Source organism: Aethalodelphis obliquidens, unplaced genomic scaffold, assembly GCF_003676395.1.
Source record: "Aethalodelphis obliquidens isolate GAN/ISIS:26980383/991018 unplaced genomic scaffold, ASM367639v1 scaffold81, whole genome shotgun sequence".
NCBI classification, from domain to species: Eukaryota; Metazoa; Chordata; class Mammalia; order Artiodactyla; family Delphinidae; genus Aethalodelphis; species Aethalodelphis obliquidens.
Window position 1 is genome coordinate 2,478,709 of NW_020838025.1, and position 121,896 is coordinate 2,600,604.

General features: G+C 38.8%; 1 pseudogene; it reads left to right on the plus strand.

Moving 5' to 3' along the window:
• Positions 1-49,171: 49,171 nt before the first annotated feature.
• Positions 49,172-115,631, plus strand: LOC113612723 (peptidyl-prolyl cis-trans isomerase FKBP8 pseudogene; annotated as a pseudogene).
• Positions 115,632-121,896: the final 6,265 nt, after the last annotated feature.

Here is a 121,896-nt window from a genome sequence, read left to right on the forward strand (position 1 = left end):
TCCTGTCACCAGCTGTCACCTGGACAGCTCATCTCCCATAGCCACACAGGGCTCCCTGCAATACATTTTCCAGCCAGACTGTTGGTTTTAATAAACACCTAACTTAAAACCAACAGATAGCTTCCCAGTACTTCTGGGATTAATTCCAAAATTCCAAACATGCCCCTTAAGGTCCAGTACTGCCCCTCTAGTCTCATTTTGGGCCACAACTATTCATTTGTGGTAATGAGGCACAATTGGTTTCTCTTAGAGTATGGTCTTTCCAATCTCAAGGCCTCTCTCATGCTATTCTCTCTTTGTTGTAGAGAGATTTATATGTCCTTCCAGTTTCAAACTAAATCCCACTCCCCTTGCCCAATGCTCTGGCCAACCCACTTATCTCCCCTTTTATAACAGTCATTATATTTGATTCTAAAAGCTTTTTAAACTACTCTTTTCTGCCAATACACTTGAACTTAGTAAGGGTGGAATCAAATTTATCTTAACTTCCTCAAGTAACTGGGGACATAGTAAAGTCTCAATAAATACTATTGAGAATAAATTAATGGATATTTAATGCATTTTTGCATAATAATGAGTATAATTATAAACAATTTTAAATGCTTTACAGAACTTTTGGGGTAGGAAATAAAATGGACTGTTGCATTTAGTCATAGAAGGAAATACTAGCATTTGTGTGTTAGTAACTATTTAAAGGAGCTAATAATAGGGTCATGTTTCTATCATCCCCTCAATATAGTAGCCATCTTTTCTCCGTAAAACACTTCTTTTGTGGAAAGAAAAAACTAACCCAAATGAGTTGTGGTAAGATAAAATTTGGAAATTTTATGTCCTTTTTTTTTCTTTCCCCAAATTATTTATGTTGTTGCACATATTTTCTCTGCTGGATCTGGGGAAAGGAGAGAATGGCACACATCAGCAGCAGATGTATTGGGAGCAGAGGTCAAGGCTTAGAGCTACAGCAGGATGCAATACCTCGGCAGAGGCCAGAGAGGACAAAATAACAATAGGCAGAGACACCTCTTCCCTCAACTGCGCTCCTGTGAAGCTTCTCTTCTCACCCAGGTACCACCTTGGGAGAAGGAAGGCTGACACCTTGAGAGGGAACAGCTCTGCCTGGGAGTTTGAACTTCAACTGAGGGGAGGATGAAATGTTGTACTGACCTGAACGAGATTGCTGTAAACAGAGAGACTGAGTTACTCCTAAGTGTGAACACTCATTGTTCTTACAGAGCAGAAATAAGGACTGTGAGCAAGTCATGTTTATTTGGGGGGAAGTGAAGGAACACCAATTTTCTGGCCATCTGAGTCATAATGTATAAGTTTAAATCTAATGTAGAGAGAAGTCAAGTCCTCAATATACTATTTTTTTTTTTTTTTTTTTTTGCGGTACGCGGGCCTCTCACTGTTGTGGCCTCTCCCGTTGCGGAGCAAAGGCTCCGGACGCTCAGGCTCAGCGGCCATGGCTCACGGGCCCAGCCGCTCCGCGGCATGTGGGATCTTCCCAGACCGGGACACGAACTCGTGTCCCCTGCATCGGCAGGCGGACTCTCAACCACTGCGCCACCAGGGAAGCCCTCAATATACTATTTAAGAGACTACCTGCTCATCTGGGTGAGTTATCTGGTATAATAGCTGGGTCTCAGCCCCTAGTGGACTCAAGAAAGAAAAGTTTCTGTTTCAGATGTGCATTTTTATCCTTTCCAAATTATAATTTCAATGAAAATATGAATAAGATCGATCTAGGGTCAGAAGGAAGCCCACCCAAACCCCCATAAGAAAAAGACTGCATGTTTTCTCTTACTCTTGATATGAGGCATCTTGTTTCCTCCATCTTTCCTTTTCTCAGCACCTCCTACATTTCTCTCTCCCCATCTCTCCGCCTCCATTTCTAGCTATCTCTCACTTTAAAAAAAATAAATAAAAGTGAAAAATGAAAAAAAAATTGAGAATTTCAATCCTTTGATATTATCTTCTAGCCTCAAATGAACTGTCTTAAAAAACTTTGGGCATAAAAATCAAGGATTGAAAAAGGAAAGAATTAAGATGAAATATGAATAATGATGTATAAAATGTAATTTGAATAATAATTTTTCTCCATGCCCACATAGAGCTAACTGATGTGATTTCTTTTGTCAGTATTTAATATAATCTTAATTAGAACTATCGGTAAGGGCTTCCCTGGTGGCGCAGTGGTTGAGAGTCCGCCTGCCGATGCAGGGGACACGGGTTCGTGACCCGGTCTGGGAAGATTCCACATGCCGCGGAGCGGCTGGGCCCATGAGCCATGGCCGCTGGGCCTGCGCGTCCGGACTCTGTGCTCCGCAACGGGAGAGGCCACAGCAGGGAGAGGCCTGCGTACTGCAAAAAAAAAAAGAACTATCGGTAAATAAACAGTAGCAGCATATTGACACATTTTACTCTGTAAAACTCAGGGCAGAAAGTAAACCTCTTGCATTTTGACACTTGATTAAAATTTCTCAATAAGGTAACTTTACCACATGGTCAGTAAAGGAATACCCTCTTCCCCCTCACTGTACTAAATTTCCAAAACCGTCTGTGACCTCAGTACTACTAAGAACTCTTGTAGAATTTCCTGACAACTTCTTAGAGGATCCAAAAACAATACTACGTTGATACAAATGCATAAGAAAAATTGAATGTAACTCTGATCACTGTGTCCAGGAAAGATATACATATTTATAGATCATTTTTATTGCTGTATTCCATCCCATTGTATGGATGTGCACGTATAATATACAGTCATGTAGGGAATTCCCTGGAGGTCCAGTGGTTAGGACTCCGAGCTCTCACTGCTAAGGGTGCATTTTCAATCCCTGGTTGGGGAACAAAGATCCCACATGTGGCACAGTGTGGCCAAAAAAAGAAAAAAATATATATATATATACAATCATGTAACTGTAAACAAAGTTATGAAACTGCACATCTTCAGAAAAAGGCATGAGGGAGGCCTTAGCCTGTGTACAGCTCCTCAGTATTCATGGGCCTGTATATACTGTGCCTGTAGTAAATGAAATAGGCCTCTGATTGTACCAAGCTTATAACAGCAACAACTGTGAGGCAGATCCTTGAGAATGTAACCACCCAGGCCTGCCTGGAGGAGTCCCATGGAGCTGAGCTCTACAAAGAGGGACAACAGAGGATGATAATACAAATGAGGCTGGAGTATCAAGCGTAACGATGTACTGTGTACTTAAAATCCTGATTTTCCAAAGAAACATGCTTTTGCCTATAACAGTAAAGATAGGAGTTATGGTTCAGGGGAGTTCATACTGTCTGAAAATTAAATAATAATGGAAAAATGTAGGATTTTTAATTAATCCTCTCTGTACTAATACTTTTTTTGTCTTTCCAATATTGTATTCTTTATTTATTTTGTTACTGAAATATAGTTTATATGCAATGTTGTGTTAGTTTCAGGTTTACTGCAAAGTGATTCAGTTATACATATATATATTATTCCTTACATTCTCTTCCATGATAGGTTATTACAAGATATTGAGGACAGTTCCCTGTGCTATACAGTAGGCCCTTGTTTGTTGTCTATTTTATATACAGTAGTGTGTATCTGTTAATCCCAAATTCCTAATATATCCCTCCCTCCCTTTCCCCTTTGGTAACCATAAATTTGTTTTCTATGTCTGTGAGTCTATTTCTGTTTTGTAAATAAGTTCATTTGTAAGTACTGATACTTTTTTAATGCAGAGCTCTAAAGCTTTCAGCTCACCTTGGAGAGAAGAATTAGTCCCATGGTCACCACAACTTCCAAATAAATCTCTTTCTTCTGGAAAGCCAGATTGGGAAGGCTTACAAAGACAGACTTCCTTGGGCTCTTCCCAGAACTTCCACTTCCGGCAGGGCCGAGAAACATGGCAGCAGCAGCCTATTTTGTGATACTCTAGCTCCTCCACTCTGATAAATGACAGAAACTGGGGTTGGAAAAGTGAACTAACATCAATAGAAACACTTCCCATGTTTAAAAATACAAGGTTCAAGCTAACCAAAAATATGGGGGTGAGGTGAGGCATCAGAAGTAAGTGTTACAAATTATATCTTGCATTTTGGCCGCAGAATCACTTTCTAGACGTTAAGTTCCATGAAAGCAATGACCACGTTAGCTGCTACCTTTCTTTTTTCTCCAGAATATAGTATTGGACTTGAACACTAGGTAGTCAGGAAATATTTGTGGAATGAATGAATGAATACAAAGAGAGATTAAGCTCTTCGTAGTATGACTGAAGGACAGAGACTTTAGTCAGCTAAATGCCATCCTTTTGTTTATTTTTCCTCAGGTAAAAAACATTATATGCTTACACAGAACTATGTATAAAATAGATAAACAACAAGGACCTACTCTATAGCACAGGAAGCTATATTCAATATCCTGTAATAACCTATAATGAAAAAGAATCTGAAAAAGAATATATCTATGTATACATAACTGAATATATATACGTAACTGAATCACTTTGCTGTACACCTGAAGCTAACACAACATTGTAAATCAACTATACGTCATTAAAATTTTATATGCTAGATTTAACTAAAATAAGAGGCTTAGTGCAATTATTATTAACAAGCACTATCATTAATGCATGATATGTGCTTTCCAGAGATACATAAGAAGCAAAAACAGAGAAGAGCCTTTACTATCAATAATTCTACGCATAGAATCCTGACCTACATTTCTACTGACCAACACCAGGAGGAAGATGCTCTCTTAGGGCTCAGCAGCATCACTGACTTTGCTGTCAGAGGTGAAGAGCTTTGAAAATCCACCTACAACTGACATCGTGAAAGGAGATGGGAAAGGATGTCTGAAAAATCCTACCAGGTGTGGTTGCAGGCTAAAGGTGTCCAAAGTTGGAATAGTCTTGCACAACTTCATCCATTCATCCATAGACATTTGCCATTTTGAGTACTGCTTTGTACAAGGAGAAGTTATAGAGAAAAAGGTAGACACCAGCCCTTGTACTTAAAGATCATATACCCTGCTAACTCCTTTACCAGCTGGCTGTCTCTTACTGTAAACTCTTTTGTTCAAAAAGTATTTTACTAAGATGCTTAACAATTCTGGTTTATATATCCACGTATTGTTATAACATTATGTTACAGTTACCTATATTTTAATGGTTAACATCTATTTTATTAAACCCCTTTTCTATCCTAACTTGTTTTGATTACTATCTTTATGTTCAAGTATGTTTAAATATGTTACAAATATGAAATTCTACCCCTAAAAAACCTTACATTAAAAAAAAAAAAAAACTAAAAGGACTAGAACATTTCTTTAAAAAAGAGACTATTCCTGCATGTGCAAACTAATATTATCACACTTAACAAATATCACAACTCTCTTATATTAGCAAATATAAAAGTTATACTCAAATTTCCCCATTTGACATTAAAATGTTCTTTGCAGCCAGCTGTCTTTTTAATTCTATACCTTAAAACTCCCACCAGATCCCATCTCCCATCACACACACACACACACACACACACACACACACACACACACACACACGCGCGCGCGCGTACTCCTATAAATCTTTCAGTCCCTGTCTTTCTTCAGACTATAGAGTATGTGGATACTCTGAAGTCTGTCTCTCCCTTGTCTTCCTTTCCCTGGTCATCTTCCCCTTGACCCGTCACTTCCTATTCAGCGTCCAAGACAGCCTAGAAGATGCAGGTGGTCAAACTTATCATTAAAAACACATTTTTGAACACGCTGTTCAAGAGAAGCTCTTTTCTGCTCCAAACCCATTTTAGGACTTGGACCGCTTTAGCTATTATAACAGCTCTCAAAGAAGCACTTGTACAATTCAGAAGAAAACTTCCCTTGATTTTTGGCTGAAATTCTGTACTCAAGGAAGCACACAGGAAGGACAAACAGCTCCCACTAGTATTGGCACAAATGACCAGAGCGGGGCAAGTGTCCCCAGAAAGCCTGGGCCTGCTTTCAGTCCTGATCCTGTGTAATCACTTTTAGTTTCTAGAACACACCACAGATAAGGTTGGCATGCATGAATATTTTCAGCCGTTGAGAGTATTAATGTGAAAGCTGGAATCACGCAGTTGATAAGGACACTCAAACACACCCACTTTCTAAGGCAGGCGTGAACCCTAGGACTTTTACTGACATTCTCAAAAACCAAAAATTGGGTGGTGGGGACTACGGAACATTTTCTCATTTGCTTTTTCCGTTTACCAGAAAATGTTTTGTTGAATGCTTTCATCATAAAAAGCACTCTTTACATTTTTAGATTACCTAGCAGTGTTAGCAACTGCTTAATTCACAGGATCCAACCTGCAATCTTTTTACCCTTCAGAAAGCAGTACAGAGCAAACTTCTCCAGGAACTTGTCCAATTACAGATATGCCCTATTTATGTGAGGTGGAGGGTTCATGGACCCGGAGGCTAGGAGCATGGAGGGAAGGTGAAGAGTGGTTATAATGCCAGAATGGAATCCTTCACTGACTCAGGGCTGTGTGATCATTAGAGCACAATCCCTGTGGAGACATATTCCAAACATTCTATGTTTTCAGGTCACTAGGTTTTCTAAACATTTCCTGAAGCAATGCCATTTTTCAGAACTCCTTTTTCTTCCAGGTAAGCTCTTTCGCATCAATGTCAGCCCCATTCTCCAAGGTGATGTGCTGTCAAGGTGTCCTATGGGATATTAAAGGGCTTTAGCCAGTTAAGGACCCCCTCTAGCCTATAAGGCACAGCACATTTGCGCAAATTAGAAAGAGGAACTCCCTCTGGGGAGATGAATTTTAAAAAAGTAACCCTCCCCTCTGGGTCTATGCCTCCCTGGAAATGGCTGGGCAACAGAAGCACCTCATGCAAAGAAACAGGCCTCTATTCTCCCCAGTGGAAGGACCCTACCTCAGGGGATCCACTGAGCCAAGCAGGGCTGTGTCTCAGCCTCCTCATTGGTGAAGGACTTTGCATGGACTGCACAGCCTTGCTTGGTGTCCTGCCCCCAAATTCCCAACCAAATCCCTGAAGATGCTGGCCTTTGTATAAACTTGCATTTTAACATGATGCTTGATTCTCTCTTTTGGTACCTTCGTAGCATCCTTAGAGCAATATAACCCATAGTCTTATCTGCTTGAGGTGTCAAAAGTATTTGCCAAAACAAGAAAAATGGAAAGAAAATGAGATCCTAGGTGAGTAAGCAAGGAGGTTGAAGGAGAGGAGCCCTCTGCACTCATTACAGGAGAAAGTGGAAACCATTCACACTTCTGCCCTGGCCGAGGACCATGAGACAAATGATACATTATATGTACAATTCACCTCACAAACACAACTCTGTGCTAGTACATTTCTGAGGCAAACAGCAATAATACAAATCATACTGTTGGAGACCGCGCTAATGAAGTGTGCCTGTAAGCAATGCACAAACCCAGCCTCACACCCACAAGCATCCCTTTCACACAACAGATATGCACGCAAGTCACACATTCTCTATCCAAAACATAAATGCACTGTTTGTTCCTGACTCATTTGTTAACTTATCACGATTTTAAATAAGAAAGTGGATGTTCAAGTCTTTCAGTCTTTTATTATTTTATTTCTAGAAGGTCCCTCTGATCTCTCCAAATCTAATTGCCTGGTAGGTAGAACCAATCTTAACTTTAAATCTCCTTTCTGTTATATTTTAATGGAAACGATTATATGGGAATTATTTATATTTCAGGCTGTAAAATTGTAACCAATATACTGTAGCCATTTCAACGTGGCAAAAAAAAATGTTTAAATCATTTGGACAATGGCATGAGACAAGGAAATAATTCCTGTAGAAAAAAAAAATTAACAATTGAAATTGTGTAGCATCCCATACTTTTGGGAGGTTTTCTGAGATGTTGTAGAGAAGGGAAGTAGTTTTGATGAAACTGGCCCCCACCAAAAATCTAACCCCAAAACTTTGCTCATGTGGAAATGGAAAATCCTGTATCTTTGTTCCATTTTCTTACTTCTTATATCTAGTGCCTGGTGCTAGTCCTAAGGGCACAAATACACAGTTACTGAGTTAAGGAAATGTAAGTCTATTCCTAAGTCAAGAATTTCACTGTCTAAAGCCTGTATTATTTGGACTCATAAGCCCCAAGTCCATTGTAATATAATGTACATTTCTGTAATTTAGGGTACAAGGGACTAAGAATAGCATGAAGAAACTCAAAACCCATTCAAGGTCCCCAAGTACTGAGTATGGCTTTCCCCTGTCTACAGTGATACTCTACACCACGCTGACAACTTATCTGATGGTAGCGATTCCAAGGAGCTGTGGGCATTTAAGGATAAAATACAACCTATGACAAACCCTGCCTCAGGATTTAAGCAACTCAGATGTCTACAGGGACCAGGTGGAAACATGAGTGAAGCAAGGGGAGGATTTGCCTATTAAATATGTACAATTCTTTTGTATTTTCCTGAAGAAACACAGTCTCCATTTTTCTTGAAACATGAGGTGGTGTTGGCATGGCCTGGCATTTGTTATCCCATCAGTGACAGTGACGTTAACAGCTGAGAAATATTTCCAGTGTTAAAAGGGGGGAAAAAACATACTGGTGTGATGATTGGCAACTGCTACTCAGCCTCAGCAGTAGAGACAAAGAGAGTGATGGAATTCATGCTGTCCTAGAAAGCTCATGTGTGCCTAACGGGGCCAGCTGCTTCTCAGCCCTGGACATTGTTATTGCATAGAAATATGTGAACTCATTGTTCTCCCATCTTCCAATTTTTCAAGGGGAAGATGAAAACCCAGATTTTTAAGTAAAATCTCCCAATTTTAAAATGTTAGCTGAACCTCTTTAAAACTGGGTGAGTCAAGAAAAACACAGAAGGCCCTTCTTTTTGAAACCTCTGGTCTATACCATGCATCTCAGATTAAAGGGATAGCAGATAGTCTTGGAATTCTCAAGGGCTTAGAACAGAAATCAGTGAGCAACATGCATCCCAATGTAGAAGAATTTGCTTTCATGTATGATGTGAAGCAGATCACGTTTTTATCTCCTGCGTATTAGAGGGGTGGGGTCGCCCCTCCCAAGTGTCTGTGATTCTCTGACTTAGTGTTTGCAGCTATTTTTCAGTGTTCAACATCTGTGCCCTGTACTTGAGGAGGACATGGCCTGCATTGGCTGTATGCTTCCATTCTGGATATGTATTTGTATCTACAGATCACTAGGTAAGGAAGTTCCTTAGTGTTTCTCCACTGGATCAAGAATTCTGTCTATGCTGGTGATAATTGCTACCTGAGCTCCTGGAAGATGGAACAGGTGCACTTGAGGACCATGCACATTGTCAGATGGACTAGTTGCCCATCAAGACCCGGCTGAGGCCAAGAACCCAAACCAGTGATTTCCCACAGGCACCTTTGTGCTCTTTGTTTCCAGTATATTAAATACTCCAAACAAACATACACAATTTTATTAGTTGGAGCTTCAGGCATAAATCCATTCCTGGTCTCCTGCCTTCAAGAGATGGGCTAGGTATCTTGGGAAAACTCAAGTGTCCCGTGAACAGGAGGCCTAGACTCTAGAGGAGGCTGCTCCAAGCCCTCCTTGATTCCCATTGTTTCTTCCAAGCAATAAATTTCTCTAGACCTCACCTAACTACCTCAGCTGTGTTGGAGCAAAGAGAAATGAAACAGATTAAATAGAAAATGTTTCTTCCTGAAGTCTTGGCTTGGTCCCAGGTGGACAATGAATTCTTCCTTCCTTTTAGGCACTCTTCCTTGGTCTCACTTGGCCTTCCAAGAATGAGGATATCTCTAAGGTAGCATATCTCACAAATTGCAATTTTGGAACATCTGCAAACTCTCGCTCTCTCGCTTTCCCTCTCCCTCTTCCACTCTCTCTTTTGCTCCCATATGTCATATCCCCAAATTGCCCAGAATAAAACAGTAGTAATTCTAATGTCACTAATTTATCCTAAATCACACAGCAAGCATGGAGAGTAAACTAATAGTGCTCAACTTTTCCGGCATGAATTTCTGTCACTTTTCGCCAATAAGACTTCCCTGGAGAAACAAAAATAAGAGGTAGCTTCCGGGAAGATGGCGGAAGAGTAAGACGCGGAGATCACCTTCCTCCCCACAGATACACCAGAAATACATCTACACGTGGAACAACTCCTACAGAACACCCACTGAACGCTGGCAGAAGACCTCAGACCTCCCAAAAGGTAAGAAACCCCCCAGGTACCTGGGTAGGGCAAAAGAAAAAACAGAGACAAAAGAATAGGGACGGGACCTGCACCTCTGGGAGGGAGCTGTGAAGGAGGAAAGGTTCCCACACACTAGGAAGCCCCTTCGCGGGCGGAGACAGCGGGTGGAGGAGGGGGGAAGCTTCGGAGCCGCGGAGGAGAGCGCAGCAACAGGGTACGGAGGGCAAAGCGGCGAGATTCCCGCACAGAGGATGAGGGCCGACCAGCACTCACCAGCCTGAGGCTTGTCTGCTCACCCGCCGGGGCGGGCGGGGCTGCGAGCTGAGGCTCGGGTTTCGGTCGGAGCGCCGGGAGAGGACTGGGGTTGGCGGTGTGAACATAGCCTGCAGGGGCTAGTGCACCACAGCTAGCCGGCAGGGAGGCCGGAGAAAAGTCTGGAGATGCCGAAGAGGCAAGAGACTTTTTCTTCCCTCTTTGTTTCCTGGTGCGCGAGGAGAGGAGATTAAGAGCGCTGCTTAAAGGAGCTCCAGAGACGGGCGCGAGCCCAGGCTAAAAGCGCGGACCCCAGAGACGGGCATGAGACGCTAAGGCTGCTGCTGCCGCCACCAAGAAGCCTGTGTGCGAGCACAGGTCACTATCCACACCCCCCTTCCGGGGAGCCTGTGCAGCCCACCACTGCCAGGGTCCGGGTATCCAGGGACAACTTCCCCGGGAAAACGGCACGGCGCGCCTCAGGCTGCTGCAACGTCATGGCGGCCTCTGCCGCCGCAGGCCCGCCCCGCACTCCGTGCCCCTCCCACCCCTCGGCCTGAGTGAGCCAGAGCCCTGAATCAGCGGCTCCTTTAACCCCTTCCTGTCTGAGCAAAGAACAGACGCCCTCCGGAGACCTACACGCATAGGCGGGGCCAAATCCAAAGCTGAGCCCCGGGAGCTGTGCGAGCAAAGAAGAGAAAGGGAAATCTCTCCCAGCAGCCTCAGGAGCAGCGGATTAAAGCTCCACAATCAACTTGATGTACCCTGCATCTGTGGAATACATGAATAGACAATGAATCATCCCACATTAAGGAGGTGGACTTTGAGAGCAAGATTTATGATTTTTTTCCCCTTTTCGTCTTTTTCTGTGTGGATGAAAGGCTCTTGGTGCTGCAGCCAGGAGTCACTGCTGTGCCTCTGAGGTGGGAGAGCCAAGTTCAGGACACTGGTCAACAAGAGACCTCCCAGCTCCACATCATATCAAACAGTGAAAATCTCCCAGCGATCTCCATCTCAACACCAGCACCCACCTTCACTCAACGACCAGCAAGCTACAGTGCTGGACATCCTATGCCAAACAACTAGCAAGACAGGAACACAACCCCACCCATTAGCAGAGAGGCTGCCTAAAATCATAAGAAGTCCACAGACACCTCAAAACACACCACCAGACGTGGACCTGCCCCCCAGAAAGACAAGATCCAGCCTCATCCACCAGAACACAGGCACTAGTCCCTCCACCAGGAAGCCTACAAAATCCACTGAACCAACCTTAGCCACTGGGGACAGACACCAAAAACAACGGGAACTACGAACCTGCAGCCTGCAAAAAGGAGACCCCAAACACAGTAAGATAAGCAAAATGAGAAGACAGGAAAACACAGAGCAGATGAAGGAACAAGATTAAAAACCCACCAGACCTAACAAATGAAGAGGAAAAAGGCAGTCTACCTGAAAAAGAATTCAGAATAATGATAGTAAAGATGATCCAAAATCTTGGAAATAGAATAGACAAAATGCAAAAACATTTAACCAGGACCTAGAGAAACTAAATATGAAACAAACAACAATGAACAACACAATAAATGAAATGAAAAATACTCTAGATGGGATCAATAGCAGAATAACTGAACCAGAAGAATGGATAAGTGACCTGGAAGATAAAATAGTGGAAATAACTACTGCAGAGCGGAATAAAGAAAAAAGAATGAAAAGAACTGAGGACAGTCTCAGAGACCTCTGGGACAACATTAAACACACCAGCATTCGAATTAGAGGGGTTCCAGAAGAAGAAGAGAAAAAGAAAGGGACTGAGAATATATTTGAAGAGATTATAGTTGAAAACTTCCCTAATATGGGAAAGGAAATAGTTAATCAAGTCCAGGAAGCACAGAGAGTCCCATACAGGATAAATCCAAGGAGAAATATGCCAAGACACATATTAATCAAACTATCAAAAATTAAATACAAAGAAAATATATTAAAAGCAGCAAGGGAAAAACAACAAATAACACACAAGGGAATCCCCATGAGGTTAACAGCTGATCTTTCAACAGAAACTCTGCAAGCCAGAAGGGACTGGCAGGACACATTTAAAGTGATGAAAGAGAAAAACCTGCAACCAAGATTACTCTACCCAGCAAGGATCTCATTCAGATTTGATGGAGAAATTAAAACGTTTACAGACAAGCAAAAGCTGACAGAGTTCAACACCACCAAACCAGCTCTACAACAACTGCTAAAGGAACTTCTCTAGGCAAGAAACACAAGAGAAGGAAAAGACCTACAATAACGAACCGAAAACAATTAAGAAAATGGGAATAGGAACATACATATCGATAATTACCTTAAATGTAAATGGACTAAATGCTCCCACCAAAAGACACAGATTGGCTGAATGGATACAAAAACAAGACCCATATATTTGCTGTCTACAAGAGACCCATTTCAGACCTAGAGACACATACAGACTGAAAGTAAGGGAATGGAAGAAGATATTCCAATCAAATGGAAACTAAAAGAAAGCTGGAGTAGCAATTCTCATATCAGACAAAATAGACTTTAAAATAAAGACTATTAGAACAGACAAAGAAGGACACTGCATAATGATCAAGGGATCAATCCAAGAAGAAGATATAACAATTGTAAATATTTATGCACCCAACATAGGAGCACCTCAATACATAAGGCAAATACTAACAGCCATAAAAGGGGAAATCAACAGTAACACATTCACAGTAGGGGACTTTAACACCCCACTTTCACCAATGGACAGATTATCCAAAATGAAAATAAATAAGGACACACAAGCTTTAAATGATACATTAAACAAGATGGACTTAATTGATATTTATAGGACACTCCTTCCAAAAACAACAGAATACATATTTTTCTCAAGTGCTCATGGAACATTCTCCAGGATAGATCATATCTTGGGTCACAAATCAAGCCTTGGTAAATTTAAGAAAATTGAAATTGTATCAAGTATCTTTTGAGACCACAATGCTATGAGACTAGATATCAATTACAGGAAAAGATCTGTAAAAAATACAAATACATGGAGGCTAAACAATACACAACTTAATAACGAAGTGATCACTGAAGAAATCAAACAGGAAATTTACAAATACCTAGAAACAAATGACAATGGAGACATGATGACCGAAAACCTATGGGATGCAGCAAAAGCAGTTCTAAGAGAGAAGTTTACAGCAATACAATCCTACCTTAAGAAACAGGAAACATCTCGAATAAACAACCTAACCTTGCAACTAAAGCAATTAGAGAAAGAAGAACAAAAAAAACCCACAGTTACCAGAAGGAAAGAAATCATAAATGTCAGATCAGAAATAAATGAAAAAGAAATGAAGGAAACGATAACAAAGATCAATAAAACTAAAAGCTGGTTCTTTGAGAAGTTAAACAAAATTGATAAACCATTACCCAGACTCATCAAGAAAAAAAGGGAGAAGACTCAAATCAATAGAATTAGAAATGAAAAAGGAGAAGTAACAACTGACACTGCAGAAATACAAAAGATCATGAGAGATTACTACAAGCAACTCTATGCCAATAAAATGGACAACCTGGAAAAAATGGACAAATTCTTAGAAATGCACAACGTGCCAAGACTGAATCAGGAAGAAATAGAAAATATGGACAGACCAATCACAAGCACTGAAATTGAAACTGTGATTAAAAATCTTCCAACAAACAAAAGCCCAGGATCAGATGGATTCACAGGCGAATTCTATCTAACATTTAGAGAAGAGCTAACACCTATCCTTCTCAAACTCTTCCAAAATATAGCGGAAGGAGGAACACTCCCAAACTCATTCTACAAGGCCACCATCACCCTGATACCAAAACCAGACAAGGATGTCACAAAGAAAGAAAACTACAGGCCAATATCACTGATGAACATAGATGCAAAAATTCTCAACAAAATACTAGAAAACAGAATCCAATGGCACATTAAACGGATCATACACCATGATCAAATGGGGTTTATTCCAGGAATGCAAGGATTCTTCAATATATGCAAATCAATCAACGTGATATACCATATTAACAAATTGAAGGAGAAAAACCATATGATCATCTCAATAGATGCAGAGAAAGCTTTCGACAAAATTCAACACCCATTTATGATAAAAGCCCTGCAGAAAGTAGGCATAGAGGGAACACTCCTCAACATAATAAAGGCCATATATGACAAACCCACAGCCAACATCCTCCTCAATGGTGAAAAACTGAAACCATTTCCACTAAGATCAGGAACAAGACAAGGTTGCCCACTCTCACCACTCTTATTCAACATAGGTTTGGAAGTTTTAGCCACAGCAATCAGAGAAGAAAAGGAAATAAAAGGAATCCAAATTGGAAAAGAAGAAGTCAAGCTGTCACTCTTTGCAGATGACATGATACTATACATAGAGAATCCTAAAGATGCTACCAGAAAATTACTAGAGCTAATCAATGAATTTGGTAAAGTAGCAGGATACAAAATTAATGCACAGAAATCTCTGGCATTCCTATACACTAATGATGAAAAATCTGAAAGTGAAATCAAGAAAACACTCCCATTTACCATTACAACAAAAAGAATAAAATATCTAGGAATAAACCTACCTAAGGAGACAAAAGACCTGTATGCAGAAAATTATAAGACACTGATGAAAGAAATTAAAGATGATACAAATAGATGGAGAGATATACCATGTTCTTGGATGGGAAGAATCAACATTGTGAAAATGACTCTACTACCCAAAGCAAGCTACAGATTCAGTGCAATCCCTATCAAACTACCACTGTCATTTTTCACAGAACTAGAACAAAAAAATTCACAATTTGTATGGAAACACAAAAGACCCCGAATAGCCAAAGCAATCTTGAGAACGAAAAACGGAGCTGGAGGAATCAGGCTCCCTGACTTCAGACAATACAACAAAGCTACAGTAATCAAGACAGTATGGTACTGGCACAAAAGCAGAAAGATAGATCAGTGGAACAGGATAGAAAGCCCAGAGATAAAGCCACACACATATGGTCACCTTATCTTTGATAAAGGAGGCAGGAATGTACAGTGGAGAAAGGACAGCCTCTTCAATAAGTGGTGCTGGGAAAACTGGACAGGTACATGTAAAAGTATGAGATTAGATCACTCCCTAACACCATACACAAAAGTAAGCTCGAAATGGATTAAAGACCTAAATGTTAGGCCAGAAAGTATCAAACTCTTAGAGGAAAACATAGGCAGAACACTCTATGACATAAATCACAGCAAGATCTTTTTTGACCCACCTCCTAGAGAAATGGAAATAAAAGCAAAAATAAACAAATGGGACCTAATGAAACTTCAAAGCTTTTGCACAGCCAAGGAAACCATAAACAAGACCAAAAGACAGCCCTCAGAATGGGAGAAAATATTTGCAAATGAAGCAACTGACAAAGGATTAATCTCCAAAATTTATAAGCAGCTCATGCAGCTCAATAACAAAAAAACAAACAACCCAATCCAAAAATGGGCAGAAGACCTAAATAGACATTTGTCCAAAGAAGATGTACAGACTGCCAACAAACACATGAAAGAATGCTCAACATCATTAATCATTAGAGAAATGCAAATCAAAACTACAATGAGATATCATCTCACACCAGTCAGAATGGCCATCATCAAAAAATCTAGAAACAATAAATGCTGCAGAGGGTGTGGAGAAAAGGGAACCATCTTGCACTGTTCGTGGGAATGTAAATTGATACAGCCACTGTGGAGAACAGTATGGAGGTTCCTTAAAAAACTACAAATAGAACTACCATATGACCCAGCAATCCCACTACTGGGCATATACCCTGAGAAAACCATAATTCAAAAAGAGTCATGTACCAAAATGTTCATTGCAGCTCTATTTACAATAGCCCGGTGATGGAAACAACCTAAGTGTCCATCATTGGATGAATGGATAAAGAAGATGTGGCACATATATACAATGGAATATTACTCAGCGATAAAAAAAACGAAATTGAGCTATTTGTAATGAGGTGGATGGACCTAGAGTCTATCATACAGAGTGGGGTAAGTCAGAAAGAGAAAGACAAATACCGTATGCTAACACATATATATGGAATTTAAGAAAAAAATATGTCATGAAGAACCTAGGGGTAAGACAGGAATAAAGATACAGACCTACTAGAGAATGGACTTGAGGATATGGGGAGGGGGAAGGGTAAGCTGTGACAAAGCGAGAGAGAGGCATGGACATATATACACTACCAAACGTAAGGCAGATAGCTAGTGGGAAGCAGCCGCATAGCACAGGGAGATCAGCTCGGTTCTTTGTGACTGCCTGGAGGGGTGGGGTAGGGAGGGTGGGAGGGAGGGAGTCGCAAGAGGGAAGAGATATGGGAACATATGTATATGTGTAACTGATTCACTTTGTTATAAAGCAGAAACTAACACACCATTGTAAAGCAGTTATACTCCAATAAAGATGTAAGAAAAAAAAAAAGACTTCCCTGGTGTTGACAAGGTAGGTATTTCCAAATGAGTAGCAATTTTTTGAAACTCCAAATCAAGAAACACAACTAACAAAAAACAGAAAAGAAAGAAAAAATTCAAAGTTTTTACTGTCCTTAAATTTAGCTCAATGCCTCACCTATGAAACTATCCCAAAGTTTCAAGCTTTTAGTCCACAATGTCAGTCCGGACAATTCAAATCTGAACTCTTTCTCTATCAATGACCTATTTCCAATTTCCTTTAAGGATTAATCTCCAAGTTCCAAAGGGAATTCTTAATTGTATAAGCTGATCTTGGGGAAAACAAACCAAAGATGACATAGAAATAAACCACATCATGTTACACCTTTTTTAAAACTGCTGGCATTTGACATCAATTCTGTAAATACCAGACTTTTGATAAATCTTAAAGATACTCTTTACATATGAATCTGGCAGATAGGCCTGGTTCACAGCCATTGTTTTATGTGCAGGTCCAGAGATTTCCTAAGGGTTATCTGGAGACCACACTTAATTCTGTGTGGAAGGAGGGGCCCACATGCGTGTCTGAGTGAGAACATCTGGGCTGGAGGTTGAAAAGGCTAATCCAGGGGCGCTTGCTGCCCAATCTGTCGTTAGAGAGGAAGTGAGGGCAGGTGCAACAATACAGCACTTACCGGTTGATATGCAGATGCTGGTATCTCTCTTGAGTGAAGCTGCTCCCGGGTGTCAAAGGGAGAAAACCAGCTCCTTCAGAACTCAACCTTTAGGTTAGTCTCCAACACAACCCGTCTGCAAGTCTTCCTCTGCCACATAGACGTGGTTTCATGGCAAGCACGTAGATCAATCATTTGGTTAGTCAGAAAATATTTAAGCCATTTGTACTGATGGAGCAGGCATCGTGCCAGTTGAAACATTGTTACACAACCTGACGGCTGGGAATGATTTGTACATATTGGAACCAGGCACAACAAGCAGCTTAAGATACTTGGAGTGGAGAAGTGAAAACAAAGGATGTGGTCTCACTGTGGCTCCCTGACCTCAGGGATCTGTGTGGTTTCCATGATTATAAATTACCTCAAAAGAAATTGACTTTTAGGTAGAGAGAAATTATTCTCAGCTGCAGGGTTACAATGAGAAAATTGCCAAGCCCAAATGTCAGAGAGTCACTCTGGTCGTGTTCCTTTTTAAATGTCGTTGCTGCTATGGTTATTCTTCCCTCTGTAAGTCATCTTTTGGCTTGGCAAAAATGAACTGCAGACTGTTGACTATCAAGGAAGTGAGATCTGGGTCTCCCAGCTGTGTTGCTGTAAACGATTCAATGAGAGCTCAAATGACCTCCACAGGCATATTTGGGCAGAGCGAAGTTCACTGTCCTCTCCCTCCAGAATGGGGCCTGGCTAAAAGGATTCATTCTGCTTTGACTGATAAGGAAGTGTGCTTCCTGTTTCTCTTTGAGGGCAAGAAGCTTGAAGTTCAGCTGCATCAGAGAACCATGGTGCTCCCCCCTACCCCAGATTTGAGACTCCAGCCTTGCTCTTTTTAAGTCTGTCTTTGGCTAAAGAGCTCCTCTTTGGCCTCCTTGGTCTCACTATAGAGAAGAGGAAGGGACCTGCCAGAGGAGAGGCCTCTGTCCTTCCTCCCTGACACCAGGCTAAAGGATCCCCTGAAAATATCAGAACTAGGAAGCATGTGGCTTTATCCACCTAACTCTAGATTATTGTCTTTCTTACTATTTTTATAGCAGCACATTTTTGCCACAAAGCTAGTGTATCACTCTATGTATAATCTATTCTTATAATTAACCTGTCACTTTTTTTCCTATGTCCAGCATGGAATCTCTTTATCATGTGTAGAGAAGCCTCCTGATGAGTGTGGGTGGGAGGCAGAGACCTCCTTTCGCAAAAGAACTTGAAAGATGACATCTTCGGTGTTCGTTGAAGCCAGGGCATAGGCATGCGCCAATCAGCTGCTGACTTGGGGGATGCAAAGACATATTCATCGGCTAGGGTGGCAAGCCCTACAGTCAGAGTCCTGCATGGTGAGTATCAGTGGTATACTGCCTCCTTGTCTGTGCCTAGAAATGGTGTCATCGGTGTCGACGTGAGACCAGCTCTGCTTGGCTTGATGTTGGGCAGTGGATAGTAGAGTCTCTAGCAAAACCCTTCAAGCCCACTTGAGGATAAATTCTATTTCTGCCTCAATAAACCAAATTAATACCTGTTGCTTACAACTATAAACCCTGAGTCACAATGTTAGCCCTTTCCCAGCTCTTCTTTTCCTCTCTCCTCTCCCATATTCTCCCTTATTCTCCTCTGCCCTCCTCTCCTCTCCCGTCTTTCATTCCCTCCCCTTCTCTGAGCTCCCTTTTCCTCTCCTCCCCTCCACCACTTCTCCTCCTTCTCTTCTTCCCCCCATTCCCCTCCCTCTCCCCATCTTTTCCCCTTCCCTCACCTCTTCCCCCGCTTCCCGTCTCTCCTCTCCTACCTTCTCCTCCTCTGCCTCTCTCCTTCCTTCCCCATCCTCGTTCTCCTTCCCTCCCATCCCTTACTTCCACTGCTTTCTCCCCCATTATTCTGGCTCTGATATTCAAGTCCTTATGGATAGTCTTATCTTGACAGTAGCAGAACTGAAAAGAACCACTCCACTCCCATTTTGTAGTTGATAAACTGAGACCTAACAGATTTGGACAAACGATTCCAGTCAAATAGCTAAAATTTGGAACACCTTCCTCCTAATTGAATGCTTCTAGCACTGTGCTATCACACTGTCTGAAAAGTACACTTGATATGTTTCCTGAAGATGAATGGGCAATTCATTTAATTCTACAGATATAAGGGGATAAGGAGAAACATTTAGTAAAAAGAAGTTTGCAAAATTTTACATATCTCTGCATTTTTTCCATTGTCTTTGAGGCAGAATATAGTAGATAGATGTGTATTTGCATCTAGTCCATGTTTATTTGGTGACTTGTGTGGTTATGTGGTCATGTGAAAAAAGTTGAGGTGAAGACCAGGGAAATCACCTCTGCTGGCCCAGGAAATTAAGGATATCCGTTATCGGTATTAGTATTATAAACAGGGAAAAACCATTTGATTATTTGCATAAACACTTACAGTCCTCTTTCCAAAGGTTAATCTTGACTTTCTCTGCTTTAAAATCACCCTGTGGTTTCCCCTTGTACTTGAAATAGAATCCAGGGTTTACATAGAATGGCCATATCACTTCGACTCCACTCTGGGACACTTGTGAGTTGAAAGGAGCCGCAGTCTCATTAGTCATCAGAACGGGACAGCAGTCACAAACTGAGACCATACCAGCAAACCAAGACCCTTGGTTATCCTACCCACAGGGACATTATTTTCTCCTCAACTTCATGTGGTACCACTAAACTCCTAATCTCGCAGTTCAGTTTGCTTCTGGCATGCTGGTTTTCTTTCTTTCTTTCTTGGTTTCTTTTTTATTTTTTGCTCTTGGCTATCTTAAGCTAGGTTTCTTTCCAGAGCCTCTGTACTTGCTGTGCCCTGTGCTGGAACCCTCTCCCCCATCTATTCACTTCGCTGCTTCCACGTCATTCTGTACTCCTCTCAAATTTAGTTTCCCAAGAGTGGCTTTTCCTCACCATCCTAATACTGCTCAACCCCTCCCCACTTCCCCTTCTGGTTATCCTTTGTTTGAAATAATTGAATTTATTTATTGGTTTAATGTCCACAGAGACAAGGACCTGGTCTCTCAAGTCCACTTCTTCATCTGCAGAGCCAAGGACAGTGACACAGTAGGTACTCAAATTGATCTGTCCAATGAATGAATATGTGACAGTAGAATAGAAAAGGACATTATACACCTTTGCTGATGGTGATTGTAGATGTGCAGTCAAAGGCAGTTTAACATTCCTACAGTCACACATACACAACACAGCACAATTCCTGTAAGAGCTTATATTTATTTCTCCTATTAACAAAAACATTGTAGAAAGCTACCTTCATTTTAATGGTCTAAAGGCACCGATTTATTTCAGACCGTTCCATACACTGCATAGATGAGATTCAATGAATTCATATGCCTCCTTGCCAAACGTACAACTATTCACATTCTGTTATTCTTGTTTCATCTTTCCCTGTACCTACAAAATTTTTATTTCTTCAGAGAATTTTAAATCCCAGGTAGCACCTCATTTTACCTACAGATGCTTCAGTGTGTATCTCTTATAGGCAATCCTTGTTTGTTAGCATAACTATAGCACTATTATCATATCTAACCAGATTTATAAATAATGTCCAGTTTTCTCTGATGCCTAAAATATGCATTTTTATAATTGGTTTGTTTGAATCAGAAAACAAACAAGAACCAAATATTGCTTTTCATTTGTATGTCCCAACTTTCTTTTAATCTATAACACACTCCCTTCCCCCTCCACCCACCACCCCACCACTTTCTATGTTGAAGAAAATAGGTCAAGAGAGATTGGTTCAAGAAGGCGGAGTAGAGGGACGTGCTCTGACTCCCTCTTACAAGAACACCAGAATCACAACCAACTGCTGAACAATCATCAACAGTAAGACACTGGAACTCACCAGAAAACATATCCCACATCCAAAGACAAAGGAGAGGCCACAATGAGATGGCAGGAGAGGCGCAATCATGATAAAATCAAATCCCATAACTGCTGGGTGGATGACTCACAAACTGGAGAACACTTATACCACAGAAGTCCACCCACTGGAGTGAAGGTTCTGAGCCCCACGTCAGGCTTCCCAATCTGGAGGTCCGGCAACAGGAGGAGGAATTCCTAGAGAATCAGACTTTGAAATCTAGTGGGATTTCATTTCAGGACTTCAACAGGACTGGGGGAACAGAGACTCTACTCTTGGAGGGCACACACAAAGTAGTGAGCTCATTGGGACCCAGGAGGAGGAGCAGTGACCCCATAGGAGACTGAACCAGACTTACCTGCTAGTGTTGGAGGATCTCCTGCAGAGGCAGGGGGTGGCTGTGTGTCACCATGAGGACAAGCACACTGGCAGCAGAACTTCTGGGAAGTACTCCTTGGCGTGAGCCCTCCCAGAGTCTGCCATTAGCCGCAAAAAGAGCCTGGGTAGGCACCAGTGTTGGGTCACCTCAGGCCAAACAACCAACAGGGAGGGAACCCAGCCCCACCCATCAGCAGACAAGTGGATTAAAGTTTTACTGAGCTTGGCCCACCAAAGCAACAGCCAGCTCTACCCACCACCAGTCCCTCTCATCATGAAACTTGCACAAGCCTCTTAGATAGCCTCATCCACCAGAGGGAAGACAGCAGAAGCAAGAAGAACTACAGACCTGCAGCCTGTGGGAAAAAACCACATTCACAGAAATATAGACAGATGAAAAGGTAGAGGTCTACGTACCAGATGAAGAAACAAGATAAAAACCCCCCAAAACAGCTAAATGAAGTGGAGATAGGCAACCTTCCAGGAAAAGAATTTAGAATAACGATGGTGAAGATGATCCTGGACCTCGGAAAAAGAATGGAGGCAAAGATCAAGAAGATGCAAGAAATGAAAAATCTAGAAGAATTAAAGAACAAACAAACAGAGATGAACAACACAATAACTGAAATGAAAAATAAACTAGAAAAAATCAATAGCAGAATAACTGAGGCAAAGGAATGGATAAGTGACCTGGAAGACAGAATGGTGGAATTCACTGCTGTGGAACAGAATAAAGAAAAAAGAATGAAAAGAAATGAAGACAGCCTAAGAGACCTCTGGGACAACATTAAAAGCAACAACATTATCATTATAGGGGTCCCAGAAGGAGAGGAGAGAGAGAAAGGACCCAAGAAAATACTTGAAGAGATTATAGTCAAAAAATTCCCTAACATGGGAAAGGAAATAGCCACCCAAGTCCAGGAAGTGTAGAGAGTCCCATACAGGATAAACCCAAGGAGAAACACACCAAGACACATAGTGATCAAATTGGCAAAATTTGAAGACAAAGAGAAATTACTGAAAGCAGCAAGGGAAAAACAACAAATAACATACAAGGGAAATCCCATAAGATTAACAGCTGATTTCTCAGCAGAAACTCTACAAACCAGAAGGGAGTGGCATGATATACTTAAAGTGATGAAAGGGAAGAACCTACAACCAAGATTACTCTACCCGGCAGGTATCTCATTCAGATTCATTGGAGAAATCAAAAGCTTTAGAGACAAGCAAAAGCTAAGAGAATTCAGCACCACCAAACCAGCTCTACATCAAATGCTAAAGGAACTTCTCTAAGTGGGAAACACAAGAGAAGAAAAGGACCTACAAAAACAAACCCAAAACAATTAAGAAAATGGTAATAAGAATAAACATATTGATAATTACCTTAAACGTGAATGGATTAAATGTTCCAACCAAAAGACACAGGCTTGCTGATGGATACAAAAACAAGACTCATATATATGCTGTCTACAAGAGACCCACTTCAGACCTAGGGACACATTCAGACTGAAAGTGAGGGGATGGAAAAAGATATTCCATGCAAATGGAAATCAAAAGAAAGCTGGAGGAGCAATACTCATATCAGATAAAATAGACTTTAAAATAAAGAATGTCACAAGAGTCAAGGAAGGACACTACATAATGATCAAGGGATCAGTCCAAGAAGATATCACAATTATAAATATATATGCACCCAACATAGGAGCACCTCAATACATAAGGCAACTGCTAACATCTCTAAAGAGGAAATCGACAGTAACACAATAATAGTGGGGGACTTTAACACCTCACTTACACCAATGGACAGATCATCCAAACAGAAAATTGATAAGGAAACACAAGCTTTAAATGACACAATAGACCAGATACTTTTAACTGATATTTATAGGACATTCCATCCAAAAACAGAAGATTACACTTTCTTCTCAAGTGTGCACGGAACATTCTCCAGGATAGATCACATCTTGGGTCACAAATCAGGCCTCAGTAAATTTAAGAAAACTGAAATCGTATCAAGCATCTTTTCTGACTACAACACTATGAGATTAGAAATCAATTACAGAGGAAAAAAACATAAAAAGCACAAACACATGGAAGCTAAACAGTACGTTAATAAATAACCAAGAGATCACTGAAGAAATCAAAGAGTAAATCAAAAAATACCTAGTGAAAAATGACAATGAAAACACGATGATTCAAAACCTATGGGATGCAGCAAAAGCAGTTCCAAGAGGGAAGTTTATAGCTACACAAGCCTACCTCAAGAAACAAGAAAAATCTCAAATAAGCAATCTAACCTTACACCTAAAGGAACTAGATAAAGAGGAACAAACAAAACCCAAAGTTAGCAGAAGGAAAGAAATCATAAAGATCAGAACAGACATAAATGAAATAGAAACAAAGAAAACAGTAGAAAAGATCAATAAAACTAAAAGCTGGTTCTTTGAGAAGATAAACAAAATTGATAAACCATTAGCCAGACTCATCAAGAAAAAGAGGGAGAGGACTCAAATCAATAAAATAAGAAACGAAAAAGGAAAAATCACAACTGGCACTGCAGAAATACGAAGGATTATAAGAGATTACTACAAGCAACTCTATGCCAGTAAAACCGACAACCTGGAAGAAATGGACAAGTTCTTAGAAAGGTATAACCTCTCAAGACTGAACCAGGAAGATTTAGAAAAACAAATTGCAGAGGAAGGAAAACTCCCAAACTCATTCTGTGAGGCCACCATCACCCTGATACCAAAACCAGACAAAGATATTACAAAAATAGAAAATTACAGCCCAATATCACTGATCAATATAGATGCAAAAATCCTCAACAAAATACTAGCAAACAGAATCCAACAACACACTAAAAGGAGCATACACCATGATCAACTGGGATTCATCCCAGGGATGCAAGAATTTTTCAATATACCGAAATCAATCAATGTGGTACACCAAATTAACAAATTGAACAAGAAAAACCATATGGTCATCTCAGTAGATGCAGAAAAAGCTTTTGACAAAATTCAACACCTATTTTTGATAAAAACTCTCCAGAAAGTGGGCATAGAGGGAACCTATCTCAACATAATAAAGACCATATATGACAAACCCACACCAAACATCATTCTCAATGGTGAAAAACTGAAAGCTTTCCTCTAAGATCAGGCACAAGACAAGGATGTCCACTCTCACCGCTGTTATTCAACATAGTTTTGGAAGTCCTAGCCATGGCAATCAGAGAAGAAAAAGACATAAAAGGAATACAAATTGGAAAAGAAGAAGTAAAACTGTCACTGCACATGAAATGATACTATACATAGTAAACTGTAAAGATGCCACCAGAGAACTACTAGAGCTAATCAATGAATTTGGTAAAGTTGCAGGATGCAAAATTAATGCACAGACATCTCTTGCATTCCTATACACTAATGATGAAAACTCTGAAAGAGAAATTAAGGAAACATTCCCATTTACCATTGCAACAAAAAGAATAAAATACCTAGAGATAAACCTACCTAGGGAGACAAAAGAACTGCATGCAGAAAACTATAAAATACTGTTAAAAGAAATTAAAGATGATACCAACAGATGGAGAGATATTCCATATTCTTGGATTGGAAGAATCAATATTGTGAAAATGACTATACTACACAAAGCAATGTACAGATTCAATGCAATCCCCATGAAATTACCAATGGCATTTTTTATAGAACTAGAACAAAGAATCTTAAAATTTGTATGGAGACACAAAAGACCCCGCATAGCCAAAGCAGTCTTGAGGGAAAAAAATTGAGCTGGAGGAATCAGACTTCCTGACTTCAGACTATACTACAAAGCTACAGTAATGAAGACTATATGGTACTGGCACAAAAGCAGAAATATAGATCAATGGAACAGGATAGAAATCCCAGAGATAAACTCATGCAGCTCTGGTAACCTAATCTATGACAAAGGAGGCAAGGATATAAAATGGAGAAAAGACAGTCTCTTCAGTAAGTGAAGCTGGGCAGCAACATATAAAAGAATGAAATTAGAAAACTCCCTAACACTATATGCAAAAATAAACTCAAAATGGATTAGAGACCTAAATGTAAGACGAGGCACTATAAAACTCTTAGAGGAAATAATAGGAAGAACACTCTTTGACATAAATCACAGCAAGATCTTTTTTGATCCACCTCCTACAGTAATGGAAATAAAAACAAAAATAAACAAATGAGACCTAATGAAACTTAAAAGCTTTTGCAAAGCAAAGGAGACTACAAACAAGACGAAAAGAAAACCCTCAGTATGGGAGGAAATATTTGCAAATGAAGCAAGTTACAAAGGATTAATCTCCAAAACATATAAACAGCTCATGCAGCTCAATATTAAGAAAACAAACAACCCAATCCAAAAATGGGCAGAAGACCTAAATAGACATTTTTCCAAAGAGAACATACAGATGGACAAGAGGCACATGAAAAGTTGCTCAACATCAGTAATTATTAAAGAAATGCAAATCAAAACTACAATGAGGTATCACCTCACACCAGTTAGAATGGGCATCATCAGAAAATCTATAAACAACAAATGCTGGAGAGGGTGTGGAGAAAAGGGAACCCTCTTGCACTGTTGGTGGGAATGTAAATTGATACAGCCATTATGGAGAACAGTATGGAGGTTCCTTAAAAAACTAAAAATAGAATTACCATATGACCCAGCAATCCCACTACTGGGCATATACCCAGAGAAAACCATAATTCTAAAGACACATGCACCCCAATGTTCATTGCTGTGCTATTTACAATAGCCAGGTCATGGAAGCAACCTAAATGCCCATGGACGGATGAATGCATAAAGAAGATGTGGTACATATATGCAATGGAATATTACTCAGCCATGAAAAGGAACGAAATTGGGTCATTTGCAGAGATGTGGATGAATCTAGAGACTGTCATACAGAGTGAAGTAAGTCAGAAAGAGAAAAACAAATATCGTATATTAACACGTATATGTGGAACCTAGGAAAATGGTACAGATGAACCAGTTTGCAGGGCAGAAATAGATATAGAGAACAAACGTATGGACACAAAGTGGGGAACGCAGTGGGGGGTGGGAGTTGTGGTGTGATGAATTGGGTGACTGGGACTGACATGTGTACACTGATGTGTATAAAATTGATGACTAATAAGAACCTGCTGTATAAAAAAATAAATTCAAAAAAAAAAAAGAAAACTGGTCATTTTTTCTTAGGACTTCTCACATTCTGGATTTGGCTGATTCTATCTTCATGAACTCCTCAACATGCTTCTTAATCTCCCATATTTCCTGTAAGTTCACAGTTAATGATTCAAAACTTTTTTTCTTGGTGCTATATACTTCCGACTATAGAAAACCATAGTGTCTGGATGTCACGCTCTGAGTGATGCTCAGACTGATCACTGGGTTTGCATGCTGTCAGTTTCATCCATCTAGTGTAACCCCATCCCCACACATACCAGCTTTTCATGTAAAGGTTATTACAGTTAATCATCATTGCCTAAATCTATTACTTCCCTAAGAATTTCAAAATGAGATTCTTTTTAAAGCTTATATTTTCTTCTTCTATTAAGAAAAGCTTCTTCATCCACTATTTGGATGCCTTAAAATTTAGTCCTTACAGGAAAGGCAGGATACATGCTTAAGTCTTTCTTTGCTTCTCAATTTTCCGAGTAATGAGTCAGTATTCCAGCAAACTCCAAGAGTGACAATTGGGCTTTTATTTTTTAATATCATCATAAATTCATTGACTTTTAAATATTTTATTTAACATGTTCAGTTCTTAGCAATTATTATTCTTATTATTTTGGCTTTTTGGTACCTGGGTTCTCCTGATGCTGACCAATGGGAGCTCCTTCAAGTTTGCTCCTGTGTTCTTTTGACACCACCCAGTTTTCTTTGACAGTTTCTTTGCTTTCAGGCACAACAGTAATGCTCAGAATTCACCTTGTATATTTCCTCCTCCAGACCTGGAATCAGCAATTCTCCAAGGAGTCTTAGTTCCTTTTAATGGGAAATACATATTTGTAAACCACAGTCTGGGCACCAGGAATGTTCATTGTTGCCTGGTGTTCAATGCTTCTAGGATTTTTTAGTGGAACAAGTGAGAAAATATCGATTTTTTAGAAAAATAAACATCATTCCTAAGTTCACGCTGATATTTTCACCAATTCAAATAAAAAATTCCAGTATTTTTACTTAAATTCCTTGGTTTTATATTTATATATCTTTTCCTCTGAAAATATCTTGGCTCATGAGAACATTAATAGAATTCATTATTTGCTTTATTTCAATATATTTAATAGTTTCAAAATAACAATAACAATATTTCTAGTAATAACAAACCTACTGAATGCATTTAAAAATTTCTTTGTGGTTTTCTTTCTTATCATTAGAATGTACAGTCAAAATACTATGGTTTAAAGCCACTTGAAGTGAATCTTTCCCCATGTCATTGATGCCTACTTGATATATAGTTTGGTTCATTTGTTTCTAGTTTTGATAACCATTATTTTTAGGGATTGCTTTTGATTTTACTTTTTTAAATTGTGTGAAATATAAGTATGATTTCAAAATCAAAACCACAAAATAAAGCATATTCAGTTTTAGAGAAGTTTAGTTTCCATCCCTGCCCCTACCCTGTTTCCTCTCTCCCTCACAGGTAACATACTTATTAGTTTTTACTTTAAACATCTATATATTAAATCATATACATATATACATTCATTGCACAAAATGTAACATAATATCCACACCCTTGTACAACTTGCTAGGTTTTTTAAAAATTTTCAACTAACAATATATTTTGGCAATAGCTCCATAAAAATATAGAGAGATATTCCTAACTTCCTTAAGCTTGGCATGCTTCCTTAAGCATGCCCACTATTTGGGCATACCTAGTTTATTCCATCCATCCTCTGTTGATGAGCATCTGGGTTGTTTCCAGTCTTTTTCTATTATAACTAATGGACCAGTCCGATTTTCAGACTTTAACTGCCTGGGAAAGCCAGGTTCTGTCACAGTCCATTCAATGACCTTCATTGATGCCCACTATCTTGAAAATCTTAAGGAGATTTTCACATGTCGTGATCTGGTTCCTGCCTAGAGGAATTCATAATCCATTTGCAGCAGGAGTTCTAGATGTTTTCACATACGACTCCACGACTGTGTAGCTGTGTGACTACATAGTGTGTGATTTGGGGCAGTTTAATTCATTTCTCTCAGTCAGTTTCCTCATCTGTGAAAAGAGATAGTGGGGTCTACCTGCCAGATGTATCGTGAGCATAAAATGAGACAATGTTTTTAAAAGCACAATGCCTAGCACATAGTAAGCACTCAATAAAAGTCATCTATAAATGTTTATAGATTTTTGGATAAAACATATCACCAGTGAAAATGAATATCATTAATATTTTAGAAGTAGCCTGGTGGAGTAAGAAAGGCAAGAACTTTGGCATCAGTCAACCTAGGCTTCAGCACTAACTCCACCATTTCCTCTGATCTCCTTTGAGCAATTCATTTATTGCCATTGAGCTTCAGTGCCCTCACCTATAAAATGAAAAAAATACCACTCCTCTGGTTTGGGTTTTTTTGATAATTACAAGAGATTGTACCAAAGACAACTTCGGGCACAGAGTAAGCAGATAATAACTATTGCTTTATATCTCTACCCTGCTCTAACATGTTACAATACAAAGACTGAAGTTGGCAGTTGTGATCCAGCTAACATACAAGTGTGGCCCTCTTACTGGAGCTGCTGGGCAAATGTCTTTTGCTTATGGCAAAGCAGAGGGCACCAAGGGCTTCCTTGTTAGGAACCTGTATGGATCCATTTTCTTGAAATCAGAGTATTTCTTAATTTATCTGAAGATCTATCTCTCTCCTCAGAGATGTTCTCTTTTGATTCCTGCCTTTTGTCCTCTACTCTGCCCAGTGATCTAATGCAGCATTTCCATGGCTTTACTAGAAACTGTAGTCTTGGGTTTAGATGACAATCAAACCCTAAAGGCAAAGTGGGCTTCACTCAGCCCTAAGTATATTTGACTTTAAGACAAGATAGGAAACAACAGGCCTGCACAGAAACAGCACGTGGGAGGTCTCATGATTCCCAGTCATAGCATCTGACATTCCAGTCATTTTACATCTGGGGCATATGTGTGGTCACGAGAGGCAGACTGAGTACAAAAGGACCGCTTCAACTCAGGGAAGACAACAGCTGAATGACTCCTTCCCCATTCCTAGATAGTGAACTATGACCCTTCTCCCTCATTCAGGTGCGAATAAGTAGCCTGATTCTCATCACCTCAGGTCACTCATCACACCATCTCAATGATGTGGCAATATAAGTGCTTGATTCAGAACATAGTCATTGGGTAGATTTTCATTTATTTTGGATGTGGTATGGATAAACTCTTAAGCAAGTCCTTGAGTTAGTCTTGCAGGGAGGATTGACCAAGGATCAAATCCTGAGGTGTTTCCAAAACTAGAGGAAAGGTTCCAGAACCAGCTGTTAACCTTGTCAGTCTAAATATCTACAGAAGGTAGTATAGTTTAGTATGATATAGTGTTCTAGGTACTATGTGAAAAACTTTATATAAGTCATCTTCTTTAACCTCCCATGACAATCCTATGAGATAAATATAATTTTATTCCAATTTTAAAGATGAAAAAACAAATTCCAAGTTTGAAATCTAATAGACCAAGGTTCAAATCTTGATTGACCCACGCTTACTATCTGCCCTTGTGAAGGACACTTAGCCCCCGAGCCTCCATTTTCTCATTGTGACAATACCTACTTCTAGAGCATCGTGAGCAGGGGTAAAACTTGTGTACCGGACAGAAGTGTGAGTAGATACTAAAAGCCAGCCTGCACTCCCCTCACTAAGCCATGTGCCTTATGACGTTATCTTCCCAGGTTTCCAGGAGTCTTTTCCCATTTGTACAAAAGCATTCTGTAGGTTAGTGGTAGCAAGCCCTGCAACCCTGTACAGTTCATATTTCCGGTAAAGATTAAGGGAGATAAATGTACGGTGGTTTATACATGGAAAGCATGTAATTAATGTCTTTTCTTCTTTTCCTACAATCGTTCAATGGTGGATTTTTCCTTCCACAGAAACTGGAAATGGCCAGTAACAAATTATGCTTAAACTGACTCTGGTCAGTTGGCTATGCCCTCTCAGCAGAGATATTCAAATCGAGAGTTCCGTCTCTCACAGTGGAATTTAAGGCACACGCTGTTAGCAGCAGAAAATCTCAGAGATGTGGGTTGCCTCATCTTCCAACCACATCACACAGATCATCACCTACTTTGCTTTTTCACAAGGGCTGCACTTCCTGAGTAAAGTGATATCTTCACTATCTTCACTTTAGCTGAAAACCACTGTCCAGTTTTTCTCAAAACGGCAGTTTTATATATATATATATATATATATATATATATATATATATATATATCTCAGCTCTGCCGATTGTTTGCCAAATAAAAATTTCCAAGTCCATGAACTTTCACGTGACCTAAACAATCTACAGATCTGCGTTAGCACAACCCATAGTCTGAATGCCACCATCATTTTCTTTGACACTTTGTATATTCTATCAGTAGTTACAGCAGACTCAAGCGTATCCTCACAGCATGCCCTTGAATAATTCTTTTATCTGAAGATTCACAGGGCAAATAAATCTGATCCCATGACAAAGGGCCTGCAAGAGAGAATTTATTTCCTTTTCAATTAGATGTGCTTTGGGTTGTTGATTTTTAAGCTCTGGGAATCTCAGTACTCATTTTCATGGTCACAGAAAGTAAGAACCTCTAACGTAGCAATAACTACTGTGCAAAATATATTTTCTTACCATCTAGACAACAGTGTGGCCAATAAAGCCACAAAACGTTAAGCTGCATTTGTGCTGAGAGACACTAAGTATTTCCAGCAACGGTAGAAGCAATTGGGAGTTCAAAGATCCTCTGTCATGGGGTAAGGGAGGGTGAAGTCAGGAGTAGGTTTTTCTCAAGGGAACGGGGCAGGGGCAGGAGTGGTTGTGTTGAATGCCAGGGACTCCAAACCAGAAAGCCTGAGTTGACTGTCCTCTGCCATGCCTTCTGGGAATTCCCGTTTCTGCCCAAGAACCTCTTATTTGAGGTTCTCCTGAGTCAGCCCACAAATGCTTCCTCATTCTTTTTCTATGCCCTTGGTATTTAGTCCAAGTAATTGCAAAGTTTCTCAGAAAAGATATTCCTTCCTTAGATATTCCACTTTTCTTTGCGATTCCTCCCAAAGGATGAATTCAGATGGGATATTACCATTCTCGAAAAGCAGTTCAACTCCATATTACTGCAATTTACATTCTAGCTATGTGGGCAGCACAGGTGTGCTAGGGGTTGTGAATGATGTCTATGATGTCTGTCCTCTAGGAACTTATTATAACTTATCACACCATATAGGAAATAGCTGTCACCCTGTCTGACTCCCATCACTAGGCTGTGAGCCAAGATGAGTGCAGAAACAAGACCTCTTCAGCCCTCTGTCACTTATAAGTGTCTGATACTAATCGTGCACACAATGAATATTTATTGATTGGATGAGGGAATGAATTGAAGGAAATCAAGGACATAGCTTGGTGGGGGTAGAAAATGCTCTATGTGGGTGACTTCCCTGGCGGTGCAGTGGTTAAAACTCCGCGCTTCCACTGCAGGGGGCACGGGTTTGATCCCTGGTTGGGGAACTAAAATCCCACATGCCGTGGGGCGCAGCCAAAAAAAAAAAAAAAGCTCTGTGTGGCAAAAAAAAATACAGAAATTAAACTTTGAAATGGGATGAGGAACCATGGGAAATTGTACGGAGCCTCAGGGGCCTAGATCCAGAGACTATGCTGGAAAGCAATGGGAGAAACAGCTGGCTAGCCAGGACTTGAGCCTTTGGATAAAGGAGTTGGAACTAAATTCCACCTGCAAGAGGTTGTAGATTTTATGTCCCTAAACAGGGGAACTTCTCTAGAACGAAGATGGGTTATTTCCTTTAATTCATAGCCTATGTACCTGTGCACATATATACAAAATAGAAATATAACAAATGCCTGGTGTCTACAGAGTAACGAGAATTGTCCCTCTACCAATGGATATAGTCAGGGTACATAATTTTATGTACCTTTGAGAGTTTTAGTTATGGCCCTGTGAGAATTTTTGAAGTACGAAGCCACTGCTAATTGTTGTAATTGCTATATCTTTGGCCAATAAACGGGCTGAATCAGGCCAAAGTACAGTATTTCTGTCCCTGTTACTGAGCCAAGCGATTCAAAGTCCTTTTCTAAGGATAATTGTTAAAATCATGAGACTATAGAAGGAAATTACTAAGGATTCGATTTTTAAATCATAAAATCCTATCTCTAAAACCTTCAGTGACAGGATCTATGATTTACCCAAAATAGCTGTTCTGTGTAGAATCTGTTTGAGGTAAGCTAGACTTTAACAGAATTAGTAGATTTAATATATATCAGTGCATTTGATAGGCTCAGAACCTAAAACATTGCCTTCCCCATCTATCTTCGTTCTGTGTTGAGGTGCCGTAGAGATGGAACAGCTCCTGACATAAGGCATTTATTTTTCTTTGATGCGCCACTTGTAACTGATGTTTTGCCTCTCAACTGGTTTTTGATGCCTGTCCAGTCTTCTCGGATAAGACGTTGCCTTCAAGCAGGATTCCTTGATCTGAGCCCACAACCTTTTACCCATCTTTACCTCCACCCTATCTGAATCTAGGAAGCCAGTGCCTCTCAAACTTTAGTATGCGTCAGAATCCCTTGGAGGGCTTTTTAAAACACAGATTTCTGAACTCCATCCCTGGAGTGTCTGATTCAGGTGTTTGGGGATTGAGCCTGTGAATGTGCATTTCTATCAAGCTCCCAGGTGATTGGAGGCCACATTTTGACAATTGCTACAGTAAACAAATTAGTCCTACCCAGGTCCAAAACCTGGACTCCAAAATAAGAATAGAAGTTGAGTCTCTGACTTACATGATGGGGAGTTCAGGCATGAGAGAATGAAATAATATTTTAATAATAACTAACATTTATTGAGTATCTGTTGTATATTTACTATAATGCTATACTAACCATGTAGGTTAATATAGTATTAACATTATGTAGTATTACATTAATATTAATGTAGCATTAATATTCCCATTTTAAAGATAAGAAAACTGAAGTTTAGAAAAATCATACAAATTTCCTGATGTCACACAGCTGGGTTTAGATTTAGATTTCTCTGATCTCAGAACAAAATTCTCGTCACTCAAATTGGGACTACTGGCTATCCTTTGATGGTGTTTTGATGGGGAAAAGTCTCAGATTTGCATGTTCAGAAATGGCATTTTTTCCCCCAGTGAAACTGAAAAACAATGTGGGACGATTGTGAATTATTTCCATTTACTCTTGAGTAATCTGGTGTGGGGAGACTATCTCAACACAGATAAACTTGTAATCTGCAGCTTTGGAAAGTCATATCACCCTCTGGTTCTTAATTTCCATATCTGTAAAAGAAAGGAATTGAAATGCTCTTAAAGTTTCTTAGCCTCTTTAAACATCTGTGGCCTTCATTTAGTAGCCAAGATTCTATTGCATTAACTTATACTGATAAAGAACTGCCGAGGAGTTGGAATGTTCACTGTACTCTCTTTCTACCAGGAATGTCTATTAGAAACGATCGACAATGGAAATCGTTCTATCAGAAGGCTAAATTCAGAACAAAGAGAATTAGATTATTTTAACGGAAAATGTTATCAGGCTAAGGTGTAGGCCGTTCTTCCCAGTTCCCCTGAAGAAACAGAGCTGAAAGTCATCATGCTACTTATATTAAGCCTGGAGTTCTGCTCAAAGCAGTAATACTTTTTCAGTCATCATTTTTCTCTATTGCCTTCTGCTTTACATCTAGTTTTTTCTTGCATTAAAGTTACATTTGCTCCCTTGAAATTGGAAAGATATTGCCCCATCATCAGTAAGCCCACATACAAACGCAACTAGAGGCTGGACTGCTCTAAGCAGTGAACTTCATTTAACATCAGTAGCAAAAGCTGACATTTTCCTGTACCTTTTTGCCAACTTCTGGGGTGACACCCTGTCTGGAAACTACAGACCATATGTACTGACAACAAGGAGACTTTGTATAAAGAATCAGACTTTTCCTCCCCAGCTGTCTGTGGAGAACAGCATGGGAAATGTATCTTTCATGCATTATGTTTATGAAGTGACCGTTCATTGTAAAAACAAATTTATAATTGGTGTAATGTGGGCGGGAGATGTCTGGTGGCCATCATGGTGCTAATCATGGATAATGTTAGAAGGCAGCATCATGAATTTGGCCTTGATGCCTAGCATTTCTCATTTAGAGAACCCTCTCCTTAGTTATCTGATTTTTGTTTCTGCAACCTGATTTAGGCATTTTACTGGGAAGACCAATGCCAAAGTTAACCACGTGTGGAAGATTTTATACAACAAGAATAGAAAAATTTGTGGGGGAAGGAGAGAATGATACGATATTGTAACGGAAAGTGGGGTCGGCTGCTCGCCCCTCAAAAGCCATTAAAGAGGCAAGGTTGGTGGAAAGGAAAGTTTGCTTTATTTTGGATGCCAGCAACTGGGGGGTTGGGAGGATGGGAGGGCAGACTCCTGCCCAACGGCTGACTCCCCCCACCCGACAGCCAGCGAGCAAGAGCTTTTATAGGTGAAGGGAGGGGGCTACATGCAGAAACAGCACAGCCAGCTCCGACAGTCATCTTGAAATTGGTCATGCGGTGGTCTGACCAGCGTCACCTTGATTGTCTTAAGTACAGTTAGTCTTCAGTTCCGAGGTCAGTTTGTTCCCATTTCCTTGAGGCCAATTCTCAGAATCGTGGCAGCATATGTCATGGTTACAATCTGGTCATCATGTAGTTAACTTCATCCACCTGGTGGGGATTTCAGTATCTACCACCCAGCTCACAGGATATGGCTCAGAATATTATCTATAGCCCATGAAGAGGAACTAAAGGTCCTTGACTGTGCGTAATGACTAAACTTAGTTATTACTTAGTCTTGTTGGACTGTTTTCCTTTGCTTCTGCATTTTCTCACTTCTCTGATTAAACTTATTCTTTGACTAAAGTTTTTCCACAGACAAAAGGCAGGCAGAGGGCATGGGAGACAAGGACCATAGGGTCCTGCTCCATTTCAATATTTCATGTGCTCTTAAGGTCTCTAATTCTCTGGGAATATGTGAAATTAATTTTGTGTTCCATAATCAGCATCAAAATACCAAATGGAATAAAATAGAGTAGAATTGCAATAGAATCTCTCAGACTTTATAAGAGAAAGTATTATGTTGTGAAATTTTTGTTTACAGTTATGTGCATGTACATATGTGTATGTACATATGTGTGTGTGTGTGTGTGCGTGTGTAATAGTCTGAAAAGTAAAATGAGTTTCTTGCTGTAGATTATGGTTGTTTTAAAACCATCGTATTATGGGTAGCCTATCACTCTTCACACAAGGGTATAGAAAGAGGTTGCAGCCTGATTCCATGATATCACTCGTCCCTAGTGGTCTATAAACAAGACTAAGTAGGTATTCACAAAAACATACAGTGATCCTAGATTACAGAGAGAAGATTTGCATGGTATTTTATATCACAGTGTGCATAAAATTTGGGCCCTAGTTTCCAGAAAGAGCAGTTCCATTTAAGATGGTTTCAGTGGTCATTTGAGCTCTGAAGTACAGACAACTGGCTGAAAAATGATCTTTGTAAACATATTCTTTTGTCAGCCAGCATTGTATGGACATAAAAAGATCAATGACAGAGCAAGTACAGGCTAAATCCAATCATTAGTAGAAATAAGCCCCACAAGATCCAGAGTATGAAAAGATGCCATGAAATGATTTTTAAAGAATATGTTTGTTTTTCTTTGCGTATAGTTGATTTACAATGTTGTTACTTTCAGGTATACAGCACAGTGATTCAGTGATATATATATATATATGATTTTTCCCTTATAGGTTATTACAAAATATTGAGTATAGTTCCCTGTGCCATACAGTAGGTCCTTGTTGGTTATCTATTTTATTTATATATAGTAGTGTGTATATGTTAATTCCAAACTCCTAATTTATCTCTCCCCCCCTTTCCCCTTTGGTAACCATAAGTTTGTTTTCTTTGTCTGTGGGTCTATTTCTGTTTTGTAAAAGAATGTTTTATAATGTGCTTCAGTTTATAAATATTTCATTTCATGTTGCCAGCTGATGGGTAGAAAGGGATGATACCTACACTTTGCTAAGCCCTCTGCTTTACATGTATGATCCCATTGATTTCTCACCTCTACAGTGTCATACAGTAGGCAGCATAATTTCCTTTTACTGGTAAGACAAGTCACTGAGTGGCTAAATAACTAATGCATATTCACAAAGCTTGAAAGTCGGGGAATTCAGTGCAAATCTAGAATTGTCTGCCTTTAGGACAACCTGATTCATAGGGAATAATTTCATTTGAAATGTTTTCTGGCAAATGGAACTCTATTGTCCATGTTTGAGGGCTGTTATTAGGTAAGAATGCAGCAAACTTCTCTGAAATTTTTGGCTTTCTATTTTTGAAAGAGGAATGTCAAAATTTCCCTCTGTGTGTATCAGTGCCATTTCCTAAGTTGTGGCTTCAAACGTTCAAGTGATTATTTCGTGGATATTACCAACGTCAAGTAAAGTTAAAAGAGTTGAGTGAAAGGCATCCTCTACCACTAGATTCACTCTCCACATCTCCACATTTTATGGTAGGATTAATTTTGAGAGAAACATAATACAGTGTTTTAAGATTTAAAAATGGATATTTTGAAAACACCTTACCTAAGTTTAAATGAAGCAGACATTTCAAACTATAACATTCTATTTTGTTACTGCTTTGGGAGTCAGTTATTATTTCCAGTTAAAGTGATAGATTTTTGGTTCCATTTAACAGAGAAATCTCTACTTGTCTCAATAGACTAGTAGAGATCCTCTTTTATTTTCTTGGTTAAATGTGGCTTCATTATTTATTAGCAGACTTTCAAAATGTAGACATTCCAGTAAGATTTTGGGATTCAGTAACTTTATTGAGTACTAACGATGGGCTCGTTTCATTGAATTCGGTGATGCAAGCCCTGCCTGCAGATGTTTGCACATAAAGTCTGGGAGTTTCCTGATGGCTTGGTACCCATAAGGCCATCTCATCCAACTAGCATCAATGCTTGATTCCACCTCTCTCCTTGTCTGCATCATCTGGCTTGGCAGTTGACCAGGTTCTATTTTTTTAATTGAAGTATAGTTGATTTACAATGTCATGTTAGTTTCAGGTGTATAGCACAGTGATTAATCTGAAAAAGAATATATATATGTATATATATACTTTTTCAGATTATTTTCCCTTATAGGTTATTATAAAATATTGATTATAGTTCCCTGTGATGTACAGAAGGTCCTTGTTGATTATCTGTTTTGTATACAGTAGTGTGTATATGTTAATCCCAAACTCCTAATTTATCCCTCCCTCCGCCTTTCCCCTTTGGTAATCATAAATTTGGTTTCTATGTCTGTGGGCCTATTTCTGATTTGTAAATAAGTCGTTTTGTATCTTTCCTCTTGAAACTGGGAAAACCACCGCATTGGGATATGTTGTGATTTCACTTTGGATGTAAAAGGAGTCAAGTGAATGAAAATTACCCATGTCCCTTCTTTTGAATGTTAAACATGATGTATCCTTTCACTCTGAGTTGTCTCAAGGTTTGCTTGCACTGATCACCCACTGTTTTTAACAAGAAAAATTTTCTCACAATTTTATCATTTTATCAAATCTTAGCCAATATAGCTAATATTTATTAAGTGTTTACTCTGTGCTAGATACTCATTGGAATGAAGTTTATAATTTAAACTTTCACACAAATCTATGAGATAGATACTTTTAATATCCTTTTTTTGTATAAGGAAACTGAGCCACACAGGATTAAGTGATAAGTAAGCTATAAATTTGGGTTTGTACCCAGACAGTCTTATTTCAGCACCAAAGCTTTGAAGCAAGCATCTTCAATAGTATTTTTCAAACCAGATTCTGGGGAATAGTAGCTCTGCAAGATATTAATAGTCATTTTTCAAAATCAGATTCCAAGGTCTGAGAACTTCACCAATGCACGAAAACTTATGGTACAATTTTGCAGACCCTTTAATATGGTGGTAGGCATTGTGAATCTTCAAGAAAGCATAGTGTTTCTCGAACATATTATATGTGTGTACACGTGTGCATGCATACATGTGCATAAACATATATATGGGTATATATGCATATATGTGTAATATTATTCATATACTACTATATAAGGTGTAAATAATTATATACACATATGTATTTTACAGTACACTAATAAGGAAACACAGTGTTCAAATTAGCGAGGTCTTATATTAGCCCTAGTGCACCTGTCTCTAAATATAATGTAACTCAATAATAAATAGTAAGCTCCTAAATTGCATAGAGTACAGCATAAAAAGAGAACATTTTGATGCTCCTCCAAATGTAACATAAAAATGATAGTAAAATCATAGGTATTTTAGAGTACAGCCCAAAAAGAAAGTTTGTATCCAAAGTTCACATCCCATTCATAGGATCTAACACTCAAAGGTGTTAACAAACATTGATCAAGAATAGTTATCTACTTTAAAGCATTAGAATTATAATAGCCCTTAATACACCTTCTAGTCAGAGCTCTTACTCCAAGACGAGTTATATGGAAATTTTCAAGACACATTGCTGATTTTTCAGAAATCTTCAGTACCAAAAATTATGTCAGTTCAATTTTTAAACTCTTCCTGAGTTACATTGACCTTAACACAAAAGAGTGGCTCTTAGTTGTAAAGCTAATGTCCTGCTTCTTTTTCTCCAGTACTGTTTTCAGAGCAATGTTTTGGAGCCCTGCGTTTGGAATTGGGGAGAAGTTAGTCCTAGTTTCATCAGAAGTCATCTCTATAATGGTAACAATGCTGAGGTTTGAGCACAGCATGATAAAATGGACTTTATGATCATAAGAGTAATTATTGTGTCAAATTACATAATCTACACAGCACAGCCACAATGCATGTACACAAAGGTACATACCACACACACACACACACACACACACACACACACACACATGCACATACACTTGCCCAATTTTCCTTAATATTTTTGCCCTGTGACTGATATAGGAAACTAATATCCACAGCAGCCTTCCTTTAACTGAGATTCCTGCCATTATCTACTTAAGGACATTAAGGATTCAGAAGACTTAGGTTCTAGTTTGAGTTAAAAAATTATTGGGCCTTTGTCCTTTGGGCAATTCATTTACTATATCTGTGACTTCATTTTCTCATCTATAAAATGAGGTTAAATAAAACTGTGCTATGCTTTAATTGATTGGTGTAAGGGTCAAAGTAAAATGTGTGTGTGAAGTTGCCAGCGGTCTATTTTTTATATTTTCAACTTCTCTCCTCATTATGCTTATATTCTCTTTTAACTTTTTTCCTAGTTATGGGTCACATTTTCCTGCTTGTAATGTCCAATTTTTTTCTCACCGTTGTGGTCTCTCCGGTTGCGGAGCACAGGCCCCGGACGCGCAGGCTCAGCGGCCATGGCTCACGGGTCCAGACGCTCCGCGGCACGTGGGATCTTCCCGGACCGGGGCACGAACCCGTGTCCCCTGCATCGGCAGGCGGACTCCCAACCACTGCGCCACCAGGGAAGCCCCAATTATTTTTGATTAGATGTTGGACGCTGTGATCCTACCTTGTTGAATGTTTGGATTTTCTTGTCTTTTTTAAATAGTATTTTGGCCGACAATTAAGTTGCAGATCAGTTTAATCACTTTGAGTCTTGCTTTTTAGACTTGTCAGGGAAGATTTTGAGTAGCTTTCCCTCCAGAGATAATTTAGCTCTATTACTAAGGTATGACCCTTTGGGGTCGCCACTGAATGCCCCCGAGTGATGACTGAGGACACTTCAGCCTGATTAGTTGGATCTCAGGGGACATTCTGACTTTTGTGAGCTCTAGGAATTATTAGGCTTACAGCTCCCAGACTGCTCTTTGCCTGACATAGTAGAGTTTTGTTCTCATAAGCACTGACCCCTACTCAACCAAGACTCAAAGTGATTTCAATACAGATATTTGTAGCTGTTTTGTTCTGTTTTGTTTTTCATAGCTTTATGCTTTCTGTAACTCTGCCCTGCAACTTTCAGTCATCTCAGCATCTCTGAACTTCCATTTCTGGATCCTAACTCCCTAAGACCATTGAACTCTGTTTGGGTTTCCCCTTGGTATGGACAGTGTACAGAAATTGCCTCCAGGCAGGAACCTAGGGAGATTGTAAGGCTCATATCAATTTTTTCCTTCTCTTAAGGATCATAATGCTGGATTATCTGTTATGTAAAGTCTAAAAATAGTTATTTTATGTATTTCATCTAGTTTTCTGTGCAAGAGGTTGAGTCTGGTCCTTGTTATTCCATTATGGCCAGAAATGGGAGTTTATATGTGAATGTGCTTTGAACTCTTTAAAGTATTATATTTTTCACATTCCCCCTTCTTTCAATTTTCTTCCTAAATTTTTAGTGCAATATATTTCCAGTGGTAGATTGGCATTATGTGTGTATGGGAGAGAGAAAGTGAGTGAGAAATCGAGAGAGAGAGAAAGAGAGAGAAGAGAGACAGATACCTAGAATGTGGAAAACTACTATTTTTATTTTTTTCCCTGCAACTTCCAGGTTTTGGCTTTTGAGTGGTAGCTTTTTATTTTTACTTTAATAGTTATGTGTTTATTTGAATAAGAATTATAAAAATTAACACCAAAATTGTCATTTCATGCATTATATTGATTAGAAAATGGCTAAATAAAAAGTGAATTTAAAGAAAAATATTAAATAAATCAGAACAGACATAAAAAACAAATTTGTGAAGGTAATATATGGCTAACTGATTTGCAGGCCTCCCTTACACTAAAGAAGGACTAGATAAGGTGAGAAAGCAGAAGAGTAAAATATCCAAACTCTTTGTGTCTGATTCAGCACTACTTTTCTTCTATTTGGAAATCTTATCTACCCCAAATGCATTCATATTGTTACCCCTTTGGGGCTCCTCCTGTACTTGAATTGCTAATGGAAGACACTTGTAGTATCTGGAAATCAGCAATATGATGTAACCGGTAGAACCAACTTCAATCAGGAATATGCCGATGAGAGCCTCATCCCGTACATCTACACTTTTCCTTCCTCTTGACAGTTACACACTTCTTCCATTTATTAAGGGGGAAAAGGGGACCCATGAAGAACTCTTTAAATAGAGCTATTAAAATGTAAAAAAAAAAAAGAAATGAGGACATTTCTGACAGAAGAAATTAAAGGGTTACATGAAAAACTCACATCTATTTTACATTTGCTTATGCTATGATTGTGTTACGTTATCAGAGTTCAGGAAGCAGACGCCGTCATTATGAATTAATTGGATGAGCCAGTTATCAGGGAGGAAAAGAAATGAGTATGGATTCAGAACCTGTGACTACAGTAGTCTAGTTCTAGGTCTGTAGATCTGCCTCCTATTGTTTTAAGGCAAAAGCATAGGGTTGGTGATTTTGAGATTATTTCACTAAACATGGTGATCTTACCCAATAACACTGGGAAGGCAGATTTTCTGCAATATAATTAACAATGGTGGAAAAAACTAAAGGGACAACTCGTTATAATCAGTAGCTCTGTAAATCCACAGTGGTATCGAGTTCCAGGGCTTTGAGGCCAAGTCAACAAAGATCTAAGCTGCAAAAAGGTCTCTTTTGCATTTTTCTCTACATCCTCTTTCCATCCCTCTCAATGTACACTTTCTTCAGAGCTTGGGACTGTAGAGTCACTTGCTGACCCTTTTAGCACAGAGCAGTTGTGAGAAAACATCTCGTCAAATCATGCTGTGAAGTTAAAAAGTGAAATGTTGCCAAGTGCTTATTGAAAATCTTACAAGAAAAATCGAGTGCTTAACTTTTCATATAGGGGAGCCAATCAAATATGCAAATTTAAAAATTAAAGATGAGCTGATCCATCTAAACAGGAAAAATACTATGATACATAACCAGAAGTGCAAAACACAATCTTTAAGAAGTGATCTTCTGCCCTCATCTGTAAGAGATAAGTACCCACTGAGAGAAGCACAGGCTCCTGCAAGTGGGGGAACCTTGGAAGAGAGCACAGCCTAGAGGTCGGAGGGGCAGGAATGGCAGTGACTCTATTTTTTCATGTCTTTTAAAAAAAGTATTGGAACCCTCTCCCTGAAACAGGAAGTCGCTAGAATTAAAGTTGCTGTTGGCCACCAGGTGGCAGCAATGCCTCAGTAACATTATTTGAAGAATAAGGAGTTTGCCCTATCTTCTCCACCTTCTCACCCCCAGATTCATAAGCATTACTTTTCCATATTTATAACTATTGCTAGTGGACTCATGGACTCCATTTATAAGTTCACTCATTTTATTCCTTGCCTCCTAAGAGGAAAACATAACCCCCATTTAACCAACTTTAACATCTCTTAGGCTCTTCATAATCACCGTAATTTCTAACACTTTTTGTCATAGTTTCATTTTTTGTCTGCCTTTCATTCCATTTTTAACTTCTTTCCTCTTACGTCCTCTCTTGCATCTGGGCAGATATGCCCAGAAATATTTCTAGCATTCCATGCAGCCAGACATTAAGATCAATTGTGGATGTTTCTCTTGGCTTTTCCTCTTCACCTCATCCTTCTTCCTGTACCATAGGGAGACTTTCTCTCAGAAGAGCAAGATGAACTCTATACTTTAAGTTCCCTATTCCTGGCTCTGCTGAATCATGTCTTCTACCTCAGAGAAGCAGAAAAAGAAAGCAAAGCTACTGAGCATGAATAAATCTCTTGTGATTTGGCTTAGCAGATATTTCTGTACATTTACCTTTAGGGATGTTGAGCTTTGAGAATGTCTTCATCCTATTCCTTCATTTTGTTTCTTCAGCTGGGGCTAAATGAAGTCCTCACAGAAGGATACCTCTTTAACAAGATGTTACTATACCAACATCCATTTCAAATATAAACTGCCTCAGTGAAAGCAACTGTGCTTCTATAGACAATCAAGCATCAAACCAAAAACAAAGCTGGAGGTTAACTTGGAAATGATCTTGACCAAGCATCTGAAACCTTTGTAGAGGAAGGATCCATGGAAATATTCTCCAGAGTCTATGGGTTAAGAGGGTGGGCTTTACCAAAATCAGGGTCTGACACTGGGGTAGGGGGAAAGATATAACTGTCAATTATGTTGCCTTCTCAGCAGAGAATCTGCACAAGACATAGGGGCTGGATTGTGGAGAAGAGTGTTATAGGCAATGGCAGTCACTGCCGGGGAGTCTGTTAGATATCTTGTTTCATGAGTGGAGACTATATCATTGGTTAGAGAATCATGAAGCGGTTACCTGTGTTTCCCAAGGTTATATACCTAGTATGAGAGGAGAATTCAGATTTCTGGAACAAATGCTCATCTTAGGTAGCACTATGGTGAGGAATAAATAACATGCATTCCACTCTACATAACAGGTGCTACTAAAAGGGATCGATACACATACCTTCCCTATGTAATAAATAACAAGCAGTTATAAGCATAGGCTTATAGTAAGACAGGTTGGTGTTAAAATTCTGCTTACTTCTCTTACCAACTCTATGTTTCTGATTTTTAAGTTTGGCTTTATTCTCTATTAAGTGGAAATATAATAGCACATACCTTTTAGGATATATTGGTCATGTCTGCTGTACAATGAATGCTCAATAGATTGTATCTATTAATATTATGATAAATATTCTGAAGTAAAATTGATGAAACATATCTTAACAACTGGAAAGAGAATTCAGCTGTTAGAACTGATTATTAAGCTGGGCATACAGAGAACTGATTATTAAATGCACTAGGGCATATTATCTATATACTGTTTTCTTCTCTAGAAGAAACTTCTCTGTAGAAAAATTTGAGCATTAAATGGAATAACTTTCTCTTGTTGTGGCAAGAGGAAAGTTACTTAAGATGGTTAGGTGATGAAGGTTGCTAGATTTAATTAATTTAATACGTTAATTATTTAATGTGCAACCTATAAATCTTCTCACTCTATTATTATTTTAAAATACACTTAATTCCACTCAAGAACTTGATTTTTAAAAAATCATAATAGGGCTTCCCTGGTGGCGCAGTGCTTGAGAGTCCGCCTGCCGATGCAGGGAACACGGGCTCGTGCCCCGGCCCGGGAATATCCCACATGCCGCAGAGCGGCTGGGCCCGTGAGCCATGGCCGCTGAGCCTGCGCGTCCGGAGCCTGTGCTCCGCAACGGGAGAGGCCACAACAGTGAGAGGCCTGTGTACCGCAAAAAAAAAAAAAAAAAAAAAAAAAAAACATAATAACTAAGGACATTTCTTTTTTTCTAATTAGAAAAAAATTCAAAGTCAGGGGCTAGGTTTGATTTTTTTTATGTTTTAGCACTTAATAGATACATATTTTAAGTTTATCCCCCAAAATGACTGAGTTTGGCAATAATAAGAAAAATATTCAATTAGCATAGCAGCACCCAAGTAGGATCACCAAGTATCCAATGTGTTTTCAGGCTATAGTGAAATAATTTGGTTGTAAAGATAAATAATTTCCTTACAGAAAAGACAAGTTGAGCAATAAAAATTTATTTGCAGACAGAAGTGGCCAGGACATTACCAACACATCCACATCTTGAAAAATTCAAAGGATGTAATTTTCTCATTTAGAAAGAAAACAAAATAGCATTGAACTCTAAACATAATGCATTTGTGCACATCTGCAAACTCAATTTATCTTTCGTGTTTTGTTCATGTTCAGAATTCAATTACAATTCACTTGCTTGTTATCATCCCTTCTAGAGAAATCAGAAATTAAGTTTTGCCCGTAGCTGCCCTCATGGTCAGGAATCACTATGGAAATAAAAACTCATTTCAACCATGATACCTCAAAATGCAATACTGTGAATCAAATTGGTCAGGTCTTATTGAACAGATATATGGAGTTTAAGTTATGGGAATTAAGATATATGTCTGTGCCATTAGGTTAACTCTAAGGAAGAAAAAATGTAAATTATTTGTTACTTCTTACCTAAGCTCCTGACAACTTATACATTTAAGATCATGTATATAAAATGTTATGGAGCAAAGAACATGCTTAAACATGAAATACATATAGTATTTTATAAGGAAACTAATTTATTGTATAGATGTAGATATAGACATAGACATAGACATACACACCTTGGCTTTAAGGGTAAAAATTCTAAAATTGTAAATCTATTCTAGTACTGCAAAAGACCTCTCTCTCTCTCTCTCTCTCCCTCTCTGTTTCTATAAAGGAAAATTAAAAACCCTAAGTTCAGCACAATGAAAATAGAAAAGCAAGTCAGAACATAGCTTTCTTATTCGTAAAAGCATGCCAGATATGGATCATAAGTTGCTTATAATGGTAGGCATATTTTTGGCTTCACACAAAAAAATAATAATAATAAAGGAAGCGTGATTTTCAGAGATGTTGAAATGAATAGTAGCGTGCCGTCACCACATTCTTTCACATTCTCATTCTTAGCAGACTCGTCATTCCTTTTTCCTGAACAAAAATATGAATGCTAGAAAGTTCCAAGTATCAGATCAGATTGTTCTAGATCTATCCCTTTAAGCATGTTCTATATTGAAAGTTAAAAGCCATTATATAGAAGCTATATTAAAAATGAGTCCACAAAAATAATTTCTAAATAAAAGTTTCTAGCACTAATCAAAGCACGTTAGTTGTTCTCTTTCCTTTTAAGAAGGAGGTGGTATCAGTTTAACTTCATGATTATACAGCCTAAATCTTTTCAGAAGAGGAAACATGAAGTAAATAGAAGACATAGAAGTAAATGAAAAATGCTGGGCAAGTTGAAAACTAATGTATTGATCAGAGCGTAACTTCAGACTCACAACTTCTCAGGCTAACCCAAATCATGGGTTGTGTCTTCAGTCTCTTCTTTCTGAAGTGCTCTCCGAAATTTTCCACTCACTGACCTTTCTATCCTTCCTATTTCCTGCTTATTGAAGCAATAAAGCCATTCTGTTGCTCACTTTGGATGTTTGAGGTAAAAAGGCAAATAAAGCTTGCTGATTTCATTTAACAATTCATTTAACAACTTTCGAGATCCTACTATGTGCTAGGGACATAGTTCTGGGAAAAACATTGTAAAGCCGATGTCCCCACTTTGTTTCATTTCTGGTAGGGGCAGAGAGACAACAAACAAATAATGCATCATATGCAAGGAGGTGGTGATTAAGGAGTATAAAGAAAAATAATACAAGGAAACTTAATAAAGTGATGGGAGGAGAGAAGATCCTGTTTTAAACTGTCTATTCCAATAAGACCTCTCTAAAAAGGTGACATGAACAGAAAACTGAGGGAACTGAGGGAGCAAACTGAGTGGCTGTATCTGAGGAAAAGAATTCCAGGTACAGGATAGAGCAATCGCAAAGTCACTGAGACAGGAGCAAGCGTGGGGTGCTTGAGCGTGGTAGGAACCAGTGAGAGCTGGGGGCGGGGGGTGGGGGGGTGGGGGGGATGTAGGACAGGAGGCCTGAGAGGGGGCAAAGCAAGGGGAACTTGGGTTTGTTTTCTAATAAGGTAAGGGGGTGGGGTTCACGTTCTAATATACATTTTTAAAGGGAGAATGATTAGGCCTTGAACTTTTTCTTTCCCCACAGGTAGAAATCAAGGCAAAGAATCAGCCTTGTTTTGGTCTTAACACCCAAGCTCTGCATCTTTACCTCAGCAGGCGTGGAGGGAAACTCCCTTGGGGCAGTATGCAGGCTCTGAGTCCTCATCCTTACCTGGTTGTAGAGGAAGCAGGCTATGTCATTTTATTTGCCTTTAAAAATACTTCCTGACATTTTCCAATGGTTTTAGGACAGGTGCCTTTCTTTGTATTCCAAGACCCAAACCCAACCAAATATGACCATTCAGTGATACAGCTGACATTTTAGTTACAGATTTCATCAAAATAAATAGGATCACTTGACCTCTTTTTGCATGGATTTTAAGGAGGCAATCAGTGAAAAGTATAAATGAAATCTTTGTTATGACAAAATGAACCAAAACACTATTACCAGTATTCTTTGTTTCGTTAGCCAGTTCCTTGAAAGAATCTTTTATTTTACTGATGGCCAAAGTCAGTGAGACACTGTTGAAATTATAACACAAACAATGACTTAGAGAAAGAAAGATTTTTAAAAATTGTAGCAGGATTTCTAAACATGGAGTAAAAAGAATTTCAAATCTATTTCTCTCCCTCAAAACAGTGAACTGAGTGTTTCTCCCAAGATGGCAGCCTAAAAGATGCATGTCCATTGTGGCATTATCCTAAAAGCACTGGCACATGTATTAAGTTGGCCAAACAGCCAAAAGGGAAAATCATCTCTCAGTGTTCCTCAGAGCAAATACACATGTAATGAAACTTATGAATCACACCTTTCTTCAACTTCTTCCAATGATAAGATTGTATAAAGAGTGAATTCAGAACTAAAATGTAACCACATTTACTATGTTTGTTTAACTTTTAGTATAAATGCAGTGGTTATTGTAAGTATAAGCATTATTTTTAAAATTTAAATATGGGGTGGTAGAATGGCACAAATCACCTTTTAATGGAAAGCAACCCAGTTGTTCTTTCCTTCTATGTCTTTCTTTCCTGTGTGTCTCCTTTACAGTCACCGGGAACACTTCACTTCTAATACTTATGGTCAACCAAATGTGTGGAGGCTTTTCCCCACACAAGCAGTCCTCTGTGACACCAGCTGGGTGTCCTACAGTTTAACTCAATTCTAACACTATCTACCTGGAGATAGTGTCAGATCCCACAGGTTAAGGACTCAGTGTCTCAAGACTGTTCCCACCTTGTTTCAGATACCAATCACAAGTAGTATCTATAGGTCCCCAGGTACCCACAACTTCTGTCCAACTTGGCTATAAATTGAAGGTTCCCATGACCCACTCCTCAGGTTCAATTAATTTTCTAGAGCTGCTCACAGAACTCAAGGAAACACTACTTACATTTACCAGTTTATTAAAGATGTGATAAAGAATACAGATGATCAGCCAGATGAAGAGAAACATGGGGTGAGGTCTCAGATGGTCCCAGGCACAGGCGCTTCTATCCGCATGGAGCTGGGGTACATCACCCTCCTGGTGTGGATGTATTCACCGACCTGGAAGCTCTCCAAACCCTGTGCAATTGGGATTCTATGGAGGCGTATTCTGTAAGCACAGTCAACTATTAATGCCATTTCCAGCTTCTCTCCCCTATCTGGGAGATGGGGGTGGGGATGAATATTCCAAGCTTCTAATCATGGTTTGGTCTTTCTGGTGGCCAGCCCCCATCCAGGAGCCCACCCAGAGTCAGCTCAGCAGAATAAAAAATTCTCCTAGGGCTCTTATCACTTCGTATTTACAAGGGTTTTGGGAGCCCTGTGTCAAGAAAGGGGTCAAAGACAAATATTAGAACAAGAGATACTCTAGAGTTCTTATCTCACAAGAAATTAAAAGGGTGTTAGGAGTTCTGTGCCAGGAACAAGGGGTAGAGACCTACATAATAAAAATAAAAACAACTTTAGTTAAAATATTCATATGTTTTTCTACAGCTTCTTAAGCTTTCCTTTGGTAAACTAGTTAAATGTATTAACTTTGGTAAACTAGTTAAATGTATTAAAAAAAAGAAGCAACTTCTAAAATTGGCCTTTTTTTCCAAGTTAGGTTTGTTGTAAAATAATACAGTAAATGGTACAAGATAATTTTTAGTCTTTATTTCTTCTATTTTGAACATCTTAATCATCCTGATAGCTGATGGGTTAGACAAGACAGTGATATTAATAGTTGGCGATTACAGGTGCTTTGTGGATTGGTTTAATCAGACTAAACCCCCACGAGCTAACTCAGAGAAGTGAGAGCTGGGACTTCCTGGTGGTCCAGTAGTAAAGACTCTGTGCTTCCAGTGCAGGGGGTGCAGGTTCGATCCCTGGTCAGGTAACTAAGGTCCCACATGCTAAGCGGCCAAAAAATTTTTTTTAAATGCAGAGGAATGAGAGCTGTCAAAAATAGAATAAGAGCATCAAGGCCAATGGAAAGTGAACACCTTAAGCAGTAACAATTAGGCACAGATTCAGGGGGCTTGCTCCACTAATGTGCAAGGAAGCTACTATATTTGTTTTTCTGCTAAGGGGATCACCAACTCTGGTTGTAATCAATGCAAGCTTGTTTCATCCTCTGTGAAAAGATGGTAATGGGAAACTTGTAGCTTAAGTGATATACTTAACATGTTCTGGGAAAAAAAATCCTAGAGATAATGGAGAAAACAGAAGAAAATTAAACTAGATAATCAAATACTATGAAGGATGGGCATAACGCTTTTAACATCAAGGTTAACAGATATACGTTTTAGAATGTGGCAGAGAATAAAAGAAAAATTAGATGGATATAAATATGATGAAAATGATGTGCATGTCTTCCCATACATAATGACCTCAAACCTTTCAGTATATATAATTTAAGCTCTATCAGGGTAATTGTATTTGACAACTTTTTTTTTTTCACTTTTGATTTCCAAGTGCCTAGAACAGTTCTGGGTCTTAATAATCAATAAATATTTACTGATTGTATGACTAAATAAATGACTGACTGGGCTTCCCTGGCGGCGCAGTGGTTCAGTCCGCCTGCCGGTGCAGGGGACGCAGGTTCGTGCCCGGGTCCTGGAGGATCCCACATGCTGTGGAGCGGCTGGGCCCATGGGCCATGGCCGCTGGGCCTGCACGCCCGGATCCTGTGCTCCACGGTGGGAGAGGCCACGGCAGTGAGAGGCCCATGTACCAAAAAAAAAAAAAAAAAAGACTGACTGAATGAATAAATGGGTTACTGAATGGTTGGATGGATGGATGGATGGATGGATGAATGAAAAGCAAAAAGGAGATAACAATAGACCCCCAAGTGGTAGAAATTTGAAAAACTTTATTCAAAGCATGGAAGAAAGGGTGAAGTTGTGTCTTTTGTATTTTCTTGATAGGGCCAGTGATAGAGGAGGAGACCTTCCACCTACAGCTGGGAGTCAAAACACCATAGAAAGTCTGGTGAGTGATATCAAGTCTATCTATTGCTACAGTTTTGATCCATAGAATTTTGTGTCTCTGCTAAACCTTATTGTAACAACTTTAACAGATGCTATTTATATGTCTGGGGTGTACAGAGGTTTTGCATTGTTTTTTAATTTCAATTTCCCTGATGCTTGATGATGTTAAGCATCTTTTCATGTGCTTATTATTAGCCATTCATATATCTTCTTGGGAGCAGTGTCTATTCAAATCCTTTGCCTATTTTTTAATCAGGTCATTTTTTGTTGTGGTTGAGTTGTAGGAATCTTCTACAACTCTGCCTATTTTTAATTGGTTTTTATATCTTCTTATAATTAAATATTTTAAAAATTATTTTATTTATTTATGGCTGTGTTGGGTCTTCATTGCTGCGCGCAGGCTTTCTCCAGTTGCAACGAGTGGGGGTTACTCTTTGTTGCGGTGCGAGGGCTTCTCACTGTGGTGGCTTCTCTTGTTGCGGAGCACGGGCTCTAGGCATGCGGGCTTCAGTATTTGCAGCTTGTGGGCTCAGTAGTTGTGGCTCGGGGGCTCTAGAACACAGGCCCAGTAGCTGTGCCACCCAGACTTAGTTGCTCCACTGCACGTGGGATCTTCCCGGACCAGGGCTCAAACCCGTGTCACCTGAATTGGCAGGCGGATTCTTAACCACTGCACCACCAGGGAAGCCCCTTTATAATTAAATTTTAAGAGTTTTTTTAATATTCTGGATATAAGATTCTCATCAGATATATAATTTACAAATATTTTCTCCTACTCTGGGACTTGTCCTTTCATTTTCTTAATGGTTTTAGCTTGTGCATCTACTATTTATTTATTTATTTATTTATTTATTTTGCGGTATGTGGGCCTCTCACTGCTGTGGCCTCTCCCGTTGCGGAGCACAGGCTCCGGACGCGCAGGCCCAGCAGCCATGGCTCACGGGCCCAGCCGCTCCGCGGCATGTGGGATCCTCCCGGACCGGGGCACGAACCCGTGTCCCCTGAATCGGCAGGCGGACTCTCAACCACTGCGCCACCAGGGAAGCCCGGCAGGTGGATTCTTAACCACTGCACCACCAGGGAAGCCCTCTACTATTTATTTTGAGTTAATTTCTATGTGTGAGGTAGGGTAATGGTTTAGCCCATTTTTTAAAAACATGAATATCCAATTGTCCCAGTACCACTGGTTGAAGAACTATCTTTTCACTCTTATATTTTCAAAAATCATTTAATCATAAGTGTAAGGGATTATTGCTGAACTCTCAACTCTGTTCCACTGATCTACATGCCTACCTTTACAAGAATATCACACTGTCGTCTTTACTGTAGCTTTTTAATATGCTTTGAAATTGGATAGTGGAAGTCATCCAACTTTATTCTTCCTTTTTCTAAGTTGTTTTGTTTAGTCTAGGTTCTTAGCATTTCCATATACATTTTGGGAGTAAATTATCAATTTCTGCTGCTGAGATTTTGATAAAGATTGTGGTAAGTCTACAGATCTCTGAAGACATTTACCACCATACTGAGTCTTCTAATCAACGTCTTCTGGGAGTTTGGATCATTAGAGGAGATATTAGATAGAAAGTGGGTTGGAATTGGGCAATCTGATGGCTGGAACCAAGGCAACTATCCCTGAATCACTGTTCCTCAGGTGCTGGGGGTGTCCCTGATTCCTGTCCTTCTGGTGTCTGTGGTGTTCAGTGCTTCATTCACAATGCTAACTACCCCCAGCATATTTCCAATAAACCCTGTTTTCTTGCTTAATATGGCAAGATCAATTCCCATGGTTTACCACTAAAAAAAAAAAAAAAAAAAAACTTTTTGGTTGGTTATACTTTCAGGTATAACAGCAATTTCTGGATTAGAAATTAAATTTAGTGTATGCGTGAGATAAAGAAATTATACAGTACAATGGGTCCAATTGTCAGTAGCTTATCTGCAGGCTTGGTTGGCATTATGTAACCTTCAAGTTCTATGTCATGTGGTCCTTCCAGTTCCAAATCTCAGTTACTTAGTGAGTCCAGAGAAGCTAGTGAGGCAGTGGGGCTAGTGTCGTGTTTCCCAGTGCGTTCTGAAAAAAATATATATTGAGTCTTAGAATCCATGTCTATTTAACATTTTCTTTTTTTTAATGTTTATTTTTTATTTATTTATATTTCTTGTCAGTCATCCATTTTATACACATCAGTGTATACATGTCAATCCCAATCTCCCAATTCATCACACCACAACCCCCACCTCCCACCGCTTTCCCCCCTTGGTGTCCATATGTATGTTCTCTACTTCTGTGCCTCAATTTCTGCCTTGCAAACTGGTTCATCTGTACCATATTTTTAGGTTCCACATATATGTGTTAATATACGATATTTATTTTTCTCTTTCTGACTTATTTAACTCTGTATGAGTCTCTAGATGCATCCACGTCTCTACAAATGGCTCAATTTCATTCCTTTTTATGGCTGAGTAATATTCCATTGTATATATATACCACATCTTCTTTATCCATTTGTCTGTCAATAGGCATTTAGATTGCTTCCATGACCTGGCTATTGTAAATAGTGCTGCAATGAACATTGGGGTGCATGTGTCTTTTTGACTCATGGTTTTCTCTGGGTATATGCCCAGTAGTGGGATTGCTGGGTCATATGGTAATTCTATTTTTAGTTTTTTAAAGAACCTCCATACTGTTCTCCATAGTGGCTGTATCAATCTACATTCCCACGAACAGTGCAAGAGGGTTCCCTTTTCTCCACACCCTCACCAGCATTTGTTGTTCATAGATTTTCTGATGATGCCAATTCTAACTGGTGTGAGGTGATACCTCATTGTAGTTTTGATTTGCATTTCTTTAATGATTACTGATGTTGAGCAGCTTTTCATGTGCTTCTTGGCCATCTCTATGTCTTCTTTAGAGAAATGTCTATTTGGTCTTCTGCCCATTTTTGGATTGGGTTGTTTGTTTTTTTTAATATTGAGCTGCATGTGCTGTTTATACATTTTTGAGATTAATCCTTGGTCCACTGATTCATTTGCAAATATTTTCTCCCATTCTGAGGGTTGTCTTTTCATCTTGTTTGTAGTTTCCTTTGCTTTGCAAAAGATTTGAAGTTTCATTAGGTCCCATTTGTTTATTTTTGTTTTTATTTCCATTACTCTAGGAGGTGGATCAAAAAAAATCTTGCTGTGATTTATGTCAAAGAGGGTTCTTCCTATGTTTTCCTCTAAGAGTTTTATAGTGCTTTGTCTTACATTTAGGTCTCTAATCCATTTTGAGGTTATTTTTGTGTATACTGTTAGGGAGTGTTCTAATTTCATTTTTTACATGTAGCTGTCCAGTTTTCCCAGCACCAATTATTGAAGAGACTGTCTTTACTCCATTATATGTTCTTGCCTCCTTTGTCATAAATTAGGTGACCATATGTGCATGGGTTTATCTCTGGACATTCTATCCTGTACCATTGGTCTATATTTCTGACTTTGTGCCAATACCATACTGTCTTGATTACTGTAGCTTGGTAGTATAGTCTGAAGTCCAGGAGCCTGATTCCTCCAGGTACGTTTTTCTTTCTCAAGATTGCTTTGGCTATTTGGGGTCTTTTTTGTTTCCATATGAATTGTAAAATTTTTTGTTCTAATTCTGTGAAGAATGCCATTGGTAGTTTGATAGGGATTGCATTGAATCTGTAGACTGCTTTGATAGTATAGTCATTTTCACAATATTGATTCTTCCAATCCAAGAACATGGTATATTTCTCCATCTGTTTATGTCATCTTTGATTTCTTTCATCAGTGTTTTATAGTTTTCTAAGTACAAGTCTTTTGCCTCCTTAAGTAGGTTTATTCCTAGGTATTTTATTCTTTTCATTGCAATGGTAAATGTGTTTTTTTCTCTGATTTTTTGTTGTTGGTGTATAGGAATGCCAGAGATCTCTGTGCATTAATTTTTTATCCTGCAATTTTGCCAGATTCGTTGATTAGTTCTAGTAGTTTTCTGGTGGCATCTTTAGGATTCTCTATGTATGGTATCATGTCATCTGCAAACAGTGACAGTTTTACTTCTTCTTTCCCAATTTGTATTCCTTTTATTTCTTTTTCTTCTGTGATTGCCATGGCTAGGACTTCCAAAACTATGTTGAATAAGAGTGGCGAGAGTGGACATCCTTGTCTTGTTCCTGATCTTAGTGTAAATGCTTTCAATTTTTCACCATTGAGTATGATGTTTGCTGTGGGTTTGTCATATATGACCTTTATTATGTTGACATAGGTTCCCTCTATGCCCATTTTCTGGAGGGTTTTTATCATAAATGGGTGTTGAATTTTGTCAAAAGCTTTTTCTGCATCTATTGAGATGATCATAATTTGTTAATATGATGTATCACATTGATTGATTTGCATATACTGAAGAATCCTTGCATCCCTGAGATAAATCCCACTTGATCATGGTGTATGATCCTTTTAATGTGTTGTTAGATTCTGTTTGCTAGTATTTTGTTCAGGATTTTTACATCTATGTTCATCAGTGATATTGGTCTATAATTTTCTTTTTTTTGTGATATCTTTTCTGGTTTTGGTATCAGAGTGATGGTGGCTTTGTAGAATGAATTTGGGAGTGTTTCTCCCTCTGCAATTATTTGGAAGAGTTTGAGAAGTATCTGTGTTAGCTCTTCTCTAATGTTTAATAGAATTTACCTGTGAAGCCATCTGGTCCTGGACTTTCATTTGTTGGAAGATTTTAAATTATGGTTTCAATTTCATTACTTGTGATATGTTTGTTCATATTTTCTAGTTCTTCCTGGTTCATTCTTGGAAAATTGTACCTTTCTAAGTATTTGTCCATTTCTTCATGGTTGTCCATTTTATTGGCATATAGTTGTCTGTAGTAGTCTCTTATAATCCTTTGTATTTCTGCAGTGTCAGTTGTGATTTCTCCTTTTTCATTTCTAATTTTATTGATTTGCATCCTCTCCCTTTTTCCTTGATGAGTCTGGCTAAGGGCTAATATATTTTGTTTATCTTCTTAAAGAACCAGCTTTTAGTTTTATTTACCTTTGCTATTGTTTTCTTCATTTCTGTTTCATTTATTTCTGCTCTGATCTTTATGATTTCTTTCCTTCTACTGACTTTGGATTTTCTTTGTTCTTCTTTCTCTAGTTGTTTTAAGTGTAGGGTTAGATTGTTTATTTGAGATTTTTTTGTTTCTTGAGGTGAGATTGAATTGCTGTAAAATTCCCTGTTAGAACAGCTTTTGCTGCAGCCCATAGGTTTTGGGTCGTCGTGTTTTCATTGTCATTTGTTTCTATGTATTTTTTAATTTCTTATTTTATTTCTTCAGTGATCCCTTAGTTATTTAGTAGCACACTGTTTAGCCTCCATGTATTTGTGTTTTTTATAGTTTTTTTCCTGTAATTGATTTCCAGTCTCATAGCATTGTGGTGAGAAAAGATGTTTGATACGACTTCAATTTTCTTAAATTTACTGAGGCTTGATTTGTGACCCAAGATGTAATCTATCCTGGAGAATGTTCCATGTGCACTTGAGAAGAAAGTGCATTCTTCCACTTTGGTGTGGAATGTTCTATAAGTATCAATTAAATCTATCTGGTCTATTGTGTCATTTAAAGTTTGTGTTTCCCTATTTATTTTCATTTTGGATGATCTGTCCACTGGTGTAAGAAGGGTATTAAAATGCCCTACTATTATTGTGTTACTGTCGATTTCTCCTTTCATGGTTGTTAGCATGTGCCTTATGTATTGAGGTGCTCCTATGTTGGGTGCATAAACATTTATAATTGTTATATCTTCTTCTTGGATTGATCCTTTGATCATTATGTAGTGTCCTTCCTTATCTCTTGCAACAGTCTTTATTTTAAAGTCTATGTTATCTGATATGAGTATTGCTTCTCCAGCTCTCTTTTGATTTCCATTTGCATGGAATATCTTTTTTCATCCCTTCACTTTCAGTCTGTATGTGTCCCTAGGTCTGAAGTAGACAGCATATATATGGTTCTTGTTTTTGTATCCATTCAGCCAGTCTTTGTCTTTTGGTTGGGGCATTTAATCCTTTTATATTCAAGGTTATTATTGATATGTATGTTCCTATTACCATTTTCTTAATTGTTTTGGGTTTGTTTTTGTGGGTCTTTTTCTTCTCTTGTGTTTCCCACCTAGAGAAGTTTCTTTAGCATTTGTTGTAGAGCTGGTTTGGTGGTGCTGAATAATCTTAGCTTTTGCTTGTCTGTAAAGTTTTGATTTCTCTGTCATATCTGAATGAGATCCTTGCTGGGTAATCTTGGTGTAGGTTTATCTCTTTCATCACTTTAAGTACATCCTGCCACTACCTTCTGGCCTGCAGATTTTCTGCTGAAAAATCAGCTGATAACCTTATGGAGATTCCTATGTATGTTATTTTTTGTTTTTCCCTTGCTGCTTTTAATATTTTTTCTTTGAATTTAATTTTTGTTAGTTTGATTAATATGTGTCTTGGTGTGTTTTTCCTAGGGTTTATCCTCTATGGGACTCTGTCCTTCATGGACTTGGGTGACGATTTCCTTTCCCATGTTAGGGAATTTTTCGATTATAATCTCTTCAAATATTTTCTCAGACCCTTTCTTTTGCTCTTCTTCTTCTGGGACCCCTATAATTCACATGTTGTTGCATTTTGTTTTGTCCCAGAGGTCTCTGAGATTGTCTTCAATCCTTTTCATTCTTTTTTCTTTATTCTGCTCTTCAGCAGTTATTTCCATCCATTTCCATTTTGTCTTCCAGCTCACTTGTTTGTTCTTCTGCCTCAGTTATTCTGTTATTGATTCCTTCTAATGTATTTTTCATTTCAGTTATTGTGTTTTTCATCTCTGTTTGTTTGTTCTTTAGTTCTTCTAGATCTTTGTTAAACGTCTCTTGTATATTCTCCATCTGTACCTCTATTCTATTTCCGAGATTCTGGATCATCTTTCCTATAATTACTCTGAATTATTTTTCAGGTAGATTGCCTATTTTCTCTTACTTCTTTGGTCTTGTAGATTTTTTCCTGGCTCCTTCATCTGTGACTTTTTTTTTTTTTTTTTTTTGCTGTCTCTTTTTTTTATGAGCGAGATTGTGTTCCTGTCTTACTGGTTGTTTGGCTTGAGGCTTCCAACACTGGCTGTTGGGTAGAGCTTGGTCTTGGTGCTGAGATGAGGACCTCCATGAGACCTCACTCTGATGAATATTCCCTGGGGTCTGAGGTTCTCTGTTTTTTGTTTTTTTTTTTTTAACATCTTTATTGGGGTATAATTGCTCTACAATGGTGTGTTAGTTTCTGCTTTATAACAAAGTGAATCAGTCATACATAAACATATGTTCCCATATGTCTTTCCTCTTGCGTCTCCCTCCCTCCCACCCTCCCTATCCCACCCCTCCAGGCTGTCACAAAGCACCGAGCCAATATCCCTGTGCCATGCGGCTGCTTCCCACTAGCTATCTACCTTACTACGTTTGTGAGTGTGTATATGCCCATGACTCTCTCTCGCCCTGTCACAGCTCACCCTTCCCCCTCCCCATAACCTCAAGTCCGTTCTCTAGGAGGTCTGCGTCTTTATTCCTGCCTTACCCCTAGGTGAGGTTCTCTGTTAGTCCAGTGGTTCGGACTCAGAGCTCCCACCGCAGGAGCTTCAGCCTGTCCCCCAGCTCATGAATCAAGATCCCACAAGCTGTGTGGGGTGGAAAAAAAAAAAGAGAGAGAACAATAACGAAGTAAAAAATAAAATTAGACTAGGAATCTAACAGATATGTTGGAAAGAATTTAAAAATAAAAATATAGATGAATCAACAAATGGAAGGTATAACAGTACCACAATAGTAAAAAAGAGGAGGAGGGAAAAGACAAAAAAAAAGGGGGGGAAATGACCTTGGCTGTGGAGGGCAGGGCCTAAGCAAGGATGAGGTTTGGGTGGTGGGCAGGGCTTATGCTTAGTACCCACAGGGCTGGAAAAGGCTCTGGAGGCTGTGTGGGGGGGTGAGGCTTAGGCTCAAGGAACAGACGGGGCTCAGGTGTGCCCCCAACCCTGGTCTCAGAGAGCAGGGGACTTCACCTGGGAGCCCAGCAAGCTCCCTAGGCCTGAGTGGGTGGGGAAAATGCCCCCAGCTCCTCTCCTGCTCCTCCTAGAAGGCCCCTCCCACCTGCCTTCCCTGATCTCCCCAGCCTCCCTCCTATGCCCCCAAGGACCCACACAGCCCGGAGGGGGCTTTGGGGGAGTGATACCAGCCTGGGAGCTCAGCAGGCTCCCTGGGTCTGAGTACGCAGGGCAATCACCCTCTGCCCTCTCCCGCTCCTCCTGGAGAGCCCCTCCCGCCTGCCTCTCCTGATCTCTCCAGCCTCAGGGTCACTGATCCTGTCTGGCCTCCACTTCTCCTCCCCCCTCAGTCCCTCGATGTCCTACCAGTTCACTTGGACATTCCTCCTGTCTCCTTGGGCATCAGGGTCCTCCACCAGTGGCCAGCAGGTGCCCTTGTGGGGAGAAGCTAACTCGGCGTCTTCCCACACCACCATCTTGACTCTGCTCTGATCATCTATTTTTAAATATAGCAGTGTGTCCATGTCAATCCCAAACTCCCAATGTATCCCTTCCCCAACCCTTTCCCCCTGGTAACCAGAAGTTCATTCTTTAAGTCTGTAAGTCTGTTTCTGTCCTGTAAATAAGTTCATTTGTATCATTTTTTTTAGATTCCACATATAAATGATATTATATGATATTTGTCTTTCTCTGTCTGACTTACTTCACTTGGTATGATAATCTCCAAGTCCATCCATGTTGCTGCAAATGGCATTATTCCATTCTTTTTAATGGCTGAGTAATATTCCATTGTATATATGTACCACATCTTCTTTATTCATTCATCAGTCGATGGGCATTTAGGTTACTTCCACATCTTGGCTATTGTAAACAGTGCTGCAATGAACATTGGGGTGCATGTGTCCTTTTGAACCATGTGTTTCTCTGGATATCTGCCCAGGAGTGGAATTGCTGGATCGTATGGTAGCTCTATTTTTAGTTTCTTAAGGAACCTCCATACTGTTCTCCATAATGGCTGTACCAATTTACATTCCCACCAACAGTTTAGGAGGGTTCCCCTTTCTCCACACCCTCTCCAGCATTTATTGTTTGTAGATTTTTTGATGATGGCCATTCTGATCAGTGTGAGGTGATACCTCATTGCAGGTGTTTTTTGGGTTTTTTTTGACCACACCACGCAGCACATGGGATCTTAGTTCCCCAACCAGGGATCAAACCCACACATCCTGCAGTGAAAGCTCAGAGTCTTAGCCACTGGACCACCAGGGAAGTCCCTCATTGTAGTTTTGATTTGCATTTCTCTAATAATTATCAATGTTGAGCATCTTTTCATGTGTCTCTTGGCCATCTATGCCTTCTTTGGAGAAATGTCTGTTTAGGTCTTCTGCCCATTTTTTGATTGGGTTGTTTGTTTTTTGGATATTGAGCCACATGAGCTATTTATAAATTTTGGAGACTAATCCCTTGTCAGTCGCATCGTTTGCAAATATTTTCTCCCATTCTGTGGGTTGTCTTTTCATTTTGTTTGTGGTTTCATTTGCTATGCAAAAGCTTTTGAGTTTAATTAGGTCCCATTTGTTTATTTTTGTTTTTATTTCCATTACTCTGAGAGACGGATCAAAAAAGATATTGCTGCTATTTATATCAAAGAGTGTTCTGCCTATGTTTTCCTCTAAGAGTTGCATATTATCCAGTCTTACATCTAGGTCTTTAATCCATTTTGAGTTTATTTTTTTGTAAGGTGTTAAAGAATGTTCTCGTTTCATTTTTTTACATGTAGCTGTCCAGTTTTCCCAGCACCATTTATTGAAGAGACTGTCTTTTCTCCAGTGTATAGTCTTACCTCCTTTGTCATAGATTAATTAATCATAGGTGCATGAGTTTATTTCTGGGTTTTCTATCCTGTTCCATTGACCTTTTTTTCTGTTTTTATGCCAGTACCATACTGTTTTGATGACTGTAGCTTTGCAATATAATGGGAGGTCTTGATATGTGGAGTAGGCATGTCCAGATGGTACAGGGCTCCTGGCAGGGTAAGGCATCTCAGTCCAGTGGCAAAATCAGCAAAGTGTTAAGCAATTCAAAGGACAATACCTGGGACCAGTATTCATAGGCTTATTTCAGGGAGGTGTCTTAAAAGTGTCTTAATTTGCAGAGAGAAGACCAATGATAATCATTGTTTGGGAGTCACAGATTATAGAATACAAATATCTTTTTCCTGTTCTCACAGCTAGTGGTCATTTCCTCTACCCTGTTTTTGAGTGGTCATACACTTAAGACCATTCGTTAGTCATGGACCAAATGGCTAGAGCAAGGCAGGACTCAGAGAAAGCATCAAATCATTGTATAGTTTGTGAGTAGGGGGTCTGGTTTCCTGTGACTGCGATTTTAATTTTTTTTCCAGTTTCCCACTACTTCAGATTGTCAACATGATAAGAGAAATTAGAGGAGCTGCTCAAGGGTGGAGTGATAGACAACAACCAGGAGAGGGCATGCACTCCCCAGGAATGCCCAGAAATACTGAGCTAAAGAAACAGACATTCAGATATTTCATAAAACAGTGATCTCAGGAGGCCAGAAAACTTAGGGATGCTTGGGATATGTGTGTGTGTGTGTGTGCGCGCGTGTGTGTGTGTATTTCCTCTGGGAGTATATTTTTTGAGATGTATCTCATGATGGCTGAATTGGCTGTCATTTACTTTTTTTTAATTGATACTATACACATACATTTTATTATGAAATACAGATAATACAGATAATAATACAGATAATAATACAGATAATACATAATATGAAATACAGATAATAAAGAGATAACTTTATACTAAAAGGAACTTAATTCTATTTTTATAAGCTTCTATTAATAATGCCAATATATATCCTAGACTTCCAGGATTTGTGTAAATGGAATATACCCACAAAGGCATTATTGCTGAAAACTAAACCCCCAAGGGATTTCTTCAAAAGTACACTGACAAGAATGTAACCTATGCCCATCTGTGAATGACACCAGTATTCCTAAATATGTTACCCAAAAAACAGTTCAGGGAAGTGTCAAAAAGTGAACCTCCAGCTCAGATCTCTCTTCTTCCAGCACTGATCCACACCTCGAAGATACACTTCCCCATGAGTCTTGATCGCCTCTGATGGGCTGTGCAGTAACTAGGGCTTTGATTTAATGGCCAATCCCCCACTTCCACCTTGAGAGCCAACATCCTTCCTAGGAAGTGGCCACCTGTTTGTGCTTGCTTACGTGAAGGTATTACATCTCCCCTCATCTCTCCCAACCCCCAGCCCAATGCTCCTGATCAGGACTTGGCTTTCTGATAGAAGATTGAAGCTGACAACGATAGAGAGCAGATGCTGGGCAGAACTGTCAGGTTCCTCTCCCTGGTTCCCCAAGCACACCTTATTTTCTACATCACTGCCTATGAAATGGGCACCTGTTTAAAATTCTTATTGGTTGATATTGAAACATCCCCTCTCAAAAGCATGGCAGTGCCACACAAAGACCTGTATGTGAATGTTCATGGCAACATTATTCATAAAAGCCCCAAACTGGAGGCAATCCAAATATCCATCGACTTGGTGAATATATTTTTTTAATTGGGGTATATATGCATGATAGCATACTACTCGGTAATAAAAAGAAAAAACTACTGAGACATGCCTCAAGGTGAATCACCCTCAAAGCATCACACTAAGTGAAAGATGTCAGATACAAAGGACTACATATTTTATGGTTGCATTTATTTGAAATGTCCAGACAAGGAAAGTGTATAGACAGAAAGCAGAACAGTGGTTGCCCAGGGCTAGGGGTGGGAGTGAGGATTGACTGTAAAGAGGTCCGAGGGCACTTTCTACAGTGATGGAGATGTTCTAAAAGTGGATTGTAGTGATGGTTACACAGCTCTATAAATTTACTAGAATCGTCAAATTGTGTAATTACAGTAGGTAAATTTTATGTTATATAAATTATACCTCAATAAAGCTGCTAAAAAAAATTAAAAAGATGACAGTGATCTCTCTAGATTCTCTATGGAGTAGGTTCTCCTCCCCCAAAACAGAGTTCACAGCATAATCCCCAGGTCACCTGAAGGCCTGAAGATTAAGGGAACATAGGAATGTCTAGTGGGTGGGAACCTGGGTGTGATTGTGTGCTCACCAAGGAATCCTTAGCAACATCTGACAAGTCCTTGGGCGTAGCAAGTATAACTCTCAGTCCACAAATTCTTGTGTTCAAGAATTATCACATCCCTTTTCTGCATAACCTGAATGGATTCCTATTTTCAACCTTCATCCACCTGGCTGGTAAAGCAATCATTGTCATCGTTTATTGAAATTCCTACTTCTTGTTCACACCCTTTAGTTAGGCCATGGGGCCAAAACATTGATGGTTGAGGTGTCATCTTGTCCTTGGTCATCAGTTTGCACACTACTAGGGCCCTAACTTCATGACCCCTTCAGACCAACCTTCCTCTGCTGTTTCAGCACGGCCCTCAGGCACAAGAATCCTTGCTGAGATGGCCTGCGGCCCTGTCTAGGCTACAGGTTGCAAGTCATTGGCATGGAGGCTACATCTGGCCGGCAGATGTGCATTGTTTGGCCTACTCTATGTTTTAAAAACGTTTTAGCCAACTTTTAAAAGTCAGGGGAGTTCACTATAAAAACAAAAAAAAAGCACCATTTCTGGCTTCTCTGGAAAATCAGGAAAACTAGCAATTATGGACCACCTCACCACGTGGCAACAATCACAGGTGCTGAGAAGGGGCTGCCCGTCCAAGGTTTGACACAGACCCATCCAACCTCAATGATCTCCCCAACACTGAGGTGGGGTGCCAGTTGACGTTTTTATAATAGTCACAAGATTTTTTTTGTTTTGTACACCAGGCCCTTTTGCAACCATTTGTCTGACCTGCCTTTGCCGTAGCAGGTGTTTGAGATCCCTGCCGTGGCTGCACCATGCAGCCACCCTCTTACTGCTTCCCCAGCAGACTGGACATACACTCTTCTGCTTCCCTCTCCCCGGCTGACGGTAATCTCTTGCTAGTCTGTGAAAGAACTTTCTCTCTCCATTTGTTTTAAAGCTGTTTTCCTTTGACTAGCCTATTCATTTTTAGCTCTGGGGATTAGCCTTTTAAAAACCAAAACTAGGAAGTGCATTTTTTTTTCAGGCAACATGAGCTTTTGTCCTTCTATAGACCTCTCTTAAGATTAGGGGAGCAGAATCCAATATTCCTGCCTAAAAGGAGAAGGGAGAAGAGAAAATATTACGGAACAAGGGAGCATAGGTTAATATCTCAAAATATTAGCCCATAGGAGTAACTTTGTTTTCAGGTATCTAATTAAAACACATACTAGTTGAGTCAAACGACTCATCAGTTATTACAAACACATTCCATCTTTTACTTGAAGTCAAAATATAATCTGTTCAGTGAGTTATTATTCCCTTTGCTTGTAATATTGCTGGGCTGTTAATACTAGAGGAACGTGTAACTATGCAGTTAAATGCCAGGGCCTCCCTTGAATGGAAGGGATGCTTCAACTCAGACCTGGGTCAGGAACTAGCTCCCCTACAAACATAACCTAAGTCACTGGGTACCCTTTCCTGTCTCGTGTATGTGTGCTGGAGAGCAAACCCAGCATGGCAGAACAGAACTCTGAGGAGGTCAGGAAGCCAGGCAGGGAAGGGCCATGCCTCAGTCAATGCTCAAGTCAAAGAGAACTGTAAGAAGCCAACGAAAGAAACTCCATTCCTGGGATTAACAATAAGAAAGCAGACGGCCTGTAGGCATTTATCCAAGCACACTGGAGGGGAGCAGAGGACTCCTCTGCAGGCTGCACTTGGAATGAACTTTGAGCATTTACAGATGGGAAGGCTGAGGGCTCTGTGTAAACAGTTATAAAGGCGCAGAAACAAAGAAGCTGCAACCCAGTACGGAATGTCATCAGGCCACACAAAAGGAATCCACTGGCCCAAGAGAGTGCAAAACAAGGATTCCAGGCAGAGTGGATACAATCACTTAGCCACTGACTAGGCTTATTACCAGATCTCAGGGGGCCAGGCCCTGGAAGTTATTGTTTAAAGCTCATTAAATGATGCTAATAGTTCTTTTTCTTTCTTTATAGTTGATTTACAATGTTATATACATTTCAGATGTACAACGCAGTGATTCACGATTTTTAAAGATTATACTCCATTTACAGTTATTATAAAATATTGGCTATATTCCCTGTGCTGTACAACATATCGTTTTAGCTTATTTATTTTATATATAGTAGTTTGTGCCTCTTAATCCCCTACCCCTATCTTGCTAAGAGCAATGATATTGAGAGGCAGTGTAAATTAATCACTCAACCAATCAGTAGAAATGGCAGCACACCCATTGCAATACCAAGACACTTTTTCCCTTTAGGTACTGAAGCTGAGTTGGAGGGAAGTGGCCAGCTATAAATCTCCTGTCGTTTATTACAAAAGTTGGGTTGGAGGTTGGGAGGCACAGCTAAACGGAAGACCTATTCTTTCTACCCCTGAAGAGATACCTCACTGCCCAAGGGGGAATATGTGTTCTTTCCAGCTCAGATATTAACTGGGAAGGCAGCCAATGACCAAGGACATAAAGAGATGATTGGATGGGATATAATCCCTACATAGTGTGTTAACTTTCCTTTACGTGTGTTTAGAAACCTTTGTTTTATTGAACAACTTAATCCCTGCTGGAGCACGTAAATCTCTGTAGACGGGGGAGGCCTATAGGTATGTATGTCCCAGAGACTCTATTAACATCCAGAAAAGCAGACTCTCCAGCAAGTGACGCCATATCTGTCCCCTTTGGACCCACCCTCACGATTGGTCCCTGGACAGAGAAACCTCACATGAGGCTGCCCATCCCTCTCTGTGCCCACCTGCTCTGTCACTTGCCAGGGCCAACTGAGCCTCAGGAGCAGCCCTGACTGAGCCCTTGTCCATCCTGGTCCACCTTTGGGGCTTTCTATTTCTTTCCTTGTTGTCTCCCTTCTATTTTTCCCACTTCTAACTTGGTTCCATAAACTATCTGGACTGGAATAAACTGTGCCCTTGCCTTTGTATGGGATGAAACCAGTTCGTGGCCAAGTACTGGCTCTGGCAATTAGGATGGGACAAATCTAGACCATCTCATCCCCTATCCTTATGCCACCCTGCCCTCCCCTGTCTCACTTGTCCTCTGGTTCAAGTGCTCCCAGCACCGGCTCCTGGCATATGAACAGCATCTGGACATATGGTCAGTATCATGGTTCGTGGTAAAGGAATCACTGAGAGGCCAGGAGGCCAGTAAGGGAAAACAGAAAGCTTAGAAGAAGGTCAGCATGCAAACTTGACCCCTTAGGTGCATGGCAAGATTCCCAGTAACTAATGACTAGAAATTGGATGAAGAAATCATTGGAAAAGATACAGTCAAAACATAGCTCAGACAGAAGCATCATTTGGCTAACCAGAGCCACATTAATAATAGTTGGAAATTATTAGAATAATTTGATCAATGACTTTTGCTGCCACTTATACCATTTGTTATATAGTTTTTAAATATATATAATTTAGACATGTGCTGTCCAATATGGCAACCAGTAGCCCAATGTGGCTATTTAAGTTTAAGGTAATTAAAATTAACTAAAATTAAAAATTCACTTCCTCAGTTGCACTAGTCACGTTTCAAATGCTTGATAGCCACGTACGGCTGGTGGCTACCATATTGAACAGCACAGGTATAGAATATTTTCAGCATCTCAAAAAATTCACTGTATTTTCATGTATCAGGTTACCTCTCCCTCCATATCAAGTAACCAAGTGTATTGTATATTGCTTGTAGCTCTGGTCACTGTGAAATTTACCTTCACTGTGGAGGTAGCTGACACGGCAGTCTGGGCCACCTACTTATGCAATCTACTCGTAACTTCTGTTCCTGTTTTGCAAATATTAATGTACTATTTCCACCTTACAAGAGATCGATGATACTCTTATGCACCTTATGACTCTGCAGATGGATAATATTCCATTTAGGGTAAGCAACTCAAGTTTCATAGTCACTTTTACCTCCATGATTAAGAGTCTTAATGCCTATTGATGTACATTAGTTTCTGAGGACGTGTTATTTTAAGCAGAGATGAGCTCTAGATTCTGGGAGGTCTGTCTACACTGCCATTTGCCTATTGGAGCTTGCCAAAGATTCCCCATATCTACTGTCTATACCTCCAGCACCATCAGATCTGCAGGATGACACGGCCAAGTGGCAGAGAAGATTGCACGCCAGCCTGAATCCGCTGCCATCACCTCCAATCTGAGCTCTAATCAAAATTGTAAACGTTTCCCATAATCTGATAAACTGATTGGAGGTGGTACTCCCAAGCATGGAATAAGTTCCCTCAGAAAAACAGTGGGAGGGTGGTGGAGGAGGTATGAATTGGGAGCTTGGGGTTAGCGGATGCAAACTATTATACATGGAATGGATAAACAACAGAGTCCTACTGTATGGCACAGGAAACTATATTCAATATCCTGTAATAAACGATAATGAAGAAAATATGAAAAAGAATATATATATGTAAAACCGAATCACTTTGCTGTACAGCAGAAATTAACAGAACATTGTATATCAACTATACTTTAATAAAATAATTTAAAAACAAAAAAATAGACCCAACCAAACACTATTTCTCTTTCTTAATGGGGGTCCAAGATGCAAAAATGCATTCTTTACATTAGAGAAGAATTTCCTGGAATGTCCCAGATCAGTGGCTCACTACAAAACTTTAAAATGTTTCAGGACCTCTGGTATATACGTATGTGACTAGAATATCTAGGGTAAATGCTGCTTCCTGCTTACCAAGTCTTTTTAGCACAATGGTATCAAAATAGTGGACCAATATAATATTTTAAGGTAAGTCAAGACAACCAAGTTTCCTCCCAACTAAATTATGACATAGAGGAGAGTTAGCATGAAAACACTGAAGCAAAACAATGAAGGTATCCTGCCCTGCTGTTTGAAGTGATCTCTCTTGCATGCTTCCCTATTCAAGGGATGAAGAACCATGCATTGCCCAACAGCAACCAGAGAAGATGTTGATCTGCTCCAGCGAAGATACCACATCTGGCAAAGCTGCTGCAATTGGGCCACCATCTGATTAAATTTGTCCATTCCTCCCATAACAGTCTTTTTTCTAATAAACCAGGAGATTAATGTGAGGGTTCTATCAGTAGCTAAGTATTTATCCCAATTATACATTTCAGAATGGGGAAATAACCACAAGTTGAGTCCACAGATCGATTGAACCTCCAGTGAAATGGACTTGAGCCCACTCTCCATTTACTACCAGCCATCTGTAAGTCCTCATCCTGACCAGAGGACCATGATGACAATGACAGCCCATATCTAACATCCTTGAAGCATATAGCTATTCTTCTTTCTGGAGTGTACTATTACCCTGCAAAAACCAAGGGAACAGCACAAACTATTATAAGTAAGGCAAGTACCCTGTGGTACATAAGCTGAACTTGTATATTTTAGTAATTTGTTTCAAAGTTCTCTATATTCTGGGTTTTTTTAAATCTATCTCTCTGAAAATAACACAATGTCTTAACTAACATAGCTTTATTAAAATTTTAGTATCTGTTAGAGCAGTTTTCTTCTTTGGAAATGTCTTGAGTCTTCTCGACATTTTGCTGTTTCATTTAAGTTTCAAAATCAGCTTTTAAGTTCCATGAAAAACTCTATCGTGATTTGAAATGGATTTGACTTCAAGAGAGCCATCATTTATGTAGGGGATAGAAGTGTAAGACTATTTGTAGCTACGGAATAGAGATTTCATGGGAGTGAGCGTGAATAAAAATTAAAGGGATTATCTGAGAATGTTTTCTGACAACTGGTATTTGTCCCGACAATGTTTTTACTGTTTCATAATAAACTTTAAACTCTTGTATATGCAGATCTTTTGAGAAGTCAGGTGGTAGAGGGAAGGAATGAGAAGAGAATATAGCTTGGAAATAAAGCTTTAAGTTTGAAGGAACATATTTTTGTTTTCTTTGCTATTGAGCTAGCAAAATTTGAAGATACTTACAGACAAAAGTAAAGAAACCAGCGGAAAGATGGAGAGTAAAGATTGAAGAGAAAAGATGATTGAGGAAGCAACAGTTCAGCAAATATAGAGCAGAATTCTGTGCATGTGTGTGTGTGTGTGTGTGTGTGTGTGTGTTTGCACGCGTCTGCATACATGCACACAGAATTTCAAGAGTTCACAATATTAAAGAGGAAACTTTTTCCCAAATCATCACTTCCAAACAATCTCATTATGTGTAATTATTCTAATAGAATGGAGGGAAATCATTAGATCTGAGAGACTGAGGAACTGTAGGAACAAAGAATTATTGTAGGAAACATGACCCATTTTCAGAGTTTTTCTTAAAAAGGAAATGAAATATGACTTGACAATTAGTAAATTTGACTGTAAAGAGCATCCCAAGTTAATATTCCCAGCCAGTTTTATGACTTTTTATGTAATTTCATAAAAGCTACTTAAATTTCTCTGTATGCTATAATTTTACCCATCTTACTTAGGAGGAAAATTTCTCTGTTTCATAATTCAAGGGGAACATTTTTTATAAATTAGAGATTGGGTTTCTTTTTAGGAAAAAATATTAAGAACTGAACAAAAAGTATTATAATAATAAATCACTTTCCCTTCAAATGCACACATCTTTTTTTGAAATTTAATAATATAATAATGAAAGCAAGTTTAAAATCAAATTATGTCATGGACATTCAACAAGCAAAAACATACTAAAAATTGAATGGTGCTTTTAGTTTTCTTGCCAGAAGAATATTCTCTTTCACAAGCATAGTCTTAGGAAGTTTGTGATCTACACTCAGTTGTTTTAAAGTTACTGCTCATGATTTAATCTAATTTTAATTTGCTATATCTGAGAAAGTGCGTATGATTCCATGGCTTATAAAATTATTTTAATAATTAAAGTAAAAGTGATTAAAGTGCAAATAGAAGAGGTTGTGATTTCTCTTACATTACTAAAAAAATTGCCAGTGAAAGTGGTATGAGTATTAGTAATTTTATTAGTGTTACACATGACTACAGGGATAGCAATCCTTAATGCTATATCTCTTCAATCATCTTTGTCTTTAAGTGGCCACATGCGGTTCTTGCTTTTGTTCTATTTTGTATTTTGGGGGTGTTTTACCCTCCCACTTACCCCCCCCCCCATACACACACATCTTAATAATTTTGTGGCTTTTGGAATAAGTTATAAATAACTTTTAATTAAAACAAAACTAGTTCCTTCAATGTATCCCAGATAGATAAAATCATCTTTCTTTAAGCCATTAGTGCTCTACTTAGAAATTATGGTTCCAGAAGTATATGACAATGACGACTTGAGGGAGTAACAAACTGTAACACATACAGCAACTGGCTCACTCAGTGAGACAATTCAGTGGTTGACTAAATCTCACAAATGTGTGAAAATGTGTGCTGATTCCTAGATTTTATTTTTTAATGTGTAAATAGGGAGTTTGAAATGCAGTTATTTGCCATAATAAGTCTGAGGTCTTTCAGTGACAAAGTTCCGGAGCTGAAATTAGTGTCACCAACTTTTAACTCAGCCTATTACATTCTAATGAACTGGTTGCATTTGTCTGGATTTAAATGGAATCATACATAGGACTTCCAGAATGGTGGCGTAAGGACCCTCTTCCCCGCAGAACAACCACAAATGATTAAAACTATATAAAAAAACAATGACTTGAAGTCTCTGGAAATTGTCCTAAGGAAATAGAGAAAATAGTAAAATTTTAATTCAAGAGAACTCACTCAATCTTTTTAAGAACAGTAGAGTCTGTGGTAATTGAGCCATAAACCTCTTCCTCCCACCCCCTCAGCTCAGCATCATGGAAACCACCCATGGTGGGTGTATTTAAGAACACAGATCTCCCTCTCCATCTTGCTCTCAGGCTATAGCTATGATATCTTCCCAGGAGGAGCATCCTCCAGCAATACTCATCCCCCCAGCTCCTTGTTCCAGAAACTCTATTCTAGGAAAGGGCAGTTAAGGGATCTGGGACTCCCTTCTTCCACCCAGAAGGGATGAAGAGTAGAAACACTACAGTAGGCCCCAGTCACTCTTGCCCCAGCTTGCTCATAGAGTGGAGGTTTCTAGCTGGGACAGTCAAGATGAGAAAACCAGAGACTATCAACCTCACCCAGCATTTCACTTGGATGACAGTGTTATCCCCATCTCCAATCCCCTAAAGTGGCACAGAGGTTTTACACAAGGGTAGTGAGACAGGCCATAAGAACGAATAGCTCCATAGCTCCGTAAATACAATATCCAGGGGCCCACATTGAATTGAATCAAACTGTGGAGAAATGTATGCCCCAGGGCGTTGTTGCAAACAGTAGAGCCATCAGCTGGCACTTAGTGAAGGTAACAGAGGGGCATTATCAACAGAGGCAAAAAACTTAACAGAGAGAGCAGGGAAAGAGATAAAGAAAGCCCTGATGAAACCACTGCCATCCTGAGTGACTGTGTGTCCACCCAAGGCTGAGCCCTGTGAAGAACCACATCAGAGGATATGCACTGCGGGATACAGATGTCTTTAAAATTGTCTATTTCAACACAAATGATGAGATATGTAAAGAAACAGGAAAGTATGACCTATATACAGAACAAAAAAAAAATACAGGCGAAAATGCTGCCTTTGAGAGGGCTCAGTGATCAAACTTCGCAGACAAAACTTCAAAGACCTATTATAAAATATTCAAAGAACTGAAAGAAACCATGCATAAAGAAGTAAAGGCAGATATAATGGCAATGTCTCATCAAATAGAGAATGTCAAAAAAAGAGATGCATACTGTACAAGAGAACTGAATAGAAATTCTGGAGATGAAAAGTAAAAAAACTCAAACAAAAAATTCACTAGAGAGACTCAACAGTAGATTTAAACTGACCAAAGGGAAAATCAGTGAACTTGAAGATGATTCATATAGCGTATGTCATCTGAATACACAGAGAAAAAAACGAATGAAAAAATGAGCAGAGTCTCAGAGAACACAACATACCTAAACTTATGGAATGCAGTTGAAGCAGTGCTTAGAAACTTATAGCAGAAAATACTTTAAAAGAATAAATATCTTAACTTAATAATCTGACTTTTCACCTTAAGACACGCGAAAAACATGAGCACACTAGACCTAAAGCTAACAGAAGAGAGAGAATAGTAAAAATTAGAATGGAGATTAAAGAAATAGGAGATAGAAAAACAATAGAGAAAATCAACTGAACAAAAAGTTGTGATGACCACAAAATTGACAAATCTTTAGGTAGATTAACTGGGAGAAAAGAGAAAAGACCCAAATGAAGGAGGGAACATCACTACTGACCTTACGGAAATGAAAAGGATTTTAAAGGAATAATATTAGCAATTGTATATAAGCACATTAGATAATTTAGATTAAATTAACAAACTCCTAGAAAGAAAGAAACAGCCAAAACTGACAAAAGAAGAAATAGATGTGAATAGACCTATAGTAAGTAAAAAGAATAAATTAGTTAATTTAAAACTTCCCACAAAGAAAAGTCCAGTGCCAGATGGATTCACTGGTACATTCTACAAAATGTTTGAATAAAAATAAGCACTCATTCTTCATACTCTTTCAAAAAATAGAAGATAATAATTCTTGACTCATTTTATGAAGGCAGTATTACCATTATGTCAAAATGAGACAAAGGCATGACAAAAAAGCAGAGACCAATATCTCTTATGAATATAAATACAAAGATCTTCAACAAGATATAGCAAACTGACATGGCAGTAATATATAAAAGGGATTATACACCATAACCAAGTGGAATTTATTTCAGGAATGCAAAGTTGGTTTAACATACAAAAATTATTTACAGGGCTTCCCTGTTGGCGCAGTGCTTGGGAGTCCACCTGCCAATGCAGGGAACGCGGGTTCGTGCCCCGGTCCGGGAGTATCCCACATGCCACGGAGCGGCTGGGCCCGTGGGCCATGGCCGCTGGGCCTGCGCGTATGGAGCCTGTGCTCCACGGCGGGAGAGGCCACAGCAGTGAGAGGCCCGCGTACCACAAAAAAAAAAAAAAAAAAATTATTTACAGTAATACATTATATCAATAAATTGAAGGATAAAAAGTATATGATTATTTCAGACACAGAAAAAGCATCTTCATGTTAAAAACTTAATAAAATAGGAATAAAAAGAAATTCCTCAACCTGAAAGGTAACTTCTATAAAAAAAAAAAAAAACCCACAGCTACCATTATACTTAATGGTGAAAGACCAAATGCTTTTCCCCTAAGATCAGAAATGAGATGAGGATGTCTACTCTCACCTCATCTATTCAACATTATACTGGAGGTTCTAGCTAGGACATTTAGGCAAGAAAAATAAATAAGGCATTCTCATTGGAAAGAAAGGATCAAAACTATTTCTATTTTCAAATGACATTATCTTGTATAGAAATATATTAAAGCTAAAATCCACTAAAAACTATTAGAATATTAGTATTAGTGAATGAGTTAATATAGTATATAATCACTATCAGATCAGAAGATCAACATACAAAAATCAACTGCATTTCTGTGTACTAAAACTGAACATTTCAAAAATAAAATTAATAAAAGAATTCAATTTCCACTAGAATCAAAAACAATAGAATACTTAGGTGTAAACTGAACAAAACACATAATACTTTACACTGAAAACTACAAAAATTGATGCAAAGAATTAGAGGATCTAAATAAATGAAAAGCTATTTCACGTTTATAGATTTAGGAGACTTAATGTTGTTAAAATGGTAATATTTCCCAAGTTAATAGATTCAACACAATTCCTATCAAAATACCTGTATTCTGTTTTTGCAGAAATTGATAAATTCATCCTAAAATTCATATTGAAATCCAAGAGACCCACAATAGCCAAAACATTCCTAAAGAAGAGAATGAAGGTGCAGTACTCAGACTTCCCAATTTCAAAGCTTAGTTCACTAATCAAGATAGTGTGCTATTGATGTGAGGATAGACAGAGGGATCAAGGGAATAGAACTGAGAGTCCAAAAAATAGACCCTCACATTTATGATCAATTGATTTTTGACAAGGGGACCAAGACAATTTAATGGAGAAAGAATAGTCTTTTTCACATATGATGTTGAGACACTGGGTATCCACGTGCAGAATTAAGCGGTACCCTTTCCTTATACCACACACGAAAAATTATTCCCAGAAGATAGACATCACTGTCAGAGATAAAACTGTAAAACTTATAGAAGACAACACAAGAGGAAACTTCATGATCTGACTAGGCAAAGACCTCTTAGATAGGCCACCTAAACCATAAGCAACAAAAGGAAAAATAAGTTTCATGTCATCAAATTTAAAATATTTGTTTCAAATGACAGCATCAAGAAAGTGAAAAGACAACACAAAATAGAAGAATACAAATTATATGCCAATAAAACAGCTTAAAAAATAAGGAAAAAGAGAATCATGATCTAGGTGCTGTGGAACATTTTGCATGGGATCTCAGATCCTTCTTTTGTGTCAAGATATAGTCCTACTTTCCCCACATATTCTCTCTTTTACTTCACCTCTCTCCATGTGTAGAGTAGGAGAGAAATAATGAAACAGAAAAAATCAAGAGCAGTTGCTTTTCTAGTAAACTTTGGGAATATTTGTTTAGATCTTGTGAAAAATTAGAAGATCACTAACTCAGAATTCTACTAAGCTTGAAAGGAAAGCCTAAGTATGTAGCCTACTTACCATACACATCAACTTTACCTACATGATTACTCTTTAATGATTCTATAAGATTAACAGAAAATATATGTAAAAATATACATATTAAAATATATCAGATTTTAAAAATCAATAATCCCACCTATTAGTTCCTCAAAGAAAAAGTGCAGGGTATTTCTTAGAGCAGCACTAGATAGATTGTAGGTAATTAAGTTATACCTTGAAAAATATTGCCTCCAGATGGTAAATTAACTCAGTTTTTCTAATTAATATTTTAATAAATTACTCACCTTGGAGTTCTAAGAGTATAGGCTTTAAGCAGATTTCAAACTTAAACTATCCCTTAAATTCTTTTACCAGGATTACTAATATTTCCTAAAGAACTATTTATTTTCTAACTTGTTCATTTTCATTACTTAATATGCTGCTGGGAATACTTTGTCTTGGGCCATGTCTAGACATCCAGATGGTTTTGATAAATTCCCTTGAAAAAGAGGCTGAGTTCAGTGAAATGGCTAATCATTTTTTTTAAACTAAGCATATTTTCTTCTAAAGAATGCCACAAAATCATCTTGACTGAATTATTCACCTTTCAACTGATTATTCTGGCCACAGGTCAATCAGAAACATCATGTTCTATGATGCAAGCTTAATATTTAGCACAGAGATACTTAACAGAGACATGATTCTTTAGTGGGAGCAAGGAGGGTACAGGGTGGTGGAAAGGAGGCTTGCTTTTAATGACCAGCCAGTTAAATACTGCCAAATAAATACATCCATCATTTTCACAAGCAAAATCATATCCAAAATCTAAGCAGCATTTTATTTCTAGGAGAAATAGATGTTGTTGAGGAAGCCAACTAAGAATCACTCTTTGAACTATACACTGAAAACTATCTTTAAATCAGGCCCAATAATAGACATGTTCATCAAAGGTGCAGCTTTCTCAGGTGGCAGAATGTAATGTTTTATTTGCTGCAGCCAAAAGAAAAAGGCTAGAACATGACGAGACTCACTGCACACCTCTTGGCAGATACACAAATGATTATCTCTTGTTTCCTCTGTCAGACATATCCTGTATTCTAAATGGAGGAAGGATGTGCATTATTCACTCATTATGATTCTAGAGCCCAAGATCTTGATTGTTCCTTCATTCATTTATTCAACAAATGTGAGAATAAATATTTGTTATGTGTCTACCATGTGGCAGCTCTAAAAGAGGTGAACAATATATAGAAGCCTTATATAATTCTCAGAGTGATTCTATGACATAGAAGCTGACGCCCAATTAAATTATGTAATTTATCCAAAGCCGCACACTCTCCCAAGTGGAAGATCCAGGATGGAACAGTTCCCTCAGACCATAAGAACGTTTGTTTTTTACTTTGCTGGTTTATTTCTTTAAAGATATTCCTTTAATTTTAACTACAACGTATTTTATATATTTTAAAAAGAATAAAAATAGCTCAGCATTCAACAACCAGATTTAAGGGAAATTAACACTTCACAGCATTTGCTTCAGGTCTTAAAAAAAAAAAAAGAAAAGAAAAGGAATTAAGTATTACAGATCCAGCTGTAACACTAACTCCATCCTTTCCCCTTCCTGATTTCCTAGAGTATCCACTGCGCTGAAGACGCTTTACGTCATTCCCATGCATGTTATGTTAGCCAGTGCCTATGCATTTCTACATAGTAATGTTGTTTTATGTGTTTAAGTTTACATAAATGGTATCACTTTATGAATCTGCAACTTTTTTCATTTTATATGATATCTATCAGATGTCCATTTTGATATATGAATATATAATTATTTCTTTAACCAATAAATTATATTAACATGCATTTTTAAAGTCCAAGTGCCTATGTTTTTGCTAATGATTTCTAATTTTATTATTTACGTCTGTTGAGAGTTTCTTTGTGGCCAAAGCACGTTCATTTTTAAAGAGATTTCTTGTACTTGAAAATAACATAAAACTGTCTAATTGTTTTATACGCATTCCGTGTATGGCTATTATGTCAAGCTTATAAATTGCTTTGTTTAAATACTCTATATTGACACTAATTTTTGTTTGCTCAAGCAACTACTGTTTTAAAATATTAAGTAGAATTACAAATCTTTCTCTGTGATTGCATATCTATAAATTTCTATTTATATTTTTTACTTCATATATATTAGTATGTGTTTTACCAAAATCATATCTTCCTTTTATCATGTAATGCCCTCTACTCCATAATAATGTAGTTAACTTAAAATCTATTTTGTTTGATAATCATCTTTCTGAACACCATTATAGTATGTCTCTTATAAACAAGGTATAGCTGATTTTGTAGTTTAAACAAATTGAGAACTTTTCTCTTTTACCTTGTGTGGGTGTATTGATTATAGTTTCTGATGGTAGATATATTACTATCATATTATTGTGTACTGTTAACAATGCTTTTCCTTTTCTAATTATTTTTTCCTCGATTCTATTAGATTGATGTGTCCTTAGTTCTATTTTTTTTTGTTTGTTTGTTTGCGGTACGCGGGCCTCTCACTGTTGTGGCCTCTCCCGTTGTGGAGCACAGGCTCCGGACGCGCAGGCTCAGCGGCCATGGCTCACGGGCCCAGCCGCTCCACGGCATGTGGGATCTTCCCGGACCGGGGCACGAACCCGTGTCCCCTGCGTCGGCAGGCGGACTCTCAACCACTGCGCCACCAGGGAAGCCCCCTTAGTTCTATTTTTAAAGTTTTTTAAAATATGCATATTTGACAAGCTCTAAATTAAATCAACAATTCTACACAGCTACTGACTAACAATGAGTACTTTTTTTGTGTGTGTAGTACGCGGGCCTCTCACTGTTGTGGCCTCTCCCGTTGCGGAGCACAGGCTCCAGATGCGCAGGCTCAGCGGCCATGGCTCACGGGCCCAGCCGCTCCGCGGCATGTGGGATCTTCCCAGACCGGGGCACGAACCCGTGTCCCCTGCATCGGCAGGCGGCCTCTCAACCACTGCGCCACCAGGAAAGCCCACAATGAGTACTTTTAATTGCTTTACATCAGTTGCTCAGAAAAAAAAAATGTAGTTTCTCCAGTTACTAATACACAGAAAAAAATTTCCTATAGCTAATCATAAAGCAACTGCCATATGATATGGTAAACTTTAAAATCAAAAACATCCCTGTAAATATCTCTGAGTTGTTACTTGATTATCCTTGTGTGAAGTTAATGTGGCATGTGTGTCAATGTGATTTGAACCAAGATAAATTTAGGACTCAGAGGAATAGCTCAATTGTTCTCATGATGGAATTTTTGCTAAATTCGAAGATGTTCAAGTTTCACATTGTAAAAACTTCAAAATCATATTTATAAAGTTGACAAACAGCATTGGAAAGTTTGAATTTTATTAATAAAAACAGAAATAAGACACACTCCTCAATAAAAGAAAGCCAAGTTTTATTTTTTCAGAAATAATTTTCTGCTATTTTCATACTAATACATAGACGAATGTGTGATTAGGGTTCCTAACTTTTATTCTATTGAGCAACGTTTCACAGCAGTTAAAAACAAAGGAATCTCACTTTAACATCTATCTATTGTATCTATCATCTATCTATCGATCTACCTTCCTATGTATCTATCATCTATTTGTATATGGCAGAAGACTACGTAGAGGAAAAATAGAGAAGTGATTTTAAAATTTAAAAATATAAAAAATAATTTAAATTCTAATAAAAATATTAGAATCTGTGTGAAAAGGCTCAAACAATGTTAAGAGGAAAATTCATCGCTTTAAGTAATATAATACATATCAGGAAACAATTAGATTAATTTAGTTACAACTTCAATATTATTAAAATTGTTCCCGAGCACAGAAAAGGAATGAAAACTTCTAGATTCTTTAGTAAAAGCCATCGGAACATTTATTTCACCCCACCCCCCAAATAGTACTAAAAATGGAAAAGTACAGACCAATCTCAAATATTAAATATATATAATATAATATTTATATTATATTAGCCTTATTATACCATTGGGAACACAAATGATGGGGAGGAGAAAAATGTTGAAACCACACTGGCTCTTAATTTCCTCTATCTGGAAGGATACATATCACTTTTTACAGTTCCTTCGTTAAAGAACTGCTCACAAGAACACACCCCAGCTGAAGAAGCATGTGGGAAATGAACAGAAAAATGGGTATTTGATGAACATTAATGATATCTCTTACAGATATATTCTTGGTTTAAAACATAAAACAATAAATTGGAATGCCTTCCCAGCTTGCTGTATATCAAATATATAACCCTCAGAAGTCAGTGTTGACTTATGTGAGGTAAATGGCAATGTCTTCCTCTCATGAGCATACTTCTGAGCATTTAAACATACTCAAGTTTCTACCTTTAAAAAAATTAAAATCTCTCTTTCCAACCCCATAATTCTCCAGTTATTATTACACCTAAGCCAGTGGCACATAATTAGCTAAGACTAATTATAGCAACATGTAGTCTAATTATAGACTAACTCATAGCAACTAATGGGAAGCCTTGGCTATTATGTGAGTTGTCAGTTGTGCATGATTTAAATAAATATCTTATACCCATTTGATAAATAAACAAACCAAGGCTTATAAGATTAATTGATAACCCAGTAAGGGTTATAGAACCAAAACATGGAGGTTTTTTGACTCTAAATCCTAGTCTTTTACCATCAACATAGTATAGTAGGTAAACGATCTCTCCATGCTGTTAACATTGTCTTCAGATTTTCCCCCTTCACTTGGGTTCCCCTAGGAGTTCAGGGCCAGAGAGGGAGGGCACTTCCTTCCTCACTTTCCCTACCCTGCAGTGCCCCACAGTCAGGACTAGCTTTCTTCTCTGACTACTCATCAAAATTTTCTGTCCCAAGTTTCTCTTCCAAAGAGAACTGATGTCAGCAAGATGAAGAAAGCACAATATAGTCAGTCATCTTAAAGAGTAACTTTGGGAAAACAATGACTTGACATTCTTACACAGTAGAATTTGACAATATGACAGTGCAATAATTTGAGAAACCTACACATTCCACTAGGTAGGCAACTTTCTGTGCTGTCTCGTTAGAGGGCATATCTTGAATATTAATGATTATCACATCCCCATTAAATCATTATACTGACTGATTACCTAACTTTGGTATTATGGTAATTCATCCTACATTATACAATAAACCTTAGTTTTAACTAAATACTTTAGATATATTTCCCAAGAGAAAATGAAATTCATGGAATATTTAAACACATGAACAAAAAATAATTACAAAGCCATTATCAAGTATTCAGATTTTATTTCATAGTAAACTCAAAGCGTATTCAGTAGATTTTTTTCCAATGTAATTTAAAAACCTAGTTAAAGTCATAAAAAATAATTTTCTCATGTTATATTATGCTTTTGTTTTAATAGAAGTAGCACCGTGAAAAAGTTCATCAGAACTGTTTAATGTCAAGTATTAAAATAAGGCATAAGGCTTTTCCAAGTCCAGTAATTATATAAAAGTGCATTATTTATATTAATAGATGTTTCCATACTTCTCATTACCAAACTTGTTATTTTAAAGTCATTTGCATTTTAAACTGATACCATTTTTATGTAGTCCAATGTGCTGTAAAAGTTGCAGATGCCTATTAAAGAAATAAGCACCGATTGCAGTTTGCATTGTTACCATTAGGTGGCAATAGTTGTTTCTCTGTAATTTACAAAAGAATTTAAAGTTACTTTAACATTTTTATTTCTGGGGTGCACCAGTTCACTTCAAAAGTCCTTCTGCTTTAATGGCAACCTATGAAAAGAAAAGTGTTAAACAGTTGATCCAAAATAAGACCGACTGTGTTAGGGTTTTTAGAAACCCCAAATCAATGAAAACATTATGGTATGCTTGATTTTCTCCATATATATAAAATAAAAACAGTTAAGTAAAATGTACATGTACATAGATAGTAAAACTTTTTTCTATATTTTTTGTTTTCAAAATTCTGGATAAATCCTTTGAAGCTAAATCAACCTCAGTCTCAATCTCTCTCTCTCCAAATCTCTCTTGCTCTCACTCTCTCCTATTTATTTATCTACTTATTAGTTTGTGTGTTTAGTGCCCCTCTTTGTGCATGCCCAGAGCACATGCTCAGTCTGGCAACTGGGTAACACTGCTCAACTCAAAGATACTATGTAAGAACAATCCCAATTTATAATTTAAAGCTTACCACAGTTTAAAATTTTCTGATTGTTAATGTTAATTTTTCACTAATAGGTTATTTTTTCTCAAAGCAAAGTGCATGTGTACACACACACACGGAGAATTTCTTACTCCTTTTTAAACAGTAACTGCAAGAAAAATTTTATAGTTTTCTATTATAGTTAGAAAGATTTATTTAGATTCACTGTGACTATATCAGAAACTCAAGCACACTTATTATATGCAATATAGAACAGAATTACGAACATTACTAATTAGTATTGTTAATACTAATAACATAGATAAGCTCCTTGTCTGCTGTAAGGAAAACTTATGATCTCAGACTGTAGTGGAAACTTGAGCTCTTATTCTGGCGGACAGAGACCACGTCAATCTTGTTCACCATTGTGTCTCCTGTGGTTAGCATGGTGCCTGGCACAGACAGAGCAGCCCTTCAGTAAATGTTTGTGGACAATCTAAGTGGGAATTTCTCAGGCTTTTAGTTTTGATGACAGTGTAGCATTTAGAGAATATAGTCTTTGAACTCGAATGGGTAACCAACAAGGACCCACTGTATAGCACAGGGAACTCTACTCAATACTCTATAATGACCTATATGGGAAAAGAATCTAAGAAAGAGTGGATATATTTGTATGTATAACTGATTCACTTTGCTGTGCAGCAGAAACTAACACAACATTGTAAATCAACTATATTCCAATAAAAATTAATTTTTAAAAATAAATAAATAAAAGACTTTTGACTTAAAAAAATAATAATAAGGGAAGAGGGCAAGGGAGCCCCTGGGGAAAAGGGAATCAGAGAGAGGCTTACATGTCTCCGTGATGTCACTCAGCCTCAAAGTGGGTAGCCTCTGGGTCAGAGACTTCCAAGGGGCAGCAACGTTTTCGTTCTTCTATAGCCCCAGGGGTTTGTCTTATCTATAACTGGCAGATAAATCAGTGCAGTCCCACAGTGCAGTTTAGAAGGCAACCAGTCTCTAAATGGCTATAAATATCGTTACCTGGGCTATGTTTAAAGCAATTGGATGCGTAAAAACTTGAGTCTGGCGCTGGCAAAGTTTGAGCTAATGACCCTAGCCTGCTGGGAAGAAGTAACACCATAGGAGCCGATATCGGGGGCCATCTTAACTCATTTATAGAACACACATGGATGGATTTACACACACATCCGAGATGCAAATTGTCCTCCTAATAGTCTGTTCTGGTTAGTTTTCATTTGTTGCCTGGATTTATTCTCCACCCTTTTCGGCCATCCTTTGTCCCGAGGAAGATGACCACTATAGAGAGTGTGCCCCAGCCTTCCTCGTTCTCTGGTTTATGTTTGGCACTAGCAGAAGATTAAGGGTGGGAGGAAAGAAAGATTGGGATATAACTTCTTTTTGCTCCTTATTGCCGCACTGTTTCTGGCATGGGCTGCTTTCTACAGTTAGAGCTGTTGTCCTTGCCTTGCCTCCATGATAGCTCCACCCCCTTTACCCTTCCAGTGGGACCCAGCAGCAGGGGTGCTAGTCCCTCAGTGCCTCACTATCCTCTGTCCAGTACCTTAAATCAACGGTCCCCAACCTTTTTGGCACCAGGGACCAATTTCGTGGAAGACAATTTTTCCACGGATTGGGAGGGGGGATGGTTCAGGCGGTAATGTGAGCGCTGGGGAGCGGCAGATGAAGCTTTGCTCGCTGGCCGGTCGCTCACCTTCTGCTGGGCGACCACTTCCTAACAGGCCACAGGCCAGTATCGGTCCACAGCCCGGGGGTTGGGGACCCCTGCCTTAAATCGGCACATCTCTACTCGTGGTCCTTTCATCTCACAGCTCGAGCTCCAGTTATCAAATCAGACCAAATAATATCTCTGTTATTGGTGGGCAAATATTTTTCTACTTAGCATTGCAAGCCATATATATGGGTTTAAGATTTTACAAAAATGTTTAAATAGTTATGTTCATATGGCTCAAAAAAAATCAAAAAACTATAAAAGATAAATCAAAAAACTATAAAAGATAACAACAACAACAAAAAGTTTCTTTCTTTCCAACCCAGTCCTTTATCTAGCCAGAACCTCCTTGCCTTCCACATAGAAATGTCTACCCTTAGATTCTATAGATCTTTCCAGAGTTATGCATATTCAATAAGGTAGAAATATAGATTTTTATTTTTTCTTATTTTATACAAAATATATATTATACCTACTCTTCTGACATATTTTCCCCACTATATAATTCCTAGGATTTGTTTTTAACAGGTACATAGTTCTCCACCATAAAAGTAAGCCATAATTTATTTAGCCATTCCCTATTGATGGATTTTTTTAGTTGATTCTAACCATTTGCTATTATGCAAAAATGTTACTATGAATAGATTTGAACCTATAGCATTGAGCATATATATACAAGTAAATCTATAGACTAAATCACAAAAGTCAAATTGCTGGGTCAAAAGCTATATGCATTTGCAATTTTGATAAATGTCAAATTGTCTAAAGGTCACATTAATTCACACTCATTTCAGCAATGAAGAGTGATTGCTTCCCTACGGATTTGCCAAAGGAGAATGTTGTCAAACTCCCTTCTCCTGTGGATCTCTCCAGCATCATCTCAAACTCCAGACGGTGGGGCAAGAGGTTTACACACAATCGTAGGTAGCAAACAAAAAAGCAGTCAAGGTAAAAAAATATATAATTAGCTTTAATTTAATAAGCTCACTTAAATATTTGATACAGAAAAGGAGTTATAAATCACCCTTTTAATTGATTCCCACTACGTTGTCTTGATATTCTGCTTAATATTACATCCTTAGTCCCCCCCCAAATATTTCATTTTCTTACCGTCCAAAGAGTGACAGCCAGTGAGGCAGCATTTTTTTTAAGTACCTTTTCCTTTTTTGATGAGTAAGACAAGCACAAAGGGACATAACAAACTTATGAGTCCTTGGAGAAAACATGTAGCAGTCTCTTTCCTTGCCTATCTCTCAAAGAGATTAGTCACAAAACAAATTTATTTCTCTAGCTCAGAGCTGAAATATCTGGCTAGTGTTGCTGGTGGTCCCATGGGAGTTGTTGCAAAACATGAATAAAGGAAGAACAATTCCTTCCCTCTTCTAATGTGTTCACTGATTAACTTCCTGGTTGTGATTATAATGTTAGTGAAACATACTAAATTTGTCCCTACAATGATCTCTAGACTGGCCAGCATTAATATAGCAAACTATTAAAAAGATTGTGTTAATATGAGGCAGAAGTGCACTGGTAAATGTTTACAACGTACTCTCCAGGGCCCACATTTTAGTATATGTCAACTTCCAACGTTTATATATTTCTTCCATGACGAGTTTTAAGCTACCAATGTAACATCACAAAATACAGAACTGGGAAGAGAGGCACAGTAGCTCACCATTATATAGGCATCCATTATATATTATTTCTACCTGTAACATTGTGATTTATAATAAAAAATACACATTTGGTCTTCTTCAGTTTCTGCCACAGAGCTCCTAAAACCCTTGGAATTTCATAATGGCTGAGAACCATAAAGGTGTCTCTTGTCACGTTAATGAAGTGACTTTTGGACCTCCAGTAAGGATGAGGGCTGGTTGCCAGAAGAACCAACCCTGTGATTAGAGGGTTGAAACTTTCAGATCCATCCCCTCACTTCTTACCCGCCCCCCTCGCCATCTCTGGAGGGAGAGAGGACCTAGAGGTTGAATAAATCACAAATGGCCAATGATTTAATCAGTTAGGACTATATAATGAAGCTTCCACAAAACCCCAAAAGGACTGGGTTCAGAGAGTTTCTGGCTTAGTGAACATGTGGCAATTCAAGGAGGGTGGTGCCCTAGGAAAGGGCATAGAAGTTCCAAGTCTGATCCCCATCCCTTGCCATAAGCATCTCTTCCATCTTGGCTGCTCTAAATGAGATCCTGTTATAATAACCTGGTAATCTAGTAAGTAAAATGTTTATTTGAGTTTTGTGAGCCTCTCTAGCAAATTAATCAAACCCAAGGAGGGGGTTGTGGGAACCTCTGATTTATAACCAGTTAGTCAGAATCACAGGTAGTAACCTGGGTTGTGGCTGGCATCTGGAGTAGGGGGCTGGAAAGGGGCTGTCTTGTAGGACTGAGCCTTAACTTGTGTAATCTGATGCCGTCTCAAGGTAGATAGTGTCAGAATTGTGTTGAATTGGAGGACACCATACTAGTGTCGGAGAATTGGTGGTGGTGTGGGAAACCACACGCCCCTACGTTAGAAAATGGGTCTCAGAACAACAGGTATCACCATAGATACAATGGATGTACATAACCTCAAGGGCATGGATGATAGTCGATTACAGTAAAATAATTAGAAATTTATCTGTTTTAAGTATTTATTAGCCTTGTTTCTAAGATAATTAATTTAATTCTGTTTATATTATTTAATTTTTAATAATGGCTGTTTAATTACCAGCTTGCAAAATGCTTGAAAATTTATCAGTTGGCCCTTGCAAGCTGACTCTAATGCATTACTAAAAGGGAAATATTATAGTCACACAGAGAAGCAAACCACTGCAAAAGGACACATTTATTCTTGGACCTCCCAATAGTTATAGTCATAATAATAACAGTGAGAAAGACTGCTGGTTGTCTATCCAAATCCAATATTCCTCTTTTTTCTTAAGAACAGAATTTTAATTTTGTTAGGTTTGGCAATGCCTCCAGTTAAAGTATACTTCCCGTCTCCCCTTAAAGAAAAGGGAAAGTGTGTGACTGCATTTAGGCCAGTGATGTTTGAGCAACAGTTATTGATTGGGACTCTGGAAGAAATGGCATGGATTCAGCTGGCCTTCACCATTTAGCACAACCAGCTTTTTTCCTTCTTCTCCCTGTATGTGGTAGGTAGGATCATGGCAGTCATATTGTGAGCATGAGGTAGTTCTGAGGATGTGAGCTTCTGCTAAGAAGAGCAAAGCAGAAAATAGAAGTATTCTAAGATATTGATAATATGAAGAAGTCAATATGCCAGCCTTGAACAGCCCACCTCTCAACTCCATTGTACGTGAGAGAAAATTTAATGTATTTTTAAGCCACTTATTGTTAGGTCTTTGTAATGCACAATCAAATACTACTTCTAAATGATGATTATAGTTAAGATTTATTGAGTGTCTGCCGTGTGCCAGAACACCATGTTAAGTAATTTATAAGTGTTACTCCTAGAAAGATAACACCTTTCTGTGCTTAATCATGCTAGTTTATGATGTTTAGAATTATTTGTCCTACGAAGGATTGATTAACTTTAGATTTATAAATGTTCCCACTTTCCCTTCAGCAGAATATATGTGTTCTGAGTCAAATTTATCCTTTCATGCTACGAGGGGTATTTACTCAATTTCTGCTCAAAGAGGTATTAACAATATAAAGAATTGTATTACATTTGAATTGCACGTGCTAGTCTAATACTCAGTTCATTGTTTGCAATAGTAAAGGTCTATTCAGAATCACAAGAAGTTAAGTAAGACTGAATATAGAAAGCACTGTTCTGATGTTCAAGCTCTCTTATAAAGATTTGAGGTAACTCTACTCCATTTCTCCATACAGTTCCAAAAATTTCTAAAAATCATATTATTAAGTTAGACATAATATTCAGACATAGAATCCCTGCTGGAATTGCAGACAGAAGGAGCTAACATTTCTAGTTCCTTCCAATGAGTCTATGACAGCACCTCAAAATAACAACTCATTGAAATCAGCTCCCGGAAGGAACAGTTGATAATCAGCTAGAAGAATGAAGCCTTGGCATGCTTGTCAATCATATCTATTGTTGCATCCTATGAAGGAAGGTAATCAATTCTGAGTGGCATCTCTTAAGGAGGAAACCTGCTTTTATTACAATAAGGCTTTTCCTGAAATTTAACTTTTGAAAAACATCTCGATCCTTCTTTTCTGAAATACTAAGAGGACCATTTGAGGATTATTGTACTTTATTTTACAGTTCAGATTATAGTCTGTCTTTTTTTTAACTCTGAAATTAAAATTGAGGGGGGTTTGTTTTGGTTTTAAGTCCTCAGAATGGAGCCGTTAATAGTTATTGGCGCCAAACAACTTTCACCAAATCTTTCTTGATGTCCTCGCCTTCACCCAGTCCCATCTCTCTTTTATAGCAGCAACAAGGCATCCTCAACAAAGTCAGAATTCCTGGGGAAGATGTGGAGACTTATTCCAAGATTTATACTCCTTTTTTGAACCACCATGAAATGTTTTTTAAAGGTAATCTTTCCTAAAATACCTCCATTTATTTCTTCAGTGTGTTATAATTAAAGGGAAAAAAACCTCCATGACTGACTTACACATTTTCTCCTTTGTATTTCTCCTTCACTGAATTATCTGTGAGAATTCTAAGGAAATAAGTAAATACCATGTAGACACAAGGATTTAGGTAATGGGTTTTACTCCTGTTGTGTGCCAAAAATTTGTCTGGAAATTCCAGACATGTACGAGTTAACTACTTTTTAAAAAAATTATTGAAGGATAGTTAATTTACAATGTTGTGTTATTTTCAAGTGTACAGCAAAGTGATTCAGTTATATACATAACTGAATATATATATACCCTTTTCAGATTCTTTTGCATTATAGGTTATTACAAGATATTGAGCATAGTGCCCTTTGCTATACAGTAGGTCCTTGTTGTTTACCTATTTTATATATAGTAGTGTGTATATGTAATTTAGGAATTTACTTTTTAAAGTGACCTGTTGCTTTTCTGGTGTCTGTTCATAGACAAGGAAAGTTTGGAAGTTGGGGGCAGAGCTCCATGGGGTCTAGGGCTGTATGGACCTTTTTTGTTTTCCTGTGTCTTCACAAAATGCTTTATCCAGAGCCTGCCCTAGGTAATAAGTGACAGATAAGGCATACTGGGTCCTTAACTCCACACTAGGTACCACACTGAGCAGTTGACATGTGTGATTTCCCTTAGACCTCACAGCCAACCTAAGAATTAGTCAATGTTATTATATTTATTTCACAGATGAGGACATAGAAGCTCAGTCACAGCTTTGGCACAGCCTGAACTCAATCAGTTTGTCTACCTCCAGGGTCTTTGAACTTAAATTCTGGTGCCCTATTGAGAACCTTAGCAGATATTCACTGCATGTGTGAAGATCGCATAGGGGAACTAAAGGCCTGCAATAAACACATCCCTTTCAAAGTACTCTGCCTCGAAAATATTTCCCCACTTAGTCCATTGATTAGTTGTACTTAGTTCATCAAACCTTACACTGCACAGGTTAAGACTTTTACCCTCAGAGTGAATTACTTTAATCCCATGGTCTCCTACCTGCTAAAGATAAGCACTTTTTGGTAATAACCATTTTGATCTTAGGGAAAGAAAGAAAGTAAGTGAAGAATGGAATAATTTTAGAGTGACGTTGACTTTATGCATGGCAGACCCTGTGTTGAGCTGTGAGGTCGCTCAGAGGCAAAGAAGGATACAGAAGAGAGTGAGAAGGCAACAGAAGTATATTTATTTTAGTTTGTAAATATGCCTAAGGCCCTTTTGGCTGAAACAGATTCGCGTGCCATTGACTGTCACATCTGGTTTCTCAGCAACAGATTACTAATATTTGTTCTGGGCCTTGATGGATTGAAAGCTTTAAAATAATTGAAATGTAATAACAATACTATATATACTAAACCAAAACAATGCTGAAGATCATATGTTTAAGTCCATGATTCAAAACACACTGTATCTCAGATCGGATCTTACTGGATCTCAGAATAAATATTCTGAAAGCTATTACAAATATTCTCGTTATATAGGACTTTTGGTTGTTTGCAGATACTCAGATCTACACAACAGAAGGACAGTGAAGGGGTCTTACTGCACGTTTTCTGCAAGAGAGGCTACTCTAGAGCCTGAAGTCTGTGCACACGGGCAGCCTTTCTAGCAGCCTCTTGGCAGATGTAGAGTCCCATGGCTTCATGGATGCTGTATTCGTTTCCTATTGCCTCCATAGCAAACTGCCACAAATGTAGTGGTTTGAAACCACAAAATTATATATCCTACAGTTCTAGAAATCAGAAATCTGACACAGGTCTCACTGAGCTAAAATTAAGATGGTGCTCGGGCTGCTTTCTTTGCTTTCTCTAGAGGAGAACTCATTTCCACATCTTTTCCAGCTTCTAGAGGTGCCCATATTCCTTGGCTCAAGACCCCCTTCCACCATCTTCAAAGATGATAATATTGCACCTCTCCAACTTTTCTTTTGACCTCTCACCTCTGACAGCAGTTGAGAAGTGTTCTCAGCTCTTAGGGCACATGTGATTAGATCGGGTCCACCCGGCTAATCTCCCTACCTCAGGGCTGTTAACATCACATCGGCAAAAGTCTCTTTTTGCCATGGAAGGTAACATATCCGTAGGTTCCACAGATTAGAGCCTGGGGATCTTTGGGACCCCTTATTCTGCCTACCACAGATGGCCTAACTGAAATATTTTGACTAGGACTGCAGCGGTCACCCTCCACGGGGCAACAAGGAAGGTCACTGTGCAGAGAGCCTGGCAGAGCCTCATCCTCAGGGTGACTCAAAGGTTAATCCTCTCATGGCAACCTCAGTGATAGCAAGTTCAAAAACAATTAAAACCTGCCAGGAGACTCCAGCTGTGAGCAAATTTTGTAGTACTGGGAGGAATAAAATTGGACAAATTAGCTTGGCTGATTTAGCTTGAAAATTTTTTAATACACATTTAGAATATTCCTGATTTGGAGGTGAGGATATATTCAAATAAGTCATCAATTTAAGTCAGAGAATCCCAGATTGGGACGAGATATCACCTTTTACTGTCCAGTGCTATAGTCCCCTCTACCAAGTTTCTGACCTGTGAATGATATCTAAGCATAGCAAGGGCTGGTAACTCACTGCTCATTTGAATTTTGCACAGCTGTAATTGTTTAAAGGTTCTTCCCACCACTATGCTGAAATAAGCCCATCTGTCATGTTCACATGTGGCTCTCTGTTCTCTCTTTTGGAACCACACAGCAAAAATCTAATTCAGCTCCTACTTGCTAACTGGTTTCTAAGAGGGCATATAGATCCATTGTAGGCCACTGTATAGATTAAAGAAACTGATAGTGACTTCCCTGGTGGTGCAGTGGTTGAGACTCTGAGCTCCCAATGCATGGGGCCTGGGTTCGATCCCTGGTCACGGAACTAGATCCCACATGCATGTCACAACTAAGAGTTTGCATGCCACAACTAAGGATCCGGTGAGCTGCAACTAAGACCCAGCACAACCAAATAAATAAAGAAAAATAAATATTTTTTAAAAAGAAAAGAAAATGATAATGGTTTCCTATTTTACAATTTGAGTCAAGAAAACAAACAAAAAAATCTAGCTTGTGCCATAAGTAATCACTTGTAAAAACAGTTAAAAGATGTATTATAAATCCATTAAACAGTTTTTAATCCATATTATAATCTCCTTGTTCAAATTTGTTACAAGGGAAAAAAAATTCTACAATGGACTTTTAGCCAGACAGTTCCGACTTGACATTTATCTCCAAAATACTAAAAATCACTTCAGTAACTAAGACTAGAAAAACAATCTTTCATTTTCTTTATGAAATATATGAAATTTCTATTTCACTTTAAAATCATCTAAATAACATTGCCCATGCTCTCTTTTAAGACAATTTTACTTTATCAACAAAAAGAGAGAATTTGAAGATTGAAAATTTCAAGGAACGGAATAGATAAGGGTCAGCAATTTCCAGGCAGCTGTTAAATAGATGTTTCTGTACTCAGAGGAACTGTTCATGAAAAGCAATTAAGTACTGCGCCTTTTAGTGTATCTCTTATTTTTTTTGGGTCATGTTTTTCTTGGTGTATTTCAAAAAAATTTTAAATCAATATTAGTAAATATATAATAAAAGTTAATGAAATTCACTCAAGTTTAAATAAACTGGCTTTGCTGCTTAAAATTTTTTAAAAAGAAATAATTCTGTCTAGTTCTTAAAGCTTATTGGTGTTTATAAGCAGTCAAGTAAACAAAATAAATCCAACAAAAGACCATTTATTAGTGTTTTTTAAAAAGTAATAGTGAAAAACACAGGAAGTTAGGGGGGAGAGATTTTTAAATGGGGGGATAATCTTAATCATAGGAATGTCAACTTTTTGAAGTGACAAAAAGCAACATGTTCAGAAACGGAACATTTGATTGACAGACGAGAGTCTGCACAAAAGCTTTGAGAGTTTGATCCTGGTGTCTTTTGTGGAGTATTTGAATTATAAAAATAATGAACATACCATGTTGTTCTGAGGTATTTTTGTAATTGAAGTGTTATTTGGTTCAAAATTTCTTTCTGTGTTTGTTAAATATAATTGGTGTTAAAATATCCTTTATGTGTATTGGTCTATAGCTTAAAACTGACCTTCAAAATGAATACACTGCAAATGAAATTCAAATTTGCCATTAGAGCTCTGATTCTGCCTGGATGAATCTATATTCATTGAAATATTTCTAAATAAGATATAGTTTAGTTGAACGCTCTTTTTTCACCAGTATTTTTGGATAGTTTTAATAAATAATGTAAATAATATCAAATTCAATTGTACCATAGTAGTTCTATTACCTTTTTTTAACTTAAAACACTTTATTTATGAATATTCACTTTTGTGAGACATTTGTGGCTTAAGTTGTGCTCCCTGAAAAATAGATTCTGAGATGGAGATTTGGGTGTCCGAGGTTCGGGACTGCTTCTGGGAATACTTCTGAAGAGTAAGGGAAGAGAATTGAGCAAAAGGAGAGGTTGAACGGTGATACATTTGTGCAAGCGTGTTCTCAAGTTGAGGTCAAGGTTCTTGGCCTTATTATCTTTCCTACACTGACATGTCATTGGATGTAACACACATAGGGGAAGGGATGTGCAAGGGATGTCCTTCAAAGGAAGGGCAATTCCCCAAGTATAATGCAACTATGAACTCTAATCACCCAACGCTCTCAGCAGCAGTGGAAATGAGTGCCCCTTCCTCCTAAAGGCAATGGGTACATTACACTATTTTTTCAAACTAAAAAAAAATTCTTCCAGTATACCATTGGCATCATGACCATGATATCATTAGTATTAAAATTTATACCTTAATAGAATATTTGTCATGATCAACCCCAACCCTCTCAAAGCACTAAGGAAGAAACAATGTAGATGATACCCTACACATCAAACCACTTCTAAGACTTTGGGCTAATGCATTCAGCTGAATTCCAACTCATATATCCACCTGCCTACTCAATATTCTCCTTTGAATGCCTAAATGGCACATTAAAATAAAAATCAAGCATTTGATTTTCCCCTGCATAAGTGTGCTCCTCCCCCAAGATTCCTCACTTGTGTAAGTGGCACAGTCATTCTTCCAAGTGTTCAAGATAAAATAATCTAATTCATTACATTTTGCTCCTTTTGGCACATGGAATCCATTAGGACATCATGTAGGCTCTTCCGACAAAACATAACTAGAAGGACTTCCCTGGTGGTCCAGTGGTTAAGACTCTGCAGGTCCACTGCAGGGGGCACGGGCTCGATCCTCGGTTGGGGAACTAAGATCCCGCACATCACGCGGTGCGGCTGCAAAAAAAAAAAACCATAACTAGAATCAGACCACTTACATGCTATTATTATCTTAGCATAATCCAATATCTCCACTTGGCTATGGAAGCAGCCTCCTGTGTGGTCTCTGCTTCCCCCTTACCTGACAGTATGTTCTCCACACATCAGACAGCGATGCTTTTAAAACTAAGATCATGTCACTCCTTTTCTTAAAACCTTTCAAAGACTCCATATCACCCTCGCAGTCCCACTCACTATCCATCTTAACCACCCACCATTTCCCCTCCCTCACTCTGTTCTGGCTACACTAGTCTTGTTAGTCCCTGAACACAACCACCAAACACATACCCTCCCCCAATGGCCCTTTCCCTTCCTGTTTTTTCTGCCTTGGATTCTGAGCAGAGAGTTAGATATCTGCATGTCCCCTCACTTCCCTCAGATCTCTGCTCAAATTTTGTCCATCAAAATTTTCTTCCTGCCCCTCCCTGACGCATCATCCTTTATCCGTTTCCCTGACTTAGGTAGTTCTTTAGTGAGCTTTTCAACACTTTTGCCATACTGCTCTGAAATTAAACTTTGTTCTAGTATGGCTGTCGATACTGATGGCAGCTTACTTTGTCTAAGGTAAATACCTATCACACAAACATGGTAGATGGAGAGAACAAAAAGATGATGACGGGGAAGGTAAATGTGGCTTTGCTCACGAGAAGAGTGTTCTTAGTGACAGCTGGAGGGAACTGACACAAGAGGTGATTAGTTTCCAGTTTCTGGAGGATGTCCTAAAGATGCTAGAGAATCACCTCCTGGTGGTTATATTCACAGAATTGGATTCTAAGTTGGTCAAGTGAATCTCAATATTGCTTACATATCTGAGTTCATATGATTTTATTAGAATTTTAAAGACCGACCATTGTGTTTTACTGTTTTATGGACCCTTGAGATATTTTTATTCATGTTCAGATTTGACTAGGCGATCCATCTCAGCGTGCTCATGGTTAGCCATAAAGATGACTCTTCTTGTAAACAAGGCAAAAAACAAATTCCTCTTGCAGGATTCATTATGCATATGAGCACTTGATTAGAAATTTGGCAACGAGAAATAAATAATCTCTTGAAAGTTCATTACTAAATGATGCTATCATATTCTAAATAAGCACAGCGTGAATTTCAAACTGGTTCATTAATCATTAGAAGATAACTCTAATCAGTGGAGTGTTTAGTGTAAAGTCTAACTTTACGGCAATTGTACTTGATTGAAGATAGCTGCCAATTAAGAAAAAAATGCAAATGATTGGCAAGAAGGAAAAAGAGAACCTTAAAACCTTAGACATAATGACTCCACTGATTGCTAAAAATTGAATTGTTTAAAACCCTCAGATTGTTATAGCTGCCCTGAATTAATCCTGCACTATACAGATTAGAGAAGTAATTTCTAGGTAGAGTAGAGACAGTTTTCATTCTCTCCTTCCTTAGTTTCGAGCCCCAGTTATATCTACAATGCATTCATGTAATGGACTACATTTCCAGCCAACCACCTTTATGGTTAGCTGACAAAATTCTGGATAATGGGATGTAATTTAAAGTGTCTGGGGAAAATTCTGGAGAGACTATTTTATTGGGAGCTGACTCAGCTGGGAAGTATGTTTTTGTGCCTTCTCCCTTCCCCTTTCCTACTGCTTGAAAAATCAGATTTGAAGGATGAACTTCCAGAAGCCATCTCAAAGGTGATTTTGAAGAGGGAGGCCACCTAACTGCAAAACAGCCCTGGACATCTATCTTTTTTATGCGAGAAGGAAATAAACTTCGATCTTCCTTAAGCCACTGTTTTGCGTTTTCAGATACACATAGCCAAATTGAATGTGATAATACTCTGCTGCATGATGTTATATTAGGTTCAGTGGACGTGCTCTCTGGAGCACAACAAAGTAGCAAATGCACTGAGTATGGTAGTTATCTGTCATAATTTCCTGCCCAGCATCTATTCCTTTTCTGTAATGTGATCTCAGCTTCTGTGGAGCCATCTTTCCATTACTGAAGGTTCTTTCGGTGAGACTATAAAACAAGATGCCCTCTTCCCTGAGCAAGAGGTACCCATTATCCAACCATGAGTGATGGGATTCCATGTGCCCTAATCTTGAAGCTTGAGTGACAAAAAGGTGAAATCGCTGGAGCTGAGTCTTCTACCATCATCCTGAAGAGACTGCCCTTTGTTTCTAGCCAAATAGATACTGAGAACCTCTAGTTACTGTCCTTTCTTAGCCCTAGTTATTTATCTTTTTCTTCAATGCTATATTTCCTTTCTATATATATTTCATCTTAGCTTTCCTTTTGAGGGGTGTTGAGGCGGGGGTGGGGAGAGAGTGCTGTATTTTCTTTTGTTTTTGATTCAGTAAACAGAAGTGTTTTTTTTGTATTCCAAGTTTTACTTAACACATGACCAAAATTGGTCTCATGATGGGTCAGTCAAACCCAACATAATTGATACCGATTAAGCCTGAAGCTCATGTCCACTGCAGTTGTCTCATAGACTTAGACTGTTCTGATGCCAGATGACCACTAGGACTTCTGAGAGTCTAGCATTTGTCCCTGGTCTGCATGGGATCTTAGGTCACTATTACTTAAAGCAATTGGTTACTGTATAGTTTCTTTTTTTTTTCCCCAGGATGAAAATTTTATTACTTTATTTTTATACCTTATTATTAAAACGAAGATGACTATCCTCATATGCATATTTCTTTGGCATTTGAAGTTACATCATTGTAGACACAGTTAAAATTTATAATGCAAGATTAAACAGGACAAGGACAAAAAATGAAACAAGTAAAATAGGAAATGATGATATTTTTACAGCAATTTTTCAAAAGGCTCAAGGATTAAAGAAAGAATTTCACTTCATTCTTAAACATCTTTTGGGATTAGCTGAAACCTTTTTTCCTTGGGTATCTGGCAATAGACCTGGAAGTAATGACAGGCCTTCATAGTACCTGAACTCTGAGTGTGTGTAACACCAGTACACCAGCAAGGTAATGGAAAAATAGATCATATTACTATGGAAAACCCTTCCGTTACCAAGTAAGATAAAATAATAATAATTTACATTTGTATGCTAGTTTTCAGTTTCAAATATTTTCCAAAGTATCTCCAGAAACCTAAACTTCTAGAGAATAAACAATCTTCTCAAGCATAAAGGAGAAAATTTTAAATGACTATGTTTTATGACTCTGGAATGTACGCTTAGTCACAGCTAACCATGTCATACATGATGTCAGTGACTAACAGCATTATTTGGAGTGGATAAATTCATCCCTACTCCTAGAACACAGCAAATCAAAAATCACATAACGTAGATGCCAACATAGTAGACTTTTGAACACATTTAGTACAACTCCAACTTAGTGCCATAGAGCTTGATTACTGTGGCTAAAACTTCCAAAACTATGTTGAATAAGAGTGGAGACAGTGGGCAACCTTATCTTGTTCCTGATCTTAGGGGAAATGCTTTCAGTTTTTCATCATTGAGGACAATGTTGGCTGTGGGTTTGTCATATATGGCCTTTATTATGTTGAGGAAAGTTCCCTCTATGTCTACTTTCTGCAGAGCTTTTATCATAAATGGGTGTTGAATTTTGTCGAAAGCTTTCTCTGCATCTATTGAGATGATCATATGGTTTTTCTCCTTCAATTTGTTAATATGGTGTATCACGTTGATTGACTGGCGTATATTGAAGAATCCTTGCATTTCTGGAATAAACTCCACTTGATCATGGTGTATGATCCGTTTAATGTGCTATTGGATTCTGTTTGCTAGTATTTTGTTGAGGATTTTTGCATCTATGCTCATCAGTGATATTGGCCTGTAGTTTTCTTTCTTTGTGACATCCTTGTCTGGTTTTGGTATCAGAGTGATGGTGGCCTCGTAGAATGAGTTTGGGAGTGTTCCTCCCTCTGCTATATTTTGGAAGAGTTTGAGAAGGACAGGTGTTAGCTCTTCTCTAAATGTTTGATAGAATTCGCCTGTGAAGCCATCTGGTCCTGGGCTTTTGTTTGTTGGAAAATTTTAAACACAGTTTCAATTTCAGTGCGTGTGATTGGCCTGTTCATATTTTCTATTTCTTCCTGATTCAGTCTTGGCACGTTGTGCATTTCTAAGCATTTGTCCATTTCTTCCAGGTTGTCCATTTTATTGGCATAGAGTTGCTTGTAGTAATCTCTCATGATCTTTTGTATTTCTACAGTGTCAGTTGTTACTTCTCCTTTTTCATTTCTAATTCTATTGATTTGAGTCTTCTCCCTTTTTTTCTTGATGATTCTGGCTAATGGTTTATCAATTTTGTTTATCTTCACAAAGAACCATCTTTTAGTTTTATTGATCTTTGCTATCGTTTCCTTCATTTCTTTTTCATTTATTTCTGATCTGATTTTTATGATTTCTTTCCTTCTGCTAACTTTGGGGTTTTTTTGTTCTTCTTTCTCTAATTGCTTTAGGTGCAAGGTTAGGTTGTTTATTCGAGATGTTTCCTGTTTCTTGAGGTAGGATTGTATTGCTATAAACTTCTCTCTTAGAACTGCTTTTGCTGCATCCCATAGGTTTTGGGTCGTCGTGTCTCCATTGTCATTTGTTTCTATGTATTTTCTTATTTCCTCTTTGATTTCTTCACTGATCAGTTCGTTATTAAGTAGTGTATTGTTTAGCCTCCATGTGTTGGTATTTTTTACAAATCTTTTCCTGTAATTGATATCTAGTCTCATAGCGTTGTGGTCGGAAAAGATACTTGATACAATTTCAATTTTCTTAAATTTACCAAGGCTTGATTTGTGACCCAAGATATGATCTATCCTGGAGAATGTTCCATGAGCATGTGAGAAAAATATGTATTCTGTTGTTTTTGGATGGAATGTCCTATAAATATCAATTAAGTCCATCTTGTTTAATGTATCATTTAAAGCTTGTGTCTCCTTATTTATTTTCATTTTGGATGATCTGTCCATTCGTGAAAGTGGGGTGTTAAAGTCCCCTACTATGAATGTGTTACTGTGGATTTCCCCTTTTATGGCTGTTAGTGTTTGCCTTATGTATTGAGGTGCTCCTATGTTGGGTGCATAAATATTTACAATTGTTATATCTTCTTCTTGGATCGATCCCTTGATCATTACGCAGTGTCCTTCTTAGTCTCTCCTAATAGTCGTTATTTTAAAGTCTATTTTGTCTGATATGAGAATTGCTACTCCAGCTTTCTTTTGGTTTCCATTTGATTGGAATATCTTCTTCCATTCCCTTACTTTCAGTCTGTATATGTCTCTAGGTCTGAAGTGGGTCTCTTGTAGGTAGCAAATATATGGGTCTTGTTTTTGTATCCATTCAGCCAATCTGTGTCTTTTGGTGGGAGCATTTAGTCCATTTACATTTAAGGTAATTATTGATATGTATGTTCCTATTCCCATTTTCTTAATTGTTTTTGGTTCGTTATTGTAGGTCTTTTCCTTCTCTTGTGTTTCTTGCCTAGAGAAGTTCCTTTAGCAGTTGTTGTAGAGCTGGTTTGGTGGTGCTGAACACTCTGAGCTTTTGCTTGTCTGTAAAGGTTTTAATTTCTCCATCAAATCTGAATGAGATCCTTGCTGGGTAGAGTCATCCTGGTTGCAGGTTTTTCTCCTTCATCACTTTCAGTATGTCCTGCCAGTCCCTTCTGGCTTGCAGAGTTTCTGCTGAAAGATCAGCTGTTAACCTTATGGGGATTCCCTTCTGTGTTATTTGTTGTTTTTCCCTTGCTGCTTTTAATATGTTTTCTTTGTATTTAATTTTTGACAGCTTGATTAATATGTGTCTTAGCGTATTTCTCCTTGGATTTGTCCTGTATGGGACTCTCTGTGCTTCCTGGACTTGATTAACTATTTCCATTCCCATATTAGGGAAGTTTTCAACTATAATCTCTTCAAATATATTCTCAGTCCCTTTCTTTTTCTCTTCTCCTCTGGAACCCCTCTAATTCGACTGTTGGTGTGTTTAATGTTGTCCCAGAGGTCTCTGAGACTGTCCTCAGTTCTTTTCATTCTTTTTTCTTTATTCTGCTCTGCAGTAGTTATTTCCACTATTTTATCTTCCAGGTCACTTATCCGTTCTTCTGCCTCATTTATTCTGCTATTGATCCCATCTAGAGTATTTTTCATTTCATTTATTGTGTTGTTCATCATTGTTTGTTTCATCTTTAGTTCTTCTAGGTCCTTGTTAAATGTTTCTTGCATTTTGTCTATTCTATTTCCAAGATTTTGCATCATCTTTACTATCATTATTCTGAATTGTTTTTCAGGTAGACTGCCTATTTCCTCTTCATTTGTTAGGTCTGGTGGGTTTTTATCTTGCTCCTTCATCTGCTGTGTGTTTTTCTGTCTTCTCATTTTGCTTATCTTACTGTGTTTGGGGTCCCCTTTTTGCAGGCTGTAGGTTCGTAGTTCCCGTTGTTTTTGGTGTCTGTCCCCAGTGGCTAAGGTTGGTTCAGTGGGTTGTGTAGGCTTCCTGGTGGAGGGGACTAGTGCCTGTGTTCTGGTGGATGAGGCTGGATCTTGTCTCTCTGGTGGGCAGGTCCACGTCTGGTGGTGTGTTTTGGGGTGTCTGTGGACTTGTTATGATTTTAGGCAGCCTCTCTGCTAATGGGTGGGGTTGTGTTCCTGTCTTGCTAGTTGTTTGGCATAGGATGTCCAGCACTGTAGCTTGCTGGTCGTTGAGTGAAGCTGGGTGCTGGCGTCGAGATGGAGATCTCTGGGAGATTTTCGCCGTTTGATATTATGTGGAGCTGGGAGGTCTCTTGTTGACCAGTGTCCTGAACTTGGCTCTCCCACCTCAGAGGCACAGCACTGACTCCTGGCTGCAGCACCAAGAGCCTTTCATCCACACGGCTCAGAATAAAAGGGAGAAAAAGTAGAAAGAAAGAATTAGTAGAAGTAGAAACAGAGAAAGAAAGAAAGAAAGAAAGAACAAAGAATGCAGGGAGGGAGGGAGGGAGGAAGGAAGGGAGGAGGGAAGGAAGGAAAAAAAGAAAGGAGATAAAGTAAAGTAAAATAAAGTAAGATAAAATATAAGAAAGTTAGTAAAATAAAAAAATAATTATTAAGAGAAAAAAAAGAAAAAAAATTAAAAACAAAAATCGGACGGATAGAACCCTCGGACAAATGGCGGAAGCAAAGCTATACAGACAAAATCTCACACAGAAGCATACACATACACACTCACAAAAAGAGGAAAAGGGGAAAAAATAATAAATCTTGCTCTCAAGTCCACCTCCTTAATTTGGGATGATTCGTTGTCTATTCATGTATTCCACACATGCAGGGTACATCAAGTTGATTGTGGAGCTTTAATCCGCTGCTTCTGAGGCTGCTGGGAGAGATTTCCCTTTCTCTTCTTTGTTCGCACAGCTCCCGGGGCTCAGCTTTGGATTCGGCCCCGCCTCTGCGTGTAGGTCTCCGGAGGGCGTCTGTTCTTCGCTCAGACAGGAAGGGGTTAAAGGAGCCGCTGATCCGGGGCCTCTGGCTCACTCAGGCCGGAGGGAGGGAGGGGCTCGGAGTGCGGGGCGGGCCTGCGGCAGCGGAGGCCGCCATGACGTTGCAGCAGCCTGAGGTGCGCCGTGCGTTCTCCCGGGGAAGTTGTCCCTGGATCCCAGGAACCTGGCAGTGGCGGGCTGCACAGGCTCCCGGAAGGGAGGTGTGGATAGTGACCTGTGCTCACACACAGGCTTCTTGGTGGCGGCAGCAGCAGCCTTAGCGTCTCATGCCCGTCTCTGGGGTCCGCGCTTTTAGCCGCGGCTCGCGCCCGTCTCTGGAGCTCCTTTAAGCAGCGCTCTTAATCCCCTCTCCTCGCGCACCAGGAAACAAAGCGGTAAGAAAAAGTCTCTTGCCTCTTCGGCAGGTGCAGAGTTTTCCCCGGACTCCCTCCCGGCTAGCCATGGTGCACTAACCCCCTTCAGGCTGTGTTCACGCAGCCAACCCCAGTCCTCTCCCAGCGCTCCGACCAAAACCCGAGCCTCAGCTCCCAGCCCCGCCCGCCCCGGCGGGTGAGCAGACAAGCCTCTCGGGCTGGTGAGTGCCGGTCGGCACCGATCCTCTGTGCGGGAATCTCCCCGCTTTCCCCTCCGCACCCCTGTTGCTGTGCTCTCTTCCGCGGCTCCGAAGCTTCCGCCGTCTGCCACCCGCAGTCTCCACCCGCGAAGGGGCTTCCTAGTGTGTGGGAACCTTCCCTGCTTCACAGCTCCCTCCCAGAGGTGCAGGTCCCGTCCCTATTCTTTTGTCTCTGTTTATTCTTTTTTCTTTTGCCCTACCCAGGTACGTGGGGAGTTTCTTGCCTTTTGGGAGGTCTGAGGTCTTCTGCCAGCGTTCAGTAGGTGTTCTGTAGGAGTTGTTCCACATGTAGATGTATTTCTGGTGTATGTGTGGGGAGGAAGGTGATCTCCGCGTCTTACTCTTCTGCCATCTTCCCGGAAGCCTCACTAATTAGGTTTAAATGTTTTTCATTCTTTTTTTATATTGTCTTTTGAAAATTGTCTTTTTATATTCTTAGTCCTTAGGAATGAGCTCTTTATAGGTTTCTCTAGTGCTTAAGCAACGAAGAAGTATTTGTAATCATTTTTGAATAATTAAGTGATCAACTTTTTAAAGCCCTTGTAATCTTCTGTTCAGCAATCCTACTTGTTTTGCTCATAGAAACTAGCTTTTTACTTCTAGTTGCTGAACATAAGTTGAGCACATAGTAGAGATGACAGTTTACACTCACTACCTCGTATAATTCTTTTTGTCAGTCCTGTGAAGTAGGAACCGTTATTATTACCAGGTTAGAGGTGATTGGAGAGAACAGTAAATTGCGAAGGTCAGACAGCTTGTTAGAGCTGAAGCCCAAACTAGAGCCCGCACCCCACACGCTTTAACCACTGCAAGCCACCAAACACAGGAAGTGTTTATAAAAACAACTTGTCACATGGGAGCTGCCAGAGAATGACCTGATTCATACTGTCATATTTCTGACCTTTAGCTTTAGTCTTGTGACCAAAAAACACCCCCCAAATGGTATAAAGTTTAGCTTTCAACATGACTGAAGAGCGGGAATTATAGAGCTATTTTCATCTTCATCCATGTGAAATGACAAAAGGCACAGTGATGGTGTGAGAGCTGGGTCTTCCATTAATCCTCAGTCTCCCACTAACCCCCTGAGTGACCGTAGGAAGTTATTTAAGCTCCCAGAGTCACGATGTCCTCTTCTTTAGAAATTATCTTCATACAGCTTTCCTTGGATTCAGTGGGACTGTATATGTAATGGACCAGACAGAGTGCTTGGTACATAATAGATGCTCAATAGATGTTATTTTTGTGTTTGGTTTCCAAGGTTTGATTTGGATATGTAGGTGTCCAATGTCTGCAAATGATTTGCTCCAGGCTCTGTCACTCCTGAGAGTTGCTAAACTAGTTAATTCTTGCCAAGACTTTAATTGGAAGAAAATAATCCATTTTAGAACTTCTAACAAGTACTTACACATTGGAAACTTTCCAGTGTAGACTAACTTACTCTTAGCACATCTCTGGACAATTCCATGTCCTCCAAAATCTCTGTACCTTGACTATATTCATAGTGTAAATTCCTGAAACAGGCTTAAATAACTGATTGAGGAAAAGAAGAAAGAACGTCATACCATTATCAAGATTGGATTCAGACTCCCACAAGCCTAATTACCTCCTTGAAAAGTACTCTTCTGTACTTTTTGGCTCCAGCCTCTTAACACAATTAGCTACAGCCTTGATTTTTGTCTCTGCTCATTACCTGTATGTTCTATCTTCAAACGAGGTATGCACGGTGGATTATTACTTTTTCATCTAACACTGATACAGGCACAATTATATGATATTAACACTTCCTCTTCAGAAGAAGTTTGTTTTGTAGAGGTCTTGATAATCAATTGTTCCTCATTTCATGATTTCGTTTAAGGACAGGCCCAATGAAACACATTCTGTTCTCCTGTTTTTTCAGTCTGTTGATTGCTGCAGGTGCATTGTAAGCCATTAGGTCCTTCTCACACAATCACAATCTTTCTCTTGGTATAACTGAAGTTACTGCATTTGTTACCGTCAAGAACAGTATAATTTTCAAAATGCATCACACTCAGTAGCTAGAATGGTTTTAATTTCTTTTATTCACTGAGAGATGGCAGAAAGAATATTTAGGGTATGTAGAGACTAAGTGGGTTAACTAAATATAATTAAAGCTGAGATTTTTGAATGACACAATGATTTTATTATTTTAAAATGCTTTGCATGCCTCCTCTATTGTAGTTATTGTCTGTTTGGGCTTTTAAAATATCCAATGCTCACCTGATTAAAATGGCAGGGCTAATTCTTATTCAGGCTGTTTGGTATTTCTGTTTCTACTGTGATGGATAAATCATTTAGAGGACATAACCCTTAATAACCTTTTTCTGTGTTTGTTTGCGGTACGAGGGCCTCTCACTGTTGTGGCCTCTCCCGTTGCGGAGCACAGGCTCCGGACGCGCAGGCTCAGCGGCCATGGCTCATGGGCCCAGCCGCTCCGCGGCATGTGGGATCTTCCCCGACCGGGGCACGAACCCGTGTCCCCTGCATCGGCAGGCGGGCTCTCAACCACTGCGCCACCAGAGAAGCCCGCTTAATAACCTTTAACAAGATCTCAGACTGTAATCTGTCAGAATCATTCCCTGAGTACAGTTCTTCCTTCTGCTGAACATTTATACAGCAAAGAAATGTTAATAACTCCTAAGAGAGCTGGTAGGATTTTATTATATTTTAGAAGGAACAGTTATTTCTCTGAGAGCCCAAATTGGGTTGTCTATCCAAGGATCTCAACCTCAGAGACTTCTCTAGAAGTAGAATGATCCAGAAAAGCCACTTTGGATAGGCTTTCAAATTTTCATCTTTTCTAGAGAAACTACATTGATACTGATGACATAAAAATGATGGGAAGTGTACCTTTCTTGACTGTCCTGTATAAAACAGGTGACTTCCCTGCATTTCCTCGCTTATCACCCCACAAAACCCACATGTCTTTTTTCTTGGCCATCGTGTGATTATATGTCATAGTGCATCTGATCATAATACTTTGCCCATAAAATCTAGCTACCTGCACTAGAGTTAACAGAGGTAACCCTTAGGATTTCCATCTATAATTGTGCCAAGCTCAGTTTTTGTGTATAGATTTCATCAACATTAGATTTTTTTTTTTTTTTCTTTCGGTACGCGGGCCTCTCACTGCTGTGGCCTCTCCCACTGCGGAGCACAGGCCCCGGACGCGCAGGCTCAGCGACCATGGCTCACGGGCCCAGCCGCTCCACGGCATGTGGGATCCTCCCGGACTGGGGCACGAACCTGCGCCCCCTGCATCGGCAGGCGGACTCCCAACCGCTGCGCCACCAGGGAAGCCCCATCAACATTAGATTTTATCTCATCTGTCTATTTCTGTTCTCAATTCGATGCTGATTAGAGACCCACAAGTGCGAGAACTTATGTTAGTCCTGCCTCAGTCCTCTAAGACTCCACTTTGTAGCAATGGGTAGAGCTTTAAAATCCCTCTGAAACTTAAAAGAAAGGGAAAAACTCATGTGCTAAGTGCTATTTTAAAAGTAATTATCTCTTTTCTCAGAAGCTCCTTAATTTCCAAAATGATGTTTAGTTGCTTGGCTATTTACTATTTACTCAATGTGTGTCTTTTTCTTTAAATTTTTATTGGCGTATAGTTGCTTTACAATGTTGTGTTAGTTTCTACTGCACAGCATCAATGTGTGTCTTAAACGTGGACATGGGACAGTTATTTTGATTACTCAGATCTCTTCTTTCCTTTCACCTGAGTTTTGAGATCTCTTTCTGATAGTAGAATTACAAGAAAATGTCCTCCATATAAATTCAATCCAAATCTAAAATCTAAATATATGTATACACTCAAATGTATATTCATGTGTGTTTTGGTCACTGGATAGAGGGAGAGGGACCTACACCCGGTATTTGGTTTGAATGTTGAGACTGATGATGCCACACAAGCACCAAGAGAATCGAAAAAACTTGTGAAATAATGAGGCTTTGGGGAGAGAGCAGGGTGCCTCCCAAGCAGTTCCAAAAGTCACTTGGGAGTGTAGGGAAAGGAGACTAGCTTGCGAGTTTTATGGGGGTTAGGAGGTGGGGCTGCTGTGGGAATTCCTGTGTATGGCTTGAACTTCCCGCAGGACCCACAAGAGGGAGCACCAGCCTTGCTTGCCGGCTTGCCCAGCTGCGGGGCAAAAGGGGGAAAAAGAGGGGAGAGCCTTAGAAGCTGTCAGCAGGCAATCTCAAAAAATAGGGTCAGGGCTTCCCTGGTGGCGCAGTGGTTGAGGGTCCGCCTGCCGATGCAGGGGACACGGGTTCGTGCCCCGGTCCGGGAAGATCCCACATGCCGCGGAGCGGCTGGGCCCGTGAGCCATGGCCGCTGAGCCTGCGCGTCCGGAGCCTGTGCTCCGCAACGGGAGAGGCCACAGCAGTGAGAGGCTCGCGTACAGCAAAAAAAAAAAAAAAAAAAAAAAATAGGGTCAGTCTCTTACTACAGTATTACACGTGCATAAACACATAGCACAGACTTGAGTACACCTACCTACCCCTGCAGTCTCCTTCACCTTATCTTCCCGTAAGATTTCTGTGCATTGCAAGGACTTACGTTCCTGTGATCACACTTGGCTCGTAATTCCTGCTCCCTTGTGATTCTGACTTGCATCTCATCTCCCAAGGCTATTGGTGTCTTTCCACTTGGGTTGATCAAGATGCAGAATTCAGACCTTCTACGTGACTGAAACAACCGCTAAAAGAAAAATGTCCCACTTCCACAAGACATTTGCCTTTGTGTCATACTATTGTAAAAGTTTGATATTTCAAAAGTTTTCTCTCAAGAAAAGAGAGTAATTGGTAGATTACTATCCCCCTATTGGTGGGAATTTGCCACACCTCTAAGAAGGCAGAAGTGCCTGTGTGAATTTTTTCTCTATGACATAAAAAAAAGCTGTCCCCCTTTGATTATATGAGGTTATAAATCTAAGTAATCTAGTAAACACACACACACACACACACACACACACACACACACACACACACACACACACACACACCAGCACACGCAGACAAATGCTGACACATGGTCTGCTGATCTTGTTTGTTTCCTTGATGCTAAATGAGGAAACTTCACACAAAGTTGTCTTAGACTCAGGAGACTCAGAAATTCTGATAGTCTCCTCTAGAAAATGAAGCTGAAAATCACAAAAGATCTCTCTAAATTAAATGTTATCATTTGTATAAAATTCATAAAGTGGAGTTCTAACAGAAGGTACCCAAATTCTCTTTTCCTCTAAACTTCTTTTCTCAGGGGAAAAAAAACCCAGAACCATTTCTGTTTATTCCTACAACATATATTCACATCTCACTTTCCCTAATGAAATGTGGAACTGAGAGGGAAATGACTTTAAGTACGTGTCAACTTAGCATTATGAGTTGAATTAATCTGTAAACATGAAGCTTCTGCTTCTTACTTGTAAGGGTGTCATTGCTGAGCATTTACCATGAGTGACAGGTCTGGAAGTTTCAGACGGCTGCTTCCTCCCCTAATCTAACTCCCAACAAGATTCCTACTGAAGAGGACAGGCTGATAAATGTACTGGCTTGAGCTTTGTCTTAGTTAGAATATAAATAATTTGGATGGTTCAAATATAAATTTCAAGGTTTATTTTTCCCCAATTTTAGGACATATGGTTTTAGAAATAGCTTATCCATCTTTTATGGAAGCAAATAAATATTTTGCATGATGAAGCAGCTTCATAGTTCCTTCTAGAAAATATTCAAGGTTAAAATGAGCCTGCCTCACCCAAATTTGCCAAAATATTAGGAAACGACTTTATAGGAAAAAAGTTATAAACATCAGTTTCACATGTTAAATATAAAAATCAAAAATGTTACCTTGAGCTTAAAATAGTATATGTCAGTGATTAATGATGGATCTGTTTTCTCTTTTATTATTCTTTGTAAGTAATTTTTTCAGTTGATAACAATTAAATGACTAGAAGTGGTTTATTGCAAAATGTTCTCAAGGATCCAAATGAATCAATGAATCTTTATAATTAAGCATTTTACTTGCTCTCTCCCTGAAAAAGAAAAAATGATATTAAAACAGATTTTACATCCTGTTATGTCCTTTAACCCAAACTAATGCTGACTGGATAAACCAGCTGCATAATTTCTGTAAGAGTTTTTGTGGATTTAAATAATTGTGAACAAATTTATATTTAAAAAATAATAAAGAGTTATAAAATTGGCTAACCAGAATTTGAAATTGACTAAGACCAGTGGTATTTCTCTTGAGCATCCCAAGGTTTTCTCAAGGTCACCAGAGTCAGAAAGACCTCTTTTGAATTCTTGGTTAATTATTAAAGCTCTATTTGGCAATGTATTGTCCTCTCTGTGCCTCAGTTTCCTCGCCTCCCAAATGGACATAAAAATGCCTACTTCAATAGTTTAGTTGTGAGAATTAACTATAATAAAATGATTTTAAGAAAAAAGCAGAGCACAGTGCCTAGTTCACTGTGGCACTTAGTACATAGTACCTATTATCATTGTGGTATAATTGCATTTTCCGGCTGATACTAAAACTACAGGATATTTTTTCTTCACTTCTAAAAGTACACATCTTCTGAACTAATTATCAGCTTGATAGCAAGACAACTTTTAAGACTCTTTGGTTTGTACATGTCTGAAATATATCCTTTATACTTTATACGTACAGTATTCTCTCTTTCTCTCCTTTTAATGCTCAAATGCACATAATACAAAGAAGCTCTCACACACACAAAAAGAAAAGAGTATCTCTTCTTCCTGTTCTGAGAATTTTTCATTGCAGGTAATAAAAGATTTTACAGAGAATTTATGTTATATATAAGTTGCAAAGCTTTTATCCCAAAAGATAAGCCAAATATAATTGAATTTGAGAAAGTTCCCCTCTTACGAAAGCTCCTGCAAACGTGAGTGAGGTTATCCTCACAACTTCACCAGGTTCTAGGCCAATTAACAAATGAATACGGTGGAATAATAATTTGAGATGTTCCTTTGGTCTAAGAGATATGATGAAGGGACGTCTGAAATCGAGGAGAGATCAAGAGGGAAACTCCTTAGCTCTTTGATACAACTTATCATCAAAGTTTGACAGACTAATTTAGGAAGTGACCAGTTATCAGCCAGAGCTAGTTTTTCCTACTTCCATCCTGTTCCAGACCAGACAGAGGGTATATGCTCTATTTGGCAATGTATTGTCCTCTCTGTGCCTCAGTTTCCTCGCCTCCCAAATGGACATAAAAATGCCTACTTCAATATACCCATATACCCATATACCCTCTGTCGTCACACATACACAGCTTGTATAAAGTGAGGAGGGAAATTGAGAGTATTTTGACATTGGTGGTTCTCTACGCCTTTCTTCCCATCTTCACCCCAGGATGTGTCTGTGTGGACTTTGGATTAGCAGTAGAACATCTCAGAACCACTTGAGGATGATCCAAGAGCTGAGGAGGACTGTGAATCATCAGTCCCTTATGGACTCTGGTGATTGCCAGCCTTGCTGATGTCCTCCCACCCAATGGTGTGAAAGCTAGAATCCAGAAGTCTGCGAGGAGTGTTGGAAACAAGTTGTAGCTTCAGAGCACCGCAGAGGGGTGTGCGAGAGTCCCCAAGACTTCTCTGTGTTCAAGAGAAACTGTCCGTACCTGAAACTAACACAACATTGTCAATCAACTATATTTCAATAAAAATTTAAAAAAAAAGAGAAAGCGTACCCAAGGTGAATGAGAGAGAGAATAATTAATGTAAGCATGGAGTTGGTTCCTTCGGCCAAGATGAGAGGCTGTGTAGCAGGAAATGTGTGCAAAGCTGTCCTTGCCAGGCAGCACTGGTTGGGAATGCAGTCATCACAAAGGGATGCCAGTGTGGACTGGGCAGTGAAAGCTCAACCACTAAATTGACTATGTTTTTTGGGAGTGACTAGACTCAGGTAGGTTTTATGTTTTTTACATCAAGCAGAATGAGTGCTTTTTTTTCCTTTCTTTCTTTCCTTCCTTCCTTCCTTTCTTTCTTTCTTTCTTTTTTGAGGGCTTTGAATAAAGAAAGTTAATTTGTAGGAAAAATAGAGGTATATTTTTGCACATATGCTATTTGAAGAAGGTTAGTGGTACCTGGGCGAAAGAAGCCAGGATCCTTACCCAGGTCTTTGATCCCAGAGCCAAGGGTAGGAAAGGCAAGGTAAATCCCATATTTTCCATCCCCAAATTATACCAATTTTCAGAACTGAGGCTCCCAATAATTTAACTTCTGTTATTATTTTTCTATATTCTCCAAGTTGAATGATTTCACCTACCAAACAAGTTACATATGTCAAGTAATCATTAATTCATATTTCAAATTTTAAACCAAAAGGTATATAGCTAATTTTCAGTGCTTCTCAACAGTGTGAGTTGATTGACTCCTTCCAGGGCCAATGAAACTTATTTGTGTTCACATCTTTCACCTTATCATGGCAAAGGAAAGATGATTTTCTCTTGGAAAATTACTAGACTCCTAAAATTCCAACCACATTCTCATTTTGAATGTGAAGGAATGGTGAAAGGCTCATAGAGTGGATAGATGGTACATAGCCAAAAGGAGGAGAGGTAAAGAGGATAGATTACTCTCATTGTCAATAATTAGAATTTGAACGTAAGAAAAGAATTCAAAGGTGTATTTAAAACTTTGCAGAACTGTCTTACTTATCCAAATACACATAAAGTAAGCTAACAGGTAGGAAAACTGTGAAACGATTGTTGGGAATTTTTTTTTTTAAGATTTAATTTTATTTATTTTTGGCCGCATTGGGTCCTCGCTGCTGAGCGTGGGCTTTCTCTAGTTGAGGCAAGCGGGGGTTACTCTTAGTTGCTGTCCACGGGCTTCTCCTTGTGGTGGCTTCTCTTGTTGCAGAGCACAGGTTCTAGGCATGAGGGCTTCAGTAGTGGTGGCGCACAGGCTCCATAGTTGTGGCACACGGGCTTAGTTGCTCTGCGGCATGTGGGATCTTCTTGAAGCAGGGATCAAACCCATGTCCCCTGCATTGACAGGCGAATTCTTATCGACTGTGCCACCAGGGAAGTCCCTGAGAATATTTTTAATTACATAACTCATTGTTCCCTATACAATATCTTATTTGACAAAATTTCTCTTCTGTAAAACCTTGGCTTTCTTCAGGTCACTGCTTTGTTTCTCTCTCTCCTTTTTTTTTTTTTGCGGTACGCAGTCCTCTCACTGTTGTGGCCTCTCCCGTTGCGGAGCACAGGCTCCGGACGCGCCGGCTCAGCGGCCATGGCTCACGGGCCCAGCCGCTCCGCGGCATGTGGGATACTCCCGGACCGGGGCATGAACCCATGTCCCGTGCATCGGCAGGTGGACTCTCAACCACTGTGCCACCAGAGAAGCCCTCTCTCTTTTTTTAAAGAGCAATTTTAGATTCACAGAAAAATTGAGAGGAGTATACAGAGGTTCCCATATACCCTCTGTCGCCACACATACACAGCTTCCTCCATTTTCAATATTATTCACCAAAGTGGTACATTTGTTACCAAAGATGAACCTACATTGACACATCATAATCACCCAAAAGTCCATAGTTTACTTGAGTTTCACTCTTAGAGTTGTATGTTCTTTTGGTTCGGACGAATGTATAATGATATATCCATCATTATGCTATCATACAGAGTATTTTCACTGCTTTAAAAAATCCTCCGTGCTCTGCCTATTCATCCTTTCCCACCCTCTACCCTGACGACCACTAATCTTTTTATTGTCTCCATGTGTGTCATATGGTAAGAGAATGACATTATGGAAAAGGCAGAAGTATGGTAAGACTATGTTTAGTTTTGTAAGAAACCACCAAACTGTCTTCCAAAGTGACTGTGCCATTTTGCATTCCCACCAGCAATGGATGAGAGTTCCCATTGCTCCACACACTCACCAGCATTTGTTGTTGTCATTGTTCTGGATTTTGGACATTCTAATAGGTGTGTAGTGTATCTCACTGTTGCCTTAATTTGCATTTCCCTGATGACATATAATGTGGAACACTTTTTTCGTATATTTATTTGCTATCTATATATCTTCTTCAGTGAGGCATTTGTTAAGGTCTTTAGCCCATTTCTTAATTGGGTTGTTTGTCTTGTCATTGTTGAATTTTAAGCATTCTTTGAATAGTTTGAAGAGCAGTCCTTTATAAGATGTGTCTTTTGCAAATATTTTCTTCCAGTCTGTGACCTGTCTTTTCTATTTCTTGGCATTGCCTTTCATTAAGCAGAAGTTTTTAATTTTAGAGAAGTCCAGCTTATCAATTATTTCTTTCATGTATTGTGTCTTTGATGTTATATCTAAAAAGGCATCACCATACCCTGGGTCATCTAGGTTTTCTTCTATGTTGTCTTCTAGGAGGTTTATAGTTTTGCATTTTATAGTTAAGTCTATGATTCATTTTAAGTTAATTTTTGTGAAAGTTGTGAAGTCTGTGACTAGATTCTTTTTTTCTTTCTTTGTCTTCTTGCATATTGATGTCCAGTTGTTTCAGCAGCACTTGTTGAAGAGGCTATCTTTGCTCCATTGTATTGCCTTTGCTTCTTTGTCAAAGATCAGGTGACTCTATTTATGTGGGTCTGTTTCTGGGTTCTATTCTGTTCCACAGGTCTATTCTTTTTCTGTAGCTTTATAGTAAGTCTTGAAGTCGAGTAGTATCAGTCCTTCCATTGTGTTCTTCTTCAATATTGTGTTGGCTATTCTCGGTCTTTTGCCTCTCCAAGTAAACTTTAGAATCAGGTTGTCTATACGTGTTTCTCTTTTCATGTGAGTAATTCAACTCGTTCAACCTTTTCACCTTGGTTGCCTGGAAAAAATCAATGTAAGGTATATTTGCTTATTCACTGGAATTCTGTTCATCCTTATGGGTGGAATTTGATTTTCTTCTCTAAGTCTTGTTTTTCCCCTTTCACTTACTTTTATTTTCTGAGTCATAATGAAATAAATATAAACATGAATCACAGAGTCAACCCAACTTTAATAAGCCCATCATTTACCTTCCTTACAGTGAGGAAGGCCCCCGAGTCAATCAACTTGGGAGCTAAGGGTCTGATTCCTGTTCTGTCCTTCAACCGCACTTCATTCTTAGTTGTTCTCACTTAGGAAAGGAGTCGGTCTTCTTCGCAAGATAAGAGGGAAAACAAACTGCTGGGTGATCAGCCTTTTCAAGTGGGATGTTGCCTTACAGGCTCATATTGACGAAATCCTCAATAACCCTGATTTTCCCTGCATGAGCACTATTGTTGCATTGGAGAGATTCCTCACACTCTGCTCTTTGTCTGCCTTTCTCTTGGTGTGCTCTTGAACCTGAGTTGGTCCTTCACTGATAACATGTAAATATGATCCAAAACCACACAGTAAGACGTGCAGAACAGACAACTGCTTGAAATGCCTGTTTTGATATGGTCTCTATACTAAAGGACAAAGTTAATCTGCACAAATATCAAACACTGGTGACCTATTGGTAAACAAACAAACAAAGAAAGATTGGTTCACTTATTTTCCCAGTGAAAGCCTGAGTGCCTCTACTCAGTGTCTACTTTCTTGTATATTTCCTCAAATTCCTAATGAGATAAAAGAGCTACTAATCGTAGCTCACATTTTGAGCACTTACTATGTGCCACATACTATACTATGTACTTTATATTTATTTCACTAAATATTCTTAACAGTTCAGTGAAGTGTCGGTATCATTAACTCATTTTCAGATGACAAAACTGATTCAAAAGAATATTAACATTTTTCCCTAAATTATAATCTAATAATTGAAAAGCAAGGATTTGAATCTAGGTAGACTCTAAACTCTTAAGTTTGTGTTCTTAATCACTTATTAAAATGGCCTCTAGCCCCAAACTATTCTTAACTACTTGAATATACTTCACATAGTCCTCAAAGAATCAAGACTATGCTCTAAAATCACTAGTATTGAAATCATATGCATGACCAACATTCATTAACATTTTGCATGTTATTTATTCTCCGAAAACCTTTCCCTTGAAGGCTTATGTTCATACTTCAAGGCTCCAAATTCCTTCCTCAATGAAGCCTCCCTGACTTCCTCCAGATAGTATCTGTTGCCCTGTCTTCTGTGCTTAGTAGCTTGTTCAAACCTTGTGATAGAACTTAACCCCATAATTACAAGACTTTCTTTAAGGCAGCTAGGCTGTTCTATTTCTTTGGTACCTGGTAAGTGCTAGATAGATTTTTCTAATATAAACACATTGAAATTCTTCAAGCCAAAAAAAAAAAAAATCATCCTTCTGGGAAGGAATTCAGAGAGAAGAATAGATAGTGAATATACTTTTTGGAGCAAGAAAAAGAATAAATACATATAATTTATGTATAACTAAAACAGGTTAAATCTCAAAGAGATGGAAGAATACTGTTGAATTCAATATCTATTTCCTAACCTACAGCAACATACTTCCCACAAAATATCCCACAAAAGAGCAGAATTCTCCAGAATACCTTTACGCTCTTCACAAGAACTGAGGAGCTGCACAGTACTCTCTTCATCTTCAAGGTCAGGCCCCAGGTTTGGAGGACTTCCTAGATCACATCAAACACCAACACTGACATCTGCTGGAAATGCACTCTGCCCATATTTCCTGCAGTTGGTTAAAAAGAAAAAAAAAAAAGTGCACAGAAACAAACTTATAAGAAACTACCTTAAAAGATACCCCTGAACCTAAACAAAAAACTAATTTACCAAGAAAATGTAAGTTTGAACAACCTGGGGTATTTCTTTTACTGAGACTATACTCTTGACAGAAAATTTTTGGAGTAACATAGCCATAGATTTATGACTCTGGATTACTAATTCTTATATACACATCCTTTAGCTTGGCCTCCAAAATGTATTTAATATTTTTTTAAAAAAGAAAAATAAGATGCATATCTCTGCAATTAATTTCTACCTCACTTTTCATAAATAGCATGGTTCATGCTCTCTGGATCATAGAAAATACTAAATCATTTTGCGGCCTCAGTTTTCATGGATATGGAGAACATAGTTTAGGCGAATAGTTTGTTGCTGTGGTTTATAGCATTCTACCTGTTCTCCTAAGTTTTCTTTCTGCTGTCTCACTTGTGATACTAATTAGGTATTTGGGAAATAGTCAAACTGAAGAAGAATATACTTTCCTCCATTTATTTATTTATAAATTTAAAGTTAATCAGATGTGAAGTATTTCTTTCTACACTTATTTTTCCTATTTATTAAAACATTTTGGTAAGAGAAAAAATTCTACAACTCAAAAAAATTATTTTGTTTTATTTTTCAGGAAAAAAATTCCAAAAACCTGTATGTTTAAAATTGGTTACCTATAAAAATTAAATCCTAGCTTTCTAGCATGAATCTTCCATGTTAAAAGATGTTCATGTTTTCTTCTAAATTTACCTCCTAAGTTCCTTTCTGGGGAAGTAAGGTACTTATTTTGTCCCTTTTTTGCTTTTCAGCTTTTTATCTCTATTGTAAAATATGAATATACAGAAAAAGCGTATAAAACACAAGGGTACAGCTTAATGCCTTATAATAAAATGAGCACTCACGCAACTCTCACTCAGCTCAGGAAATAAAACATGACCAACACGTTTACAAAAACCCTAGCTGCCCCTTCTCAGTTACAATCCACACCCTTGCTTTTCTTTACATTTTAACTCCTAAATATACATCTCTAAACACTACAGTGTTGCTGGGATTTTAATTTTGTGTAAATGGGATCAGAGTGCACGTTGGCTTTTATGTTGGCTTCATTCAGTCAACATTCTGTGAGTTTTATCCATGTTGTTGCACGTAGCTGAGATTTGTTTATCTTTACTGCTCAGTGTTATTCCATTTTACTAATATATCACCAATTGCTCATCCAATCTATTGTTGGTGGATATTGGGGTCATTTCTGATTTGAGGCTGTTTCTGATTCTAATGCTTCTAAAAGCATTCCTATGTCTTGGGATGCATTGCAGGCATTTCTGTTAGATATAAACCTAAGAGTGGATTTGCTGGGTCATAGGGTATATGGGTCTTCAACTTCCATACGTAACCAAATCTTTTATTAAAGTGGTTGTACCGATTTGTATTCTACCCAGCAGTATATGAGTGTTTCATTTACTTCACGTCCTTGCCAACACCTGATATGGTCAGACTTTCTCATTTTAGCCGTTGGGAAGGGTTTGTAGTAGTATCTCATTTTGTTTTTAACTTACATTCAATATCCTTTTTTTAATAAATTACCTACATAAGTCCATTGCTCATTTTCCTAATGGAAATTTCTTTTTCTTAGAAATTTCTAGAAGTGTCTGAACAACCTGGCAGCCTTGCAGCCGAAGTTGGACCACTGTGCAGTCCTGTGCACCTGCAGCTTCCTGCTCCAGCACCTGCCAGGCGACATCAAGGCACTCTTCTGCAAGCCCAGCAAGGTGAGTACAGCGAGGCCATCCTCTTCCTGAGGGCAGCCCTGAAACTGGAATCTTCCAACAAGACCATCCACACCAAGCTCTCAAAGCTAGTGAGGAAGCACGCCAACCAGCAGAGCACAGAGACCACCCTATACCCAGAAATGCTGGGCAACCCCACACAGCTGACTACCAAGTATCCTGCCAAGGGGGCCTGGTCCATCCCATGCAAGAGGCTTTTTGGGGAGAATGCTGTTGCCCTTGGGGGCATGGCTCTCTCTGTGGTCGTGGCTGCCACCTGCCACCGCCTCCTTGCACTGTGGACCCCACCCCATGCTCCCTAACTCTCCCAGGCTCCCTGTCCACTGCTCTCTCTGACCTGACTCCCTCCTCCGGTTTGGAGGCAGTAAAGTTTGGGGATCCCCTGGTCCAGAGCGCAGAAGGGACTGAGACCCTCTAGGAGGAAAGTGAAGCAGAGCAGAACCTCACGTCCAGCTTGGAGGGAAGGGACCCTCAATCCTCCAGACACAATTCCCACCCCGACCCCATCCACCTGGGCATCTGTTTTCTAGAAGGCCTTAGAATTCATTATCTTAATTCTAACCATCATGATGTCTCATCGCCAATAGCTGGTTTTCCTGTTGCTAGTTTTGCCTTCCCAGATCTTCTGCCAGTGGCAACCAGAATGCGCCGTCTGTCCATAGCTGCACTCTCAAAGTAGAAACACTTTACTGAGGTTTCTGTGACCCCGTTCCGGCCTGTCTCTCCAGCTTTCCCATTGTCTCTGCTCACATTTCATGTGATAATGACTTCAGGTTTGTTGAAGCCTTCGACTCATGCCTTGTCTTATCTCCTCTGTGCCTTAGCTAAGGTGGCCTTTTCTGCCTGGGATGTTCTTCCAGCCTCTTTGCCTAGATGCAGTGGCTCATCTCTTGGCACCTCCCTGAGAGAACTTCCCAGAACACCCCAAGCTAGATTTTGTGCCTGATGCCACCAATCGCCCTATGCCTTAAATGTTCCTAGGTCTTACGTTACTGCCTTTGTACCTTTCTCCCCAACTGAACGGTCCTCCATCAGGGCGGGAATAGTGCCTCACTCGTTTGTCTCCATGTGCTCAGTGCTAGCACATGCTTAGCCTAGAGGAATCATCGGGTAAATATTTGGTTTTTTAATTGAAAATGGTAAACCCTTGTATTTCGTTACTTTACCATCCTGAGAAACTCTTAAAGTACGAAATAATTGATTCGTCTGTGCAAGTGTGTTGCAATTATCAGAGGACACGTTATTTGTAATTCGGGGACTGACACAGGTAAAGCTGCGGCTGCCCAGAGCTTTCATCATTTTAGGATTATGGGAACTTCCAACAGAGGGTGAGCCAGAGAAGGAAAATAAGATTAAATCAAAACCAATCCATTTTCTAAGATAAGAACATTAGAGAAATAAGAATAAATAAATTGTTGAGACTAATGACTGAATTGATGTTTGAATTTTGTGGAGAGCTGGTTTACTCTTTCACCCATTCATATTTGAAATAAGACATGATCAAGCCTGCCTTTCAGAGTTTTGGGAAAATGCAAAGAGTTAAGCATTTAAATAATTTCTCTTACATGTATTTAAAAATATTATAACGTTTACCCACGCCTGTGGTGGGTATGCCCTTGATATTGGCAAATCAGAGAATTAAAGAGATATCCATCCACATTTATGCCAACACATCAATCAATTCAAGTTAAAGGAACAGTATCATTTGCTGGGGCCAAAACGTAGGGGGTCACATTTTGGACTCAACACACTGAAGGTTTGGGTATTGTGCAATTACAGAAGCAAATAGTAGTATTCTTCTGTATCTCACGAGCATGATAGAGCTTGTAGAGAGGGGCACTTTTTAGAAAGTGGGAAAACTGGAAAATTGGGGAAGTTAGTGTTCCATAGACTCATCTTCTGGGCTCCTTCTCTACCATTGCTCCTTAGAGATCAGTGACCTTGCCCTCTCCTTTCCCATAGCAGTCTGCATAGTCCTCTAGTGTATCAATCATCAGTTTGAACTGCAGCGTTTTGTTGGCACAAATATCCTGCCAACTCTTCTTTGGGGTCTTTGAGCATGGAGACTGATTCAGATTAATTGTATTGTCCTCAGTGACTATCACAGAACAGGACACAGATTAGCATTCTCTAAATTCTTACAAAAGAAAGAACAGGGGAAAAAAAGATGAAGAAAGGATGTGAGAGAGAGAGGAAAGAAAGAAAGTAACATGAATTTAAGTCATTTTTCCCACAAAGTCTCTAAAGTATTTAAATTATCATTAACTATGGAATGAAAAATTTTATCTCTTATTCAGGGGTTGGTAATTAAAAGTTAAAAGGTGGGAAAATTGTAGGGGAATGAAGCGGCTTCCCAGACCCTTTTAAGTCACATCAGATGAAATAATTGTTCACTACACCTTTTCATAAGGAGGGTTCTGCTGGGAGCTGAGAGCAACAAAAATAGTGATCGGAGTTCAGTGCCTTGTGAAATAATGTAGAGGGAAGAGGGAGGAAGAAAAAGAGCCAACTAATTAAAACAAGATAAATATATTAAAGAGTATTCAGGCTGGAGGTGTATATTCTGTACAAATCAATTTCCACTGCAACTCTTATAACTTGTTCACAAGCAAATGGCTTATGTTCCTCCTATGTGCCCCTGTTGTTGCTAATTAACACAGGCTTGAGATGCCTGGGAAAAGAAACAAATACATAAATAAAAACCACTCTGCGGATGATAGGGAAAGGCATCTGCATGCAAGGCAACAGACTCTCAGTTAGAAATATTTTAAAGGGTGTACAAAGACTATAAATGTATGTTCTCTCTTTCACCAAGATCCCTTATCAGAGTATGCTCATAAGCTATCCCACCCTACCAGAATATTACTTCCTACAGTCTCCTCTCCATAGGTAATGAGTTAGGTAATCACATTTTTGTATTCAAGGAGGGAGGAAAGCTTTAAACAAACACATTCTAAATTACTCTCTTTAGTGGAACAGTTCAAGGAGTTTAGAGTGGGCTGTGGGCTGGGAAATACCAGCTCATTTCTCCAGACAATTTTTCAAACAATGGAAGACATTGAAATGCCATCAATCTTTCTAGATACTCAGTGGTTGCATTGTTTTCATGACCTGAAAAGCAGAGTTAGGTAGAATGTTCCTGATCTGCATTTTCAGCGAGGATAGGAGATACATTTAATTAAAATTCAAGTAAACAAACCTTCAACCAGCACCTCCTAAATACAAAGCTAGTGCTAGGCACTGAATGCCACACACAGATGAGTAAGACTGGCTGGCTAATCCTGGTGAGAAAATGCCTTTCTTTGGGCAGATTCCAAGTTGTGATAGTCTTCCTGTAATATCAGGAAGAGTAAGTACTGAAGTGGAGGTAAAAGCAATCAGCCCTGAGAAAGTAAAGCAAGAAATAACTAATGTGTCTTTCATGTTGTCAGAAAGGAAGAGAAGAATGCTTCTAAAGGAAGTGGCATCTAATTAAGCCGAAAGGATGAGTCAGCATTCAATAGGAGAGATGGCTGGAAAGGATATGCCTCCAAGGTAAGAGGATGCTGCCTTACTCCATTCAGGTCTCTGCTCCAATGTCACCTCCTTGGAGAGTACTTTGCCCTCATCTCCCAGCTTAGTATACTTACCTTGCTAGCAAATCTTCCTAAGGTATGTTCCGCACACTTACTTGTCTTTTCCACTAAATTATAATAAATATATATGAAACAATTTTGATGATTTAGAGTATTCTGAGGACAGGGAAGGTGAGGAAAACACCTAAATAAATTGATTGATTGGTTTAAAATAGAAATTTGTGCCATAAATAAAATGTAAATAGCGAATGATATAATCACCCAGAAACTAGTTATAATCTTGGAGAATTAAGACCAAAGATTATACAAGATTATACTAAGAGTCTTCCCTAAAATAACATACATATTTCACTGATTCAGCAAGATATTTTATACAATTTTCAACTAACAGTGATAGATAAGTGCATGTTTTAGATAACACATTTTAATACTCTGAATTTGGCAAACTAACTCAAATGGGTGCCTGCTCTAAGAAACAATTTAAATGAATTTATCGTAAAGAGTAAAGGAAAAAATATGAAGCAATTTAAATGAAAAGCAATAAATGTTTACTAAAACGCTTAGAAAATTTGAAAACCCAGAAAATTTAAAAATAATAATCCTATAATCCTACCACTAAAGTTACTTTCCTATGTGACCAAATCATTTTTGAAAAAATCCTTTTTAAATACAAAACACTCCCTAATACTTTACTTAGTCATTTCCTAAATACTGAAACAAAGACTGCTCTTGGTTTTTAATATTATGAAAAAATGCTACAGTGAACATATTAACTCATAAATATTTTTTCAATACTCAGATTACTTTTTTTTTAACATCTTTATTGGGGTATAATTGCTTTACAAGGTGTGTTAGTTTCTGCTTTATAACAAAGTGAATCAGTTATACATATACATATGTTCCCATATCTCTTCCCTCTTGCGTCTCCCTCCCTCCCACCCTCTCTATCCCACCCCTCCAGGCAGTCACAAAGCACCGAGCTGATATCCCTGCGCTATGCAGCTGCTTCTCACTAGCTATCTACCTTACGTTTGGTAATGTGTATATGTCCATGCCTCTCTCTCACTTTGTCACAGCTCACGCTTCCCCCTCCCCATATCCTCAAGTCTGTTCTCCAGTAGGTCTGTGTCTTTATTCCTGTCTTACCCCTAGGTTCTTCATGACATTTTTTTTTTAAATTCCATATATATGTGTTAGCATACAGTATTTGTCTTTCTCTTTCTGACTTACTTCACTCTGTATGACAGACTCTAGGTCCATCCACCTCATTACAAATAGCTCAATTTCGTTTCTTTTTATGGCTGAGTAATATTCCATTGTATATATGTGCCACATCTTCTTTATCCATTTGTCCGATGATGGGCACTTAGGTTGTTTCCATCTCCGGGCTATTGTAAATAGAGCTGCAATGAACATTTTGGTACATGACTATTTTTGAATTATGATTTTCTCAGGGTATATGCCCAGTAGTGGGATTGCTGGGTCATATGGTAGTTCTATTTGTAGTTTTTTTTTTATTTGTAGTTTTTTAAGGAACCTCCATACTGTTCTCCATAGTGGCTGTACCAATTCACATTCCCACCAGCAGTGCAGGAGTGTTCCCTTTTCTCCACACCCTCTCCAGCATTTATTGTTTCTAGATTTTTTGATGATGGCCATTCTGACTGGTGTGAGATGATATCTCATTGTAGTTTTTATTTGCATTTCCCTAATGATTAATGATGTTGAGCATTCTTTCATGTGTTTGTTGGCAGTCTGTATATCTTCTTTGGACAAATGTCTATTTAGGTCTTCTGCCCATTTTTGGATTGGGTTGTTTGGTTTTTTGTTATTGAGCTGCATGAGCTGCTTGTAAATTTTGGAAATTAATCCTTTGTCAGTTGCTTCATTTGCAAATATTTTCTCCCATTCTGAGGGTTGTCTTTTGGTCTTGTTTATGGCTTCCTTGGCTGTGCAAAAGCTTTGAAGTTTCATTAGGTCCCATTTGTTTATTTTTATTTCCATTTCTCTAGGAAGTGGGTCAAAAAGGATCTTGCTGTGATTTATGTCATAGAGTGTTCTGCCTATGTTTTCCTCTAATAGTTTGATAGTGTCTGGCCTTACATTTAGGTCTTTAATCCAGTTTGAGCTTATTTTTATGTATGGTGTTAGGGAGTGCTCTAATCTCATACTTTTACATGTACCTGTCCAGTTTTCCCAGCACCACTTATTGAAGAGGCTGTCCCTTCTCCACTGTACATTCCTGCCTCCTTTATAAAGGATAAGGTGACCAAATGTGCATGGGTTTATCTCTGGGCTTTATATCCTGTTCCATTGGTCTATATTTCTTTTTTTGTGCCAGTACCATACTGTCTTGATTACTGTAGCTTTGAAGTATAGTCTGAAGTCAGGGAGCCTGATCGCTCTAGCTCCGTTTTTCATTCTCAAGATTGCTTTGGCTATTCGGGGTCTTTTGTGTTTCCATACAAATTGTGAAATTTTTTGTTCTAATTCTGTGATAAATGCCAGTGGTAGTTTGATAGGGATTGCATTGAATCTGTAGATTGCTTTTGGTACTAGAGTCATTTTCACAATATTGATTCTTCCAATCCAAGAACATGGTATATCTCTCCATCTATTTGTATCATCTTTAATTTCTTTCTTCAGTGTCTTATAATTTTCTTCATACAGGTCTTTTGACTCCTTAGGTAGGTTTATTCCTAGATATTTTATTCTTTTCGTTGTAATGGTAAATGGGAGTGTTTTCTTGATTTCACTTTCAGATTTTTCATCATTAGTGTATAGGAATGCAAGAGATTTCTGTGCATTAATTTTGTATCCTGCTACTTTACTACATTGATTAGCTCCAGTAGTTTTCTGGTAGCATCTTTAGGATTCTCTATGTATAGTATCATGTCATCTGCAAACAGTGACAGCTTGACTTCTTCTTTTCCGATTTGGATTCCTTTTATTTCCTTTTCTTCTCTGATTGCTGTGGCTAAAACTTCCAAAA